Genomic DNA, 144,179 nt, shown 5'->3' on the forward strand with positions numbered 1-144,179 from the left:
TCTGTTACTAAGCACTGCCCTGAGCAGCCTACCTTCTCCACTGAAGGATCTGTCCAGAGGCCCCATTTAACCATTGTTGCTTACAACGTCAATGCTGAGACTATTTCTATATGAGGCACCCTCAAAATGAAAGTTTATTAAAGCCTTGAAGAATAAATTATAATTTCCTCTGAGTGTATCTGCAGTAGGGATTCCTAATTTTAATCAGGCAGTCCCTTCAGCTGTGGACACTGGATAATCTCAAGAGGTGTCTCAAAATTCTCCTTCAAAAACCCAAAGAAGAATTAAAATAAAAAACTGTCATTTGGACCTCCTCTCTCCCCACCTTCTTCTACCAAATAAATTGCAGTTAAACAAGTAATAGCAAATAGAAAAATCTAAAATCAAACTCATCATTCTCTCTCTACAAAGTAGCTCTTCTTCCCCAATTTTTTTGTTTTATTTCCTTTTGTTAATCCTCACCAGAGGATACTCTTTCCGTTGACTTTTAGAGAGAGAGGAAGGAAGGGAGGGAGGAGAGAGAGAGAGAGAGAGAGAGAGAAAGAGAGAGATAGAGAGAGAGAAACATTGATGTGAGAGAGATAATTCAATTGGTTGCTTTCCCCATGTACCCCACTGAAGCTGAGATCAAACCTGTAACTCAGGTATGTGCCCTTGACTGAAAATCCAATCCGAGACCCTTCAGTGCATGGGCCACTGCTCCAACCACTGAGAAACACTGGCTGGGCTCAATTTTTAATTTAGGTTAATTAGACCAGTGTGCCTAACACAAGAAGTACACAGTAAATGCTTCTTTGCTTGGATTGGATAACCTAATATTTGCAACATTATTGTATTTTAAAATTTATTAGTGTTTGCATTTATTATCTAGGCCTCACACATCCCTTTGGAGCTCTGTATGCTGAGAAGAGAGAGATGTTAACATTTAAGGACATAGAGTTGCTTACTGGAAAATCCGAAGTCAGGAATCATTACCTTGAATTCATTTGTTCTCTTTCCAGGATTCCACTAATCCTATATAATAAAGAGCTAATATGCAAATGGCTGTCATGCCCTTGTGCTCTCCTGCCCTAGTGCTGGGCCAGGGGACCTGAGGCTGCGCCCCCGACCCAGCAGGGCTTGACAGGGACCTGAGGCTGCGACCCCCGCCCTGTGGGGCTTGACGGGGGTGGGGCCGTCTGGGTCTGGGTCTCGTGCAATTTCGAGGCACATGTGGGTAGGTGGGGACTTGACTATGGGTACTGTGGCACACCCTAGACTCTGATAGGAGGGAGATTTTCATATACATTTTACTAATTTTCATTCATCTCTGACACTTCTATTATAGAGAAAGGGCAAATAGCAATATTAAAATATTTCCTCTAATTCCCTTTTAATGTGCACAAATTTCATGCACTGGGCCAGTAGTATTTATATGTATATATACCTAAATATTTATATTTATATTGCAACATATTAACTGAAATAAGAAATAAAAACATATTTCTAATTATGTTGATACCATATTTAGTAGTCCTTTGCTGGAACTAAAATCTTATCAGAGCAATATCAAATGTTAGTAGTGTCATAAAAATAATGGAAAAATACATCAACTGACTTTATTTAAAATGTGCTCTATTGATCAAGACAAAATAATATACCTTCTCTAAAATTGATGATATATATCCTTGTGTTTCTCCCTCACCATATTATAAGCTCTATGAAGGCAAAGACCAAAGCAATTGTGTTCATCATTGTACTCCCAGTACCTTGCTATGCCCATTAACTGAATGAGTATGAATACTGACTATTTAATCAACTGCTCAGTAATAGTTATTATTCATTTTTCATTTATAAAGAGGTGGGTTCTTTGCTAGGCCTCTATCAAAACAAGAATGAATAAGACATGGTCCTTCCTCAAGGAGTTCACAGCCCAAAGAGGAAGATCAGCTAATAAATAGATGTTTGTGACACACAGCAGCCCATGATCTTGGAGATGTTTGAGCTGAACACACCTGAGAGAATGTCTGAATCCTCCCTGGGGAATCAGAAGCTTTTCAGGGAACAATTCCTTTTTGCTGGGTCTTGAAGCCCGACAGGCCAGAGAGAGAAACTGTGAAGTATACAAAGACTCCTCAATAAAGAAATCTGAGAAAAGAGTCTTTTCTCTCAGGAACTTTAAATGTCATCATTATCTAAATGGACTCTTTGGGCTTTTGTTTTGTTTTGACATTTAGAATCATACAAATTATTCTCCATTAATCACATTTATTTCCTCCCTGTATTTTTGGCCTCAAATACAAAGCTGCAGACAGATTGTTCCCCTTAGCCACATTCTCACGTGATGATCACTTTTCCCCAAATCTGAAAATTGTGATTTGAAGTGATGGTCCGCATTTGGGTCCCTCTGCTTATTTTGTTTTCACGACGCTATTTTCTATGTTGTGAGATGTAAATATCATTTATCAACCAGTATCATTTATTTATCTTGTCCTAAATAAATAACTGCTCAAATGAAGAAATAAAATCAAGATTCTTTAAAACAAACCATCATTTATCCTAGTCTGAAGGGAGAAAAGAAATGTAAAAATACACTTGGTAGAATCAATTGTAGTAGACCGTGAACATATCGGTCTTATTCATTTATATCTTTATATTCAAGAACTGGAAGTTCCTCTTAGAGATAAACAAAATGTTGCTATGTTGAAAATGTCTTAATGAATAACATAATCCTCTTTGGGGAAAAAGAAGCCACCATGTCTTGTGCTAATAATAGTCCCATTATGTTGCATGAGTATTAACATGTTTACTTAATATTTTGTTCAAAGAGTTAGAGTTAAAAAAAGAAAAGAACTGATTATTATGATTCCATGACTGGATATAATTGTTAAAATTCATAGAATCATACATTTAAAAGGTTGATTTTATTGTATGTAAATTAAAAAAAATAAAATGATATACATTTTTTTTTTTCCCCAAAGAAAAGAGGTAAGAGTGAGGAAAGTGGGGCGGGGGGGGGGGGGGAGGACTTTCAGTTTTATCATTTGGAGAAAATCAACTCGGAGCCCTTCCCCCTGACACTGCCCTGGACTCCTTTCCAGAAGGCAAACACTAGGTACATTTCAAGCAGAAAAATTAAAACCAATTACCCACACAGCCAGGCCAAGAATGAAGAGCAGAAAACCTGGGATTTGACAAGAAGGAAAGAGATCCAAGACAGGAAATTGACTTGGTCAGGCGTGTGGAAAATCAAGGCAACCCAACAAGCCAGTAATGGAGGTCCCCATAGGACAGCCTCTGCCTGCACCCCGCCCTCCCGGCTCTCTCCAGCTGGGAGGATTTACTTCAGAGGAGCTGTGCCAGCGGCTTCCAAGGGAAGCACAGTCGGAGCACGTTTTGCCCAGCGAAGCTGCAGAGGAGGTGCAGGTGGCGCGCTGGAAGCATCATCCCCGGGAAGAGGGAGGGAGGCAGCCACAGCCAGTGGCCCTGTGCTCTATCGAGGGCAACTCCACTCCACGGAACAGATACTGCAGTCCCAACGCTGCACAAGGGGAAACCCAGATAAGATGGCTTCATTCTTTGGAAATAATAGAAGCAGTGTCCTTTCTTGTCTCCTTCTACGGAAACCCATTGAGAGGCAAACTCATCAAGATGCTCATTAGAAATGACCTAAAGATAATGGAACTGAAAAGCGTTAAAAAGGATAGGGAAGTGGATTAACATCGTTGGATAGAAGCCAGAGTTAGATCAACAAACTGCACAAGGATTAGCCCAAGAGGTTAGAGACTAATGCATAACCCCCAGCCAAGCATTTCTGTTAGCCCACCAGTGTGTGCAGGGTTAGAACTGATTCTCAAAGAAAATGCTGTACTTTTACATGAAAAGGATAAATATATGTATAGCCAATCTTCCAAGACAAAAATAAAAAAATTGCTGCATATTTGAATCCTATCTACCACTTACTAATGATGGTGTGTGTGTGTGTGGGTGTGTGTGTATTATATTTTTGTATTTGTGTCGCAGTTTCTCCATCTGCAAAATGAGGGAGAATGTTAGTGCCTATTTCATACAGTTGTTGTATTAAGTGATGATATCTATAAGGCATTTTAAACACTGCCTGGCACATAGTGCCATATAAATGCTAATTAACATAGTTGTCATATAAGAAACACTCCAGATTAGAGTTGGTCTGTCTCAGTAAACCTGACCATGAACTTTGCAGAGGCTTATTTATAAAATTCCTGGAGTTCTCTTGCTGAGCCATTTATTAAGACCTCCATTGATTCTTTTGAGATTTGTAGTCATATCTTTTTTGAACCCAATTCCAGGATTGCTAGTTCCCTAGACCAGCGGTCAGCAAACTGTGGCTCACAAGCCACATGCGGCTCTTTGGCCCCTTGAGTGTGGCTCTTCCACAAAATACCGACTTCTGCGCATGGGCCATGAAGTTTCAATCGAACTGTACGTGCGTGCCCACACGTGGTATTTTGTGGAAGAGCCACACTCAAGGGGCCAAAGAACCACATGTGGCTCATGAGCCACAGCTTGCCAACCACTGCCCTAGACCCTTACCATCAGAATAACAATAAAGTGGAATCAATCCTGGGCTGGCTGCCAGGTCACCTGGCATCCAGTGATTTCTCTGAGTCACCTGTCAGAGTCACTTTTCTTTCCTGAGCATAGGATTGTTCCCATCACAGGAGAGGGACTGGACTAGGTTAACTTCTCTTCTTTCTTTGAGTTATATTTTCTTTTTTGATTGCAACATTTTTGGTGATTTTTTACATTTTTCCTTTGAATATCTTTGTTACTGAGAAGAAGTGCAAGAGGACGTTGCTTGTGATCTGACACTCTTCTCCAATGCCTCCTGGGTGTCTATGCCTGGGCACTCCCTGCAGGCCTCCTCACCTCTACATGAGAAAGCAGATGTTCATCTTTTCTTTCATCCACGCACCTCACCCCCTTTCCCCCTGAGATGCCTGAGAATGACGCCACCCTTCTCCTGGTCCCCAGCGCAAAGCTTCAGATGCCCCTCATCTTCATTGCCTCTCCATATCCCTCTCCCCCATCTCCTCCCTCTCATCCTTGGGCAGCCACCTGTGCTCAGGCTCTTGGAGGTTCTCCTTGGACCACTGCTCCTTACATGTTGATGTGTGCGTGGGTCACCTGGGGATCCTGTTCAACTGTGGACTCTGATGCTGTGGGTCTGCGACAGCCAGAGGTTCCATGTTTCTAACAAGCTCCCAGGCCAGGTGACAAAACTGCAGGTCCCCCACCGCATGCTTGGGAGCAAGGCACGTTGTCAGCCAGGGAGAGCCCCAGATCCAGATGTTTTTTGTTCTAATCCAATTTTCAGGTTAGTGTTGCTAAGCTTTGATCTTGTCCTTCCCTGCTAAAATATTATGGCTTACATAATTCAATAGTAAATAAAATCTCTTCACAACAAAACCTCAACCCGTGTTTCTGCCTCCACTCTGACGACCCCTAGCCTACATTTAATCTAATTTATCTAACCAGCCTGCGTGTAAACTAACTAGTTGTCTGGGGATGCGTTTTCACTTTCTGCCTCCATGCCCCGCTAGGCCTGAGAGGCCATCTTCCTCTTGTTTCTGCTACTCGCAATCGTATAACGCCTTCAAGACCTGAAACAAGCACCACTCCGTCCACACAACGTTTTTGTTCTCCTGAAATGTATCATCTCCTTTAAATGTCCACGGTGCTTTGTTTACTTTCTTCATGATGATTATCATTCTGCTTTGTAATTTTATATATTCGTGCATCTGCCACCTCTCCCCCCAGACACAGGGCCCCTTGAGGGGATGCTTCAGAGCAGGAAAAACCTGATCAGAGCAAATGAACAGACAAATGCCATTGCTCGTTACCCACACTCACACAGGCTGAAAATAAGAAACAAACTCAGAGAAGGTTTAGGTAGCTTCATGCAGCCACTATTGAGGGTGACTAGGATTTAGGGACCATATCTCCCACTTTTCATTCATTTGCCCTATATTTCTGAGTACTGCCCCAATGTAAGACCTATGCTGAGGGCTGTGTCAGGACCCAAAGAGTAAGGCCAGTTTCTTTAAAATATATTTTTATTGATTGCAGAGAGGAAGAGAGAGGGAGAGAGAGAAACATTAATGATGAGAGAGAATCACCGATCAGCTGCCTCCTGTATGCCCCCCACTGGGGATCAAACCCGCAACCTGCGCATGTGCCCTGGCTGGGAATCGAACCCTGACCTCCTGGTTCATAGGTTGATGCCAAACCACTGAGCAACACCGGCCAGGCCAGGCCAATATCTTAAATGTCCTAGCCATCCGGTGGGAGGGACAGTGGGGACTACCGCTGGGGGCTTCCACCATGAGGCACTGGGGCCCCTGCCTGAGGATCCTGGGCAGGAGGAGCAGTGAGTCTGGTCCGTGACATAATTATTATCTTCAGAAAGCCTATGGCTCAGGAGATAGCATATTACCAAGAAAACACCATGAGGATTTGTCTAGAAATATGCTTTCAACATAATTCCGCCTCTGCATTTGATAGCCTCCCTTTTCAGCATTTATGGCCACCACCTGTTCTTTCATCATTCACTCCAGTGTCTCTGTCTGAGGCTGACACACACACTTCGCAGTGACTCAGAGGAAAACTGGGAGTTTCTCTCATGAACCTAATCCCCTTTATTCATCCCTGAGTGATTCTCTTGAGAGTGAAGTCTCCTGGACACAGCAGTTGCCTGTGAGGAGGAAGATTAGTGGTCCTCAAGCTTCTTAATGACGCCAAGGGAAGACTAGTTCGTTCATGACTTCTGCCTCTCCTGAGAACTTACATTGTTAAAAAAGGCCTAAATGCGTGATTCCCAAACATCGCTCCTTACAACCTGACAACTGAGAGAGTTTTAGAGCTTGAAGGTAGCTTAGAGATAGACAAGTTCATTCCCTCGCGTTTTCCTCCGTGAGGGAATTGAGGCCCATGGCCACACATTAACTTAGTGCAGTGATGGCGAACCTTTTGAGCTCGGCGTGTCAGCATTTTGAAAAACCCTAACTTAAGTCTGGTGTCGTGTCACATATAGAAATTTTTTGATATTTGCAACCATAGTAAAACAAAGACTTATATTTTTTATATTTATTTTATATATTTAAATGCCATTTAACAAAGAAAAATCAACCAAAAAAATGAGTTCGCCTGTCACCTCTGACATGCGTGTCATAGGTTCGCCATCACTGGCTTAGTGGCAGAGTGAGGCCTTAAACGTAAGTCTTCTGAGACTAGGGCTGTGTGCCTAAGTAGGAGGAAAAAATGATATGGGTAGATACATAGGTAGATAGATGGTAGAGACAGAGTGGCTAAGTGGGAGGAAGAAAATGATATAACTAGATAAACTTTCTCTACTAAATACCTATCTATCTAATCCATCTCTCTACATGTGTATCTTCTCCCTGTCAGGTGCTGTGTGTTTAGATGCTTTATCACGTTGAGTCTTGATGACATTATCCCAATTCGAAGAGACGGAGACGTCTGAGTGGCAGAGAGGTGAAGTGCACCACATCCCCAAGTGCTTGCTCAAGGGAAGGCTTGACCTGGTGGCCAATAGCAGAGGGCCTTGCCAGCTGGTGTAAGAGAGGAGCAAAAGGAAACAGTCTTTATCCTTCGATGAAAAGGACATCCCTATCCCACCTTCTGGGTGACTGTCTCTCTCTTCTCCCCTCTGAATCTTAGTGCTCAGTCCTTGTGACCTTCACGCCAAGAGGCTTCCCTAGCCTTCCAGCTTCCTGGGTCACTGCCTCTGAGATGTACCCACTTGGGGGCTCCCATTGTCTTCCTGTTTCAAACGCTTGTTATGCTGTATAGTAGGTCCTTGAAAAATGTCAGGTCCTCCAATGCAGTTTCATTATAACACTGATGAGCGCGGTAGGAACTTAACTCTTGTTTACATCAATTAACCTCTGGTAAAATTGGTTTCGTTATATGGCCCTTAAACTTGCAGAACATAGTGAAGACTGTGAGGACTTACTGTTTTCAAGCTGCAACTCGTCTCCCCAGCTATAGTCACTCATTGCCTACTAGCACAAACTGATGTTTAAAATATGGGACTCACTTTTCTCCCACTCCCCTTCCCTGTTAGAATTTCCAATTCTGTATATCTTTCTTCCATATCTTACATTTACCTTCAATATCCTTCCAAAGACAATGTAAACCCTACCTTCCCCCATCTGATTCACTGGTGAAAGAAGCATTTAATGAGCACCTACTATACGACATGCCCAGATAGAGTAGAGAATAAGACAGAGTCTGTGCCCTCATGGGGCTCACACTTAGCGGGGACTATAAGTAACCCAGCTCTTGTAATGACCACTTTGAAAGGAAAGCAAAGGCCAGGGACAATTTAATACACTTTCAACTCTCCCACATTACCTCCCATTAAGAAAGACCTTAGTCACTCTCAGGTTGAATTTTTTTCAAATCTGAGAGGTCTGATGGCAGGCTCTGTTCACATGCATTTGCTTTTGGGCCCTGTATCATTGCCAGTACTCTGGGGTTTGTGGGCTAGGACACCTCTTAGGCAGCTGATCATCAAGTGGTCAGTCCCAGGTGGGAAAAATTCTTGGAGCAGCTCTGCACGGATAGAAGCACAGCTTGGGTCAGGCAGCTGCTTCTTTGGGGGCTGACTGGGTGGTACTGGCAGGAATTGCAATTCTCTGGAGCTTGAATGACATACACATGGCACACTTCAGCGTGCATTCAGCTAAGAACTGGCTGGGGAACAAGTGACAGCCAAATAGCTTGCACGGCCTTAGCTGTGAATCTTCCTTTGAAGATGGCCTTCGTACAGCTCTTCCCTCCAAATCACCATGCTATACACCGAGTGAGGGTGTGCCAGTGGTTTGGGAATATACAACAGAACATTTGAGATCAGCTCTTATTTCTGTTTTTAATGTGAAGGGAATTTTGTTGTCTGGCTAAGCTTCTTATAAAGAGAGAAATGGCTGTACTTAGTGTTCCTGGGATAGTAGCAATAGATGGGAGTCACTCGTGTACTCTCCTGCGTGCTGGACACACAACATCCACCATCCTCACACACACGCCTTTGCACGTCTCCACTCAGGCAGCCCACACACCGCAGGCGCAGGACGCCGAGGCAATGGAGGCCCGTCCAGGCTGCTCCCTGCCTGTGGTTTACTTTCTGCTTTCAAGTCCCGTTAAGTCCCATTTGAGAGTGACTATTTATAATGGCCCGCACTTGGGAAAACCAGTTCCAGAGCAATTAACATGCCCAAAATTAACGTAGGCAAAACAACAAGGACAGTTGTGCAAGGAGCATATAGTAAAAGAATTTTTTTAAGTTCACCTGTAAGGAGCGGGTTAGCTGCCATTTTCAGCTAAGAGAGCCTTTGAGCAATTAAATACCTTCCCCACAGTCACATAGTAACAGGGTGATTTGGAACCGAAGCTTATTGTTCTGGTTCTAAAGCCCACCTCAATAGCAGCTAGTCTTTACTGCTGGGCTCTGTCATTTACCTTTTCTAATTCCCTAGTGTTGCTCAGAACTCATACCTGAAACTGCCACTTGATAGCACAACCCAGGCTGCTAGTTGAAGTCATTTTCATTCTTCCTGTTTCATTACCGTTTCCATTTCCTTCCAAAGACCTTCACAGAGCAGGTGAGATTAATACTGTATATAGAGATCCCTAAAGATTCCACTAAAAAAATACTAGAATTAATACATGAGTTTAGGAAAGTATCAGGATACAAAATAAATATCCAGAAATCAGAACCCTTATGTTCATTGCAGCGCTATTTACAGTAGCCAAGAGTTGGAGGCAGCCCAAGTGCCATTAGTAGATGAGTGTATAAAATGTAGTGGTATGTTTACACAATGGACTACTACTCGGTCGTAAAAAAAAAAAAAAAAAAAGAGAAGGAAATCTTACCCTTTGGGACAGCATGGCTGGACCTGGAGAGTATTATGCTAAGTGAAGAAAAACCAGTACCATATGATTTCACTTATATGTGGAATTTAATGAATAAAATAAACTAACAAACAAAATAAAAACAGACTCATAGATACAGGGAACAGACTGATAGCTGTCAGAGGGGAAGAGGATTGGGGGGCTGGGCGAAAAGGTGAAGGGATTAAACAAAAAATCCCCAAACTCATAGCTATAGACAACAGTATGGTGATTACCAGAGGGGACGGGGGTGGGGTGGGGGGGGAGGGGGGACAGGGGGGTGGGGGGGGAGGGGGGACAGGGGGGGGGATTGGAGGAGGTAGAAGAGTGTAAAGGAGGAATAAATGGTGATGGAAGGGGACTTGCGGTAGTGAACACGCAATACAATGTACAGATGATATATTAGAGCACTGTACACCTGAAATTTATATAATTTTATTAACCAATGTCACCCCAATAAATCCAATAAAAATAAAATAAAAACAAAGATCTTATTAGAGCGTCAGTTTCTTATAGGCAAGGGAAAATGAGATAAAGGAAGAGACTGAATTGGAGTAAAGGAAGTGAGAGAGTCTGAAAGGGAGTCCAATCTGTCTTACAGTTGAGAGGAAAAAGAGAGAAATACACCAGCTCATCATGACAGCAAAGTTTTGGCTTTCATGCAAAAGGAATGAGAAAAAAAGGCAGATGTTTTTAAATTCCTTATTCATAAATCATGTTAGGGCACCATTCTTTTTCGTTTGTTTGGGCTAAATACATCTATGTGATTAATTTATTGTAACATAGTCTGCTTCAATGCTGTTTACCAAAAAAAGGAAAAAATATTTTTGTTTAATTACTGGCTTCTCATCTGCTCTTGAGTTTCTTTTTCTATAGATTTATGAAGTGCTTTCAGAAGGCACCCTAATTTCTGTAATGTTGACCTCTTGGATCCCACTAAAGATTTTAAAAAATATACTCTTAGCTTTTTTTCTGTTCTGTTCTTGGATTCCACTGCTTTCCCAATATTTTACCTTCATTTTCTCCTTTCTGTGTCCTGCAGACACACATGTAGCAACATACATCCATCTGGCTGGAAGAATGTGGAGATTTCAAGGTTAATCTCCCAATGAATCAAGTCCAGACTCACTTTAATTGATATGCAAAGTGGAAACATATTTTTGTTTGATAAGTTTCTCCCACCCTTATTAACACACTGCTTTTTAACAGCAAAAGCCCAGAATATGAAGATGCCCATGTTTTGGGGCCAGCAGTAGAAGGGCAGAAGATAGTTTTTTCCACTTACTTAAGCTATTCTCAATCCTACAGTATATGTATAAAGAACTGGAAAAAAGAGCCAAAGCATTTAAAAAAAAAAAAAAAAAAAAAGCTAGTGACTTCAAATAGTAAACTTGAATTGGTTGCTTTGAAATGTGTCACATTGTCCCCATACTTAGCAGCACAGAAACCATTAGAGAAAATATAGCCAGATTCCATATTGTTTCATTCCAAGCAATTGGAAAGTTGTAAATGGTGAAGAGGGAGGTTCAATATGTCCTGATAAATTTTAAGGTTCATGACTGTGACATTATCCCTATGTCCAAGCCTTGCATAAGGTGGCACTGAGTTCTCATAAATGAACCTGAGGCCCGGTGCACAAATTCATGCACCTATGGGGTCCCTCTGCCTGGCCGATAGGGTGCGTCTCACCCAGTCCTGATCTGGGCCAATGGGGGCAGGCTGGCTGGGGAGGGACTGTGGGAGGTTGGCCTGCAGTCCCTGATTGGGGCCTATCAGGGCTGGCTGGCCAGGGAGGGACCTCAGAGGGGCTCCAGGGCATGTCTGGCCCTCTTGCCCAGTCCCTATCAGCCAGACCCCAGCAGCAAGCTAACCTACTGGTCGGAGCGTCTGTCCCCTGGTGGTGAGTGTGCATCATAGCGACTGGTCGAGCAGTGGACTTAAGGTTGACTGGTCGGATACTTATCATGTTACGCTTTTATCATATAGGGTGGTTTCACATTGTTTTTCATGGGTGTTGGCTTTGTTTTCTGGGTGAGGACCAGAAGGAACTCAGCTAGGTCCTGAGAGAGATCTTCAATACTCACTTAAGCCCCAAGACTAAACACATGGTACATGGAAAGTATCTTTGGAAAAGTAATTTATTCCTGCTATGTTGGTCAGATATTTCTTTTTATTAAATTGAATTCTTATAATCACAGAGCTGTATTTTTTAAAAATTTTGCAAACATCACAGGATAACTTGCAAGAAACTGGAAAAAAATGTCAGGATACCATTCCATATACCATGGTCTGCAATAATGATTTTAGTTCAATTTTGTCCCATATCTTATGCCAGCAAAGACTGATTCATAAAGCATGTTCCCCAGTCCAGAACCAGATAATACTGAAGATAATTACTATGCCTGGTTAGAGTTCAAGAGCAATTTCCTGAGGCACCACTTGTAAAAGTGAAAGAACATACATTGGAATGAGTGCTGGTCAGTTTTGTAGTAAAAGGAAAATAAGGAATTGTTGCGCAGGGCCTGTTTTCCAATATGAGTTTAAACAGATTATGCCTGATGGTCCTACAGAACCTTGCATAGTGTGATTCCACTGTGTGGATTCACAAACTCTTTTTAAGCTTTCTGGGCACACAGAAAAATCAAATCAGAGTCCAATTTCAAGCAATTTATTTACAAGTATAGTCAGTGGCTTTATGATCTAAAACTAAGAGTTATTAAGATCTAAAGCAGAATTTGAATTTCTTCTGGATACCAAACTATTTTTTTATTTTAAGTAGAAAGGAATCATTAGCTATATTAGCTACCATCTTATTAAAGTTAGGACATTAAAAAAGAACACTGGAAATAGCATGAACATTGTTTTATGGTTTTATTTAAAGAAACCTATTACATTTTAAAGAAAAATTACTTTGAAGATTTAATATATAATTCAATTTATATATTAACCTACTGGTCGGAGCGTCTGCCCCCTGGTGGTGAGTGTGCGTCATAGCGACTGGTCGGATACATTTATTAAGGTATATCTGGACCTAAGAAAAATGTTAAGATTAACCAGCGATTGGGACATTTAATCTTACCTTGGAAAACTATCATTAATTAATGTTAACATTTTTTAGGTTGTTGAAATTGACCCCTGTCTTTAAAATTATGAGATTTACTTCTTATGAATATTGGAAAAACCAAATGAGGGCCTGAGTAAACCTGTGGCAAATTAAAACAAAGACCAACTAACTAATTTCGGCCATTGGATTAAAACAATCCATCTCTTATCCATTTAGCTTTTATTTATTTATTTTGTATAAATTATCATTTTTCAGTTATTTGATTTGTCAATCAATGCACAGCTAGAGAAAAATGGAGTTTTTAAAAATAATAAATCTAGATGTTAAAAAAACCCGACATTTCCTTTTCTAGCTTAAAGAAATAAGAAGGCAGCCAGTTTTTTATCTAAATCTTTATTAGAAGAAAAAAAACAAATAGATTTCAAACCATGAGTAACAACAAATTTCATTAAATATTAAATATTTTCCTTATCAAAGGTATTTAGACAACATGGACCTAATATTTCTGCATAGCAGAAACCCATTGATTAAAGAGCTCAGACTGTCACATGCTCATGTGAGTTTGTTTTTGGCATAAAAGATTATCTAAAGTCACATTTAAACACCTGTGATCATAGATAAACTGATAGTAACTTACTGTTGATTCTCAAAACTTTCACAAATTATCATGTGAGACTGACATTGCTTTACAGTGAATGCTTTATGGACTCTCTATAACAAACAGCATTCATTTTGTTTCAAGTTAAGAGTACTAGGAAAGTCATTTAAAATTGAATTAGAAAGTATGCTCCTATTTACATTAGCACAATAAAAATGAATATCTTACAAGTAAACTGATTATTTCATATCAAAAGTTTAAAAATAAAATAACATACATAGAACACTCCTTGACGATAATAAACAATCATTTATAAAGGAACTATTCAATACATGACATCTAGTAGCACCCTTTCTTGGGGTAAAGTTTTCCTTTATAATTTCTCAAAGTTTCCCTTTTTAGTCTGTGTAAAACACTGAGAAATGTATTGTTATACCTATTGTATTTTCAAAGATCTACTATAGAAAAGATCACATTTTAAAACTTCTCACTTTTAGTAAAAAAAGAAACACAACAAGTGTCCTTTCAGATTTCAGATTTTTTTCTTGCGTGTACACATTCATGAATGTCCACTAGGCGCAAAGGGATCTGTTTATGCTGCAATGCACTCTGTAGAGCGAGGATATTAAACACACTGAAATGACAAATGGTTTCCAACCAGTGAGCTAAGAGGAAAACAAATGCAAGAAGACTTGTTTTAATCACTAAACATTGCAGGTGTTTTGTTTTTTTAAAAACAATGTTTGTAAACTTGCCCACAAAAGCTGGGTAATATTAAACAGCCAGTAAGGCACTTTGTCAGAGAGGACGAAGTAGTAAAGGCTGGATGGTTGGCAATTTGTTTAATAGGAAACATTCTACACTTCAAGCAAAATCTGGAGCTGGGCGGTCTTTTACCCATTTACTGCCAAGCAGGAGTGGGGAAAACTTTAAAATTTTCTATTTTGCTTTGTTTACCAATTTTCCCTGCAGAAGTCTTTTAGTTGTGATTTTAAAAATATACATTAGGAGCTCTCAATTTAAACCATGTATCATTTTTCAATCTAATATTTAAAAGAATATTATAACATAGTCACTAGTATTTTCGAAAACATCGAAGCCACTCTATTTAAAAATGAATTACAAAACAAAAGGTCTCAGTATAAAAATGTTCCATGTTATTAACAATTCCCTTGCGACATCTGATGGCTTCACATATTACAGTATAAGCTTTGGTATAAAACATGCATATAAGAGCCAACAAGGTGGTGAGTACAGTGTTCCAAACACAGAGGCTTGTGAATCAGACACAGCAGATGAGGAAAGGGGTACACACCGCTGCAGGTGATCGGTCTGCACCTCTACTGCTTCGTACTTTGTGTACTTTTCACCTTCATAATCTTCATCAGAGAGCGATTCATGTAATAGGGTTTTTCAGTGGAACCATCGTTTCTTTCTAAATCTTCCACTAGGAGGAAGAATGGCACAGAGTAAATATCAAAGCAAAACTGTAAGAGAAGTAACAGCGCCATCTGCTGCATTCTTGCTTAACCACAGTTCAAAAATGTATTTGTGGTGTGTGTGTATTTTAACAGCATAGTTTGGCATCAACATTATTGTAAACATAACTATGAGAAAACAATCAGCCCTTGTTAGTACACCGGTAAGATATTATCTCATTCTGTGTACCAGGTGAGGTTCTGCCAATAGTCGATGCCTCTCAGCTGCATGACTGAGGGAATCAGGTTTACCTTCTTTTGGACAGCAAACTTAAAGACAAAAAACCTAAAAGATTCACCAGGATTACCTAAATTCACCTTCAAATTCCTAAAAAAAAGTACTATGTTCTCAATTTTATTTCTAAATGACCACATTTGTTCAAAATTTATTTTGGCCATAAACAATTCAGATAGTATAGTTTTAAGAAATAAGATTGATAAATTTTAGAATATTTCAAATCCTTAAATTGCAAATTTTGAGAAATATTGCTGTTTTTCAATTAGTTTTTCTTTGTAAAAAAAAAAAAGTGACTTCTAAGTTTTATTCCTCAAAAACAATGCTCATTTTTACCCTAATATGTTTCAATTACACAAAGAAGTTATTAATGGAGAATAATTTTCTAACTAGTAATAAGCCTATAATATAGCTAAAACTTAAGCTTTAAATAAATTATTTAGAAATATTGAATCAAATGGCATTCCCTTTTTTATGATTTTGTGCCAAGTTTACTCTAGACAATTTTATGGCCTAATCAGTAGATATAATGTTAAACATATAATACAGGGGGCCCATATAGCACTGTGAATCTAAACTATAGAAAAATCTAGCATTGTTAGAAGTCTCCAAATTAATCCCCTTTGCCTCTCAATATTCTAACTCTTAGAACAGCCAGGAATATAAGGAGAAAATAGGCAACTAGCTTCTCACACATTGATTTATATTTTATTCAAGTGATTTTAAAACTTTTACGTGCATCAGAATCAACTAGAAAACTTTGTAATAATTCACAAGATGCCCTACACCCAAGCACAATAGATCAGAATCTCTTAGGGTGAGGCACAAGCATCTATATTTATAACAAGTTATCAGTGATTCTGATACATACAACAATTAAAAGTTGTCTTGTTTCATCATTATGAACTTTTTGACTACTCCTGAAGTGGACTTATTCCTTATAATTTTCAACACTTAAGACAGAGGGAACTATATTACTAGATGTTATAACCCCTGTATTGTTGGATAGTAAAATAATAATAATAAGCACAGAGGAAGACAGCTTGTCGCTCTTCTCTGAATTACACTTCAAGGAGAATGAGCGTGAAGAAAGCCCCTTATCGAGCTGAGAAGCCAAGTGACACTTTTGACTACAATAATCTCAAACTAAGCCATTGCAAGGGCCAATATTTTGAATATCTTCCCTATTCATTGGCTTCTTGCTATTACTGCCATGAAGTCAGTCTAAGTGTAGGTTTCCACTTAGACTTTAGGATCATTACATAAATTAGTATTTATAGTAGTCTGTAACATAATGATACTCTCTTGGATATATGGATCATAATCAGATAAAAATGTTAGATCAAAGTGTTCTTTTCCATCAATTATTATCCTTCCGTGCAAGCTTAGTGTACTAGTAAAAGCCAAAAGGATACAATTTGATTCAATGCTCCTTCTGGGGTACATTTTTACACTGTTAGTTGTATCCTATGCACTTGCACACAGGATGGGTAAGCAAAGTGCATGAATGTCTGACTCAAGCTTTGCTCTGCCATGCAAAAGCCTCAGGCATGGCTGCCAAAAAACTGGCCTGTTGCAATGGCCAGCAGGGGTGGAATATGGCAGTAACTTTCCTCCTCAGGACTCAAGGGACAGCTTTTCTAACCCATAGTATGTCCTCTTCCTAAGGTGTCTGATGAGGGCTCTCTGGAGGACTATTAGCATATTTCCTTAGGGGGAAATCCAAAGTGACTTATCTTTTCTCTTTCCTCACTGAAAGTTGGGCTAAAATCAAACCTTTTGTAGAACAAAGCCAATCTCTTCAATCTAGGAAAACAGGTAAACTCACGAAAAGGTATAATCACTCTTCTGAAACAAATCCATACCAATTTTTTATATGGTAGGAATAGGAAAATAGGAATTTGTCTCACTTTAGGTTGAGACGAAAGACAAGTTATGTGGCCATTTCAGTTTTGTTTAGGATACTTTCATGGTGGCCAGAGGTTCATTAAAAATGAACATTCCAGAACTCAGATTCAACTTCACTATAAATGCAATATCACTAAAACGGAGCGGGCTGTGCAGGTTCCACAGTCATTTTTACCTAGTAACGCTCTCTATGGGGCCTGTAGAACATTAACATCCACATGTTTATTATGAACGTGAATCACCCACTGAAATATACTTCCTAGGGAACCATTAATCCAAGTGTAATCACAGTTTAGAGAGCTGTCCACTAGCTTGAACAGTACAAATATGACCATAGCACCATATTTACAAACTCAGTCCCATATGCTGGTTAACTATAAGTCAATCTTTTTATGGCTAATCCATGATACATTTATAGCACTTTCAAGAATTGCCTGAATATCCTTTACAAATATACATGTATCACAAGAAAGGCTATTAAAGTGCTGCCATGAGAAACAGCACGCCGAGTTATAAAAGCTTTAGAACACATTCGGCGATAGACTTCAAAAGAACAAAGTATGCCGTTCACTGCCCTTCAGCAGGGACCACAGTCAGTCCAGAACGTATCCCGGTCCACGGAGGCTACTGTGATGGAAGGCCCGGCACCTCAGGTGGTACCAGGGTCTGGCTTTTTAGAAACCAGCACAGAAATTCTACATGACGCAACAGCATCATTTTCTCATTATAAATGACCGAATTCACAAAACTACTTTAAAAGCCAGCGGCCCTGTTTGGAGCTTTTCTACTCTTTCTGCTTCTGGGGAACGAGGTGCCTCTTGTTCAGAATGCCGTGCAGGGTGGGGGCTATGAAGTAGGGCTTTTCTGTAGATCCGTCATTTCTTTCCAGATCTTCACCTGGATGTGCAGCAGCCAACGCAGGCAAAAGCAGCCAGCAGCGGCGGAACAATTAGACGCATTTTTATAAATTGGAGAGTCGAATAGGGAGAAATCAGAGAAATCAGCGTTAGAAAGTCAAATGCAAGACAAACGAGGGCAGTCCAGTTGCGGTGCTGCACAAAGGAAGAAGCACCAGCCTCTGCCAGGAAGCCTGACACTTCCTAAGTCCCGCCCCCCCCCCCCCAAGGTTATGTTGATGGTTTAAAGGTAAACAAAATCTGTCATGTCCTCTCAAGAGCATCATCTTTAAATTCTGTGGCTGCTCCTTTCAGAAAGCTTAACTGCCACCTCCTCCGAGATAAAGCTGAATCAAAGGTGTATTATTCCTGTGATAAATGATGAACAGTCATTGAATTTCAAAGTTCCAAGCCACTTTTAATGGTAGTCCAGACCCTAATGTTACACATGAAGACACTGAGACCCAGGGATGTAAAATGATCCTCCTAAAGTCGAAAGCTCTCAGGCGCCCAGCACAGTGGCTCAGTGGCTGAGCGTTGTCCTATGAACCAGGAGGTCAGGGTTCCATTCCAGGTCAGGGCACATGCCTGGGTTGCCGGCTTGATCCCCAGTAGGGGGCCTGCAGGAGGCAGCCAATCAATGATTCTTTCTCATTGATGTTTCTATCTCTCTCCCTCTCCCTTCCTCTCTGAAATCAATAAAAATATATTTTAAAAAATAAAAAAGCTCTCGGGCAATCAGGATGAGGTGAGGACCCAACCTTCTGACATTTATTTCTATAAGGCATCCTGTCCAAATCCTTGCAGCCTGTCTCAGATTACATTTAAAAGTAAATACTAGTGTTTTCTAACTTCCGTAATACATGAATTTACCTTGCTGCTTTGCCTAGGCTTATAATAAAGAGATGGGGAGTTCACTGTTGGGTGGTTGGGGGGAAGTACCAGAATGATGCTGAGAATTAAGTTTCATACATACAGTTCACAGCAGATAATATCTATCAATAAATATATAAATGCAATTTGATTCTAGTTTTTGACTAATACATTGTAAAAGATTTGTTATTTATAGCTTTTATTTATTATAACATAAAGGATAAGTAATAATATACAAAACCATATGATCATAGTTTGTGGAATAAATCTAAATTATTTTTCCATCAGAGTCTTTTAGAAATGGTGGATTGCTTGTTTAGATTTCGCATTAAACCTCACAGTGATTTTCCTCACACACAACATGAAAATCTAAGGAGGAACATGAGAGACACCAAACATTTTTGTTCTTCCTCAATCATATTTCTGTACCATATATTGCAAATCATATGCTGCTATCATCACCCTTGAGGTCTTGGTAGGAAGCCTGGCATGGATCATTTTAATAATCATCTACAACTATTCTTTTTTCCCACCCTGGGATCAAAATTCTCAGTGCCCTGTAATGTTAAAAGGATGTCATATTTCTGTAAATGAAGTGTTTGCAAATGGTTCGCATGTTTTATAACACCAGTTTTACTGGTAGTCAAGATATTAGGTATAAAAAGATTTATAAAAAATAAAAGCTACAGCTCTACAGAGTCACAATTTGGCTTAGAGTATCATGTAAGAAGAATGTTTGCCAAGGTAAGATGTTGCCCATGGTAACAGCTGGGAAGGGAAGAGAAATACAATTTGCTTTCGTTGTTCTTTATTATCAAAAGTGAGAGTCCCTGAAAGGAAACAATTCATGTTCAACACACAACATATTGAATAGAGCTAAAAGTATACCTGGTTTTCAAGAAGCTAGCAATTATTAATATAAAAGGGTAGAAAACATTTCTCATTGCTTAGATTTAAAATCCATTGTAAAAATTAAAATGCACAAGATTTGCCAAAGCTTCCAAAGACTGGGAAAGAGTAGTTTCTAGACATTTCCTGAGATATATTTTGAGAAACACTTTTAGTTACAAGAACGGGGACTATCCCAGTGAGAGCCCCCAGAACTGTCCCCATGTTTAGTGTCTGAGATGAAAGAAGAGATCTTGGAACATTTGAGAGTTCTCTACTCTGCCTTAGGCACTACCTTACCCCACGCTTCTCATTCCAGCTCAGGCATGAGATTTGTTCAGGTGGTTTTCCCTCACAAACCACTGGGATACGAGGAAAATGTTAAACATTCCAGTTCCATTTACAGCCAGAACAAGAGCTACTGGTACACAAAGTCCCCCCAACTTCTTCGTTCGGTTACTAAAAATTGATTTTTAAATGTTCAGAAAGAAAAACTAAACAAAAACAATGTCAAGCCATTTTATAGGCAATTTGCCTTGACTATTTCTCCATGAGGTTATTATCTTCTCTCCTGATCCCAGTGTGAAGTTGATACTTATGGATTATATTAAAAACAAATTTACGCCGTGACCGGTTTGGCTCAGTGGATAGAGCGTCGGCCTGCGGACTGAAAGGTCCCGGGTTCGATTCCGGTCAAGGGCATGTACCTTGGTTGCGGGCACATCCCCAGTAGGAGGTGTGCAGGAGGCGGCTGATCGATGTTTCTCTCTCATCGATGTTTCTAACTCTCTATCCCTCTCCCTTCCTCTCTGTAAAAAATCAATAAAATATATATTTTCAAAAAAACAAATTTAGTTTTACACAAGGGGAGTGGATTACTCAGTAATGCCCTGTTATGGAATATTTTCTCTACTTTTCTTAAGAGCAATGTGCCAGAGAAATAATCTCTCAGAGGGTCCAGCTGTAGGGCTAACGAGTTCTGCTCTCACCTGCTGACCCTCCTTGCCCTAGATGGAAGGTGAGAGCCAGATCAAGCTCCTGATGGGCTCTAGGTTCTCCAGGACTTTTAAGATGAAATACTAATGGAAAACATATCCATTTCGTGTGTGCATCTTACACATGTCACACAGGCACAATCAGGAAGTCAGTGAGGAAAGCTCTACAGAAGCACGTATTTTAACTCTAAGCATCAGAATTGATCTAGCCATTTCCTGGACATGCTCCTCTAAGAACCTTCCCCATTTGTCACTGTGTTACCTAATGTGAACTGGTCCCCATGTGTCTTTGAAACCAGTGCCAGCTTGGCTTTATCAGAATCTATAAAGGCTCTCCTCAAAGAGTTTCCAGAGCCCAGTCATGTCTTCAGTTCTGTTAATAAAGCGCCACAGAAGCCAATCATTATTATAAATTTTAAAACATGAGGAAATATGTTAACACCATGCCATGAAGCCTGTGGTTCATTTTAGTAGCTGACTCTTCTGTGCTTTGCAAACTGCATTCTCTCGGCCATTAAGGTTTCAAGAGCATCCACTCAACAATGTCTCTTTCCAAATAAACAGATTGGCGATTACAGCCAGGTCATAGCAAACCTACAAGCCAGCTACGGGCATGGATCTTATCCTCGTCCCTTGGTTATCCACTGAAGGGGGGAAAAACATATTCTGAAAACTTACAGAAGCAGATGAAAATTGTATCAATACACATTGCATAGACGCTGAAGAACCCGTGTGCAACTAGGTAAGATCCAGCAATGATTGTCTGTAAATGAGGAAAGGAGAGAATGACGATGTCATTAACTCGTCTAGCAGAACAATAATGCAGCTTTAATGAAAGTCACCATGAGAGAGCTTGGACGTGCTCTGTGTTGAGGAAAATTTCAATATAGAGACCAAAAAATATTCAATGATAATGTTTCTGAGTGCTATGTACTGGGATTTAAACAAAATGTACTCGATCACCTGCCAATTTTCTTACCGCTATCCTCAGTGCCTACCAAATATATCCCATATTCAGGACTCTGTGCACAGAGGCAGGAAAGCATAGGCGTTAAGAGCACACACTGCTTAGGTCTGATCACAGCTCAGGTGTTTCTTCAACACGTTCCGTAACCTGTCTGTGCCTCCTCTATAGAAGTGTTGGTGGGAGAGGGGAGAATGTGAATAATAATAGTATTTATGACACACGAACTGAGTGAGTTAATATATTGTAATGGATGCCAGAGGACTCCACCCAGGTCCCCTACAGCTGCACATCTGCCCCCCAGTTTGGGGGAATGTAGGCTGCTTCCTTTAGTACAAATTGCCCGCCTTGCAGAGAACTGCCTCATCCAAGGCTACAGCCCCACCCAGGGGCAACATATAGAAGCTCAGTCCCTTTGTCAGAAATTCCCGTAATTATGCCTAAGGCCTCAGCTGTCACTGCAACTTGGGTCAGCTCCTTCCTTTGCCAGGACTGCCCTCCTCACTTCCTTAAAAGTGTATCTCAGGAGAACACTTCCTGATAGACCTTTTGTGTGCAAGCCTCTGTCTCAGAGTTTGTTTCCAAGGAACCCAACCTTTAAAGCAGGCTTGGCACAAAGGAAAACCAATAATGTCAGCTATTATGATCTCTCATATTCCTTTTTGTACTTTTTTTTTTTTTTTTTTTTTGCTATCTCTGATAAACCAGAGTCAATAATACTTAGTTACTATGGAATGCATTGTGTTTCCTCAAAATTCATATGTTGAAACCTAATCCCCAATGTGATGGTATTTGGAGGTGGAGCATTTGAGAGGTAATTAGGTTCTAAGGGTGGAGCCCTCTTGAATAAGATTAGTGCCCTTATAAGAGGAGGCAGGAGAGATACTATCTCTCTCCACCAAGTTAGGATATAGCAAGGAGGTGTCCCTTTGCAAACCAGGAAGAGAGCCACCATCAGGAACCTAACCTGTGGGCGCCTTGACCTTGGACTTCTCTGCCTTCAGTATGTGAGAAATAAATTCCTGTTGTTTACCGGGTCGGTGGTATTTTGTTACAGCACCTGGACTAAGACACCAGCACTTACCAGCAAAGGTACCCAGTAGTAATTTAAAGATGTTGGTCCTTCTATAATTATTGAGATTCTCTGTGTGAAGAGTAAAAATGCCAGGACACCTACAATGAAAAGGCAGAACATATATATTATGCATTTGCAAAAGAATATAGCTTTTATAGTAGTTTCTCTAAGCACCTTGTAAACTTTTTATTATTATTACTTACCTATACACCCAGAAACTAGTATTTTCCCTAGGACGAGTACAAAGTCTGTAACTTTATCCAAAACTGCAACTCTAAGAATCGGAAAAAAAAACAAAGCATAATTTTGTGTTTACATGCGTTACTTGAAATTTTTGAGAATAAATAATTCATTAGTTCATTTTGATGCGTATTTGCTGTAACTTTGGCATTTGTTAAATGCAAGAATTGAAGTTCTGGGATGAATTCCTGACTCGTTTTTAATGAAGTAAACAGAAGATGACATGGTAGGGCTGTTGGGCACTATTGGCAGTGTCAGCCTCCCTATCTAACTCATGGCCTAGACACCCTGAACCCAAAGGATGCTGCTTTGGTTCTCTGATTTTGTTCACTCAGACTATCAATTCTGGGAGAGGGGAATCTGATAATGTCCATGTGAGGGATTTCTTAAAAAGAGGGAATAAAACTAAATAAATACCAGTGAATGTAAAGACATTGGTGAGTGATGGCAGCAACAATTCTTAGATATAAAAATAAATGATTGATGTGACAGAGAAGATTTAAATCTATCAAATTAAAAGACGATATTCATGTTTAAGATGACTGCCAACACTTTAGTAACATGTGAAGTATGTGATGCTCAAGGTTCAGCAAATCGATTGCAATGTTCAACCTGATTACTTACTTTAAAATGTTTCTTATCAGCAGATCGAAAGCATCTTTTGCAGACCTGCAGAAGTTTTTGCCATATATTGCAATCTGAGGAAGACAGTTATTATTCTGGAGTCAGTAATCCTGATAAGACCAAGAGACAATCCAATAACAGGAAAATGAATCAATTCTCTGTCACCCATACAGCCATGTACTCTCATTTCTCTTTCCAACATTTGGGTTTGTGGGAGGCATGGGAACTATGTGTCCTCAACTCTGCACAACTCCAGGTTTGTTGACAATAAGGTCTGTCTGCTTCAGATGCTACATATTCCATTAAACTCTATGGGGATTAGACAGCTTCAAACAGTTTTCTCAAATCTCAGGAAATAGTTTCTGTCTTTGAAGTGTTTGGCTGGGGTTTATCGCTGACTGGGTTAAATGTTGTAGAGATCATATTAAAAATTACTCTCAGAGCCCTCACCAGTTTGGCTCAGTGGATAGAGCATTGGCCCCTGGACTGAAGGGTCCCAGGTTCAATTCCTGTCAAAGGCACATACTTTGGTTGCAGGCTTGATCCTCAGCTCTGGTTGCAGTGTGCAGGAGGCAACCAATCAATGTGTCTCTCACATTGATGTTTCTCTCTCTCTCTCTGTCTCTCCCCCTTCCTTCCACTCTCTCTAAAAATCAATGGAAAAATATCCTTGGGTAAGGATGAACAACAACAAAAATTACTCTCAGAAGCCCAGTGCCTTTCAAATCAATCACACACTTGATTGACTGATGAAAAGCCTCAATACAACATTCTCACTGGAAGTATATTGATGACTACTTGAATCTCCATGACTACTTGAAGCATTGCTGCAGACCCTTTGTCACTGTGAGAATAAGTAAGTGTCATTAGACTGTAGTTGCTAAATTTTAAAATAATTTTATTTTTGGATCCCCTATATTTAAAAATTTCTTTAGAAGCCTCCATATTCCCCCAGGAAATAAACAAATTTAGTTAGGCACTGTCACATATCTCAACATAAGATTCACACAAAAAAGGAACAGACCCTTCCTTTAAAATATAAAAAACGCAAAATTAGAAAGATCTTTTCTTCTCAGAGTGAAACATAGACTAAGCTGTCTTCTCAATAAACTATATCAAAGACACACAAAATCATTTTCAATCTAGCACATTTTAAAATTTCCAAGATAAATATTTTCCCTCTCCAAAGAGATGTTGAAGGTGATAATGAAGTGCAGCTAATTTCTATCTCAACTAGGAAAACATTGCCCTGAATCACATAGGCTCACAAATAAGAATCACATATAAGAATCACAAATTCTTATATCCACATTAGAGGCCTGGTGCATGAATTCGTGCACGGGTGGGGTCCCTCAGCCTGGCTGGTGATCAGGGCCAATGGGGGGGCTGTCTCACCCAGTCGGATTGGGGCTGATAGGGGTCAGCCAGGGGGAGGGACCATGGGAGGCTGGCTGGCAACAGAAGGTTGGCTGTGGGAGTGTACTGACCACCAAGGGGCAGCTCCTGCATTGAGCATCTGCCCCCTGTTGGTTAGTGCACATCTTTCGGTCGCTTAAGCTTTTATATATATAGATGTGATAAATTTAACTGCATGATCTAAAAGTGCTTTAGAGATGGAAATGTAGACATGGGGTTTGGGTTTGCAAAGAAGTTTAGTAAATAAAAAATAATCTACTTACCATAACATAGGCATTTCTGTTCAAAAATTTCACCACTTTTTCCAAGCACCAGAAACAGCATTTCAGGCAGTGTTGTAGAAATTTGGCAATGTTGTTCTGGTTATCTATAAGGACATATTTGCATCTATTAATGATTTGCAAGTAAACTCTCTGAGTCAAAAAATAAATTAAAAAAATTTTCAATGGCTTTACATTTTTTAAGTTGCAATATAATATATACAAAATTTACCATTTTAGCTATTTTTAAATGTACAATCCAATAGCATTAAGTACATTCACAATGTTGTGCAACCATCACTATCCATTTCCTGAACTTGTCATCATATCAAATAGAAACTCTGTATCCACTAAAAATAACTCCTCGCTCTCCCCTTCTCCCAGTCTCTGGTTACCTCTATTGTACTTTGTGTCTGTATGAATTTGCTTCTTCTAAAATGCTTTTTTTTAAAAAAAAAATATTTCTTTATTGATTTCAGAGAGGAAGGGAGAAGGAGAGAGAGGTAGAAACATCAATGATGAGAGAGAATCATTGATTGGCTGCCTCCTGCACACCCCTACTGGGGAACGAGCCTACAACCCAGGCATGTGCCCTCGGCTGGAGTTGAACCTGGGACCCTGCAGTCCGCAGTCTGACGCTCTATCCACTGAGCCAAGCCAGCTAGGGTGAATTTGCTTCTTCTAGATACCTCATATCACTTGACATAAAGTTTCTAAGATTCATCATTTCATTCTTTTTTTTGAGCTGGATAACATTCCATTATATGTGTATATTACATTTTCTTTATCCTTTATCTGTTCATGAAATTGGTTTGTTTCTACTGTTGGCTATTGTGAATAATGCTGCGATGAGTATTGGTGTTCAAATATGTTTGAGCCACTGCTTTCAATTCTTTTGAGTATATATCTCTAGAAGTGCAATTGCTGATCAGCTGGAAATCCTATTTTTAATTTTTGAGAAATTGCCATACTGTTTTCCATGGTGGTTACACCATTTTACATTTCCATCAGCGATCTACACTTCCAATTTATCCTCACCCTACAAACACTTGTTAGATCCCATCTTTTAACAGTAGCCATTCTAATGGCTGTGAAGTGGTACCTCATTGTGGTTTTGACTTGCATTTTCAAAACAATTAATATTGAGTCTCTTTTCATGTGCTTATTAACCACTTATATAACCTTGTTTAGAGCAATGTATGTGCCAATTCTTTGTGTGAGACCAAGATGATGATACAGGAGGCCCCTGAACTTCCCTCCTTCCACAGATGCACTGAATATACAGCTATACATGTAGTCATCTCCTCTGAGAGAAATCCAAAGGTTAGCTCAGTTACTCACACACATCAGACAACCAAGAAAACCCCACACTGAAATGGGTAGGAAAGGCTGAGGCACACCACCCAATACACCCCACTCTCTGCACAATACTATACAACTGGGATGATATATCCAATTCTCAGTTTCTCCTGAGGAGTGAAGGGTTTGGACAGCATGTCTAGGATTCCAGCTTTTAAGGCTCCCACCCAAGGGACAGGACCTCAAAACACTTAGCTCTGAAAGCCAACAGGCTAGTGTGGACAAGTCCCATAGGAACAGAGAGGCAGTTTTTAACAGGCACATGTGCTGATATTCACTGTGGCTATCTGCTCAGGGCATAGCACACAGAGCTCAGGCAAAGACACCTATATTTCTGTCTTTCTGGGGAAGGGGTCTGACTGCATACTCTATAACCTGCGACCCAAGGTTCTGGCTTTCTAATCTGCATGCATCTACGAGCTAACTACGATCCTCCATGGAGCCTGTGGAAGCTGGTAGGCACTTCCACCACCTTCTGTCTCTATCTCACTGCATTTATAACACTCGGTCACCAACATCTCTTTAGAAGTTGCTTGTACACATGCCTGGTGCCACAGCATTTGAGGCTGCTGCCCGAGGGCCGGTTCCCAGTTCTTCTGGCCCTTTTAGCCAACACGTCTTGCATTCATGACTCCTTAGGACTATAGCAAACAAAGAAGCAATTTTTAAATGGTGCAAGAGCACCCTCCCCACACCCACCACCATGGCTATACACCCTGTCTCTGTGCAGAGGGAGCAGGCAAAACACCCGCCTCCCAGTTTCTCCTTGAAAGGTGCTAAACTGCATACTTTCCCAGCTGCTGTCTGAGCACCTGGCTTCTAGTCAGCCTGCACCTAGGTTTTACCTATGATCCTCCACCTTTGAGACACCTACAGGTCTTGGGAGCCACCAAGAATCACTATGGTGGCTAGGACAATTACAGTTTTAAGAGAACCAGAAGCTTGACCAGGGCTAATTGATAGCGTTCATCTCCTATATGAGACAGTCTGACATAAGGGGGGAGGTGGCTTTTTCATCTAATGCACATTAACCAAAACAGTCAAGAAAAAATGAAATAAGGAAATACATTTCAAACAAACAATAACAAGATAAATCTCCAGAAACTGTCTCTCTCTCTCTCTCTCTTTCTCTCTCTCTCTCTCTCTCTCTCTCTCTCTCTCTCTCTCTCTCTCTCATATATATATATATATATATATATATTCTCAGAGAGGAAGGGAGAGAGAGAGAGATAGAAACATCAATAATGAGAGGGAATAATTGATTGGCTGCCTCCTGCACACCCCACACTGGGGATCAAGCCTGCAACCCAGGCAGGTGCCCTGTCCAGGAATCAAACTATGACCTCTTGTTTCATAGGTTGACACTCAACCACTGAGCAATACTGTCTGGGCTCCAGAAACTGATCTTAATGAAGCAGAGATAGTGGTGATAAAAGTGCTCACTGAGGTCAGGGGAGCAATGCATGAGCAAAGTGAGAATTTCAACAAAGAGATAGAAAAATACAAAAAAAAAAAGTGTATCAAACAGAATTCATAGGGCTGAAGAATATAATAATTAAGCTAAAAAATTCAATAGAGGGGTTCAATATCAGACTAGATCAAACAAAAGAAAGGATCAACAAACTCAAAGTTAAGGCAGTGGAATCCATCCAGAGAAGCAAAAAGAGGGAAAAAAAAGAGTGAAAAGAATTAAGTTAGCTTAAAGACTTAATGGGATACCATCAAGTAGACCAATATATATGTACTAGGGATCCCAGAAGGAGGGGAAAATGCATAAAGCTTATTCAAAGAAATAATGGCTGAAAACTTGTCCAAACTAGGGCACAAACAGACATCCATATCCAGAAAGCCCCCCAAAAATACCAGAAAAGATGAATCTAAAGAGACTCACAGAGACACATAAAGTTAAATCTTCAAAAGTTAAAATTTAATGACAAAGAAGAAAAGTAACTCATTACTTATAAGGGAAATCCCATAAGAATATCAGCAGATTATTCAGCAGAAACTTTGCAGGCCAGAATGAAGTAGAATTATATATTTAAAGTACTGAAAGGTAAAAACTGTCAATCAAGATACTACCTGACGGTGTTTGTCCTTCAGAATTGAAAGAGAAATAGAGTATTTCAGACAAACCAAAGCTGAGTTCATCACCTCTAGACCATCCTTACAAGAATTGTTAAAGAGAATTATTTAAGATAAAACAAAAGGGTGCTAAATTAGTAACATAAAAATATGTGAAAGTATAAAACTCACTGTTAAAGGAAAATATATAGTTAAAATCAGAATACTCTAAAATTGTAATGGTGGTGGGAAAGTTACTTACAACTTTAGTATGAAGGTTAAAGGACAAAGTAATAAAAATAAGTAAAACTTATAATAATTTGTTGATACATAATATAAAAATATGTAAATTGTGACATCAAAAATATTGTAGTATATAATGTGGAGGGGGGGTAAAAATGTAGAACTTTTACATGTGTTTGAAGTATTTAAAGTTACCTTGTTATCACCTTAAAATAGATTGTTATAACTATAAGATGTTTTGTGTAAACCTCATGATAACCACAAAGCTAAAAACCTATACTACATACAAAAAGATCAAGAGGAAGGAATCAGAGCATACCACGACAGAAAATCATCTAAGCACAAAGGAAGAGAGGAAGAGAGAACCCTGGCCGGTTTGGCTCACTGGATAGAGCGTCGGCCTAGAGACTGAAGGGTCCCAGGTTCGATTCCGGTCAAGGGCACATCCCCAGTAGGGGGTGTTCGGGAGGCAGCTGATTGATGCTTCTCTCTCATCGATGTTTCTAACTCTCTATCCCTCTCCCTTCCTCTCTGTAAAAAAAGCAATAAAATATATTTTTTTAAAAAAGAGAGGAAGAGAGAAACACAAGTCTATAAAGCAGCAAGAAACAACTAACAAAATGGTAATAGTAAGTTCACAGCTATCAAGAATTACACTTAAATATAAGTGGACTAAATTCTCCAATAAAAAATACAGAGTGGCTGAATGAATTTTACTTCACCTTTAAAGACACATAGACTGAAAGTGAAGGATTCGAGAAAGGCTTTTCATGCAAATGGAAACCAAAATAAAGAAGGTGTATTTATACTTAGACACAATAGACTTTCAGCCAAAACCTGTAACAAGACACAGTGAAAGGGAGTCTATTCATCAAGAAGATATAAAATTGTAAATATTTATATAGCCAACATTGAAGCACCTAAATACATAAACTTATGAAGGGAGAAATAAACAGAAATATAATGATAGTAGGGGATTTCAATACTCCAATTTCAATAATGGTAGAGCAATCCAGACAGAAAATCAAAAATAAAACATTAGACTTAAATTACATGTTACACCAGAAGCATTTAATAGACATTTACATTACATTCAATCTTACCACAGCTGAATATACATTCTCCTCAAGCACACATGAAATATTCTCCAGAACAGATAATGTTAGGCCACAAAACAGGTCTTAATAAATATAAAAATACTAAAATCGTATAAACTATCTTTATTGACCACCGTGGTATAAAACAAGAAAAAAACTGGAATATTCACCAATGTGTGGCGATTACACTACATGCTACTGAACAATCAATAGATAAAACAAAAAATCAAAGAGTATCTTGAGACAAATGAAGATGGAAATACAACACATCAAGTAGATGGAATGCACCAAAGTAGTTTTAGAGGGAAGTTCATAGCGATAAATACCTGTGTTAAGGAAAAGTCTGATCTCAAATAATCTAACTTTACACTTCTAGAAACTAGAAAAAGAAGAACAAATTAAGCACAAAGTTAGTAGAAGAAAGGAAGTAGTAAAGACCAAAGTGTAAATAAATGAAACAGCAAATAAAAAGACAATAGGAAAGATTAGTGAAGGGAACAGCTGGTTTTTTGAAAAAAATAAACAAAATTGACAAACCATTAGCTAGACTAATTAAGAAGAGAGAAGACAAATATAGAAATGAAAGTGGAGACATTACAACTAAAACCACAGAAATATAAAAAATTATGAGACTACTATGAATAATTATACATCAACAAATTAGATAACCTAGAGAACACAACTTTCTAGAAACATGCAACCTACCAAGACTGAATCATAATGAAATAGAAAATTTCATTTGATTCAAAAATCTAAAACCTCCCAACAAATAAAAGAATTAGATGATTTTACTCATGAATCTTACCAAACTTTTAAAGAATTAACAGCAACCCTTCTCAAATTCTTCCAAAAAGTAGAAGTACAGGGAACATTTCCAAACTCGTTTTGTGAGACCAGCATTATACTGATACCAAAGCCAGACAAGTAAACAAGAAAATAAAATTATAGGCCAATATCCCTGACAAATATAAATGCACAATTCCTTGACAAAATATTAACAAACTAACTGGTTATAGTAGGCCTCAACATAATCAAGGCCATATATGACAAGCTCACATCTAACATCACACTCAAAGGTGAAAAGCTGAAAGCTTTTCCTATAAGATCAGGAATAAGACAAAGATACCTACTCCACCCCCCCCCACCCCCCCCCCCCCCCGCTTATATTCAACAGAGTACTGGAAGACCTAGCTAGAACAATTAGGCAAGTTAAATAAACAAACAAACAAACAAACAAACAGCATTGAAATCAGAAAGAAAGAAGTAAACTTGCCTTTATTTGCAGATCACATGACATTTTATATTAAAAAACCCCTACTGTCTCCACCAAAAAGCTATTAGAACATAAACAAATTCAGAAAAGTTTCAGCAAACAAAATCAATATACAAAAGCAGCTACATTTCTATACATTAACAACTACTAGAGAGATTAAAAAAACAATTCTCTTGACAATTTCATCAATATGTAGAAGAAATTTAAACAAGGAGGCAAAAGACCTGTGCATCAAAAAATGGAAATTATTAATGAAAGAAATTGAAGAAGGCACAAATAAATAACAAATATTCCATGTTTGTGAGTTAGAAGAATTAGCATTGTTAAAATGTTTATAGTGCCCAAAGCAATCTACAAGTTCAATGCAATCCCTATCAAAATTCCAATAGTATTTTTCACAGAAATAGAAAAAAAATTCGAAAATTTGTATGAAACTACAGAAGAGTTCGAATAGCCAAAGCAATTAAGAAAGAACAAAGCTGAAGGCATTATACTTATTAATTTCAAATGATAGTAATTAAAACAGTGTAGTAGTGATAGAAAAATTAACCTATAGATGAATGGAACAGAGAGAGCAGAAATAAATTCATGCATATATGGTCAATTTTTGACAAAGGACTGAAGAACATACAATGCAGAAATGATGGCATCTTCAATAAATGGTGTTAGGTAAGTAGATATCCACACACAAAAGAATAAAATTGGACCATTATCTTCATACATAATAATCAACTCAAAATGGATTAAAAACTTGGAAGTAATTCTGAAACCATAAACTCCTAGAAAACATAGGCCTAAGTTCATTGACATTGGTATTGGCAATGATTTTTTGAATGTGACACCAAAAGCAAAGTCAACAAAAGCAAAAATAAACAAATGGGACTACCTCCAATTAAAAAGTTATTCATAGCAAAGAAAACCATCAATAAAATGAAAAGGCAACCTATGGAATGGGGGAAAAATTGGAAACTACATATATGATAAAGGGTTAATGTCCAAAATATATAAAGAACTCAATAGCAAAAATCCCCCAAATAACCCAATTTTTAAAAAAATGGGCAAAAGATCTGAAGAGACATTTTTCCAAAGAAGATATACAGAAGGCCAATAGGTAAATGGAAATGTAGTCAACATTACTCATCATGTGAGAAATGAAAATCAAAACCGCACTGAGATATGCACCACACACCTGTTAGGATGGCTACTGGCAAAAAGACAAAAAAAATAAGTGTTGGTGAGGACTTGGAAGAAAGGGTGCCCTGTACACTGTTGGTGGAATGTAAATTGGTGTATCCACTATGGAAAACAGTATGGAGTTCCTCTAGAAATTAAAAATAGAATGACCACATGACCTAGCAATTCCACTTCTGTGTATATATCTGAAGGAAATGAAGTCACTATCTCAAAGAGGTATCTGCACTCCCATGTTCGCTGTAGCATTATTTACAATATCTTATATATGGAATCCTATCATTTGATGCATCAGTGGATAAAGGAAATATGGTATAGATAGACAGTGGAATACTATTCAGCCTTAAAAAAGAAGGAAATCCCGCTTTTGCAGCAATAGACATGGACGTGGAGGGCATTGTGCTAAGTAAAATAAACCAGATAGAAAAAGACAAATCTGCATGGTATCACTTATATGTGAAATTAAAAAAGAAAGTTGAGCTCATACAAACAGAAAAGAATGGTGCAGGCTGAGTGGTGGAGGAAACAGGGAGAGGGTGGTAAAAGGGTGCAAACTCTCAGTAATAAGATGAATAAAGGTCGTAGGGTCTAATGTATAACATGGCAAACAATTAAAATTTGCTAAGAAAAAAGAACTTAAATGTTTTTACCAAAAAAGAAAAAAGAAGGTAAGTATAGTGAGGTGAGGTGATGGATGTGTTTATTACCTTGAATGAGGGAATCCTTCTACAATGTATGTGTATACCAAATCATCATGTTGTAGACTTTAAACATATTACAATTTTATTGGTCAATTATATCTTAGTAAAGCTCAAAAAGCTTTATATAATTAAAAAATCCTTTGCCCATGTTGAATTGGGTGTATTGTTGAGTTGTAGAAGTTCTTTAGATATTCTAAATATCGGTGGCTTATCTAAGTATATGATTTACAAATATTTTCTCCCATTCTGTGGATCATCCACTCTCTTGAAAGTGTCCTAGATGCTTTCTTTATTATTTTGATGAAGTCTAATTTGTTTTTTCTTTTGTTGTCATATATAAGAAAATCACCAAGTCTAATGTCATGAAGATTTCTTCCTTTGCTCTTTTCGAAGAGTTTTTACTCACTTTTAAATCATTGACTCTATTACAGATGCCCCCTTATACTTTGACTCCACCTTATACTTTTAGTTTTTATGTTTAAGTCTATGATCAATTTTGAAATATATTTTTTAAAATATGTTTTTATTGATTTTAGAAAAAGAGGAAAGGAGAGGGACAGAGATAGGAACATCGACGAGACAGAAACATCAATCAGCCTCCTGCATGCTCCCACTGGGGATTGAGCCCACAACCTGGGCATGTGCCCCAACCAGGGTGACCTCTGGTTCATGCGTTGATGCTCACCCCCTGAGCCATACCGACCTGGATTGAAATATTTTTTATGTGATATAAGGTAAGGTCCAAAATAATTCTTTTGCATATAGATATCCAGTTTTACTAGTAACAGTAGTTGAGAAAAACTGTCCTTTCCCCATTGAATGGGCTTATATGTGAGGATTTATTTTGGGGCTCTCTATTCTAGTCCACATCCATATGTCTGTCCTTATGCCAGTGCCACACTGTTTTGATGACTGTAGCTTTGTATGAAGTTTTAAAATCAGAAAATGTAAATGTTCCAAATTTGTTGTTCTGTTTCAGATTGTTTTGGCATTTAATAATTTTTCAAAGTGCATTCTAAACAGAGTTTACATGTTTATAAGCTATATGTGTCATGTATGAAGATTTATGCCAATGACTCCCATATTTATATTTTAAGTCCAACCTGTCCTGAGCTCTAGACCTGAAACTACCTGACAACTCCAGAATGCTTCTCAATATTAGCATGTCACAAACACAATTTTTAATCTCTTCTTTGAAATTTGCTTTTCCTGGTTTTGACATCTTAGTAAATATCATCACATCCTTCCCATAACCATACCCAACCTTTCAGCAAGTCCTGTTGGCTTTTTCTTCCAAATAGATCCCCAATCTGACCACCTCCATCCTTACTACCCTGGTGACAGTCATCATGTTTCCTGCAACCACCTGCCCAATCTATACTCTTCATAAAAGTCAGAAAGTCTGAGAAAAGGTGAATTCTGGAATCTTACCTTTAATACGTTTGTCCAAGTATTCTAGGGCTATCCTAAACATTTGAATTAATGCAAGAAGTAAGGATCCAAATGCTAGAGATCCTGTGTGATATCTGGGCAAAGATAAAATGAGAGTAAATGTTATGATATCTTTACTATTAACTAAAAGGATGTTAATTAAACAGTTTTTTAGGTAAAAGGGATGTGCAGGGGAACTGATAGGAAAGAGCTTCTTACACCAGTGATGGCGAACCTTTTGAGCTCGGCGTGTCAGCGTTTTGAAAAACCCTAACTTAACTCTGGTGCCATGTCACATATAGAAATTTTTTGATATTTACAACCATAGTAAAACAAAGGTTTATATTTTTGATATTTATTTTATATATTTAAATGCCATTTAACAAAGAAAAATCAACCAAAAAAATGAGTTCGCGTGTCACCTCTGACACATGTGTCAGAGGTTCGCCATCACTGTCTTACATTCTCCTATCCAGGAGATTGGTGAAGCTTTAGAGTTTTAAAACATACATATATATTTTGCCCTTTATCTACAAAAATGATACTAATAGCATGTCAGCAAAATATAAGATGTTTGATGTGAGCAATGGAGAGACAGAGCCAAGTTAATCCTTAATCTTTAATATGGTTTCCCCCCCTACCTCTTCTCTCTTGTAACCTATTATTTTTAGAAAAATAGGAATAGTGGCCTGGGCAGGGAGTATAAAGTTGTGGCTATAAAACCAGACAGTGCCAATGAACATCCATAAATCTTGAATCATACTTTTGAGCTCACTTGTATCTTACCTCTTGAATGATAAGCACAAGATTGAATTATAAGCACATTAAATATAACTTGGAAAATAGACGTGGGGCTCAATGTGGTACTTACCGTATGGCTCGTCCAAACGCAGTAAAAAGTGGATATGGTGGGATGTCATCAGGTTTTCTCAAGGCCCAGTAATAAGAAGCAAAGGCACCAGCAAGGGCACACTGACCCAATGCAATGACAAAGTTTATCAGCCAGAGAAAGATAAATAGATTGAATATCTGGAAGGTAGAGATGTACTGGTAGTACAGGCTGTTTCCACCATAGAAAGCAAAGTTACACTGAGCACCAGGGCAAGCTCTGGACATTTCCGTTGTGTTAAAAATCTGCACTCAGAGAAAAAACAACATAGAATATTAAATACTATTGTAAGATAAAACCTGCCCTGCCTTTTGTTTTGTGTACCCCCACCCCCACCTCCAGTTGCATGTCCTGTTCTTTTTCCATGAGCTTCTGCTGTTGTTCCTATTTTCAATCACATCACTTTATAGAATCCTTTAATGAGCTCTGAAAAGTATCTTTCCTTTTCTATCTTATGTTCATCCCTCTTCACCCCCTTTAGTTTCACATTTATTAGTGAGGTTGTTGACAATACCTGCTTCTTGGGTATATGATAAAACAAATGAGATCAGGAAATAATAGAGCTTTCCTTCTATTCCTCCCCCCCGCCCCCACCTTTTGCAGTGTTCTCCTGCTAACTCCTGACCCACTCTCTCCTTCTCCAGAGTGACCCCTCTCACTATACAGGGTCTCTATTTCAGGATGACTCGTACAACTGCTAGGTGAAATGTAGTAGTGATCTGTATGGAAGTTAAAGAAGAGAGAGTTTCTTTTACTTACATCTGGGTCACAGGTTCTATTTTCATATTTACATTTCCCCTCTGGGGTTATGACTTTGTATATGGGTGTCCCTGATGTAGCCAAGTAACTGAATAAACTCTATTAAGGATAAATTATTTGCTGGTAAATTGAAAATAAATAGACATGAAAAAAAAATGCAAGTAACTTAAATATCTTTTGAAAGATTAACTTCAAATAAGTTCTAACATTTTAATAATTAATCCAATCTTCAGACCTAGAGTAATATAACATGGATCAGCTGCACTGAGAGGCCTCTTAAAAACAGTGAAATATATAGAAGCTTTTTAAGGTTATCACCAATGATATGTGAAGACAAAATAAAACAAAATTGACCATCTGACCTATAAAAGAGGAAATGCAATCGGGACACTGACACCTTTTCAGAGTTTGGCAGAAAAAAATAATCAGTTATTTCTTTAGGATGTTCCTAATCTTCCCAGGATGAAAACCACTAAACTTCTGGTTCCTGAATAGTGGGGTGACCTGAGGTTCAACTTGGTAAACTACCAAAGGATACACTGCTATCACCGCCCAGTAGCAAATACAGATTGAGAGCAAAAAGAAAGTAAAAACTGGATAAATTAATGTAGTAGGGACATATCCAATGGCTCTGAAATAAAACAAATAGTTGAAATTCAAAATGATCCAGTGTTATAATTTCTCTTAATAAATTTTTATTTGTTAGAACTAGAAGTAAGACTTAGACTCGATTAATTCTAAGAACCGTGGTCATAACTAGTAACTCTCATTGGCTGATCATGCTGGTATATTCTTAGTTGGTTTTTAAATTTTATTGATTGATTGTAAGTTAGAGACATTATTTTAATGCTCATATTTGAATCCTGATCAAATTTCCCCAAACTTTCTCTTCTTTGTTTATTTCTCATAAAGATTTGATATATTACAATCATAACATTTCTTCCTTTTGATTAGATTCTTAGATTTTTAAAATTGAAGAGGACTTTGACAATCATCTCATCAAATGTGTGAATCACTCCCTAATTCAGGAATCTTTTTTTTACTCTCTCAAAATATGGTCATAAGCCCCTGGTGACCACACTTTTAGCAAATTACTTGTATATGACACAATTTATTCTACTTCCTACCAACATATTAGAAAATGCTTCCTTATCTGCCTGCCTGTAATTCACATCCACTGCCTTCTGGAGAAGAAATGGCCACCTTTTAACACAGTACTCCTCCCAAGTAACTCATCCTTTTATTCTGCAGGATAATCATTCTTTTGCTATTTCTTCATAAGACATAGTTTCTGAAATGGTCACTAGTTGCCCTGTCCCTAACTACTTTCGAGCGATCTTTGCAGTATATGACATTGGATTAAATCCAACAGTGTTTGCTATAGCCACTGAGAACTCTGGTGGAACTATTTCCACTCCTAATGAATTGAAACATCTTAGATTCTTTTTTAATCTATTACCTTCTCCACATCACTGGTTGAGCTACAGTGTTGTTTCCTTTCTTCGGACACTACGGTTCAGTGAATTATTGAGCATCCCTTTGTTTACTGTATACTCACACACATTTATTCCAACTCTTTTTTCTTTTTTCCCCTTGAACTATCAACCTGTCACAGTGGTATTGGCCCCTTAACACACACACACACACACACACACACACACACACACACACACACACACTCATATACACATTAAGAGGCATAACGGGGGGGGGGGGCAGTAACAGTGAATTGCACAATATCATATTATCTTAAAAATCCAGACAATCAGTAGTTTTCAGTGACTAATGATAGGGCTTCTGTTATTGTGGGAAGGAGAAAAAGTTTAATTTATCAAACTGCAAGTTTGATAATTTGGTCCTGAGTCATTAACAACGTAGTTTCCATCATCTTAAATAGAGAGTATGATCTGTGGGCTTTCTTTGTTTCTTCCATGCATCATTCAAAAGTTTAAAGTACTATTCTCAAGTCACCTTTTGGAATAGTTTGGAAACTGTAGGTGTTATATCCCAGCATGAATTTATGAAAAATTTAGTGTTTATTTTATAGCATTTTAAAAATAAAAATGGCTCTGAGTATAAAGGTTTTCCAAATTAAGAGGTGTTGGTACAAAATATATAGTCTAGTACTTCTAGGATCAATTATTCTTTCTATTGGCAAATTTTGTCATTCATATGGCAATGGTAATAGTATGTAATTGATTTTCTAGAATAATGGTGGTTTAAAGTTCTGCAAATGATCTCAGCCATTAATATTAACATGTGACTCAGTATGGGAATACAACATGCAATATAACTAACTGTTACATAGCACTTTATTGCCTAGTTTCATATATGCTATTCTCCTGCCATATATTTGGTGTTTTAAAAACGTGCTAATATATAGACTAGACAGGTTTTAACCTTACTTTACCCCATGATAATTGAAGTTTTAGGAAATATTAAAGGACATATTAGCATGACCTTTTAATAACTGGCTGTCTGATCTCAAACAAGTCATCTTAAAGAGAAAGCAAATTTCTTTAACAAGTCTTCTTAAAGGGAAATTAGTCTGGGGCAGCTACACAATAGGCAGTGCCTGGCTGGGCTGACAGATACACTCTAGGCGAGTTTTTCCGTCGGGGTCTTACTTGCTCCCTTCCTTCAGGAGGGCGATGGAGATGCGGATCCGGTCTCTCAGGAAGATCAGCAGGAGGATGACAAGCACTTCGAGGATGCTGAGGATTACCACTTTAAACAGAAAAAGAAGTCAGCGTGCAGCACAGATCAATCCCCAAAACACACTTCCTCTACAGAATTTAGGACTGAGCTTCATGGTTATTTCTGCCAGCTCAGACACTTCATTGTTTCCGCCAATCTTAGAAATTCACTTTCAAAACCCAGAAGAAATGCTAAGAAATCTAGATGAAAACCTTTAGCTGAAGTTTGAACAACTCAACCGGACAGACTTTATGTATGGAAACATTTCGTGCCATTTGTAGAAATGGGAAAACAGGCATGGAAGGAAGGAAGGGCTGCCTTAGGCAACTCTTAAATGTTTCACGTTTTTTCCCCCTTTATTGATTAAGATATTACAAATGTGTCCTTATCCCCCCAATGTCCGCTCATCCCCCCAATCCTGCCCTCACCCTCACCCTCATCTTCACCCTCACCCCGTTTTTACTTCACTGCGTAAGAGAAGAAACTTTTTGTCTGCCCTGCTCACAATGCCTCTTTTTCTTGTTGTTGTTGCTAATCCTCACCTGAGGATATTTTTCCCCCATTCAGAGTGGAAGGGAGGGGAGAGACAGTGAGAGGGAAACATCGATGTGAGAGAGACACATAAATTGGTTGCCTCCTGCACGGGCCCCCGCTGGGCCCTGGAGCAAGCCTATAACCGAAGTATGTGCCTTTGCCCAGAATCAAACCTGAGACCTTTCAGTTCTCTGGCCGAGGCTCTATCCACTGAGCCAAACTGGCTGGGGCACAATGCCTCTTAATTAATTGACCTTGCAGATTTATATAGCAGGCTTGTGGCTGCCCACATTTTTATTCTGTGACTCCACATGACCACCGTTGATGGTATCAAGTTTTAAACACAGTCCATCTAATAAAAGTCTCAGAATTAGGACTAAGATATTCTAGGTCAGTTTTGAGTTAGTTTATAAACTTCTTGAACTAAGAGTTATGCAAACTTAATAAACGATGTCAAAACTATCTTCATGTGAGGTAAATAAATCTGCAAAGAAAGAATAAAGTGTATGGTAGAGACAGAGAGAGAGAGGAGGGGGAAAGAAATCTTGGGTTCTTTTTTGGTTTTTGTTTCCTGGATCTAGGTACACTTGAAATCATCTTTCTGTTTTATTTTTTAGTTTGGCAAGATACTTATACATTCTTATAAAAATACCTCTGCCTTGGCCCTAGCTTGCTCCAATTTTATTTTATTTTCAGCTATCTTGAATTACTTTCTTTTTATTTGAAGCCAAATAGTCCTAATTACTATACTTCCTCAATTCTAAAACATACCTTTAATTTAGTAATATCTTTTTAGGAAAAGTAAAGAAATCCATCATTAAACATCTATTCATTAATTATAAGATGCATCCTGACTTCCGAGATGTTAAAATTGAAAAGGTATGATCTTAAAATTAAGAAAATATATCACTGTTAATAGCAATCTGAAATTACAAAAGAAACGTAATGGAAAGTTAATTAAAATTTCCACCTGTGAAAGAATCTATTCCATAACACACTTCCTAGAGAATTATTCTGCTGATGCATGAACACCTCTCCACTGACAGGGCACTCATTATTTTATCCTACTCTTATACCACTAATATTCTGATGTTACATCACATATCATTTAGTATTTCCAAGTAAGTGGGAATATCTCAGTAATGAATCATTTTTAGTTAAACTGTGTATTGATGTTTTCATGCACATTTGATTCTCTTAAAATAGAAAAATGAGCCCAGAATTGTGGAGTATAGCCATAATAAGCTAAAATCATTATATTCTTTGGACAAACTTAAGAATATGAGATCTACCAGAATTGCTTTATAGTCGAAATTGCATTGATAAGAACACTGCATATTAAACTCTACCTTTATGAAATTACATGTTCAAAATGGTTATATTAGAGAAATTTAACTGTCTTTTGGATTTATATAATACATTCCTTCCTTGTGTTTGAATGAGAAAAAACAATATAAACACAATTTTTTGAGACCCTATAGAGAAGCTGGTATAATTATAACTTCACAGAGGAGGACACTAGGATAATTAACAGTAGAAATGAAAATACAACTGTTTCCTAACACAATCTAAGATTCATAAGAATTATATTATTGTTTGTATAACTGTTTCTGTCAATTCATATAATCAAATGTATGCACTTGTCTCTGGCACCTAGAACTTTGTCCAAACACAAGTCATCAATTAATATCTGATCATTGGATTATGAAAGCTGAGGCTCATTTGAGGAAAACTTAGCATTTCTAGACTTGAAAATAAAAGCAAGCTCTGTATTTTCCTCAAAGTCCATCTCCTAATTTTCCAATAGCAGATTCTGATAAAGTCAATGATATTTGTGCTGAGGTCCTTAAGGGACAGCAGTGGGAGGACCACAGAACCTGTAACTTAAGATTCATGTGAGGGTTTCAATACATAATGGATGAGATTTGTCATCTTTAGAAATGATAGCTAACAGTAAGTGGGTTGCTGAGGAGATATATAATCACTTCAAATTCAGGGAAAGTGATTAGATGGGGATGTAAATTCCAAGATGTCTGATTTTTACAGTTAAAAATGACTATAAATGAAACAATTCTTCGGCAAAATAGTTGAAAAAAAATGGGTATGTTATGTGAAGAGAACTAGTGTGATTAGAGCCAGAAATGGGAAGCCAAAGAGCAAGGGTTTGGTGTTCTGATCCAGCACTGACCAAGGAAAAGAGAACAACCCAGCCAGTGTGGCTCAGTGATTGAGCATCGACCTATAAACCAGGAGGTCATGGTTTGATTCCTGGTCAGGGCACATGCCTGGGCACTAGGATGATTAATAGTAAAAATGAAAATACAACTATTTCCTAACACAATCCAAGATTGGCTCAATCCCCAATGTCGGGTGTGCAGGAGGCTGCCAATCAGTGATTCTCTCTCATCATTGATGTTTCTTTTTCTCTCCCTTTCTTTCTGAAATCAATAAAAATAAATAATGAAATAAGACCAAGACCAAGGAAAAGAGAACAATTCCATTGGGTAGACAAAGGAATCTGGTGGGGGCTTCTGTGCAGCAGGGCCAGGTCATCAAGCTTGGCATGGGCCTGAAGGAGACAGCTCTCAAAGCTATCTGAGGCCTTCTGCTAAAAAAGCTCCTCATTAGCAATCTTGGACCCATATGCTTTGACCCCAGGAAAGTAGTGTCCAAGACAGTCAGGGAGAGTGTAAAAAAAATAGTGTAAACCTAAAAGTATAAATAAATAAAATGGCACTCTGGCGACTATGTGAGCCTATACAAAAGCCTAATGGCTTTTAGGTGGCATGGCAAAATCAAATTTATGGGATGGGACCCAGACCTGGAATCAGGATGCCCCACCAAGACACTGACCCCTCTGAGCCCCTGGGCTCCATTACCAAGCTTCCTTGACCATTTCTTACTTGGCTTTCAAACTTCAACAATATAAAGATGAATTTTCTTTTAAAGCAATATGCAATTAGAGAATTTAAAAAATTTTTGATGAAAGCACATGAATCTTGAAGTGCAAAGAATATTATAATAAAACCATTCTAGGAATATAGGTTTAAAGCCATCTCTGAAATCATCTTGTTTTAAAATTTTGTTAATATGACCCTTAATGAATTTGATAATCTGAATAAATAGTTCAAAATACAAATTTATTTACTTATTATTCCAATTCATATAATAAATAGTTTAAAATTCCTGTTATAAAAATTTTATTTTTATCCCCTTTTTCTTTTTTTTAAAACAAGTTTGAAAAATCAAGCATTTGTTTCCTTTTCAAATACCTTTCTTGAATATCAGGTTAATGACTATAAACATCCACATCCAAAGCATTTTAAGTTAAAGGCAAAAACTTGAAATCATTGTCAAATAATGTTTCCTTAAACTATATGATAAATTCCACTCAATGACTTTTCCATTTACTGTAGCTAGTAGAATTATAAACACATTTACTTTAATGATATTAATGATAAGTGCGTTCAACAGGTTACACCAACCCAAGCTTTCCTTTAGACGAAAATATGCTTTCTCATTATTACAATTTTAACAAAACCACTTTTTAAAATCCACTCACTAAATGCGAACCATGTTTGTTTCAGTTGTAAGTACATGCTTATATCAGTCTGAATTCCGAGGTCATATATAGTTAAGTGAGAATTGGGGCGTTCCTGAAGATTCCTGTATTGCTGGTAACAGTGCCATATTCCTTGAAAAAGACGGAAAAAAAGACTAATATAAAATGTTATTTTCTGAAACATAAGTTATACACTTACAACACATCTACATGTATTTGATCAGCATGGTTAGTTCTACAAAGGCAAGATTCATATTTATATAGTAAATATTTTATGTTGGTCTAATAGTCTAAATATGCTACTATATTCAATATCAGAGTTTTCTGTGTTTGTTTGGCTTTAAATGTCCTATTGACTAGAAACAACCTTAATGCCCATCAGTAGGGACTGGTTAAATAAGTTATGGTATACTTGTACAGTGGAAGACCATATTCCCATATAAAGAGGAGAATGTCTAATGATATTAAATAATTTCTGTGATCTTTTGTTAGGTGAAAAGAGCAAGGTACAAAATGACAAAATGTCTGCTATAAGTTGTATAATAAGAACAATTTATATATATTTTTTCTTGTACACACATAAAGTCCCTCTGGAAGGATACACAGAAATATAATATTTTTTGCTTGCAGGAAGAGAAATTTAGTGACCATAGAATAGAATGAGAAGGAAAATTTTCACTGTATAAACTTTATACTTTTTGAACTTTGAAGCATGTGAATATATAATCAACCTAAAAGGCAAATTTAAAAATTCATTCAAATTTAAAAAAAAAAAAAGCCCTTTTCAAATTTTTTTTTTATAGTGAAGTCATGTCTTCATGGAACATCTAAAGCATATTCTTATCAAAGTTTGTGTCTAGGCAAGGCAAACAGGGACTAACCATATTTTCTCCCAAACTCTATATTTTAGACTCTATAATGACTTCTTTTTTTAAAATTTCTTTATTGATTAAGGTATTACATATGTGTCCTCATCCCCCCCATTGCTCCCCTAACCCCCGCACTCATGCCCTCACCTCCCTGGTGTCTGTGGCCGTTGGTTAGGTGTATATGCATGCATACAAGTTCTTTGGTTGATCTCTCCCCCTTACCCCTCCCCTCCCCTACCTTCCCTCTGAGGTTTAAATGGTCTAGATAAAGTGGCAGTAAAAAGAAAATAGAGTTAAGAGGTCCACTAATTTTAATGACCACTGGGTCTGGATTAGGTCCATTGGAAATGTCCCAGAAATAATGGGGGGGGGGGGAAACACAACACCACACACAGCTTTTTGAACCCCTAACTATAAACAAACAGATATTTTTTTTTTTTGTAGATATAAAGTGAAGGGGAGAGAGAGAGAGATAAGACTAGACTAGAAGGTGAACTAAGTAGAACTTTTCAAAATAAAATAATTAATTGTTAGATTAAAATTAAATTGATAAATTAAATAGCAAATTAGAGAATTACTGAACTGAAATTACCCAAAATAGAGCAGAATGTGGCACAGGGACAAAATATGATCATGTGCTAAGAGGGATAGACAATAGCTTGAGTAGGCCCTAATATATATCAGTCATATTTGAAAGTTATTGGGTGAGAATTTTCTAGAACTGATGAAATATATAAATTCATAGATATAAGAAGCTCTAATTATACCAAGGAGAGTAAGGAAAGAGACATCCATATCTAGTCATACATTCTTTTATTATTTTCTAAAATATATTTTTATTTATTTTTAGAGAGAGAGGAAGGGAGATGGATAGAGAGATAGAAGGATTGATGAGAAAGGAACATTGTCGATTGGCTGCCTCCTGCACCCCTCTACTGGGAATCAAGCCCACAAACTGGGCATCTGCCCTGACCAGGAATCGAACCAGTGACCTCTTGGTTCCTGGACTGACACTCAAGCTTTGAACCACACCAACCGGGCTGGGCCATACATTCTTTTATTTGTTCATTCAACAAATGTCAATTGAGCAGCTACAGTGCACTGGCACTATTCTAAGCTTTGGCGATAAACAGACAAAGTAAACAGACAAAGGTTCTTGCTAGCCTGAGGCTTACAGCTTAAGTGATTATCTATTAGAAAGTGATATTTGCTATGAGAAAAGAAAAAGTAAAACAGGTACAGGGGGGATTGAGAGTATCCTGATAGGACAGGAGTACAAATTGGAATATTAGTAAGGTAGACATTTTGAAAAGAGATATGAGAAAACACTTGAAGGAGGCAATGGAATTAGCCATTGGAGATAAGGGACAAGTTCCAAATAGTGAGTATAGCTAGAGCAAAGGCCCAAAGGTAGGAGTGTGTTAAAGAAATGGCTAGAAGGCTGGTGTGGATGGGTGTTCTGAGTAAAAGGGAGAATAGCAGGAGATGAAGTCATAGAATTTTTGGATGGCCAGAGACTTACAGATTTTATTTTCCTTAGGGGATTTCCTTTATTTCCTGTAAGCTCATCAAAACAATACACTATATAAAACAATCTATACTAACTAGAGGCCCAGTGTATGAAATTCAAGCACTCAGGGGGTAAGGGGGTCCCTCAGCCCAGTCTGCACCCTCTCGCAGTTTGGGAGACTCAGGGGATGTCCGACTGCTGGCTTAGGCCCACTCCTGCTAAGCCAGCAGTTGGACATCCTTAGCTGTGCTTGCCAGCTGTGAACCTGGCTTCTGGTGCACTGACCACCAGGGGGCAGCTCCTGCATTGAGCGTTTGCCCTCTGGTGGTCAGTACACATCATAGCGACCAGTTCTTCCACCATTTGGTCGATTTGCATATTAGCCTTTTATTATATAGGACTAGAGGCCCGGTACACAAAAATTTGTGCACTCGGGGGTAGGGGGCCCCTCAGCCCGGCCTGCGCCCATTTGCAGTCCAGGACCCCTTGGGGTTGTCCACCTGTTGACTTAGTCCCACTCCCCGGGGGATCAGGCCTAAGCTTGCAGTCAGACATCCTTCTGGCAGCCAGGGAGCCCTCAGGGGATGTCCCACTAAAGGCTTAGGCCCCCAAGGGATCAGGCCTAAACCATTAGTTGGACATTCTTAGTGCTGCCACGAGGTGGGAGAGGCTCCTGCCACCACCTCTGCACTGGCCAGCCATGAGCCAGCTTCTGGCTGAGTGGCACTCCCCATACGGTAGTGCACTGACCACCAGGGGGCAGCTCCTGCATTGAGCGTCTACCTCCGGTGGCCAGTGCGCATCATAGCAACCGGCCATTCTGCCGTTCAGTCAATTTGCATATTAGCTTTTATTACTATTATATAGGATGTCCCTATTTCCCCCCTTTTGCCACCTCTACCCAGCTCTTGCCCCCCACTTCTCTCTGGCCATCACCATAATGTTGTTTGTGTCCATGGGTTGTGCATATATTTTCTTTGGCTAATCCCTTCTTTAAATTCACTTCTTTAAATTTTTATTTTCAGATAAGTGATTATAACTGCACTATTATATATTTTCTATTATATCATTTAGAATTAAGATATTTTTTAATTGAACCCTTGTAAATTTTAGCACAATTTAATAAATTATGCTAGAAGCAATTAGGAGATTTTTCATGTAATGCAGATACATTTCAATTAATATTTTTTTAATTTTTAATTTTTTAATATTTTAATTTGAAATAATCTCATACATGTAAAAAAACCTATAAAATACTACAGCATATTATATGTACCCTTCACCCAATTTCTTAGGTGTTAATAATTTAAACATAACCATTATACAACTAAGAAACTTTGGAATATATTTTTCTTATAATCTCTTTAATGTTACTTAATCCATTTACTTTGTTTTTGTTAATCTTCATCCAAGGATATTTTTCCATTGAATTTTAGAGAGAGTGAAGGGAAAGGGAGAGACACATTGATTGGTTGCCTCTTACACATGCTCTGATAGGGACTGGGGGTCAAGCCAGCAACTGAGGTACATGCCCTTGACTGGAATCTAACCTGGGACCCTTCAGTCCAAGGGCTAATGCTGTATCCACTGAGAAAAACAGGCTGAAGCTTAATTCATTTACTTTTAATCTATATGTGTCTTTATATTTAAAGTGGGTTTTGTTTTTGATTCACCCTCATAATCTGTCTTTTAATTGGTGCATTTATGCCACTGACTTTCAGAGTGCTTACTGATAGAGTTACTGCCATATCTGGAGGCTTCTGGGGCTTCCAGGGCCTGCCAGCAGCCTGGGACCAGATCAGGTACCGGGCGGCAGGCAGGCGGCTCCTGGGGCTTGCAGGGCGGGCGTGCCTGGGGCTGGGGACGGATCCGGTCCCGGGTGGCAGGCAAGCGGCTTATGGGGTCGCCCACAGGGGCCTGGATGGCGGCTCGGGCTGGAGGCTGGAGCTGTCCCACCCTGCCTACAGTATGCAAATTAGCTGCCATCTTTGTTGGTGGTTAATTTGCATAACTCACTGATTAGCCCATGGGAGGCATAGCGAAGGTATGGTCAATTACCATGTTTGGCTATTATTAGATAGGATAATAGAGGAATATGCAAATTGTCCAGGACACCATCACAGTAACAATAATGACTAAACAGCAGGCTGTGTAGGGCGACAAAGCTGGCATGGGTGTTAGTGAGGGACTACCAAACAACTGAACAGCAGGCTGTGTGGAGTGACCAGGCCGGCAGGGGGGTTAGTGAGGGACGACCAAACAACTGAATAGCAGGCTGCATGGGGCATCCAGGCCAGCGGGGGTGGGGGGAGGAGTTGGGGCGACCAGGGGGGCAGTTGGGGGCAACCAGGCTAGCAGGGGGAGGACAGTTAGGGGTGACCAGGTTGGCAGAAGGGGGCAGTTTGGGGAGACCAGACCAGCAGGGGGGGCAGTAAGGGGTGACCAGGCAGGCGAGAGGGGCAGTTAGGGGCGACCAGGGTGGCAGGGGGGCAGTTGGGGGCAACCAGGCTAGCAGGGGGAGGGCAGTTAGGGGTGACCAGGTTGGCAGAGGGGGGCAGTAAGGAGTGACCAGGCCAGCGAGGGGGGCAGTTAGGGGTGACCAGGCTGGTGAGGGGGGCAGTTGGGGGCAACCAGGCCAGCAGCGGGGGAAGTTACGGGAGATCAGGCCAGCAGGCAGAGGCGGTTAGGGGTGGTCAGGCTGGCGGGGGGGAGGGGGAGGGGGCAGTTAGTGGTGATCTGGCAGGCAGGCAGGTGAGCAGTTAGGAGTCAGCAGTCCTGGATTGTGAGAGGGATGTCTGACTGCCGGTTTAGGCCCTATACCGGGGATCAAGCCTACACCGGCAGTCGGACATCCCCCAAGGGGTCCCAGATTGGAGAGGGTGCAGGCTGGGCTGAGGGTACCCCTCCCCTCATGCACAAATTTTGTGCACTGGGCCTCTAGTATAATATGATTTTTATGCCATTATTTCATAGCAAGAGAGACCTTTAAACTATTTAGTTCCTTCATAATGGTGGATGTGAGTCTCAGCAGTGTTTTCCTATTTCTTTTTCTATAGCTTTATTGCTTTACTGTCTCTCTCTCTCTCTCTCTCTCTCTCTCTCTCTCTCTCTCTCTTTCTATCTCTATCTCTCTATCTCTCTCTCTCAAGGTATGACCCCCTGGGCTTTAATCCTCCTTCCTCAATAATATTCATGCACAGTAACAACAACCAATATTATTTATTGAATAATTGCTATGTGCTAGGCAGTTTTCTAAGTACTTTATGTACACTATTTTATTTAATACAGATTCCTATTATATAGATGCAAAAACTAAAAATTAGAGAGACTACGTACTTGCAGAGTTCACATAGTTAACATGTAATGAATCTGGAATTGTGCCTTTTTCAATCTCCAAATCAGTGCTTATAATAATGTTGTTATATGGCCTCTCCTGTGTAATTCTTAATTTGTTCTGGCCAATGAGAATTGTTCCTCTGCTATTCATAAGCACTTGCCCAGAAATAGCCTGGCTTTTTCTCTGGTCAGTATGACACATCCACATTGTTCTCCATCCCAGCAAAATGGGCTGCTGTCAGTAGGAAATGGTTGGTTTCCCATGATATATTGACAGTTGATTTACCGAGATAGTAACAGATGTCAGTTACATACTGTCTTACTTACACTTCCCAACCTAGTTGGACATTTCTCCACCCAATGAATAGCTTCAAGCTTACTTGCAACACTATTAATTGCCGGGTTAGCACTACCTAGGGAGTCAATAGAGAGCTAAAATTGGTTGTTTTACCTGCACTTTTTATATATTGACCATCTTTCTCCCTTTTGTCATTGCCAAACTTGGACTCTCGCCAATTTCAGATTTTTCTTGCTTGTTAAGACAAGTCAGTGAAATCAATAGCAAACTCTACTGGCCTTCACTTCCTGATGATAATAAAAGGGTGATTGAATCACATGCTCAGACTCTATGTTGGCAAAGAGCAGAGGTTACTTTGAGCTCCAAGCAGAAACACAAAAAAGGGCTTTTAAACAAAAGTCTTTCTGGGGAGTTTCTGATGAAGGGACAGCAGGTCTTTCATCAAACTGACCCACCTGTTCATGGGCATCTGCATGGCAGGAGCAGATAGGGAACACCCAAAGAGACTCAAATGATTAGAACCTCACTGAGGATAAAGAGGAGGATAGTCGCAGTAGAATGCTTACTGTGTTCCAGGCACTGTTCTGAGAGCTTTATACTCATTGTCTCATTTAGTCCTCACAATCTTGTGAAATGGAGATATCATTGCAACGATGGTATGGATAAGGAAACTGGGTCTTGTAATCATTAAGAAACTTTTCCAGAGTTCCCCAGTTATACATATGGATCTGGGATTAGAACTCAGGCTACCTACTGGACCTGGGGATTCTACAGCATTCTTCTTTTTCAATTACAGTTAACATTCAATATTATTTTATACTAGAGGCCCAGTGCACAAAATTCATGCACTCGGGGGGGGGGGGGTGTCCTTCAGCCTCGCCTGTGCCCTCTTGCAGTCCAGGAGCCCAGTGATTGATTGCTTCACAGAGGGAGGCCCCACCCACGGTCGCCAGCAGGGTAGCCTGGGCCTCCCTCTGCAGGGTGATCATGAGGCGATGGTGGGGGCCCCCCAACCAATCACATCGCACCCGCCTTGGCAGCAGCAGTCAGTGCTGGGTCACTGCAGCACCCGCAACCCAGGAGGGACCAAGAGGTCAGCAGTTCAGCCTGCTTGCCAGTCCCCGCCCACCTGAGCCTGCTGCGCATGCAGTCTGGCGTTCAGTTGTCTGTTCGGTCATTTTGAACGTTACAGACCTTGGCTCTTTATATATTAGGATTAGTTTCCAGTCTACAGCATAGTGGTTAAGATATTTATAAAATTTACGAAGTGATCCCCCTAAGTGTAGTACCCACTTGGTACCATACATAGTTATTATAATATTATTTACTACATTCCCTGTGTTGTACTTTATATCCCCATGACTGTTCTGTAACTACCAATTTGTATATCTTAACTCTTCACCTTCTTCACAAAGCTCCCCAACCTCCCACCTCAACCATTGGTTTTCCATAACTATGAGTCTGTTTCTGTTTTGTTTGTTTGCTTATTTTGTTCTTTAGATTCCACATATAAGTGAAATTATATGGCATTTGTCTTTCTCTGTCTGATTTATTTCACCTAGTGTAATACCCTCTATGTCCATCCATGTTGTCACAAATAGTAAAATTTCATTCTTTTTTATGGCCAAGTAATATCCCATTGTATACATGTATCACATCTTATTTATCCAAACATCTATTAATAGCCATTTAGGTTGCTTCCATATCATTGTAAATAATGCTTTAATGAACATAGGGATGCATATATCTTTTCAAATTAGTGTTTTGGATTTCTTCAGATAAATATCCAGAAGTGGAATTGCTGGGTCCTAAGGTTCAACCGCTTTCCTTAAACTGATATGTGTAAAACTCTTCTTCTTTGAGTGACAGAAACAGGAAATTGTTATTTTGGTGTCTGCTACCATAAACTGCTTTTCAGTCCAAATGGTGTTGTAGGGGAAATTTTTCTTTTGAATAGAAACCTCCCAAGCATTCATATATTGGCCCATGCATTTATTAGAGGACTGAAAGGAAGCTGTCATGAGTGTCATACTATTCCTTGGGAGAGACTTTGACACTTATTTTTTAATGTCACATTGTACTCCTTTTGGAGGGATTGAGTCAGTGGTTAGATTTCAACCTTGAAATAAAGTTAACTATCTAATAAGTGTAATTCAGAATACCTGCCTCTAGAGCAGTGGTTCTCAACCTGTGGGTCGCGACCCCTTTGGTGGTCGAATGACCCTTTCACAGGGATCGCCTAAGACCATCCTGCATATCAGATATTTACATTACGATTCATAATAGTAGCAACATTACAGTTATAAATTAGCAACAAAAATAATTTTATGGTTGGGTCACAACATGAGGAACTGCATTTAAAAGGCCAGAGGTTGAGAACCACTGCTCTAGAGAGGGATGCCTCATAATGGTGTGCTGGCCAATTATTAAAATGTGTGACAGTGCCTGGATTAAAGGTACTAAATTGAAAGGGAAAACTAGATCACACTTCTGTAACTATGCAGATGTGGCCTTTGATCAAACAGAAAAATTAAAGGAATAAAATAAGTTGTCTGAAATGTTTTTCATTAACCTAAGAAGGATCTTTTTATTTCCTTTGTAATACCCACAAGACATGACACCAAAGGCTGCTAGTGATAAAGAGTAGAACATGTTAAAAACACTTTTTTTTTTCAAGATAAAGAAGAATGCTGGCGAAGATGTGAAGAAAAGGAATCCTCGTGCACTGCTGGTGGGAATGCAGACTGGTGCAGCCACTATGGAAAACAGTATGGAGTTTCCTCAAAAAATTATAAATGGAACTCCCGTTTGACCCAGTAATCCCACTATATCCCAAGAAATCAGAAAGGACATATGCACCCCTATGTTCATAGCAGCGCAATTCACCATAGCTAAGATTTGGAAACACCCTAAGTGCCCATCAGCAGATGAGTGGATTAGAAAATTGTGGTACATCTACACAATGGGATACTATGCTGTGGTAAAAAAAGAAGGAACTCTTACCATTCACAACAGAATGGATGGGCATGGAAAGCATTTTGCTAAGTGAAATAAGGCAGTTGGAGAAAGAAAATATCACATGATCTCACTCACATTTGTGAAATATAATGAACAACATAAACTGATGAACAAAATAGATCCAGAGATAGAGAAGCATTAAACAGACCGTTAAACTTCAGAGGGAAGGCGGGGGGAAACGTAAAAGAAGATCAACCAAAGGACTTGTATGCAAGCATATAAGCATAACCAATAGACACAGACACTAGGGCGGTGAGGGCATGTGCTGGGGGGTGCGGGTGGCCGAGGAGAGGTCAATGGGGGAAAAAGGAGACATGTGTAACACTATATGTAATACTTTAAACAATAAAGAATTTTAAAAAATAAAGAAGAAAAAAGTTATAGAGAAAATATATGCAAACTTAAGTAATATTTCTCAATTTAACACTTTTGAGGGAAGGAAAGGATAAAAAAATTCACTGCAAGAAAATACTTTTTGGCAATTGATAATGGCAACTGGAAAGAAAAAGGTAATTTTGATATTTGGTGACCTTATGAGGGGTGATACCTACCATAGCCTATAATTCCAAGCACACCCAATACGAAGATCCAGAAGAGGAATCCAGCTATGAACCTCAGGAGTAGTAGAAACAGCCAACTGAGGAGCATGGCGATTGTCAGGCCACTAGCGGAAAAAACACAACACAGTCACAGGGTCAAGTGTGCTAACCATGACATAATGAAAATAGCAAGAAAACACTTTTATTCTATTCAAAATAATTCTCAGATCATTTTATTTTACCTAGCTATAGAAACATTTGTAACATTTAAAAGCATAAACAATGGTTTCTGATAAGACTTTGTATGAAAGAGTGGGACCATCAGGAATTTATACATGACTCATCTTCCTGTGCCTAGGTAAACTCAAGCTTGGTATCAATCATTGTTGATGGAAAAACACAATTCCTCCAACCTACAATTTGGCCTATCTGCCATAGTTGCCATGTTCTCTTTCTTTTTTCTTCACACCTACCCACTGTGCTGTTCTATCTACCTGGATACCTTATGGAAACCTTATGCAATATAACTGTCTAGTAGTCAGGAAAGAGTCTTAGGACAGAAAGACAGTAAAACTAACAGCCCTGCACAGATCCTGAACTCATAATTTTGTAGTCATTTTCACTATGGTCTATTATGTCTAAGAGTATGTAATATCTGACATCACAGACATCTAGTTCAGGTCCCCAGTGATTTGGAGGCCCCTAGTGGGAGCCATCTAAAGGCTTGTAGGTCACCTAGGCCATGTGATGGTATCAAGCAACCAGTGGCATGACTAGTTTCCTTCTGTTTTAATTTCTCCCTGGAGTTTGAGTGAGCTAGTAGAGATACTTCTTGGCCCCCAATATACCCAGGTTAATTTTATAAAAGGTAACTCATTAAGATTAGAAATTTGGCTGATGCTTCTATTAAGAACTGATATTTCTGGTGCTATCAGCAAGTTTCCAAACATAGCAACAGGCAGAGCCTGGTGCACTGATTGACTTTATTACCTACACGTGTTATCTTCACAAACAAAAATCTTAATAATAATTACGTTACTGCACAGACAACAGCATGGTCTCAGAGTAGCTTCCCAGGTCCTAGACTTGCAGAACGTTCCCTATGCTTTTAACTTCAGAAGTCATTTCCTTTTAAAAATTATAGATACTTTAATGCTTCTATTCAATTGAAAAATTATCCTGTGGCATAGTCCAAGAGGAATATTCAAAAAGGCTGGGAGGAGAGGGGAAAGAAACACAGATGTTTATTCTGTGTATTTTAAATTCCTGTATAAAAATCCTAAGTGAATAAATTAAGTCACAGCATATCACTCTTTGGCTTGATAGTCATTAAACAGATGAGAGCAGAAGAGCTGAAACTAAAGGCAGGTGTTTACGCTCTACTGGTATGAGTGGGGCCAGGGTAGTGAAGAGGGTTCCAGTGTGTATGCCGGGAGTGATGTGGGCAAGAGAGTCTATCGGAATGTATACCTACCAGACAAGAGTGAAAAAAGAAACATGGACATCATCTAGTGATATTTGGGCCTGACGACAGGTGAAGCAGTTTAACTACTATCAAGTATAGACTATAATCTCTGCTATGGAGATATATCCTGAAATCATAATACGCTCTGACAATAATTACTGCAAGTGTTTAACACAAAGCACTGAAATGAGTAAAATCTCAGAAAATTAGTTTTACAGATCTAAAATTACTAGTATTTTATACACAATACAATTTGACTTTAGTAAGCACATTATAGTTAAATATATCTATGTTGTTCCCTTAGCATTTTTATAAATGTTGCTTGAACTGACATTTTCAATGCACCTTCTATGTTCCAAGAACCATAATAGGAGTTAGGAAAATAAAGATGAGTTAGACATAATTACCATGGTAAACAGTTCACAGTTTATCAGAGGGAAAGAGCCAAGTAAATAAAACACAAAATGGTAAGTACTATATATAAGATAGGTATACATGTGTATGTGTATTTAGGTATGTAGACATACACACACACACACACACAATGGTTATAAAGAACACAGAAAGTGAAGTAAATATATCTGCAGAAGTCAAGTAAGACTTCCTAAGTGACATAAAAGCTGATTTAAAATAATGAGATAAAGTTGCCTAGGCAGTGGTTGGCAAACTCATTAGTCAACAGAGCCAAATATCAACAGTACTTCTTCAAAACAGACTTGACCAGACCGAAAACCGACTTCTGCGCATGGGCCACAAAGTTTCAATCGCACTGTGCTAGTGCCCGCACGTGGTATTTTGTGGAAGAGCCATACTCAAGAGGCCAAAGAGCCGCATGTGGCTTGCGAGTTGCAGTTTGCCGACCATGGGCTAGGGCATCAAGAAAGATAATGCTAGGAAAGAGAACAGAATGTGCAAAAACATGGGAGTTTGGCAGTCTAGGAATGCTATTTAATGTGTTTAGACTATAGGGTTAATCGAAAAACCTATTTAATGTGTTTAGACCTGTTAAAAACCTATTTAATGTGTTTAGATGAACCTGGGAAATTAAGTTGGACTAGGTTGCAAATGGCCTTGTAAGCATCAAAAGAAGTTTTCACTTTATTCTTTGATCAGTAGGCAACCATAGATGCTTTTAAGACACAAGAAGGTGACAAAACAGCTAGAAGGTGACACAGTGCCCTTAGCTATATCAAACACATGTACCACTCCAATAGTGGGACTGCATTTTCAGGACTGCAAATCTTATGTCTGAAAATTTTGAATTTCTTCATCTCTTCATATTTTTTTCAGCTCCTCATAAGTACAGTGACCTTTGTGGATGATGATAACAAACGTTATGTGGGAGGGATGTGTTAAAAAATAAGAATGATCCCTTGGAAGTCAAGGAAGGACAAGTGACAAAGTAGGCCAGAGAAAGAACACTGCAACCATAACATGTGATGAGAAGCCAATGTATCAGATGCTGCCCCCATGTAACTTAAAGTATATGTATCTTAATGAATATAATTAAACTTTATACCCTTATAATTTCCTCTTAATACCGGGCATATTTCCAAATATCTTTGTCCTAATTTTATTCTATAGGAAAAAACAAAATGGCAGGAACTGAGGTCTGAGTCAACCTTGAATTCACGAATATATTGGGAATTTGAAAAAAAGAGTTTTACCAAGATAAAATCAGAATCGGGCTGGAGAAAAAACATCTATGTTTTTACTTACATGAGAATCCAATACCAACTTGTTGCATAGTCTTCAAACACTTTCACTCCAATTGCCTTTGCATCGAGGACTTTATTGATATTTCTGAATTCAAAGAAGGGAAAAAAATCAATATTCTTATTATGATAAAAGGAATTTTGCAAGCTGCTGTTCAGAGCATATTTTTAGAAACCATTTATCAGTAGTGACTCCTAGACACAACAGTTCATGAGATGTCTCTTTGGTAAACCTACAAAGGCGGCTGTATCTATACACAGAGAGTCATGGCTTTCAAATATGGTGAACAGATCCTTTTAACATATGTGACATGCCTAATATTGCAGAAGCCTCACCATGTGAAATAAATTTAAATGTAAAGATCAGCTTTTAACTTACAAGATCCATAGAGTCAAGAATAACCATCATCTTTAACTCACCTAAAACTCCGAGAGCTCCGTAACAATCGGCACATACAGAAAAGTGCACAAATCATTAGTGTAGAGGGCCCCTGGGAAGGCACATGGGCATTTTCTCTAATAACTGTCAGCTGAATTCAGGGTTACAGGCAGAGCCATGCCCTGGATACACATGTTACCAAAAAGGCAGAAGAGTTCTCAGCTTGACTTTCATCTTTGCCCAGGTGTTGGGGAGTGGGTTTTATTATGTAAATCCAGCCAAGCACCAGGAATGAGTAGGACTCGCCCAGTTGCTTCCTGGTATTGCGGTATAAAATAAACATGCGGTTCTGGTGCTGGGTCCCTGTCCCTGTCTCTGTCTCTCCGTCAGAAGAGGACAGTGGTCCCACCCAGTCCCAGCTGTTTCTTCCATCTTTCTGTCTTGTCTCTTTCTTTCATATTTCTCAAATCCTCAGCCGTCTCTACTCAAATAACCAGACCACTCTCTTTCCGCCCTGGACGCGGAAAAGAGAGACCCCGCCATACATTAGCGTCCAGTTTGATGAATGATCAAAGTGAACACATGTAAGTAACTACAATTATATCATCCCTTTTCCATTGTACCCCAATTACAATACCTTTCCCCTTTCCCTAAAGCAGGGGTGGGGAACGTCGGGCCCACGATCCATGTAAGCCCCGCAAATCATTTGATCTGGCCCTGCCAACGCATTAGGGGCGAGTTAATTAAATGTTTGACCAAATATAGCAGGCTAAGTTTTAAGTTGATAATTTTGTATGGCCCGCGAATGATGTTATAAAAATCCAAATGGCCCTTGGCAGAAAAAGTTTCCCCTCCCTGCCTAAAATAACCACAATCCTGATTTTTGTGATAATAATTTCCTAGTTTCCTTTTTAATTTTACCGCTTATATATGCATCACAGGGTAATTTAATTTACTGGTACTTGTTTTTGAATTTTCTTTTATTAATGGAATTGTATTGTATTATTCCACAAAGCTTTCTATTTGCGAAATTTGTCCATGTTGCTATTATATTCTCAACATGCAGATACTGTACTATTCTATTAGGAATGCTAAATGTCCTTTAAGAAAGAAATTAAATTTTAGCATACCTTTATTTTTCATTCAACAACTGAGCAATGCAATGATACTCAGTGTGTGTACATTTGTGAACACATGTGTGTGTGCACCCTGGGAATTATATTTTCCAATGTGGAGTACTGTGATGTGTGCAGCCAATGGAAACAGTAAATTCAATTCATTGTAGTTAGTATGCAGACATTTAAGACAGTACTGAAACAGCATTGTCAGGCTGTCTCACCTTTCTTAAGGCCCCATCCCTTAAAAACATTTGGTAGCTTTATTATTTCAGTCTTATTTCTTTAAATGATGCTTTTAAAAGCATGGATTTTCTAAAATTATGTTCATTTAAAAAGCAAATTTTATGATGATCTTTTGGTACATTTTCTGATGTCTCCTTTCTATATCTGTTGATAATGAAAGATTTACCCATTTTGAAAATCATGATTGTTCTTTCTAATTCTTCTGGTTTCTCCTTTAGATGCTTTTCTTAATGAACACAGACCAAGCTCTCCAATCCACAGTGACATGTATATTTCATAATACATAATTCTTCCTGTATTAGACTGTTAACCTAACGGAAGCTTTAGTTTTGGGTACAAAAATGGGACACATCAAAAATGAAAATGGGAATAGAAACAAGCATACTTTGCAGCTGCCCTGAGTTCTACAGCATTTCTTATATGCCCTTTCCCATCTTCGAACGTGGTCTTATTTCCTACTGTTAACGTGCCATTTTTAGTAGAGAAGTCAGGGAAACACCTCCGGAGAACTGTAAAAATAAATGAAAATTATGGTAATCACTTTCCTACCTCCTACATGAGGTCCTCCCTTTGTTAAGTTTTCTGTTATTTATAACGAAGTTCTTGCTAGACAATGTATAATCGCTACTGAGCAATTATAATTGCCCATTATTTTATGATCAGAGAATTGCCTGATTTTTATAAGACACATGGAAAGCAAATATGATGACAATCTGAAGCTACATTCTAAACTTGATTATTTTATACATGGTACATTCATCAAGTAAGATACACAGCACAGGTTTTAAAAGAGGAACTCTGATACTGTAGCTCTCATGTAAACAGTTTTTAAAAGGCTACATTTACTTCTATGACTCGATAAGTTTAGTTTTGTTATTTAAAAAAACAAAAATCACCAACTTAGACACTCCTTGAGTGAAACCTTGAAAATTAGAGATTAGTGAATAATTTCTTGGAAAATAAAAACCAGCTCAAACTTTCAGTATTACTAAGACAACTATATTTTAATTTGTAAAGCTTCAATAATTTTCTACCTTTCTCATTTACATGGTTTTTCTTGAGGGGCTGGAAATGGAAACACTGAAGCTAACAAAAATGACTCCCTACAAAAGTGACCTCTGGTTTGACCATTATTAGCACAGTTTCTGAGAAGAGTTATTAACTCATTGTTCAACCTCCTATATGATTATTTTGATTAAATAGAATCCTTGCCCCTTTACAAGTCTTTATTGCTAAAAATATGTTTAAATCCCAATTTTAAATGAAGTGGGAAAAGAAATTTAAAAATGGATACTTTTCATATTTTTTCTTTATAAGAAGCATGTTGGCTCATAAACCTGGCTGGGGGCTTCCCGGGTGTAAATCCAAAAGGAGCCCCCAGATGAGGAGGGCAAGGAGAGAATGAAGAAAGTCAGAAGACTCCAGACTGTATGTGGCAGGTTTAGTTGGCAAGGGGATTCACGAGGCTTGTTTTGGGCAGCTGCAAGGAGAGTAGATTTTTGTACTCACCTGCGAAATATATAAAAAATATAACATACTAGAGGCCCAGTGCATGAAATTGGTGCACAGCGGGAGGGTGGGGGGGGCCTCAGCCTGGCCTTTACCATCTTGAAATCCAGGACCCCTCAGGGGATGTCTGACTATGGTATTGGGCCTAAACCGGCAGTGGGATATCCCACTCGCAATCCGGAACCACTGGCTCCTAACCACTCACCTGCCTGCCTACCTAATTGCCCCTAACCACTCTGCCTAATGGCCTGCTTGCCCCCAACTGCCCTCCCCTGCCAGCCTCATGGCCCCCAACTGCCCTCCCTGCCCAGTCTCCCAGGTCTCCTAGTCTAATTAGCATATTACCCTTTTATTAGTATAGATATAAATATATAAAGATTAATATGCTAATTAGACTGGACGTCTTCTGATGTTCTTCCAGACATCCTTCCAAAAAAAGCTCAGTGGCTGCAAAGGCTGAGGGCCAGCAGCCGCCCGCAGTGGCTGTGAAGGCCGGTCCAGCGCCATGGTCCCTTTTGCAGAGGCCATAGGAGAAGGTGCCGCAGAAGAAGGCAGAAGGGAGAAGGCAGTGCCATGGATAAAGGGAGAAGGGAGAAGACCAGTGCCATGTGAGAAGAGAGAAGGGAGAAGTCCGGAGCCGTGCGAGAAGGCAGATGGGAGAAGGTGGCAGTTAGGCAGTTAGTGGGATCAGGCCAGCAGGGGAGAGCAGTTAGGCAGTTGCGGGGATCAGGCTGGCAGGGGAGAGCAGTTAGGCAGTTAGGGGGATCAGGCCACCAGTGGAGAGCAGTTAGGGGAATCAGGCTGGCAGGGGAGAGCAGTTAGGGGGATCAGGCTGGTAGGAGAGAGCAGTTAGGCAGTTAGGGGGATCAGGCTGGCAGGGGAGAGCAGTTAGGGGGATCAGGCCAGCAGGGGAAAGCAGTTAGGCAGTTAGGGGGATCAGGCCGGCAAGGGAGAGCAGTTAGGCAGTTAAGGGGATCAGGCCGCCAGTGGAGAGCAGTTAGGGGCAATCAGGCCAGCAGGGGAGCAGTTAGGGGCATCAGGCAGGCAGGCAGAGATGGTTAGGAGCCAGTGGTTCTGGATTGCAAGAGGGATCCCTTACTGGAGAGAGTGCAGGCCGAGCTTAGGGGCACCCACCCCCATGCACGAATTTCGTGCACTGGGCCTCTAGTATTTTATATGTTGCATGTCCATACCTGATAATTGGACCCCGGCATATGGCGCCCGAACAGGGAACCCTAGGTAAGCCCCACTCTCAGGATGGATAGGACTCCACCGTAGGAAGAGGGTGGATAGTCTTCGCCGACTCCGTCCACACCTTTGGGAACCCCTGGAACAGGATTCCCCTAGGTAAGCCCCCCCATTGAGAACCCCCACACTCGGGACGGATAGGACTCCACCAGGGTACTGCAGACCCCCCTACAGAGGATAAATAGGGTGAGAAGGTGGATAGTACAGAACTTAGATTGAGAAGATGTGCCATACTGAGTCCAAAGAAAGAAGACTCTGTATTGATCTTTAGATTAAGAAGATGTGCCATACTGAGTCTAAAGAAAAAAGACTCTGTATTGATCTTTTAACACATATGCTTGCTAGCAGAGGAATTAAGGTTACTCCCAGTCAGACAGAACGTTTTATACAAGAAGTATGTCCATGCTTTTCTGAGGAAGGAAAGGTAAATGTAAAGGCATGGGAGGAGGTAGGTCCAAGGAGCCTTATCCTTAATCCCACTGCAGCCTTTCCACCCCGGGAAAGTGCAGGATTGGCAAGCTTTCCCTGGGGTGATAGATCAGGACTCAGGTAATAGCGGAAAGCGCCAATCTTACTCTTAAAATGGATACAAGAGAGCATTTGGGGTTTTTCTTTTTAATGCCTGCTTTTAAAAAATAAAAAAGGGGGAATTTGCCGGGAGCCGGTCCATCCTTGCTGTTTCAAAGGACCTGGCATATATGGCATGCTGTTCTTAATATGTTTGCTCACCTTCTTGGCACTATGTGTTTTAACCAAGGTCTCTGAGAAAGGTTGTTTCCCCAGGTAGGGATTTTCCCCTGAAGTTAGGGAGGGAATAAAACCTCTTAACTAAGTGCCAGGTGGGTAATTAATCACTTTAACTACGAACAATCATGCTTAAGCTACATAATCTTTACTCCCTGGAATGGAGATAAGAAACGCCCTAACCTTTGTAATAGAGATTGATAGGATTGAATCAACTGGTATAAATACAGATGTAACAAGACAGCAAGACACAGAACTTAGAAGACAGAACTTAGAATACGGAACCAAGAGAGACGGAACCTAGGCACAGAACCTACACAGAACGTTCTCTAGAGACAGAAGAACTTCGCTGGAGAGAACATGGCAAAAGATACTGGACAGAAACTGGCCTCAGAACCTAGAGACAGAACCTAGCGAGAGAACATGGCAAAAGATCCTGGACTGAACCTGACTACAGAAATTGGCAAGAGAACCTGACTAGAACCTGGTGACTGAACCTGGCTGGAGAACCTAGCGAGGGAACATGGCTACAGAACCTGGCTGGAGAACCTGGAGAACCTAGCAAGAGAACATGGACACAGAACCTGGCAGGAGATCCTAAGCAGAACTTCGCTGGAGATCCAGACCAGAACTTGGCTGGAGATCCTGGCTAGGCTGCTGATCAACTGAACACTGTCTCCGTGTCCTTCCTTCTTCGCCGACTCCGTCTACACCTTTGGGGACCCCTGGACCTGCTGGGGTTGGACCCCGGCAAGTGATCTGACCCCCAGCCTAGGGGATTTAGTAAATCCATTGTTCAGATCATGATCCTCTTGGATAAAAATAAATAAATAAATAAATAAATAAATAAATAAATAAATAAATAAATAAAATTGTCACTGATTTTGGATATCCTTGTTTTCACCTTGCATGTGCCTATATTGTTGCTGTGGTGTCTGCCTCCAATGCAGCCAGATAGCCACCAAATGAACCACCTCCATGCTAGTGAACCCCCCTGTTGACTCCTCAGGGCACAGGGAGAGACCACGTAACTGTAAGAGCTGGTCATGGTCACGGTCATGAGGGAAGGTCATAAAAAAGATGTGATCTCCAGTTTGACCACTAGCTGGACCTGAGCAACTGGAGGCTTCTACTTCCTCCCCTGTGCTTGGGATGTGCACTCTGTTTACCTTTTCGAAGCTAGAAGCTTCCCAAGGACACACATGTAGCATTTCATCAGAACATCTATAATAATAAAAGGGTAATATGCTAAAAAAAAAAAAAAAAAAGAAAGAAAGAAAAAGAAAAAAAAATAGAATATGGTGATAAGAGTATCTGGATTGGGTATGTGACTGATCCCCCCCTTATGGCCTCTATATAAACTTCTAATATTTGGCAGGTGGGTACAGAAAACTACTCATCTGGAGGTCTCCCAAGACAAGCCTACTAAGTAAGATCCTTTGCATATATATATATATATATATATATATATATATATATATATATATATATATATTATTGTTGATAGTATTACAGATATTTCCCATTTCCCTCACTTTTACCCTCCTCTTCCCAGGCCCTACCCACACACCCCGACCCAGGACTTCACTACCCTATTGCCCGTGCCCATGGGCTATGTATGTAAGTATATAAGTTCTTTGGTTTATCTCTTCTCATCCCTTCATCCCCACAGATCCCTTGCTTATTAAACCTGACTTTTCTTCAGTCTCCCTCTACCATCTGTGCATGGGAGCTGGTTTCAGATTTCACCTGGGAAGCTCCTCAACAAAGCATCACAGATTTGCATGGGTTCATATAGAGTTTAGACTTGAACATATTGAAGTAGTTGATACAGAAAAGGAAGAAATATGTCCTTATAAAGCCTTTCCTGACTTTCCTGGCTGACATAATCTCTTGTCTACTCTCCTCCACCTTCTGGAGCACTTAGAATATTATATGGTTGATTCCTTCAAGTGCCACTGAATTCTCATTAGCCTCCCTGTCTTTCCCCTTCCCACTCTCTGGCATAGCTGACATAGTAGTCTAGCAGTTGCTTCTATTCCCTCTTAACCCAATCACACTTGTGCCCACAACTCCATGGAAATTGTCTTCCCAGTGATCCCAAAGACTTCCTAATTCCCAATACCTCCAAATATTTTTTAGTCTTCATCCTACTTGAACCCATTACCTAGCACAGCGCTTGGTGCATGGTGTAACTCAGTAAATATCTACTGTTGAATGAGTTAGCTTTCCTGAGTCTTTGACATGGTAGGCCACCCCTGCCTTTCCAAAGTCACTTCTTTGCCTTACATGTCCGGATTCTCTCCTGCACTCTTTCCCTTTCCACTCTTTAAATATAGCTGTGTCTACCTACAGAATCCCCCAGGTTTGTTCTAAATATTATTTCTAGGCAACTACTCACTTAATCTGCTAGTTTCAATTCTAAATATGCCCAGTGCATATTTGGAAAATAGAGAAAATATGAAGGAAGATACCAAACTATACATAGTTTATTAATTCACCCACGGTGAATTATATCTTTTGGTAACTTTCCTTTCAGGCTTTCTCCTACAAGACTGTGGGCTTTTTTGTTGTTGTTATAATTATACATTGCGTGTGTTTTTTCTTTTCAGGTTACTCATTTCCTTTTATAAACTCTTTAATGAGTGAATTTTATTAGCTGTATACTATTCTATTAAGTAACTATACTTAATCCCATACTAGGGGGAATACACATTGATTGCAATATTTACCTTAATGTCCCGTTCACTAGACTGGCAGGGACTATGTCTTATTCATTTATGTATCACCGTTGTATTTTATATTGTGAGATTTAACCAAATTGCACCTGTAAGGGCAGGGACTATGTCTTATACTTTTATACCTATTATATCTTCAGTGACTAATGACTCATTTTTACCTTTTTGCATAAAAATTTGTACTATTCTTTGCTACAGACACTTGCTGCCTAAGTAAAATAAAACTGTTTGGGAAAATGTGCACTTGCTTCCTGGTAAAATGCAGCTGCTTGGGAAATTTATATCTTTGCTTGAGTCATTAATGACCAAGCAAAGAGTGAGGGAAGCCTATGAGACATTGTGTTTGGTGGTAGCTACTTCAATTTTTACCTGACTTTCTACTCAACCCTGATGAATTGACTTTCTTTCATGTTAAAAGAAACATATACTCATTGTAAAAAAAAATGGAGAAAAAGAAAACAGAAAATGCCCAGTGTTTTGCCACTCCAAAACAACCACTTAATATATTGGCATATTCCTTTCCAATCTTTTGCTTTGAATAATTTTTTCTTTATTTTAATTTATACATGTTTTTCATTCTAATGCATATAGAATTTTGTATTTCATTTAACATTATAATTTTACATAATACTTATATTTAATAATTCTAAAATATTTCATTTAATAAACATTTCATCAATTATTTGAGCATTCTCTTACTCTTGGGCATTAGAGTATTTCCTTTTTCTTTATTTTTTTTTTGAAGGGGTCCTTTTGGATAACATTGTGATGAACACCTTTATGTAATGATTTTTCTCTATAATTAGAATTATATCGGTAAGAAAGGAAAATGAGTGATTATTTCATCTTCTTCTAAACAGAGTTAAATAAAGTTTATCAATTTTAAAGATATGAAATGTTGATTTAATCAGGAGACATATAAATATTTCAAATTTCAAATTATAAAGAAAAGTATATGTCTGTCCATCACTCCCAAAGCAATTTCTGAACAAACATTTTGACTGAATTCAGGGGTCAGTATGCAGTAAGTGTCTGTTTCTGTATGTGCTTATGTGTGTTGATAGAGTACCAGATAATCAATATGATTGGGCTTTCAAAAATCAATTTTCAATCTTTTTTATATGTGGATGTTTATGCAGCAAAACCCCCAAACTCACACAACTCCAGTGGAAATAGCCCTGGCTAGTGTCAGGAGAATGAGTGTTACCTTTAGCTTCCTTCCTAATTAACTCGGGGGTCTTGAGCCAGTCTTAGTAATATTACTGACCTCATTTTCTCCCATTGTGAAATGAGGGAGTGAATTAAGTAACTTCTTCATAGATTCTGTATTTCTATGGTAAAATAATAACCACTTACAAGGTTTGCTTGGGAAAATCGCTGCTGGACATTCATCATCCATTACTATTTCTGAGAGAGACTAAAATGGAAGGAAGAGTATGTTAACATTTCAAAGGCTATGTGATGACAACTTTTACTCTCAATATAGAACTCTTGTCCATTAAAAGTTCAGTTGCATAATAATCTCATTATTCCAAATTACTCCCCTAATAAAAGTAATAGTGAGATTATCACACTCATATACTTGGTTGAGAAATGCTCTTAAATGCCCTAACTGAAATTCAATTGAATCAACAATAATAAAACCAGACCCTCTGAAAGCAAGGCACAACTTTGAAAGTATGTAACTCTTAAAAAAAAAAAAAAAAATTAAAAAGAGCCCAGCCAGTGTTGCTCAGTGGTTGAGCGTTGACCTATGAACCAGAAAGTCAAGGTTAAATTCCTGGTCAAGGCACATGCCTGGGTTGTGGGCTTGATCCTCAGGAGGGGATGTGCAGGAGGCAGGCCCGCGATCAATGATTCTCTTTCTCATTATTGATGTTTCCATATCTCTCTCCCTCTCCCTTCCTCTCTGAAATCAAAAAAAATATTTTTTTTAAAAAAAAGAAAGTATGTATGAGTCACATACTGAGCCTCTAATCTTTAAATTTTCTTCTGGAAAATCAATATCTTCTCTAATTTGGAAGCCATTAATACTAAATAAGCTTTCAAATTCCCTTATAAATCATAAACCTAGGTAGGGTTGGGGGATTTTAAAAAAATGAATAATTATGAAACTGGAGTTGGAAGTAAAATTCTACATGTTATTAATTAACCATGGGGCTTCATCAACGGATTGATAAAATGTTAACTGCCAATGACATTAACTCTTAGCTCTTGACAGCTAAAACTTCCATCCAAGAGAGAATTTATTGGTGTCAGGGAAAAGTTGAAGCTAACTTTCCAGACTTATATCTTGCATATAAAATATATGCAAGCCTACAAAATATGCTATAAATGATATGTGTGTTTTTCTATGTATACGTGCATGTGTACACATGTTTTAATGGAATGGTACCTTCTTTAGTAATCATTTCCTAGACTTGAGAGCTTGTCTAGTTACAAATGTTCATGCTACACTTGATATTGAAATAAAAGTTAAATTCTTTTCTAAATTTATAAACTTGAACATACATACCTTTGCAGAATGAAAAATAGGGGACTTGCAGAACTGGCTATAATATTCCCAAGAGTGTTTGTCTCTTTTGAATGGAAGTTGTATTTCTAAATAGGTTAAAAATTTTTCTGGGCACTTGGAGACACAGATCTATGAAGAAAAGGAACACAATGGTGGGAACTGAATTAAGCTAAACAAACCAAGGATGTATCTATAAGGTTAGACTTCTAAAGTACCCACCATGATTAAGAGCAAGCACCATTTTCCATATAAGAAACTAAATTAACTTTCTAATCATATTGTAAAAAATGAAATTTCATATACTGATTGTTAATCTCTACTCCTTGCCCACTGATGTTCTGTTAAAACAATAAGATGCTGTCAATGATGGACTTATTTTTAACTTCTGATTTTCAGATAATTGTAGATCTACATGCGGCCCTGAGAAACAACAGAGTCCACATACTTTTCACCCAGTTTTGCCCAATGGTAATAATTTGCATAACTATAGTAGAATATCACCACCAGGAAATTGATTGTAACAACCCATTAAACTTATTAATATTTTGGCAATTTTTCCTGTGTAGTGTATACATTTTCAGGGTTAGAAACTTGCTACCTTTCCTATATTTGAATAAAATGATGATTAAAAATGCTCCAAAAATTGATAACTTATGCTACTAATAACTATCAGTGCCACTGAATTCTCAAAACATAATTGAGGTTTTGTTACTATTAGAAACTAACAAAATGAGGGCTATTCATGGCAATCAATTGTTATTATAGTCTTTTAGCAACACTAGTCACATGTGGGCAGAGAGGTCACCGATGCAATTATTTCATGTTAATCAACTTTGGGGACCTATTAATGCCAAACCAGATCCCTGTGCTAGTCTGCAGAGCTATCATGGAGTGACTGAAATCCAATTAGTAACTCCACAGAGAGAAACTAGAATTACAAAAGATGCACTCTATTGGTTTTGTTTTTCTTTGTAAAAAAAGAACAGAAGGAAGGAAGGAAGGAAGGAAGGAAGGAAGGAAGGAAGGAAGGAAGGAAGGAAGGAAGGAAGGAAGGAAGGAAGGAAGGAAGGAAGGAAGGAAGGAAGGGAAAGAAAGGAAGAAAGAAATCATATTAAGTCATGAGAGTTGAAGTCAATTCTTGCACATTCTCTCCTTCACCTTCGTTCCTCCTTGTGACTTGCTCCATCTCCGGGCTGTACACTTTGCTAACTATTCTTACTGGCAGATGCTAGTTCACCTTCCAATGGCAGTTAGGTAGAAACACTGCTGCTGAGCTCACATCTTCTCAGCTTTGGGCCATGTTTCTGCCGTACACAGGCCATTTGGTGTTGGCCCCAAAGATAAGGTAGTAGGTGGATAACTAAATGAACACCTAAAATCTCATAGTTGATATTGTTTTGTAGTAGCAGCAGTCTAATTCATTCTAGAAGTTTTAACAACCCATCTCCATATTCACATCTCCATATGTATTTTCTCTTTCTCAGTCTCTCATACACACATGTGTACACACACATACAATCACATACACAAACTCATACACCTCTAGAGGGATTATCAGAAGTTTCACAAGTATCTTTACAAAAGTTGAAGAACCATTTAGGGACATTCACAACATCTAATATGCTCACTTTTTTTCTTGGAAGAAGGCAAGGTTTATATTAATGCAAATGTCAAAAGCTCACTCTGATTACAGCTAAACTGAATAAATTATTAACATATTAGGAGCCACCTAACAGAAATTTTTACTTTGATAATTTACTAAATGACTTTGAAAGAATACTAAACTAGTTCCCTAGTGGATATATTTAAATGGATTTATAAAAGTGAATACTGAAAGTACTAATGCTTTCTCAGGCTTTAAATGATGGTAAGAATTACTGAATTGGGACCACGATGATTTGTATATTTATAAACAGATACACATACGATGTATACTTTTACATAGATAAAAGTCCTGTGTATGCAACACATAAAAGAGAGTAATTAAATGGTATAAAAGTGGTTTGTTAAAGAGAAGCACATCAAATTTCATCCCAGACACAAAATGAACTGTTAAAAAACAATATAGCAACTGCTCTTTACTCTCTATTTCTATCAGACCAATTTGTTCACTTTAAAGAGGGTACTGTAGCAATCAACATGTAATTAGCCAAAAATGAAGGTCACATTGAGGCTGAGTATCATAATTGATCACACTCTGTCCTTCAAATGCTTTTGAAACATGTCTGGACCATGCTGACAGTTAACAAACAACAAAATACATAAAAATATGGCTTGGATCAATAGATAAACTACTGCCTGGCAGACTAAAAGTAAGTCTGAATTACTGACAGTTAAATTATATTCTGACTCAGTTCTGATTCTTTGAGTAACCACAAAGGGGCACTATGAATGTAGTAGTTCTTCATCAGTAACTTACTACATCTTCAATTCATTTAGGTTTTAGCATTCTAATACAAATTATAATTTGGTGAGTGAAAGAGAGAGTTACGTTGAAGGTTAAACCACTACATTAGCTATGAAGAAATAATGATCTAGTAAATAATTTACGAAACTATAAACAAGCATAATGTACAAGGATTTATTTTTTGTTTCATCATTGGAATGATAGATTTATATATTATAACAGAAAAATGCCTAGACTGGGAGTAGGAAGATATTAATTCCTTCCTTCCTTCCTTCCTTCCTTCCTTCCTTCCTTCCTTCATTCATTCATTCATTCATTCATTCATTCGATTCAACAAAGATTTACTGATCACCTATTCTGAGCCTGTTCTAGGCACTGGGGATATAATAATGAACAAAGCAGATAAAAATTATTGCCCCCAAGCAGTTTACCTTTTAGTAGGGGGAGACAGATAACAACAAATAAGTAAAATTCTTTGTTAAAAGATAGTAATAAATGCTATGGAAAAAAATAAAACTAGAAAGGAGGCTGGAGGGTGAAAGTTCGCTGGGTGGGATTCCCATTTTAAATAGGTAGTCAAGGAAGACCTCTCTAAAAAGGTAACAATTGAAGAAAGACTTGAAGAACACTAGTAGTCAAGCCGTAGGCACCTGAAGACAGAGCACTGTAGGCAGGGAGAGCAGCAAAATCTAAGGCTCTGAGGCAGGCTTTTTCCTGGATCCTTTGAAGACAACAGATGGCCAGTATGATCCCAGAGCAGGGACCAGAGGGAGAGTACAGCCTGTGCAGTCGGAGAGCCAGGCAGCCAGTAAAGGGTCTTGTAGGCCATTGTTAGAATTTTGGCTTTTAATCTGAGTAACTTGAGAAGCTGTGGGGCTGGGAGTGAACAAAGGAGAGACATGTGATTTATATTTATAACAGGATCACACTGGCTGCTGGGTGGAAAAAATACTGTAAGGGGTTGGGGTTTTGAGGGTAGAGGCAGAGAGACCAGTCAGGAGGTCACTGAGCTTATCTAGAACCATAAAAAAATTATGAAACACTTAAAAAAAAGAAGAGGTGGTGAAAAGTAGTGTGGTCCAGGGTATATTTTCAATGGAGACAGGAGGAATTAGCTGGCAGCTCAAACATGAGGGTGAGAGAAAGTGGAATAAAAAAGTATTCCATTTCACGGTATTCAGAGATGTCCTTACTTGAAATAGGAAAAATTATTGGTGTTGAGAAACAATTGTAGGGATGAAAAAAATTAGGAATTGAGTTTTTGCACATATTAATTTGACCTGCCAACTAAATATCCATGTAGAGACATTGCTTCAGTGGCTGGATATAATGATCTAGAGTTAAGGCAGCAGACTTATTTGGAGATATAAATTAGGGAAGGCAGCATATAGAGGGTGTGAAAACACAAGACTAGATGAGACCATCAGAGAAGTAAATGTAGATTTCACAGAAGAATGAGTTTGGTGGAGGAGGGAACTCCAATGCTTAGAAGATGTTGGAAAGATGAACAGAAACCAGCAAAGGAGACTGATAGGGAGTAACCAGAGAGTTGGGAGGAAATATTAGAAAATGTTGTACACTGGAAGCCAAATGAACTAAGCAAGCATTTTAAGGAAGAGGGATTGATTAAACAATGCTGTTAGATCAAGTAAGTGTGGATTGAGAATTGACCACTGGTTTAATAATATGGAAGTAAATGTTATCAATTGGAGGAGATTGGAGTAGCAGTAAAAGCCTGAATGAGAATGAGAAGGATTTAGGCATATACTTTTGAAGAGTTTTACAAAAAAAAATGGGGGAGGGGCACAAAGATACAGAGAAGTTGCTGGAGAAGGATCAGGATGATTTAGTAGAGAAGGAAATATTAATAAAAAGAAAAAAATAGGAAATTTCTAGAGTGGTGTGTTTGAGTATGTGAGACAAAATTGAAGGCACAAGTGGATGTCAGTGTGGGAGCTTTTAAAAGTTGTCTTCTGGCCCTAACCGGTTTGGCTCAGTGGATACAGCGTCGGCCTGTGGACTCAAGGGTCCCAGGTTCGATTCTGGTCAAGGGCATGTACCTTGGTTGCCGGCACATACCCAGTGGGGAGTGTGCAGGAGGCAGCTGATCAATGTTTCTCTCTCATAGATGTTTCTAACTCTCTATCCCTCTCCCTTCCTCTCTGTAAAAAAAACAGTAAAATATATATTTTTTAAAAAGTTGTCTTCTGAATGTTTATACTTTCTCAGTTAAATAGGAGGCAAAGTCAGAGGCTGCCATGGATATTGGGAAGGAGATCTTGGAGGTGAGAGGAAAAGGTGTGAGAGTGTTTCTACCACAGTAGGCTAGCAAATGGGAAGGGGTCTATAGTGCGGTTGTGGCACAGCAATGAGAGCCCACTTGAGGTTAGTCATCCTGAATTTAAAGGACTTTTGTGTGTGAGCTGCATTTAGCCTGGGATGAAGTTTTGTCAGGGAAGTACAATGAGGTGAGGGGGACATAGAAATTGAGGGTTTCCATAAGGGAGTGATTTTAAAGAGGGACCATGGAATATAAGTCAAGTAAAGAGGGAGATGAAAGCATGAGGGAACTGAAGGACACTTTGGAGGGGTCAGGATCAGTGGTTAGTAGGTCCTGGTGAGGTAGAAGAATCATTAAAATGTTAGAGAGACTGACATGATCAGACTGTGGGATATTTGAAGTAGTTATGACAAAGGGTGGTAATTATCGGTACTGACAAGATCAAGGATTTGACCTTGGTAGTGGGTGGCTCTAATGCAAAACAAGGTCTGTGGCAGAGGTGGTCACAGAACTAAGATGCCAATATACCAAGTTGGTTTCAGTTTCAGCAGGAAATAAGATATCAAAAGTCTTTGACAGAGATGAGGAAGAAAGAAAGAAAGCAAATCAATAAACAGATTCTAGGAAAGATCTCTCTCTGGGTGTGGTTTCCTGGCACATGGAGCCAAAAAGACGGAAATCAGTAGCTACTAAGTTCTTGAGGCAGTTGTACTGCCAATGAATTCACAAGCCAACCTAAAAAGGCCTTTGACTGTTAAAATAATGTTTGAGGTACTAAAACTTGCACAATAGGAAAAGAGCTTTAAAGCTATATGGTCCTCAAGAGAGCATATTTCCAGTGCTGGGCAATAGTGTGGCCTGGAGGCTAATGAACAGGAAACAACCTTCCAGCGAGGGATAATTGGATGCAGTGGATTAGGAAGCTCCTCTCAAAGAACACGTCAAATAAAGGACTCTTCCCTACTGCCATGCACCAGTGTATTTATCATTCCTTCCTTTCTGATGAGAGTTTGTACTCTAATTTTCTTAGTCCCAACCCCATTGTTCATTAAGTGTTGAGACCTGCATCACCCATAGATCCTGGACTTTGGGTTAAAGACAGTGCTATATGGGACTCTTGGAGGACAGAGGGTTTAACTATGAAGACACAACTAACTGCTCATTGAAATGTGTGCCTCTTGTTTCATGGCACAGAGAAGGCTGTTCGGCCCACAACTACCTTGTTTGAATCCTTTCTTCTTGAATCAGATGTGAACATATAAAACTAATGGGTCGATGGCATATGAGTAGAAATGCATTGTGTGACACTTCTGATCCAAGGCATTTAAGAGCAGGGGTGCTTTATTCATCCTCTCTGTTTCCTTCTGGCAGATGGATGCAGATGCTGAGGACTTAGGGAATGGTAGAGCCATCAGATGAAAGAAGCCTAGAGAAGAATCCCCATTGGCCACTAAGTCTTATTCTGTTCCATGGCTAAAAAGAAACTTGATTTCATTAAGTCAATGAAAAACTGAGGTTTGTTACTTACAGTTCCTAGCTTTACTCTTTATAATACTAATCTGGAGAAAAATACCTCCACTTCTCTGGGCTGTAGTTTGTTCATTTGTAAAAATAGGTGGCCTGGCTAATGTAGCTCAGTGGTTGAGCATCAACCTGTGAAACAGGAGGTAATGGTTCAATTCCCAGCCAGGGCACATGCCTGGGTTGCGGGCTCCATCCCCAGTGTTGGGTGTGTAGCAGGCAGCTAATCAATGATTCAATTATTCTTTTTCATCATTTATGTTCCTCTCTCTCTTTTCTCTCTCTCTCTCTCCCTTTACCTTTGAAATCAATAAAAATATATTTTAAAAAAATAGGTGGTTGGACAAAATAATCACCAAGGTTCTTTGGCAATACTAAAGTGATTAATCCTTGCTTCATTTTGATTGCATATGAACAAACATAAGCTCATATTCATGTCTTCCCACTTTCCATACATTCATCATGACATACACAGAAAACTCAAATGAAATTTCTGAATTTTTTCATCCAACAATGGTCAAAATTGCTTACAATACCAACGAGGCTTTTCTTTTCTTTTCTTTTTCCTTACCTGTGTAGTAGGGCACTGTAGGTTTATCATCACGGAGGGACTGGTACAGCTTAACAGGTTAAAATAAAACAAAATGCTCTTGTTCCTGTTAAAAAAACAACATCATCTGTATTACTTTAAACATTAATGATAAATTAAAAAAAGAACAACATAAAATAATTTTTCTAGTGACTATGGAAATGTTCCATATCACTTCAGACTCTGTACACTTTTAATTTAATATGACCTTTAAAATTGACTTCATTTTCTCTAGATAGCTGCAATACAATCTCCAATTTCCTTTTAAACTGCCTAACATTTAAAGCAACATTGGTAATGTAAAATGTTGAAATAATCAAATCACCTATCAATAGGGGATTGGTTAAATAAAAAATTCTACATCCATAAAATGGAAGACTCATTGTCACTATATATAATGTTGAAGAAAATATTCCATGGATGGAGGAATTCCCAATATATTAATTTTAGAAATCATGTTACTAAAGAGTATTAAGATATGACTTTATTTTCATTTTGAAAAAATAGGTATAACATGATATGCAGAAACAAATTATATCTGAATTGTGAAATTATATTTGCTTTGTTAATTTTTATACTTTTATGGATCTCCTAAAATAAACCATGTATTACTTTGGTAATCTGAAAAAAAAGATATATAAATAGAGTAACATTTCCTTTGTGTTAAAAATTATGGTCAGTGGCAGAGTGATAGGACAGGTTGATAGTCATTATCACTAGCACTGAGTGAAGCATTATTCTGCCATTTGGCAAGCCATGGTTCTCTCTCTCTCTCTCTCTCTCTCTCTCTCTCTCTCTCTCTCTCTCTCTCTCGTTTTTTATTTGATTTTAGAGAGAGGGGAAGGGGAAGGAGAGAGAGAAAGAGAAACATCAATTTACTGCCTCCTGCAAGCCCCCTACTGGGGATTGAGCCTGCAACTCAGTATGGGCCCTGACCAGGAATAGAACCAGCGACCCTCTCGGAACATGGGACCATGCTCAACCAACTGATCCACATTGGCCAGGGCATCATGGTTCTCTTTTGAATCTCAATTTCCTCAGCAGTATAGTGGAATAACACCAGCCTTATCTAATTCACAGTGGTGTTGGCAGGACACAAAATAATGTGTAGGGAACTCAGGACAAGAGCTTGTCCAACTTGACTATGCATCAGTAAAACCTGGGGTGGTTGTTGAAAATCATGATTCCTGACTCCTTCTCAAACCTTGAGAGTCCAGATCTCTGGGTATGCATCCCAGGAATTCAGATCTGTTTCCCCAGTAGATTCAGATCAAGGTGGCATATAAACCACACTTTAAGAGAAGCCCTAAACATTTGAGAATGTTCCTAGCACCTTATCAAGTCCCCAGTTAATTAATGTGACTACATACATAACATAAAATATATAACAGGCTGTTGAATAATACTTTTACGACTTACTCAGAATTATCAACTAGGATCCAAATCTCAGGACAAATAAAGCTCTCCACAAAAAAAAAAAAAAAAAAAAAAAAAAATGTGGGCCAGACCCTTGCATTGCTTCTACCCCCTTCCTGCTCCTATCTACATAAGCAAAACATGGGGGAAAGGAGGAGGATTGCAGACAATGGAGTGGAAGGATGCAGTGATCACATTTAAGAGGACTCTCCATCCTCTCCTCATTGATAGGGTGAATGTTTCTTCCTAGTGCCAAATTACAGAGGGCTCGGAGAGACTCTCTCATAGAGACCGAGGTACCTGTAGGGAGGACAGATGTGCATCTCATTTTCCAATTGAACACCACTTATGTTGCAGACTTACAAGTCAGCCCTCTGTGCCCATTTTAGCCGTGAGAAATGAGACCCTAAGAGACCACAGAGAGCTGAAAAAAGTCAGTGGGGCAGGAAGAGGGGAGTGTGAAGTAGTCAGTATGGGAGGATGCCCAGTCAAATATACGGGCTTGCATTATCCTGGTAGAGACTGGAGGTGAATCATGAGCGATAAAATTAAAGGGGTTGGGAGGAGGGCAAGCTAAGCTGATCTCTTAAATCAAAGAACTATTCCGTGAGGACTTCTCCAGAGAATGTCCACTTGGACACCATGAGAGAGTCAGGCATTGGGCGCTTACCTCAAAGAGAATGTGTGATGGCTAGTTAGTTGTATCTTAGTAGCAGTAGCAACACCATATGGGACTAGGACAGTGACCAAAAAAGTGACAGACACTCCTCCTTCCACCCCTCACAACACAAAGAAAGAGCTAGAACCAGAAGAGAGGGAAGAGAAGGGAAATAGTAGACCAGGCCCTCTCTTCCACTTTAAGTTCCCTTGCAGAGTTAAAACCTGAGCTGGAGGAGTGGAAGATCTGAGATTCACATTGTACATGAGACTACATTGAACTTTTTAACAACAGAGTGTCGGGAAAGCACCTGAGATACCAGAGTGAAAAGTGAGATGTGAAAGGACATTGTTAAACGCAATGACGGGGGAAGATAAACACATTTCTTATTCGTAATCCCATGGAGTTCAGATGGCTCAAGACCGGGTTATAAATTCATGCACAACACACACAAGGCTGCTCAGGACTCCACAGAGTCAGCTGGGCTCTTCCACCACCGAGCAGCTATATCATCCACACAGCCTCGTGGTGCATGTGTCTCCAATTTGTACCTCAGCAAATGAGTAAATTAATGCATGTCATGGATCACTGGAGTCTCTCAGGAGTAGTTAAAACTGTGAATGGTAAATCAGTAAGTGTCGAGAGACCCCATAGGTAAAATTGATTTATAACCTGCAAAATGCTACATAAACTCAAGCTATTCACTGGATTGTGCTATCCTCCAGGGAAAGGTTTATACCTTATTCATCTTTATTCTTCTACTTTGCTAACACTTAGCCAGCACTCAGCCCATTCTATGTAATTACCAAATGTAATAGAATGCATGAGACAAATTCCATGATAAGTGTTTTTCAAAATCTTAAAATCCTTGCTTTTTCAGAACAAATTTGTAGTTGTTCTATTGTAGCCTTATTGGTAGCCTTAAATGTCAGTGGATCTCTGATTGCTTAGGTACAAAGTATATGGTGATGGTTGCAGCTGAGCAATTCTGTGGGAGTGACTGAGGAAGCCACTCGGCATTTAACTTGAATTATATTTCCACCAAGAAACAGCAAAAATTATGAACCTGGAGGTCATGGTTCAATTCCCAGTCAGACACATGCCCAGGCTGCGGGCTCTATACCCAGTGTGGGGTGTGTAGGAGGCAACCAATCAATGATTCTCTCTCATCATTGATCTTTCTATCTCTCTCCCTCTCCCTTTCTCTCTGAAATCAATAAAAATATATTTTTAAAAAAGAAGAAACAGCAAAATAGAAGCAACTGCAAACTACTCACTTAAAATGATCCTCCATGCACTTAAGCCCATCTTCCTTCTTTCCCAAGACTCATGAAAATAAAAGGATAAAAGTAAAAACAGGAAAAAAAACCCCTCACCATTCCAGGTAAGGGTACAGAGGATGGGGTCTGTTCACAATTATACAGGAGAGTTCAACAATTTGGGGAAGATGAAAAGCATATGAGAGTGTGTGGAGTGATGGATGCACCAGAGAGGCTACAAAAAGGGTGGGACATTATTTTGCCTGTTAGAAATAATGAGATATGTTGGACTCAGAATTAAGAGAAATATGGCCAAAAACGAGATTAACGGAAAGTTCATATACAGATCTATAGTGCAAATCAGCACCTTTATGCTTCTGAGAATTCCAGCATCCAGACAATAAGTAAGTAAGTAAGTAAGTAAGTAAGTAAGTAAGTAAGTAAATAAATAGGCCAAAATAGAGGCCTCTTTTGTTGAATTAACCTTCTGGGAATAATAAGGGCTTCTGTGGGGTGTGGCACCGCAGCCTACAACCTTTCATATTGTGGCATTTTGAGAGCCAATGTCTGACAGAGAGCAACCCTCTAGTTCCTGAAATCTGGCAGCCAGAACAGCTGTCACCCCCTCCCCCCTCACCCCATAGAACAGAGGCCTCTCTGGAAAACTGACACAGCAGTAGAGCAAATTTACACAAGAGACCTGATCTTCTTTCTTTAGTAAGAGTGGACATGTTGCTTCACTTAGATGCCAAAATGATACAAAACTTATATGGAAGACCTTTGCCCTCTTCATCTTTCCTGTTTCCCTATATGAAGACCGCAGATTGGGTAATTGGACTGCTTCAGAACATGTTCAAAGTTGTTTTAACACAACCTTTTTTTTTTCTTATTATTATTCCAGGGAGGAAGGGAGAAGGAGAGAGAGATAGAAACACCAATCTCTCTCAATGAGAACCATTGATCAACTGCCATCTGCAAGCCCCCTACTGGGGATCGAGCCCACAACCTGGGCATGTGCCCTTGACCAGAATCAAAATCCGGGACCCTTCAGTCTGCAGGCCTAAGCTCTATCCACTGAGGCAAACCAGCAAGGGCTCTTTTTAAGCTGAAGTTTTCGTAGTAGCCAGAAGGTGGCATCAAAATCACTTGAGTTCTCACTTTTTAGTGGAAATTCGAAGAAAAGGACCACCCCCAAGTATCATGAATAACTTCTCTGAAATCTAAAAGGCAGAAAAAGTTACACATCAACAAAGCACTCCATTTTCTCTTGAGGGTTCTCTTTTATCTGTTTTGACATTTTAGAAAACACCCAGTGTTTCTCCTTTTGGTTAGGCATGGATAAATAAAACAAAAAAAAATTGCCAAACCCCACATCCCAAATACTATCACACTATCTCTAAACATGGAATTTAAGCTCAGTGACAAGAAATGTCTTTGAGAGTTGAGAATCAAGGGGCTAAAGTACTTCATGACACTAACAAGTACAAATACTCTAATTGTTACAAGACTAACAAGAATTTTCTGGACTAAATTGTTTGGGGTGCCTAAATTGCTTACACATCCTGATAAATGCATTTCATTTTGAAATGGAATCTCTCTCTCTCTCTCTCTCTCTCTCTCTCTCTCTCTCTCTCTCTCTCTCATTTATTTGTGTGTTTTTTAAATTTAATGACATTTTTTGCCAGTTTATGTTTAAGATCTTTAGGACTAGATTAAACATGTAACATAGAAAACCAAAGTCACTGCAATCTATCAATGTGCAGCCTGAAAAGTACAGGATTTGGGGTTAGAACATGCTATTTTTGCCATTTAGTAGTCAGTTGAACCTGAATAAGTACTTTAACCTTTCTGAATTTCAGTTTCCTAATTTTCTAAATGAGAAAAATAATGATGATGTCCACTTAGCAGTGTTGTTATGTGAATTTGATAAGATTTTTACACGGACCTTGGGAACAAATTACTCTCTTATCTGTACTACCCCTTTATTCTCATTCATTTAACAATGCCAATGTTGCAGAGGCTGAGGATACAAACAGTAAAAAAGACAGAGGAAGTCCCTGACCTAAAAAATGTTGGTTCTAGTAAGGGGAGATAAAGAAGTCAACAAATTTATAATCAGGGTAATTCAGGTAGTGATTAAGTACCCAAGACAATACATCAAGGTCTTGTGCCAGAACCTAACTAGAGAAAAGATAGTGAGGGTGAGTGTAATGGTTCAGGTGGGTTTGCTAGCATTAGACATTATTCTTAAAGTAGCACACTGCCCCAAACATGCTAGATTGAAATCTATGATTTCTTTTTTTTATTGTCTAGTTACTACTTAATTTTTCCAGTTTTATTGAGATGTAATTGATGCATAACATTGTACTAGTTTAAGATGTATAACATAATGATTATATATATATGTACAAATCTATACTAATAAAAGAGTAATATGCTAATTAGACCAGGAGATCTTCCGAAAACCTTCTGGACATTCTTCCAGACAAAGCCTGGGGCTTGGCCGGCCTGCAAACTGCCCCCAAACGGCCCTCAGCCCCTCACCCAGGCTGGAAAGGCACCCCAGCGGGGACCCCCACACTGAAGGGGCTGTGGCCAGCCTGAAAACAGCCCTCAGCCCCTCACCCAGGCTGGCCACACTCCCATGGGGTGAGGGTCCCCACTGGGTGGCTTGACCAGCCTGAAAACAGCCCTCAGCCCCTCACCCAGGCTGGTCAGGCACCCCAGTGGGGACCCCCATCCTGAAGGGGGTGTGGCCAGCCTGAAGACGGCCCTCAGCCCCTCACCAGGCTGGCCAAGCACCCCAGCGGGACCCCTACCCTGATCCAGGACACCCTTCAGGGAAAACCAGCCAGCCCCAACCTGTGCACCAGGCCTCTATCCTATATAATAAAAGGGTAATATGCAAATTGACCCTAACAGCAGAATGACTGGGAATGACTGGTCACTATGACACACACTGACCACCAGGGGGCAGACGCTCAATGCAGGAGCTGCCCCCTGGTGGTCAGTGTGCTCCCACAAGAGGAGCTCTGCTCAGCCACAAGCCACACTGACGGCTGCAAGCACAGCGGTGGTGGCAGGAGTCTCTCCCGCCTCGTCAGCAGTGCTAAGAATGTCCGACTGCAGCTTAGGCCTGCTCCCCGCTGGCAAGTGGACATCCCCCGAGGGCTCCTGGGCTGCCAGAGGGACATCCCCCGAAGGGTCCCAGACTGCAAGAGGGCACAGACCGGGCTGAGGGAGCTCCCCGAATGCACAAATTTTTGTGCACCGGGCATCTAGTCTATACTAATAAAAGAGAAATATGCTAATTAGACTGTGAGACCTTCTGGACAAAGTCATGGGGGCGGGGCCGAGGCAGAGGCAGTTAGGGGCAATCAGGCCAGTGAGGCGGGGGCAGTTGGGGGTGAGCAGGCTGGCGGAGGGGCAGTTAGGAGAAAGCATGCCAGTGAAGAGGGGCAGTTGGGAGCAAGCAGGCCAGCAGGGAGCATTTGGTGGGGAGCAGGCCAGCAGGGGGGACAGTTGGGGGAGAGCAAGCTGGCAGGGGGAGGGGGCAGTTGGAGGCAATCAGGTCAACGGGGTAGAGGGGCAGTTGGGGTTGATCAGTCCGGCAGGGGTGGGCAGTTGGGGTTGATCAATCCAGCAAGCAGAGTGGTAGGGGTGATCAGGCAGGCAGGCAGGTGAGTGGCTAGGAGCCAGCAGTCCTAGAATTGCGAGGGGTCCCAGATTGGAGAGGATGCAGGCCAGGCTGAGGGACACCCTCCCCCTTGCTCGAATTTCATGCACCAGGGACCTAGTAATTTCTAGAAGTTTAGTTAACATTTACCACTTCACATAGTTAGAATTTTTTATTGTGATGAGAATGTTTTTTATATATAGGGTGTCCCAAAAAATGTAGATACATTTGGAATTATAAAGGCAGTGTATATTAAAATACGTTTCATTTTCAAAATTGAGCTTTAGCTGTTAAAGTGTGTATACATTTTTTGAAACACCCTGTATATTTTTTTAATTGTTAACAGTATTACAGATGGCCTCCTTTCCCCCACCCTTACCCTCTCGATCCAGCCCCCACCCCAGGTCTTAACCAATGTCATTTTTTAAAGAAATAGAACACAGAAATCACCAGATTTGTATGCAACCACAAATGACCCTGAATAGCCATAGAAATACTGAAAAAAACTGGAGGTATCACACCACCTGACTTCAAATTATACTATAGAGCTACAATAATCAAAACAGTATAGTACTGGTGGACAAAGAGACACACAGACCAATTGAACAGAATTGAGAGCCCAGAAATAAAATCACATGTATATGGGCAAATAATTTTATCCCTACAGGAGACCTTTAAAAATTGCCTATTTTACAGAACTAGAGACTTAGAGATTTTTATTACTTTTTGGTGCTCTATTTGTCCTTCATAGGGTGAAGTGTCTGTTGTCATTGCCTAGGATGTTTTTAGTTGCTGAGGTTAAAATAAGAATTACCACCCTAGATCAGAGTTCAGTCTAGTTGTCTCTAATAGGCAACGAAGACCTTTTGTTGGAGTCAATTTGTCCACTATAAACTCAACTTGACATGATTGAGGGTCTCCTTCCCACCCAAATTTTAGGTTCTCTTAGTTGTCTATAAAAATTCTACTCTATGAATTTTGTTAACACCTTCCTGAATCTATTTTTAAAATCTGTGTATCTCAAATAATATGCTCCACAGTTGTGGGTGGGAAACTCACCAAAGCGTTCTGAGCCTTATTTGCTGTTGGTGGTGGCAGGAGGACAGGGACTGTTGTTGCTTTGGATTTTATCCATTCAGTACCAGCTTTTATAGAAACTGAATTGGTTATAAAGAACCAGATCTAGTAACAACTCCAATTACTAGTGGGAAAGAAGGCAAAATTTTCTTAAAGTGTGAGATTTATGTTTTTGTTTTGCTTTCTTAAAGTAAAGAAATAAAAGAAAAAACTTTTTCTGTTTCAATTAACACTGGAAAGGAATTTGATGGAACCTTGGTCCTTGCTTGTTTCTGCTACTTAAGGTCATTGCCTTGAAAAGTCTACCACACATAGAGGACTTTCTGGGTTGGCTCCTCACTTGAGAGGGGGAGTGATTTATCAGAGTGATTTAATTACAGCAAACACAAATCTAACAACAGCTTTTTAATCTCTAGCTTTTTAACAGCTACTCAGAACTCAGCCTTCCAAAAGCCATTTCATAAGGCACTTTAAAATATGGCTTCTGATGAAATCACTGGTCCAACTCATCCATTACCATTATATTTTCATTAAGCAACATCTTCATGCAATCTAACAAAATGCTGTATAATAGTGACATCTTGTCTTACGTCATATAGTATGAAACTCTCCAACTGCTTATAAACTGTTTCAGGAAAACGTGGAGGGAAGGCCTTCCTTTTGAATTTCAATCTTGTTAAGAAGTCCAGTAAGATGAATGCAAACGTGGTTTCCAGGTTGTAGCTTAAACAGTAAAATCAGACAAAGCAAAGGTGGCCATACTCACTCATTGGGGGTGCCCTTCTGGCCACAAAAGTGGCCCTTGCTGTCTGTAGGGTAAGCCACTCTTCTGGGGTCGCCATGTACCCAGGCTGCAGGAACGAGAAAGGACAAGCACTCTATCAGCAACAGCTGGCTGAAAGCAGTGTACGTGAGAAATTAGAATGCACCACTGCAACATTCTAACCTCTCCCCTCAGTCAGAGAAGATTATTGATTTCCTTCAAAGAGTAATTTCTTAATGAAAAGTAAAATAAAATATGGATGAACCAGTCAGAAAGCACATTTCTCTTATTCTCTCGGTATGCCTCTGGATTGAAGCCAAAGCATGAGGTAATGCACTTAGAAAATGACATTTATTAAAATGTGAATTAGAGGCACACTACAAAAGCTTGAAGTCATTTTTTTTTGAGAGCTCAAAACTAAATGACTTCATAGCAGAGCTAATAAATTTACAGTAAATAATGTGATGTCATTCTTTTGGGTTATGCATAAGTGAAAACACTTAAAAATTTAAAGGAAGGAAACTATAATGCCCAATTCAAACTGATTAGGTTTTTTTATGATTTCATGTGACATTAAAAAAGGCAAACAGTAGCAACTTCACAGGCAATCTATAATAATAAAAGCATAATATGCTAATTAGACTGGATAGCCAAACAACCTTCTGAATGTCATTCTGAACGTCCTTCCAGACGAAGCTGTGGTGGTGGGGGCTGAGGCAGAGATGGCTAGGGGTGATCAGGCAGGCAGGTGAGTGGTTATGGGTGATCAGGCAAAAAGGTGAGTGGTTAGAGTCAATCAGACAGGCAGGCAGAGGCAGTTAGAGGCATCAGGCAGGCAGACAGAGTGGTTAGGGGTGATCAGGCTGTCAGGCAGAGTGGTTAGGGGTGATTAGGCAGGCAGGCAGAGTGGTTAGGGGTGATCAGGCTGTCAGGCAGAGTGGCTAGGGGTGATCAGGCAGGCAGGCAGAGTGGTTAGGGGCATCAGGCAGGCAGGCGAGCAGTTAGGAGCCAGCGGTCTCGGATTGTTAGAAGGATGTCCAACTGCCAGTTTAGACAGACATCCCCTAAGGAGTCCCGGATTGTGAGAGGGTGCAGGCCAGGCTGAAAGACCCCTCTCCCCTCTCTACCACACTCCTGTGCATGAATTTGTGCACTGGGCCTCTAGTACATAATAAAGATTTACTGTACCCTGTCTGATCATCTCAAGGCTTACTATAAATATCAAGTGTTCTAAAAGTTCATGAAAACTGAAGACTCAGTTCTATTTTCTCTGAAGACCCTGGCTCTATCTCATACAAACTCATCAATCTGATTTTCCAAAAAGTACAAACTTTACTTGACAGCTAGACTACAGAACCACAGAAAATAACATGCATTAACTAAATTGGGTAATATTCCCTAATTCTAACTGATTATTTCTAACTTCTCCAATTTGACTAATATAGATTTTAAAACTCTAGGAAATGCATTGGTCAGCTAATACTTGTCTCTAAATGGACAACATATCTCTTTGTCCTTTGCTTCCCTTAACATTTTCCCAGCTATCTCCTTACCCACATTCACTGGGTTTGACAGTTGATATTATAATTCAATAAGCCTTATATACATGGACAATGTGACTTAGAAAGATTAAAGAAATCAATTCTGAATGAGAATTTTAATATGGTAGAGAAATGTTTCTCAATTTTTCTCATCCATCTAAGCCTTTCCTTTTAGTCTCTAAATACCCAGGAAAGTCCCCTTTGTCTAATTCTTTCTCAAATGTTCTAGAGGTCAAATCAATTTCATCTTCTAATAGCTTCTTATAAAATCTGACTCATTTGGGCATCACTCCACTGCCATATCTTCCCACTTTTATTTCCCAGAATAAAGAAAGTGGACTATAAATAAGGCATTTAAATGACATCTAAGCGTTCAACATCTATGTCTCCAGACATGATTTCATTAAATTTAGTTTTAAATCTTAGTTTGTCACACTTTGGCTAAACTGAGGAATAAGATCTAATTTTTACCTGACTTTATTTTCTATAATATGTTTAACTTTATCCTGAAATGTTTTATTTCTTTTCCATACCATTATTAATTTGGAGATGGGAACCTAAAGAAGCATTTGGATATGCTAATTAATATATTTATGACCCTGAACAAGTCACTTAATTGCTTTGAGTCTTGGTTTTCTAATTTGTAACCATAAAATGGGTATAAGAATACCCAGCTTCATAAGAATGTGGAGAATATGAAAGATGGTGAAAGCAGAATGCCTGACATAGAGTGTGAAGTCGGTCATGTTAGTTCCTGTCTTATCTGGGTTTCACCAAAACCAAACATTGAGACGAGAACTTTGATGCAAATAGTTAATTTGAGAAGTGATTCCAGGAAGCTTAAATGGCTGTGAGGAAAAGTGATCCAGGGAAGGAGGCAAAGCAGTAAAGGGCACGCTAACAAGTGGGATGCTGTTGTGGGCAGCACTGACTCCCGCCTGCTGGGGACCTTCTGAGGAACCAGTGGGCTGCAAGCCAACTCAGAAGGGCCAAGGGGATGAGGAGTGGGGTGTCGGCAGCTTCTACTACATATATACTGTGTGTGTGTGTGCGCGCGCGCACGTGTGTGTGTTCTTTTCGTCCTCAATCAAAGAATTAGACATGACAGGTATGTATCCTGTACTAGAGGTTAATCCCAGCATTGTTTATGTCAGAGTTCTCAAGAAACACATTAAAAGGAAAGAATCAAGTTTGTAGAAGGCTTAGAGAAGAAGTGGAACCTGAGAAATACAGAAAAATTACCAGGATTTAGACAGGTGGCCAGGAGTAGGGAAGAATGTTAGATTGAGGAAATAGTCTAAAAATGCGAGTTTCCGATTAATTAATTGCTCACCATGTGCCAGATACTATGCTAAATGCATTGTACCCATTGTCTCAGTTGAGTCTCACAGTAACTCTATATCAGTCTCACAATAATCCTATGAAGTAGATAACTAACTTTATAGGAAACTGTAGTTCAGAGTTTTATTTACTTCTCAAGATCACACAGCTTTCAAGAGGCATAAACAGGGCTTGAAGTTAGGTGTGTTGCTCTCCCAGGCCCACGATTTAACCACTACTAGACTCTAGTAGCTGTAATGCTGCTGCTAAAGGATAGACTAGCAAAAAGCTTGTTCACAGTGGGACAACAAGGAGAGCAGCTATGTGAGGGTCAGCAGTATGTTGGGCACAGATGTAGGAAAGGAGATGACACAGGTACTTTTGGAGCCTCTGTCATTTGAAAAGAGCTTTGTACTTGGCTGAGGAGGGAGAGTGATTGGGAAGGATATGATGCCTCGGGCAAAGATAGAAGTGTCAGGGGAGGAATGCTCTTTGTTGATTTTGTGGTTTGGAAGTGTGGCAGGTGGCTGTGTGTAATAGCTGCTGCTACACCTCTCTCCATGCAGCCTCTGGCACAGAAGTCGTGCTGCAGATGGTCTGCGTTTGAGCTGCAAGGGCCAGTACAACCAAGTCACCTCAGTCAAGGGTATTTTGTTTCCTTTATCTGCTCTGCCAAGCATATATCTCACCCACCTCTACTGGAAAAATATGACAGAAATAAAAAAGGAAAAAAGAGATGTGCAGCAACAGTTACTGTGTCCATTAATAAACTAAGGGGCTTTTTACATTAAACTAAGAGACCTCTCACATTTTACTCCTTTTCTTGGAATTTCTCTATTCATGGAATTTCTAGAATTGTGCTGTCCATTAAGATAGCTACTAGCCACCTGTGTCTACTGAGCACTGATGTGTGGCTCATCTGAACTGAGATCTGCTATAACTGCAAAGTGCACATCAGATTTTAAAGTGTGTGAACAAAAAATAAATGTAAATATCAATAATTTCCCAAATAAACAAAATCAGAAACGATAGAGGCGAAATAACAACAGACCCCACAGAAATACAAATGATTGTTAAAAAATACTATGGACAGCTCTACTCCAACAAACTAGACAACCTGGAGGAAATGGACAAATTCCTAGAAAAATACAACATTCCAAAACTCAATCAGGAAGAATCTAAAAATCTTAACAGGCCAATAACTATGGAAGAAATTGAAGCAGTCATCAAAAAGCTTCCAGCAAACAAAAGCCCAGGACCAGACGGCTTCACAGGGGAGTTTTACCAAACATTCAAGGAAGAACTAAAACCTATCCTCCTCAGACTACTACAAAAAATTCAAGAGGAAGAAACACTTCCAAGCTCATTCTATGAAGCCAGCATCACCCTAATACCAAAACCAGGTAAAGACAACACAATGAAAGAGAATTACAGGCCAATATCCCTCATGAACATAGATGCCAAAATCCTCAACAAAATCTTAGCAAATCGGATCCAGCAGTACATCAGAAAGATCATACACCATGACCAAGTAGGATTTATCCCAGGGATGCAAGGATGGTACAATATCCGCAAGTCAATAAACGTGATACATCACATAAACAAATTGAAAGAAAAAAACCACATGGTCATATCAATTGATGCAGAAAAAGCATTTGACAAAATTCAACACCCATTTTTGATAAAAGCTCTCAGCAAGGTGGGAGTAGAAGGATCATACCTCAACATAATAAAAGCCATATATGACAGGCCCACAGCCAACATCATACTCAATGGACAAAAACTAACACCATTTCCCCTAAGAACAGGAACAAGACAGGGATGCCCCCTCTCACCACTCCTGTTCAACATAGTACTGGAAGTGTTAGCCATTGCAATTCGGCAAGAAGAAGAAATAAAAGGCATCCAAATTGGAAAAGAGGAAGTAAAACTGTCCTTATTTGCAGAGGACATGATATTATACATACAAAACCCTAGAGACTCCATCAAAAAGCTACTGGACTTAATACATGAATTTGGCAATGTAGCAGGATACAAAATTAACCCCAAGAAATCCGAGGCATTTCTATACACCAATAGTGAACTTTCAGAAAGAGAGATTATAAAAACAATCCTGTTTACCATCGCACCAAAAAAATTAAGCCACCTAGGATTAAACTTAACTAAAGAGGTAAAAGACCTCTACTCAGAAAACTACAGGACGCTGAAAAAAGATATAGAGGAAGACATAAACAGATGGAAGAACATACCGTGTTCATGGATTGGTAGAATCAACATCATTAAAATGTCCATACTACCCAAAGCAATCTATAAATTCAACGCACTTCCCATTAAAATACCAACGGCATACTTCAGAGATCTAGAACGAACTCTCCAAAAATTCATCTGGAATAAAAAAAGACCTCGAATAGCTGCAGCAATCCTGAAAAAGACCAAAGTAGGTGGGATCTCAATACCAGATATCAAGATGTATTACAAAGCCACTGTTCTCAAAACTGCCTGGTACTGGCACAAGAATAGGCATATAGATCAATGGAATAGAATAGAGAGCCCAGAAATCGACCCAAACCAATATGCTCAATTAATATTTGACAAAGGAGGCAAGAACATACAATGGAGCCAAGATAGTCTCTTCAATAAATGGTGCTGGGAAAATTGGACAGATATATGCAAGAAAATGAAACTAGACCACCAACTTACACCATACACAAAAATAAACTCAAAATGGATAAAGGACTTAAATGTACGACAGGAAACCATAAAAATTCTAGAAGAATCCAAAGGCAACAAAATCTCAGACATATGCCGAAGCAATTTCTTCATTGATACAGCTCCTAGGGCACTTGAAACGAAAGAGAAAATGAACAAATGGGACTACATCAAAATAAAAAGCTTCTGCACAGCAAAAGAAACCATCAACAAAACAACGAGAAAACCCACTGTGTGGGAAAACATATTTGCCAATGTCATATCTGATAAGGGCCTAATCTCCAAAATTTATAGGGAACTCATACAACTTAACAAAAGGAAGATAAACAATCCAATCAAAAATGGGCAAAGGACCTAAATAGACACCTTTCAAAAGAGGACATTCAGAAAGCCAAGAGACATATGAAAACATGCTCAAAGTCACTAATCATCCGAGAGATGCAAATCAAAACAACAATGAGGTACCATCTCACACCTGTCAGACTGGCTATCATCAACAAATCAACAAACGACAAGTGCTGGAGAGGATGTGGAGAAAAAGGAACACTTGTGCACTGCTGGTGGGAATGCAGACTGGTGCAGCCACTATGGAAGACAGTATGGAGTTTCCTTAAAAAACTGAAAATGGAACTCCCATTTGACCCTGTGATCCCACTTCTAGGAATGTATCCCAAGAAACCAGAAACACCAATCAGAAAGGATATATGCACCCCTATGTTCATAGCAGCACAATTCACCATAGCTAAGATCTGGAAACAGCCTAAGTGCCCATCAGTAGATGAATGGATTAGAAAACTGTGGTACATCTACACGATGGAATACTATGCTGCTCTAAAAAGGAAGGAACTCTTACCATTTGCAACATCATGGATGGAACTGGAGAGCATTATGCTAAGTGAAATAAGCCAGTCAATGAAGGAAAAATACCACATGATCTCATTCATTCATGGATAATAGAGACCATTATAAACTTTTGAACAATAATAGATACAGAGGCAGAGCTGCCTCAAACAGATTGTCAAACTGCAGCAGGAAGACCGGGGAGGGTTGCGGGGCAGGAGGTAGGGGGGTAAGAGATCAACTAAAGGACTTGTATGCATGCATAGAAGCATAACCAGTGGACATAAGACATTGGGGGATAGGGGAGGCTAGGGGACTGTCTAGGGCGGGGGGATAAAATGGACACATATGTAATACCCTTTGTAATACTTTAAGCAATAAAAAAAAAAAGAGAGAGAGAGAGAGAACGTAATCTCCCTCTGAGTGTGGGCTAGACTAGTGACTCACTTTTAATGGATGAAAATAGTAGACATGATGGTTTGTGACATCTGAGACAAGATCATGGAAGTTCATGAATGGCATCACTGTTTCCTCACTTGCTCTGGGGAAAGCCAATTGCTATGTCATGAAGACACTCAAGGAGTCCTATGGAGAAGTCCACACAGCGAGAAACTGAGGCGTCCTGCCAGCAGTCAGCAAGGAAGTGAGGCTTTCTGCTAACAGTCATGTGAGCGAGACACTGTGGAAGTGGATCACCAGCCCCATCTAAGACTCGTGAGACGGTCAGGCAGAACCACCTACCTACACTCTAAAATCGCTGTCTCACAGCAACTATGAGACAGCACATGTTGGTTTTAGCTATGAAGTGTGGTGCTAACTTGTTACTCAGCAATAGATAACAAGAACTTGCTCTGTGCTGAGTGTGTGGGACTACTAGGCACTGCATAAATTCCTGGTGGGAATATAAATTGGACCGATGCTTTGGAGACATATTAGGCAATGCCTATTACAGTAAAAATGTAATTCCACATGTGGAAATACATCCGAAGATATACTTGCACTGGTGTGAAATATTAAACAATTTTGTTTATTGCAAAAAAAAATCAATAATTTGTACTGATTACATTTAAGATAATAATATTTGTAGTTAATAAAATATATTATTAAAATTAATTTTATATTTAAAACATTTCTTTACATAGAGCTACTAGAAATTCAACTTATACGTGATGCACATTATGTTTCTCATGGACAGATCTGCTCTAGAATATTTCTCCACAAATAAGGTGATTAACAGTATCATAACATTTAAACTACTCCTTAGGGCCCAACCAGTTATACAGTATCTGATATCTATTTACTTTAATTCTGAAAAGAAAGTTAACATGACAGTGTTATCTTAAAGTGCCAGTCTAGAATATGGTCAAGCTCCTCATCACTCATACTGAATTATCATCATCTTCCTATTCATTGAGTCACTCATTTATTAGGCCTTACCTGTGATAGACACACAAAGACTGAGGATATAGAGAAAAACATTCATATTTATTATAATAATTGTTTCATAATTAACACATTCTCCCTAAGGGAACTATTATCACGCTGATTGGTCAGTGCAGAGGGAAGATGGTTTCTGAAGAATGATATCGCATTCTCTTAAAGTCAACCAAGCCATGACCTTAATTTTAGATGCTTTTTAAGTTATAGTCTCTGTACTAAAACAAATAAAAGTAGACTCTGCCACCTTGGATGCAACAGTTTTTCTAACAAAAGCTTTGCCATTCCCGAAAATACCAGGAGCACCTGCTTTCACCTGGCAGGGAGAGTACTGCATCGTCACTATCTGCCCTCAACATTGTATGACTTCCTAGCTCGTTGCCATAATTTAGTCTGTAAAGTTTGATAATATATTTACTCCACAGGATACCAGAGATTCTTCACATTGATGCAGATAAGATCTGGAGAGTATTAAATAGCATGAAATCTTGATACCTTAGGAAACCATGTATGCCATGGATGAAAAATATATCTCATGAAAATACAGTGGTCTTCCAATGAAGACCTGAGGAGCCCAGTCGTGATATCTCCTCCAAAGTAAATGGTAAGCTCTGCACCTTGCATCTGCTGCTATTAAGAGAGAAGAACAACACTTATTGCCTCCCAGATTTGAGTATGACCCAGAGAAATAAAATGCTTTTCAGATAAAACTGTACAAGCAGTTCTGCCACTAGCTCTATATGGCAGAATGGACTCAATGGTGTTTAAAATCTCTATCAGAGAGCAGAATGCTGTATGGGGCCTGTGGTAAATGCCTATTAGGGAATCACAGTTGGAGGTCCCTAGGGTTTTGGAGAAAATTCATGTTCTTTCAGCAAATAAATTATTTTGTGAAGTAGCTCCTGGACCCTGAATGAACACTCAATGACATAAGAAGCCCCGGATGAACCGGATGTTATCTGATCCATCAATCCTAAAGTTGGCCATGCCCAGTGGCACGACAGTATTGGGGAGCTGAAGTGGTATATTCATTCAATGCTTGTGAAGGTCATAAAGGCAGAAGACAATTTCATTCACAGATTGCTCACAATAATAGTGTATTGACTTCTGGGGCACTGCTTCAGCACATACCTATGGTGCATGGAAAGGTCGCTATGAGCAGTTGACTGGGAAGGAATAAAATTAAACCAGATTTATAGGTGTCTAGGGAAGATCTGTTGGCACAGCTCTTGGAACATTTTTCTAGTTACCCACTTTTACTGGGAGAAGAAATGACCTGCCTATGATCTATTCATAGACAGAGGCCAATTGTTTGACTAAAATATCATAGACTGGAAAATAAAAATATTAGACAATGAATGGCAAGGGAGTATGATAAATAACTAGAAGGACCAACCTCAAAATGAATTCAGAATATGAAAATATTCATGTCTACATGGCTGCTTAGTAAAGATCCTTCTATAGAGGTATCCTTTACTAATCAGTTGGAAAAGTACTTGTTCAATGATTTTGTGAAAAAGTAATCATGACAACAGGGTTGAAGGCTATGACTGAGTTTTGTTAGCATGGACATTTATTCACAAAAGCTGACCTGGCCCCTACAATTGCTTATGTGACACACTGTCAGCAGTAGAGGGTCACACTGACTCTGATCACCCCGAAGCAGCTAGCCTATGGAACTGTAGGATTCCATATGAAGATCTGATTAATGCACTCCTTAGGAAGCAATGCCTTTCAAGGTGGGGTTGCTATTTTCCAGAATACAACAGGGTCAGAGCAGGACACACATGTTGTACTCACACAGATTAATTAAAGAGAGTTTCATAAATAAATATTTACAGCAAGATGGGTAGAGTTTTGAGAAACAAAGAAGAGTTGGTACAGAGGCTAGCAACAGTAGGGTGCGGTTTTCAGGCTCAGGGTAGAAGGAGTTATCTGTGTCCAGAGAGAAGCCAAGTAGAAAGAGCTGACTGACTGAGGGGTTGGAGCCTTAGGTAGAAAGACATCCCAGCAAGAGAGCCAGAGGAACAAATTCCACAAACTCATTCTCCTACCCGCCAACCTATTGTCAGCACTTCTCACCAACCAAACCAAACAGAAGCCACAGGACAAGAGGACCTGTTGGTGTAATCCTTATAAAGTCTATGCCAGTTTGTCAAGGGACAGAGCAGGGTAAAGAGTGGGGTAGAGTGAGATGGGGGAAGGTAATGAAAAATACCAGCCTATATTCTGAACAAGTGACCAGCCTCTTCAAGGGTAGCATGTTAGATATATTCAGCAAGACATATAGGACTTTATGAAGAGCACACAAACAAACAAACAAACAAAAAATAACAAGAGATAATAAGGTTTTCAGATTCTCTTTTGTCAGAATTTACTACCAGAGGGGACAGAAAAAAAAAAAAGCAGAAAGATGTGCATTCTAATTTTGGAGTCTGTGAAATAGGAGGGGTCAGAGTAGGAGGCAAAAGATGGGACAAAGCATTTTTTAAACAAATTTTAAAAACCACACATAGAATTTAAAAGGAATGGACAATCAGATAAACCAAGAAACTAAATTAGGCTTTTTATATCTTTGTTCTTTTATTAGCAAGCTGACTCCATGCTGATTACTTTGATATACTTCTTTTTCCAGCTATTCTAATTAGATATTAGTCTATTACTATTAACAACCTGTTCAAGGTTTTTATTCACATTACAAGATAGGGGTTTTTTTTTAGAAGTTAAGACATAATTGGAAATAATAAGGACAGAAATGTATTCATCCTTTTCTTCATTCATTCTACAAATATTGTTTGAGTGTTTACTATATGTCAGGATCTTGCTAGATGCTGGGTATATAAAGGTCTTTGCTCTCCCGGAGCCTACAGCCTTTTAGGGGAAATTAATCTTAATGAATTAATTGCACAAACAAATGTGAAATTACAATTCTGACAAACACTATAAGGAGCAATACATGGTACAAAAATTCTTAGAGGCAAATGACCAAGTGAAGGAGGTCAGGGATGATGTCCCTGAAGAACTAATGCAGAAAAATGAATGGAGGCTCAAAGAAGCTTCCATGAGAAAGACACATGGACAAAGGCTTTGTGAGGGGTGAGGGTGATGGGTGCTGGGGACAGATAGGAAACCAGGATGGTGCATACACAGGCTGGTGCACAGAGAGGCAGTATCTTAGGTTATTTTCTATAATGACCAACAGGAAGATTGTTTTAGCATAATGTTGTTGTCAGTGCCAACCCTGCAATCCACCAAAAAGGTTTTGTTAGGTAGGTCCTTCTCCTATTCAAATTATCCTTGAAAACCTCAAGGTCATCACACACCCAGTGTCACTCATCTCAGTGTTTATTTGCTTAATTGTATGGTAGCTCCAGAAGTGGCAACACCCCCTTGCTTGAAGGAAGAGCTCTCATCATTCCAAAAAAATGGATTTAATTTCTTATATCTGAAAATGTTACACTTAATATTCATTAGTAATATCTACTATAGTAAACATATCTTTTTCAAAAGATCCATGAAATCCTTTGAGACCTTCCTGGCCAGAGGAGATACTATCTGACATAATTTCATTTACTCTATATATAAGCACTAACTGAGAAAAAAACCAAACCTGTATTAGTAGTTGTGGATTATCATAAAGAATGTGTTTCTCTCTTTAGTGGGTACATAATAGAAGCTAATTTTGCAAGCAATCACTGAATGTAAACAATGACACATACAAACTGCAGCTATCAGATTGTGATATTTGCCTGCAAAAGAACACCTGCTTTTGCCCTGGCTGGTGTGGCTCAGTTGGTTGGGCATCCTCCCATGCACCAAAAGGTTGGCGGTTCTATTTCCAGTCAGGTCACATACTGGGGTTACGGGCTCAATCCCAGTAGGGGGCATGCGGAAGGCAGCTGATTCATGTTATGCTCTCCCTTTGATGTTTCTCTCTCCCTTCCTCTTGAAAAACAAAAAAGGAAGAAAGAAAACCTGCTTTTCACTTATTCCACTAGTGCTGTTTTCTGACACTTGCTGTTTTAAGCCATCTCTGTGTAATTGGGGGTGGGGGAGTGGAAGGAGGAAGAAAAAAACATTAGCACATGATATGGTGTGGCTGACCCGAACCCCAGCATATCATGGGGTTCTGGTCAGCCCCTTCCCTCTCAGTGACCTTCATTATTTAAAGAATCCCCACGTATCTTCTTTAGTAAATACAAGGCAGGGTTGCATGGTGGTATGAGCACAGCCTCTAGAATGAAACTTCCTGGTTATTGGTGAGTAAACCAAGTGACAAAGTTACACAGCAGTCAGTACCAATCAGGACTGATCATCTTATCCCCTTAACTTCCTAAGTTTTAAGAATAACTTTAAAAGACCACTTTAAATGAAGAGGATATGGTTGTGTGGGAGAGAGAGAGAGAGAGAGAGAGAGAGAGAGAGAGAGAGAGAGAGAGAGAGAGAGAAGATAAATTATTTGTAAAACACTCCTATTTGGGTAATTCATCACAGATAAGAAAAGATTGGTGAGAGATGGGTAAAAACTTCATTCAGGCAAATTGTCCTTTCACTCATACTAAGGAAATGTATGTTACTCAAGTGCCAGGGGCAAGTATAATTATCTGGAATCATCTTTCATTTTCAAACATTTGCAAAGCATGTTCCTGTTGTGCTCTGAGGTTGAGTCAGAAGTGGCAGCAGTTAAAGAGCCCTCTGTCGAGGAGAAAATGGGAGTAGGCCAACTGCTTGCACTGACACTTAAAAATTAACTGCAAATCTGTTTGGGGCAGCTAAAGCATTCCCAAACCACGTGTTCGTCCGGGAATGTTGGCTTTCAAATCATTATTTTGTATCCCTTAAAGGTACATTTTAACTGTTTTAAAATGTGAGGAACAGGCCCGCCAAATTGTGCTTATGGCTTTTTAACACAAGCAATTTACAAATGCAATGAAGCAGATAATAGGACACATGATACCGAATTTGGAAATCTGTGCTGATGACACTGATGCTGTGGGAGCATTTTTGGAAGCAACCCTGTATCTGGTTGCCTGGAGAAGAAATGTTGTTTATCATTTCACAGGTGGCCTCTTCCACCCAATGGTGAGTTTGGGGTCGTGTCCTTGAGCACAAATCAGTCACTCTCAAGCTAGCAATATTCCACTTGAAATCATCTGGAATTCATGTATTCAGCAAAATACAACAGTAAAAATCTCACTCAACACAAAGAAATATGTTCAAAAAACAGTCAAAACGAAGTGCTTGCTTTTTAAAATGAAGACTTCTAAACCAAAAAGAAGCGTAAATATGTATTTTAATTTGAAAACAATTATATACTTGTAAAGAAAGCAAAAGGACATTAACACTAGTTCTCATTACCTATAAATATAATGATTTTTTTCATGAATTTTTCATGATTTTTCATTATATTTATTGTTCCAATAAAAGTAATTATGCCTGGGAGCTCAGTGGAGCCAGGCTCAAGGTCTGGATCTCATCACCTCACCTAAGTCAGGTCTAGGTGTAGATGAGGCTCCTATGGGTTGGTTCCTCTCCTAAGGATGATTGATCTATTTAGATAGATCACTGAACCCATTGGGCACACTTCCTATTCCCATATTGCCATTGGCAACAGTGTGCCAAATATTTCACCAGTATATAATAAGGTTCCGTTCCCTTCTGTTTCCAGTTGTTTTCCTCACTTTCCTTTAAACTCTCATGACAGTCTCTTCACAATCCATTTGGCTTCTGAACCTGATTTCAAAACCATATCCATGTTTTAGGTCTTATTACGCAGGTGCTAAATGTTGTTCTGCTTATCTATTCTTGCTGCACCCATCACACCCAATCAACAATTTTATTTTGCTCATGATTTGGGGAGTCGTATATTTGGGGAAGCCTCCGCTGGGCCCCTGGGGTCTCTCATGCAGTCAGATGTTGACTGGGGCTTCAATCATCCGAAAGCCGTACGGGGCTGATGGCAGTTATCCCTTGGAGTTCAGTGAGCCTGCTGACCAAGACCCCTACAGGTGGCTTCTCCATGTGACTTGGGCAGCTCTTGGCATGATGACAGAGTTCTAATCTAGTTTGCATTAATTTACTTTTTTTGTTAACTTCCTATTGTCTCAACTAAGAGCAATAATTATTCCTAGGAAAAATTAAAAACAAAACAAACTTTAGACCCTCCAAGTGCTTTCTCATTAAATGCAACAAGGAAATAACTCATTCAATTGGAAATCCATTTGAAAAGAAAAAAAATTATTGACTGTTAAAATTGTGCTATTATTGCATATATAATGTTAGCACAAGGACAGCAAGGAACAATTTGCATAAGAAATATTCCTATTCTTTTTTTCTAGTTAGCAAATAATTGAATAGCAACCATCAGTGAAGTAGGACAAAAGAGGGCTATTATCATAAATGTTAGTTTGATCTTTCAAGGAGATTTGATTACCTTCTACTCACACTCCACTTCCCCACTTGAATAGAGGTTCTGCTTTTCATCAGTCAAATGTCAAGTGCCTTTGTTGCATGCTAGCTGGCCATATTCCACATAAGGGCAAAAATCAGTTTTTCCACAGAATTTGTGAGAAACACAGCTCTCCAATTGCAAAACATGGATGAAAGACAGGCCTAAAAAAGGTCCTGATCCAAAAAATGGCTAAAGATGCCAAACTATATACTATCAGGGACACGGTCTTAGCATCATCTTTCCTCAGGAAAAGGTACATGTTCCTTTATGTGAAAAAATTCTTCATATTCCTGGGAACTCGACCAATTGTTTTCCTTCATTCTTCTTTCAGCCCAATATTAGATATAACCAAAGAGTTAAATTTATCTTAGAAACAAACTAGTAAAGCTATTATAGTTCAGGTAAAGATAGCATATATATATTTAGTAAATTTGGTGAGCCATTCATTTTGATCAGTGGCCTCAGGATTAATTTGGGAGAATCACTAAATTAATCCAGTTTTGCATGAGGAACGTTTATCCTCTAATTTCATGTGGATTAAGGCATTTACAAACTGATAAGGAGTTCTTAAAGAAAAAGGCGAATTTCTTATCACGCTCCAGGGGGAATAATGGTAGCACTCCCAGTGCTTCCCTCTCCTGTCTCCACAGGACAGGGAGCAGCAGTGGCTTTCCCAGCCCCAGGTAAGGAAGAAAGGAATTTCTCTGTGGATGATAACAGAGTGTCTCTGAGACATGGAGGAGAGCCATAAGGCCTCCTAATAAAAAGATTCTGGGCACAGTATAAGATCCTTATGAAGTTCCCGTATGCATTCAAACTATAATAACCAAAATTATGGGTTGCTATATAGAAATAATAGAGTAAATTATATTTTAAGGCAGTTTATTAAAATTCAGAACCACACAGTAGGAAACGAACTACGGTCTAGTACTGTTATGTAGCATTATTGGTGTAGCTGAATATTATTTCATTTAGTTCTCACAATAGCCCTGCAAAGTAGATAGTGTTTCTATATTTTACAGATAAGAAAACTGAGGTTAAGACACTAGCCCAGTTCTACCAAATAAATGGGGGAAACCCTACATCTGCTTGACTTCAAATCTACTCTTATGCAATGAATTTCAATTCTATGACAAAAAGTAAAAACAAAATAAATTACACAAACAAGATGTGTCCCAAAGTTAGAGAAGCTAACATTCCTTTAGTTGTAGAATAAGAAAATTAATTTTGTTGATGGTTTCCTTTGCTGTGCAAAAGCTTTTTATTTTGATGTAGTCCCATTTGTTTATTTTCTCTTTAGTTTCCATTGCCCTAGGAGCATTATCAGAGAAGAAATTTCTTCGGCATATGTTTGCGATTTCGCTGCCTGTGGATTCCTCTAGTATCTTTATGGTTTCCCGTCTTACGTTTAAGTCTTTTATCCATTTTGAGTTTATTTTTGTGTATGGTGTGAGTTGGTGATCTAGTTTCATCCTTTTGCATGTATCTGTCCAATTTTCCCAACACCATTTATTGAAAAGACTGTCTTGACTCCATTGTATGTTCTTGCCTCCTTTGTCGAATATTAATTGGGCATAGTGGTTTGGGTTGATTTCTGGGGTCTCTATTCTATTCCATTGATCTATATGTCTGTTCTTGTGCCAGTACCAAGCTGTTTTAAGAACAGTGGCTTTGTAATACAGTTTGATATCTGGTATTGAGATCCCACCTACTTTGTTCTTTCTGAGGATTATTGCAGCTATTCGGGGTCTTTTTTTATTCCAGATGAATTTTTGGAACGTTCGTTCTAGATCTGTGAAATATGCTGTTGGTAATTTAATGGGGATTGCATTGAATCTATAAATTGCTTTGGGTAGTATGGACATTTTGATGATGTTGATTCTACCAATCCATGAACACGGTATATTCTTCCATCTGTTTATGTCCTCCTCTATCTCTTTTTTCAGTGTCCTGTAGTTTTCAGCATATAAGTCTTTTACCTCCTTAGATAAGTTTATTCCTAGGTATTTTAATTTTTTTGGTGCAATGGTAAATGGGATTGCTTCTGTAGTTTCACTTTCTGCAAGAAGACCCACTACATGGGAGAACATATTTGCCAATGATACCACCGATAAGGGTTTAATTTCCAACATTTACAGGGATCTCATGAAACTTAACAAAAGGAAGATAAACAATCCAATAAAAAAATGGGCAACGGACCTAGATAGACACTTTTCGAAAGAGGACATACAGAAGGCCGAAAGACATATGAAAACCTGCTCAAAGTCACTAATTATACGAGAGATGCAAATCAAAACGACAATGCGTTATCATCTCACACCTGTCAGAATGGCTATCATCAACAAATCAACAAACAACAAGTGTTGGAGAGGATGTGGAGAAAAAGGAACCCTTCTGCACTGCTGGTGGGAATGCAGACTGGTGCAGCCACTATGGAAGACAGTATGGAGTTTCCTTAAAAAACTGAAAATGGAACTCCCATTTGACCCAGTGATCCCACTACTAGGAACATATCCCAAGAAACCAGAAACGCCAATCAGAAAGGATATATGCACCCCTATGTTCATAGCAGCACAATTCACCATAGCTAAGATTTGGAAACAGCCTAAGTGCCCATCAGCAGATGAGTGGATTAGAAAACTGTGGTACATATACACAATGGAATACTATGCTGCGGTAAAAAAAAAGGAACTCTTGCCTTTTGCAACAGCATGGATGGAACTGGAGAGCATTATGCTAAGTGAAATAAGCCAGTCAGAGAAAGATAAATACCACATGATCTCACTCATTTGTGGATTATAGAGAACAACATAGACTGATGAAAAGGGACAGACTCAAAGACTGAGAAACAGCAATCATGCTATCAATCCCCAGAAGGAAAGTAGGGGAGGGCGGGGGTAAGGGGAAGAGATCAACCGAAGGACTTGTATACATGTATATAAGCCATACCAATGGACATGGACAACAGGGGGATGGGAGCATGAGTGTGTGTGGGGGGGAGGTTGGGGGTTAATGGGAGGGATGAGGACACATTTGTAATACCTTAACTAATAAAAAAAAAAAAAAAATTCAACACATATAAAAAAAAAAAAAGAAAGAAAATTAATTTTATTATAACATTAAATTTATGGATGATGTATTGTGCTACAGCTACATTGATGTTTAGACTTTAAAATGGTTAAAGAAATACCAAAGAAATCTTCTAAAGGCTTAGAGTATATTACTTTTGTGATTTATGCTCCTATAGTCTTCTTTTTCTCCTTATATTCCTGCCTTACTTTTGAATTCTCCAAATCTAAGTAGTTTTTGCATGGTATTACTGAGATGATCTTCTGGAAATTACTTTCAATTGCTTTTCTCAAAAATGTCTCTTATTGGAAGATAAAACTGAAAAGCAGGAAAGAGTATTTTCCATTGTTCCCTAGGCAGGCCCAGCCTTCTTTCTGCTAATACATTCCACATTAAGTCCAGGCACTAGTTATTGACACTAGAATATGATTATACTATTATATGTATACTGTTATCTGACTTTTATAGCTCCCATTCTATTAATAATATGTTAAAGTTTTCTAGATCAACATATAAAGGACTTAGAGTCTCTGGGAGAAAATGTGATAAATTCACAGGCAATTGCAAAACCTTTTTACAGAAAATATTCATACCAGTCCCTTTGGTAGTGTTTTAAAAATCCAAATAAAGAAACTCTGTATTTTTCCTCTTTATTTTTACTTTCATAGAAAAATTTTTAACCTAATAAGAAACAACAGGATATCTCTTTCTGGTAGGCAAGAATAATAAGACTTCTTACATGTTATGCATTATCAGATAAAATATTTTTTTTCTTTTTTATTCCTCTACATGGCATTTAGATTTCACCATATCACAAAATAACCCTCTTTGAAAGAAGACTGAAATTACATTAAATATCTTTATCAATTTCTTTTTACATTTCAAACTCCCCTTTTTATTACTATTATCATAATGCACAGTCTTCTCTCCATATCCACAGGGATTGCTTCCTGGACCCCTGTGCTTACCAAAATTCATTGATGCTCAAGTGCCATATATAAAATGGGGTAATATTTGCATATAACCTATGCATATTCTCTTATATTTTGGAAATCCTTAAAAAATGCCCCTTCTTTTTAATTTTCTTATAAAAAAGTTTATATATTACCTAAACTATCTAGGCCCTAGTTCTTCTTAGTAAATAGCAACATGAACATAATAAACTGCTTAATAGAATTTCGAAAGTAAAAATGATTAAAAAGAAACCATAAGCTTTTCCTTCCTTCTTTGTAATTGTACTGGAGGCCCAGTGCACAAAATTTGTGCACTGGTAGGGCCCCTAGCGGCTGCCACCACTGGCTGGAGCCTCCCTCCCTTCCCCCAGCTGGCCCCGCCCCCTGGTCAATCTCCCAGACAATTCCCGGTTGAGGGGACAATTTGCATACTAGGCTTTTATTATATAGGATTTATTTAACTAATTTGAGTTTTCCTTGTAATAAACTACTTTGTGTTTATTTTTCATTACATCTGCTACCCAGTGAGTCCTGGTGAAAAGTCAATAATCAATAATAAGATGCTTCAGGAAGAAATTGATTAATGTTAAAAGTGTGACACTGACTTAGTTATTCCATTAACAAATGTTTAATATCTTTTATACCTGTATTTACTCACCTATAAGTCCTAAAATAATGTAGCCAGTAATGAACAGTATGAAGACCATGCAGCACAGAACATCTGTACAACCCCTAAAGACAAAAAAAAATTAGAATTAAAAGGGATCCAAGATGACTTCTTATTTACTGTACAAAATATAATGATATGCCATTTGATATCCAATAATTCTAAAAGATGGATCACATGTGTTTTCTGCAATTAAAGACTACAGCAGCAAGAAAGTGGTCATAATTCCATGATGAAAGAAACTCCCCCAGAATTTTTAGTATTTATTCTTTCTTGGTTTTTATTTGTAAAATGTTTTTAGGGATGAGAGTACACCAACACTGAGTAATAATGTTTTTATTTGAAATTGTAATTTACACTATTTAATTTTATGATTTTCATCTTCATGCCTCTCCAACACATGGTATATATATATATATATATATATATATATATATATATATATATCTCAACTATTTCCATTCCTCCCTTTATTTTCTTTCTATAGACATATTTTAAAGGTAATATTAATTAAATAAAGGACTAGCTACATAAACTTTCTAAGGGAAGTAGAGTTGTAACTTTCTAATGATCAAAACTATAATTTTCCCAGCTATCCTATAGGCTAGATATCATCAAATTAGGTTTAGAGAAAATGTGGCTCAGAGATGCAGTGATTTGCTAGGGATCACAAGTCAAGCCAACTTCCAGCAGGCATAGTCAAGGTTTTCAACTAAAGTATTTCCTATTCCCAATATTATAGCTTGTTCAGCTTCTGAGTGGTCTGGAAGGTAAAAACTATATCTTGAAAGTGAGAAATAATACAACCATTCTCTATTTGAAACAATGAAAAATCTATTAGCAAAGAAAAAAAAATCAACCCATTTGACAGGATTAAAAGTTGCCCATGAGAATTTTCATGACGAAAACTTAATCTTCAGGGCAAATGGATATGCTGTAATCATTTAGCACAGGCAGGTGGAAGTTACACACTGTTTGTACAGGTGGTAGCAGTAATAATAATGAATAATAATTGTGCAGTAACATATACAGTAATACCTTACATTGATAAAACCCTGTATACATTTACTGCTTTCATCGTAAATTTTCTAAGAATACCATCAGGTTGTTTGTGGTAGTAACGTGAGTTGACTTACCTAAGGTCCAAGAGAGATAGGTAGCTACAGAGGCAGGCAAATACCTGGGTCTCTAATGCCAAAACTTTTTCATTCAGTCTTTATGTTAATATGATTATAGTTTTCTTTAAAGATTCAAATTAGACATATCTAAAACTCCACACACATCACTCCTACCTCGCAATAGAGAAAGTTACCCATGACACAAACTATCATTTGTTTAAATCCAACCCAAGAAGAAAACAGAGTTCTGATTTTCTTTAGTTAACAACTGGTGAACGTAAAAATCTGTTCTTCTCATAAGCCAAGATTTGGAAGCAGCCCAAGTAGAAGAATAAAAACTGTGGAATACTACTACACAATAGAATACACTATTATACAATAGAATACTACTCTGCCATTAAAAAAAGAAATCTTACCCTTTGGTACAGCATGGATGGATCTGGAGAGCATTGGGCGAAGTGGAATAAGCCAATCAGAGAAAGACAAGTACCATATTATTTCACTCATATGTGGAATCTAATGAACAAAATGAACTAACAAGCAAAATAGAGACAGAACCATAGATAGCAGGCTGACAGCTGTTGGGAGGATCTAGAATGAGGGGTTGGTGGAGGGACAAAGGAAAAGAGAAAAAAATCAGGGGCACAGATAACACAGGTATGGTAAGGGGAAGGGAGATGGTGGGAGGTGGAAGAGGATATGGAGGGATAAATGGTGATAGATGGAGACTTGACTTGAGGTGGTGAACACACAATACAGAGTACCAATGATGTGTTGTAGACTTGTGCACCTGAAACTTGTATAATTTTGTTAAGCAGTGTCACCCCAATAAATTCAATAAAAAGGAAAAGGAAGCAAATGTCTGCATGGGGATGAGAAGAGTATCTCTCACTGTTCAAATGTGTTCTGACACATCCTACTCAAGATCAGGTTCTCATTCTGTCAGAGCAGTTGTTAAATAGCACGACACTTAATAAGAAATGCCTGCAGGTGAGGGACTAAAGGAGAGGAAACTGGAACACTTCAGTGCTTTAATTAGAAGTCTTCAAGTTGTCAAAGCCCTTGTGTGTAATCATAGCTACCAGGAAGAGGGAGAAAGGGAGGAGATCAGAAGCACCAGCCAGGATATATAGCTATATGTTGATATCTGTATATTTAAATAATATGTAATATTATCTGTAATGCATACTTATAATGACCTAGAGTTACATAGTAGTATAATGTTATATATGTGTAATGTTATGAATTAAGCACAGGGAGAAATAAACATATATACTAGGGAGGTAAATAAAAGAAACTGCCAACTTCAAAAGATAGAACACAAGGAAAGCAGCAGAGCTCGGAAGGAAATTTTTGAAAAGTAAAACCCATACTCCCCAGCTACTGGCACTGAGGAATGGGCATCAGCTGAAGTAATGGCTCTCTATGCGGTTTTATACTACATTTCTATTTCGTTTTGGTACCAAGGATGCACTACAGCACCAGGGACTGGGTGCCCATACACTCGTTCCTCCCAGCAGTCTCTCACAACGGTGGAACAGCATCTCTCAATAATTCACACCTTGAGGTGTTTGAGATTCTATTCTGGGACCCAGGAGGATAATATATTCAAGTCTGCTTTTCTCTTCTGGTACAACACTTTAGAAAAATAGCAGACCATACCCCAAGGCCAGACTGGTTTATTTTATTTTGTTTTATTTAAGCAAAGAAAAATGTTGAACAGAGTGAAATTATAAATTAAAAAATTCAAGAGTCTCAAAAAGCAGGCAAGTTTTTCTAGATAGATTAATGTATTTTTTTAATTTGTTCTTCTTATGATTTGATTCCCTTTGTTATTTTTAAAATTTCCTTTTAAAAATAGGTGTGTGTTTTCAGATAACGACAATTACCTGCCATTTTCTCTATTAATTCGTCTGTTTCTCCCCCTTTCTACAGACATTCCTTCCAGAAAAAAATACTACTTAGAAAACTGTATTTGAACAAAATATAAAATATAGCTTAGGTGCATTTGTGAGTCAGGAACATAGCAAAAGCTTAATTCAAGTTTTTAGAATTTGTAGCATCTTATCACTGTTCCTTTCTTTTGATTTCAGGGCATCTGTAACAACCCTATATGTTTTGCAAGAACTGAGTTATTTTTAAAAAGCAAGGATTTAATTTGGCTAAATTTTTAAGTCTCTCAAGACAGCTATTGAGGCAATTTGAGTGATACCAGCACCTGGTTGAAATCTTACTGAATCATATTCTGGCTAGAGGCTTGTCATTGCTGTGCCATTTCCTTGGGTAGATTCATTTATACTTTCATAGCAAGCACTAAGAACCATTGTTCCAAACTAAAAATGGGTTGCATACCACTGGGTCCCAGAAAGGATAACTTTGTAGAGAAATATGCCCCTAAGCCTCTTCCCCTCCCTCCCTCCGAATCAAAGTCCAATTTTTTTTAAAGCTATTCACACTCAAATTTATCAGGAAACTATTAAAACTTTATTCAGATTGAGCTACCCTGACATAAAAGTATTTTCAAAGTTAAACTACAGAAGTACCATTACTACCTTATATTTATTTTTCCAAACTACAATAAGAATAGGACCCCAATTATATATGCACTAGAGGCACGGTGCACGAATTCGTGCACTGGTGGGGTCCAGCTGGCCTGCCCCCAATCAGGGTGGGACTGGCCGGGGGGAGTTATTAGCGTCAAAAATCTTTGCAGGGTGTATACACATTTGCTGTTGGCTTTTGGATGAGTTGAAGCTTCAAAGGCGCATTAGAGTCAGGGACACTTACAGCTTCCGTTTCTAAGCCTCTCCCTAGGCAGGTAATGCAGTTTAGCTCCCTGCTGACAAACCCTCTAAGGAGAGGCCGTGGTGTGATGTGGCTGCCCTCTTTGGTAGGAAGCAGTGGAGAGAGAATGCAGGAGATGGTGGTTGTGCTGGGCACCTCTCCTGGACACCTGACTGATGTTCCAGACCATGAGCAGTTTTCCTCCTGATCACTCATCATCCAGGTTCCTGGAATATGAAGGCTGGGGAGCATTTACTTACTTAGAGTCACTGAAGGTCACACTTCAGTGATTGGGGTGGGGGAGAGGGCGGTCAGGAATGGGGATGCCAGGGGGAGGGGCCATGGGCAGTTGACTGGCCAGCCCCGCCCCCAATTGGGCCTGTTGGCTGCCTTAGTGTACATTATAGCCACCAGTCTTTCTGATCGTTCTGGTTGTTCCACTGTTCAGTTGCTTGGCTTTTATATATATAGATTTGTACACCTCCCTTCCCCATTTCACTCTAACCCACAAATATAGAATGCCTATAGTCACCTCAACATAAAATCTTGGGAGCTTCCTTTGACTTTCCCTTTTTATTAGATTCTCTTTCATATTCAATTGACAAGTACTCTTGGCTCCTTCTCTCCGATGTGTCTTCCTTTCTATTCTTACAGCATGGGCTCAGTCCAGATCCTCTTATCTCCTCTTCAAACTACTGCCATGGTCTCTGAATTGGGCTCTAGCATGGAGCCTCTACCTAAAACATAGCATTCTGCACATCACAGATAGCCCTGATTTATGATATCACTTCATTGTTTAAAAACTGCTGTGCCTCTCTACCACCTATTGAAAAATTTCCAAATGTCTTAGCTTTATGTTTAAGAACCTACAAATTCAATCCTATGGCAAGTGCCAGACTATCTTCCTAGCTTCATCTCCCTCTATTCTTCTCAATGTACTTCAACCTACTTGGACTTTTTATTCATTGAGTACACCATGAATTCTCCCTTGACCACACTCAGGGTTCTCTACTCATGGCCCCTTTAGACTCTTCCTCTGGAATAACCATATGTCTCAGTTTCTATGGAACAACCAGGGTTTACAGTTTTTCCTGATGTAACCATTAACAATGAGCCCTTTGACTCTCAAAAGTGCCCCAGTGTGGATCTTCACCCTATCTCAGTGATGGCGAACCTATGACACGCGTGTCAGAGGTGACACGCGAACTCATTTTTTTGGTTGATTTTTCTTAGTTAAATGGCATTTAAATATATAAAATAAATATCAAAAATATAAGTCTTTGTTTTACTATGGTTGCAGATATCAAAAAATTTCTATATGTGACACGGCACCAGAGTTGTTAGGGTTTTTCAAAATGCTGACACGCCGAGCTCAAAAGGTTCGCCATCACTGCACTATCTACTAAAATCCCATTCTCCATATGGTAAGATTCCCTCAATTTTTAGGGCCGATTGATGTTCCATGGTATGTATATGCCACATTTTTTAACACATTCATCAATGGACATTTAGGCTGTTTCCACATTTTGGCTACTACGAATAATGCTTCAAGGAAGGTGGCAGTGCAGACATCTGTTTGAGATCTTGATTTCAATTATTTTGCATGTGACAACAAGGTTAAACCTGGAGGACACTGTGCTAAGGGAAATAAGCCAATCATAGCAGGACAAATACTGCATGATTCTGCTTCAATGAGATTTCTAAAATAGTCAAGCTCATAGAAATAGAAAGTGGAATGGGAGAGGAGCAAATGGGAGCTACTAGTCAATGTGTATAAGTTTCAATTATACAAGCCAGACCAGTAAGTTCTAGATATCTGCAATACAACATTGTGTCTATACTTAACAATACTGTATTGAGTGCTTAAAATTTTGTTAAGAGGGTAGGTCTCATGTTAAGTATTTCTTACCACAATAAAAAAAATACACACAGCATGCAAAATATAATAATCTGTTCAATGTTATATGTCACATGGATTTAAAATTTTGCTATGAACAAGCTTAATGTAGATATCAAATAAGTGAATGTAAATGAAAGACAAATTTTAAAATAAAAAATTTATGATTCCATCCTTCAAACCAATTCAAATGATACCTCCCTCATGAGGTTTCCAACTAAAAGAGATCTCTCTCATCTATTCAGACTTACAGGAATTGTATTTGTACATATTTAAGGCAATTATCTTCAATCTATTATAACCTGGACCAGTGGGTGGCACACTATAGCCCATGGGCCAAATCTGGCCTGCTGCCTGATTTTGAACAGCTTGAGAGCTAAAAATGAATTTTACATTTTAAGAAAACAAAAGAAGAATATTTTTTGAATTATACAAAATTCAAATTTCAGTGTCCATAAATAAGAATTTTTGGAAAATAGCCACACTCATTCATGTATATATTGTGTGTGGCCACTTTTGTGCTACAACAGCTATTTTGAGCAGTTGCAATACAAACCATATGGCCACAAAGCCTAAAATGTTTACTACCTGGGCCTTTATAGAAAAAGTTTGCTGACCTCTAACCTAGACCACATAGTCCTCTATGGCAGCATTCAGCACAGATCCTTAGATGCTGCAGACAAAAGCAATCTATGTCCCATGAATGATTAGGAAGACACATTTCCAACTGATAGGCTAGTGCATCATAAACAGACTCTGCTAAAATTCAGTGCTGTGTTTCAAATTTCAGATTTTGCAGGGAGAGGGGCCCTATATGATGAAATTTTTGTCTAGGAATTCAATTTTTTGGTGGAGCTTAAGCATGCCATCTGGACATTACTGTCTCTAGTGAAATCACAAAAGAGAAAGAGGAAGGAGGAAGGAAGGGAGGGAGGAAGGGCGGGAGGGAGGGAGGAAGGAAGGAAGGAAGGAAGGAAGGAAGGAAGGAAGGAAGGAAGGAAGGAAGGGAAGGTAGGAAGAAAGGGAAGAGAGAAAGAAAGAAAGAAAGAAAGAAAGAAAGAAAGAAAGAAAGAAAGAAAGAAAGAAAGAAAGAAAGAAGAAGAAAGAAAGGAAGGAAGGAAGGAAGGAAGGAAGAATAGGTATGAAGAACATGTTACGTAGGAAGGCAGGCATTAGTCATTACCTTGACGCAGCATTTCCTCATAGCAACAAGAAATCAAGAAAGCCACCGCAAACTACACCAAAGAGAAAACGAACTAAGAAAAAAGCACCACAGACATAAGGTCCGTGAATAATTCCCCCGTTTCCAAATCACACTAAAACACCCCAACAACAGACATCCACTCCAAGCCCGCCCGCACTACCACTCACTCGACGACCCTAAATGCAGTCACTTCCTTCCTGTCACGTGCCTTCCCTGCACTATCCTTACACCGGCCCTCCCTCGCCTCTCCTTCCTCCCTCCATCAGCCCCCACCCCACCTCCCCTCGAAAGTAGGAACGCTTCTTCAGGGCATGGCTGTGCGCCCTCCCTTTCCGCTAGCGAGCCAGAGCCCCTCCCTCCAAGAAAGACCGGAACGCCAAGAAAGAGGCCCCCTGCCGAAGGGGATGGTAGTTTTGTTTGTCTTCTGGGCGTACGTGCAAGGAGGGCATTAGACTCCATTCAGAGATAATGAGAGAGTTTTATTTGTGAAGTGCATGTTTCAGTTCCACATTAGTTCTTATTCTCTAATAACTGTCATTCTGTGTCCTTTTCAGGGACACCTTTTTGCCTTAATTCAGAAACTGATCCCTTTACTACCAGCTTTCTTTCTTTTTGGCAGATGAAATTCCAATGATATCAACCATCCTGAAAGATCATTAATATCGAGCATGAGAGCGAGAATGGAAGTCATTATTCTCTGACAGATCATCCATTCTTGCCTAATAGTCAGATTAGATACTGTCCACTGCTAGTGATTCCAGTCGAATGATGCCCTCTCATTCGAAGGTTCTTGGTGTCACCTGGGTCCATCTGTCCACAATACAGCTGCATGTATAATCCACAGTCTAGAAACTTTTCTCCTTTGTGGTTCTGCTGGCACCTGCATGATTCCATTTAGTCACTATTTACCTCTCAGATTCTTATGGCAAAAGTCTGTTCCAGCACCCAGGCCAGCATGGTTCAGTGGTTGAGCATCGATCTATGAACCAGGAGGTCACAGTTGGATTCCTGGTCAGGGCACATGCCCAGGTTTTGGGCTCAATCCCCAGTGTGGGGCGTGTAGGAGGCAGCCAATCAATGATTCTCTCTCATCATTGATGTGTCTATCCCTCGCTCCCTCTCCCTTCCTCAGGAGGCAGCCAATCAATGATTCTCTCATCATTGATATGTCTATCTCTCTCCCCCTCACTCTTCCTCTCCAAAATCAATTTAAAAATATTTTTAAAAAACTCAGTTCCAGCCAATAGAATGGCCGCTTCACTTCCCAGAGGCTTTGCTAGAGGACAATGCACTATAGGGCCATCTTCCAATCTTCACCAAAACACACTTGGCAAACTACAGAGTGTGCCTTGAGTTGGACAAATCATCTGAGTTGATGCTAATTAGTCAGCAGACTCCAAACATTCTGGGCTATTTGAGGGTAAATTTCTATATAAGTTAAAAATGTAATAGACTATTCTTCCACGCTTCACTGTGAGTGAGAATCTGGCGATCTTGTGAGAGGAGCATTCTCTGAGAGCTTGCATTAGAAGGGTTAACTGTTTGCTGTTGATTCCAGCTTCTCTTCCTCTTCTCAGACTGTCTAAAAGTTCTCTATTGTTATGTTCCCACGGGTTTAGATTATGCCATGTACCACTTTTGTGTCTGTGAGAGCTGAGGTTTTAGAAGTAAGCAAGTTGCACTGGCCATTTCTACAAGTTTAGTAAGAGGCTACAGATTATCTTGAAGAATTTTAGTTACCAGAATCAGAAATTTAATAGGAAAGAGCAAATGAGGGTTTTATTACATGACCTTGTATTTCCCAGTGCTCAATCTTAATGCAAGTTTTTCAAGTCTCTTAAAAAAATTTTAAGGATGACTTCAAGGTTATATCTACCTTAGAAGATAATTCTGGTATCCAATCATTGAGAAAGAAGTTTAGTTCTGTTCAATTATTAATTCTTAGCATATTTTAAACTGTTGCTGAAAAATAAAATATACCAAATAACTCCATACCCTAGAAAATTATGGTATACTGATAATGTTATTCAAATTGATTAGATCATATGCAATGATATTTGAATATTGTATCTGCTTTATTAAGTGTTTCTAAATAATGGGATTTTATAAGCTTCTCTATCCTCTTTGGCTTATCCTTTCTTCTATCCTGTTTCCATTTGGGTTTCCATTGCTGTGAGAAAGTAGTGGTTGTGATTTATATTTTATATTTGTAAAGGGGAAAGAAAGCTTGTTTTTTAGACAGAGACGTTTATGTGATGCCCATATAAATGTCTCTTTTGTTTAAAATGGGAACAGGTCAAACAAAGCTGGTCTTACTATGTTATTCAACATCTTTGCAAAACTTGTATAAAATTCAAGAATCTGTCAGTGGGTGGAAACTACTCTGCATATTGCTAGTGAAGTAAGAGCTGAATCATAGTTATTATCCAAATTACATCTGGCATCATGGACCACAGGAGAGGTGCTAGGACAGCCAGCTTAGAACAGCACTGGGACATCAGTCCAAAGTTATTAACTATATCAACTTAGAATGCTCTATGATCTTCTTGGAATAAATTAGAATTCCTTCTACATAAAAACACAGAGTTGCCCTAGCTAGTTTGGCTCAGTGGATAGAGCGTCGGCCTGTGGACTGAAGGGTCCCAGGTTTGATTCTGGTCAAGGGCATGCACCTTGGTTGCAGGCACGTCCCCAGTGGGGGGTATGCAGGAGGCAGCTGATCGATGTTTCTCTCTCATCGATGTTTCTAACTCTCTCTATCCTTCTCCCTTCTTCTCTATAAAAAATCAATAAAATATATATTTTTTAAAAACCAAAAACACAGAGTAGAGCCCAATGGGTGAGGCTCAGTGGTTGAGCATACCAGGAGGTCATGGTTCCATTCCTGGTCAGGGCACATGCCTGGGTTGTGGGCTCGATACCTGGTGGGGTGTGCTGGAGGCAGCCAATCAATGATTCTCTCTCATCACTGATCTCTCTCTCTCTCTCTCTCTCTCTCTCTCTCTCTCTCTCTCTCTCCCCCCTTCTCCCTTCCTCTCTGAAATCAATAAAAATATATATTTAAAAAAAGAGTAGGCAACAGTGTGGTGATTGTGGTGGGTGGAGAGGGGTGGGTGGAGGTGGAAGAGAATAGAGGGGGATATATGGTGATGGAAAAAATAAAATTGATTCATTCATTAAAAATGAAAAAATATTTGAAGAAATTCTAACAAATGTTATGCCTGGGATAGCTATTAAGATTTAGCTATTAAAAATACTCATGTCTCCTAATAATCATATAATAAAGAGTTAATGTCTTTAGCAATCAAAGGCATGCATAATAAAATGAGAAAATGACAATTTGTCATCCAAAGTTGTAATAATACAAAACATTGCCTGCTTATGATAGGAGACTTAGAAAGCCACATCTCCTGTGATGTAGTAAAATTTTCTAATAATTTATACCATGGAAATATATATAGATGTAGCAAGAATTTAATTGTAAGAATTTAAAACATTGTACTGTTTATAATAACAAGAGTTGTAAACAACTTTTATGATAATTATATAAAAACACCTTCATGATATAGTAAGTAAAAATAGGTTATTGAACATATTGAATATGATCATGTGTTCATATATGTATGTAAATGGTTAACAAGCTAAAAAATATACAAAAAATATTACTGATCATTATTTCTGGGTGGTATGATTTTACATGATTGTTTTCCTTCTTTTGCTTTTTTGGTTTTTTCTAAACTTCCATAATGGTCACAGATTGCATTTATAATAAAAACAAAAATCTAAGAGAGACTGCATTTGACAATTACAAATAGATTGTTGTGTTATCTCATTATAATAATTTTTTTTTCTGATACCCTAAAATTATGTTAAAAAGAATTTATATTCAGAACCAAGATGGCGGCATAGGTTAACGGCAGAGTTTGCTGCCTTGAACAACTACTTCAAAAGTGAAACTAAAAAATGGAACGGACATCACCCAGAACCACAGGAATGCTGGCTGAGTGGAAGTCCTACAACTAGGAGGAAAGAGAAACGCATACGGACACTCAGAGGAGGCGCAGTGCTGAAGTCAAATTCTGAGGTGCGGAGTGCGTGGAGTGGGCTGGCGGCGGAGGGCGCGGTTGTTGTTTTCAATCGGGAGGGAGTCGCAGACTCTGAGCTCCAGATACGGGCGAGTCTTTAGGGACCCAGACTCAAACGGGAGAAGCGGAACTGTCTGGCTTCGGTCAGAGCGAGTGCAGCTTTCTCTTCGAGGTGTGCAGCGGGTGCTGGGACTCAGAGAGGCAGAGCCCCTGGGGACAGGACTGAGAGCCGCCATAACTGCTCTCTCCAGCCCACCCTGTTGATCCTGTGCGACCCGCCCCGCCCAAGCCCTGCACAGAGGCATTTGCCGGATAGCCTCAGGCAAACGCCAGATTAGCACCTCCCTAGAGGACAGAAGTTCTCTCACTGCAGACACAGCTGATTCTCATAGCCACTTGGCCTGGAGGTCAAACCCTCCTTGGTATTAGCTACAACAATCAAGGCTTAACTATAAGACTGCGCACAAAGACCACTAGGGGGTGCACCAAGAAAAGATATAAAAATGCGGAGAAAAAGAAACAGGACAAAATTGTCAATGGAAGATATAGAGTTCAGAACCACACTTTTAAGGTCTCTCAAGAACTGTTTAGAAGCCGCCGATAAACTTAATGAGATCTACAAGAAAAATAATGAGACCCTCGATGTTATATTGGGGAACCAACTAGAAATTAAGCACACATGGACTGAAATAACGAATATTATACAGACTCCTGACAGCAGACCAGAGGAGCGCAAGAATCAAGTAAATGATTTGAAATGCGAGGAAGCAAAAAACACCCAACTGGAAAAGCAAAATGAAAAAAGAATCCAAAAATGCGAGGATAGTGTAAGGAGCCTCTGGGACAGCTTCAAGCATACCAACATCAGAATTATAGGGGTGCCAGAAGATGAGAGAGACCAAGATATTGAAAACCTATTTGAAGAAATAATGACAGAAAACTTCCCCCACCTGGTGAAAGAAATGGACTTACAGGTCCAAGAAGTGCGGAGAACCCCAAACAAAAGGAATCCAAAGAGGACCACACCAAGACACATCATAATTAAAATGCCAAGAGCAAAAGATAAAGAGAGAATCTTAAAAACAGCAAGAGAAAGAAACTCAGTTACCTACAAGGGAATACCCATACGCCTGTCAGCTGATTTCTCAACAGAAACTTTGCAGGCCAGAAGGGAGTGGCAAGAAATAGTCAAAGTGATGAATACCAAGAACCTACAACCAAGATTACTTTATCCAGCAAAGCTATCATTCAGAATTGAAGGTCAGATAAAGAGCTTCACAGATAAGGAAAAGCTAAAGGAGTTCATCACCACCAAACCAGGATTATATGAAATGCTGAAAGGTATCCTTTAAGAAGAGGAAGAGGAAGAAAAAGGTAAAGATACAAATTATGAACAACAAATATGCATCTATCAACAAGTGAATCTAAGAATCAAGTGAATAAATAATCTGATGAACAGAATGAACTGGTGATTATAATAGAATCAGGGACATAGAAAGGGAATGGACTGACTATTCTTCGGGGGGAAAGGGGTGTGGGAGATGCAGGAAGAGACTGGACAAAAATCGTGCACCTATGGATGAGGACAGTGGGTGGGGAGTGAGGGCGGAGGGTGGGGCGGGAACTGGGAGGAGGGGAGTTATGGGGGGGAAAAAAGAGGAACAAATGTAATAATCTGAACAATAAAGATTTAATTAAAAAAATATTAGCATCAAAAAAAAAAAGAATTTATATTCAATAAATACTTACATCAGGCAAGACATACTTTAAAACAAAGTCTATAAATAAGAAACAAAGAAATACCCAACATTCACTTCTGGGTATATATCCTAAGAAACCCAAAACACTAATTTGAAAAAAGACATAAACATCCCTATGTTCATTGTAGCATTATTTACAGCAGCCAAAATACAGAAGCAATGTAAGTGTCCATCATAGATGAATAGATAAAAATGTGACAGATGATATGGATATGGATATGGATATGGATATGGATATGGATATGCATATGGATATGGATATGGATATGGATATGGATGTGGATATGGTAGAGATAGAGATATTATTCACCCATAAAAATAATGAAATCTTGCCATCTGCACCAACATGGATGGACCCTAGAGGGTACTGTACTAAGTGAAATAAGTCAAACAGAGAAAGACAAATACCATATGATTTCACTTATATGTGGAATCTAAAATACAAAATAAATGAACAAACAAAACAGAAACAAATTCATAGATACAGAATACATTTTGGTAGTTGCCAGATGGGAGGTGGCTGAGGGGATTGATGAAAAAGGGAAAAGGGATTAAGATGTGCAAATTAACAGTTATAAAAACAGTCATGGGGGTGTAAAGTACAGCAGAGGGAATACAGTCAATGGTCTATATATATAAAAGGCTAATATGCAAAGTGTCCCCTCAGGAGTTCAACTGGGAGACCGAGAGGTCGATCGCTCGCTATGACATGTGCTGACCACCAGGAGGCGGCGTGGAATGAAGGAAGGCCCCAGCTGGCAGCCAGGGAAGGAAGGCCCCAGCCGGCAGCTGGAAGGCCCCGATTGGCCCTGATCGTCAGCCAGGCCTAGGGACTCTACTCGTGCATGAATTTTGTGCACTGGGCCTCTAGCCCTATATAATAAAAGCCTAATATGCAAATTGTCCCCTAGACCAGGAGTTCGATCCCTCACTATGACATGCGCTGACCATCCGGGGCAGCGCAGAACATGGCGGGCATTGGCAACACACTGTAACCTCTCCCCAGTTACCTGGGGGCGGACGGAGGTGTGGTGAGAATGCAGAGCTCGCTCTCACTCCCCCTGCTACCCTCCCCCAGGACACCAGGGCTTGCACGCTGGGGAAGCCCCCACCACCACCACAGTCAGGTGCTGGGCACCTGCAAGGAGCCTGCCCCACACCTGCACGTTGTCTTCTGGGTGAGCTGGGCCGCAGCCACTGGGATTGCAGGGGCCAGTCGGGCTCCCCATGGGTTTGCACAGGAGCTGGTCTGCGAGGCCAGCCAGGAGAGAACGCATTGCCCACCCAGCTTCCATGAGGCACCACTGGGCAGTCCAGAGGCCCATGCTGCGCCCCAGCCAGTGGCGTCCAGCCAAGCTCACTGCATCTCTGTGTGGGGAATCGGGCGCCGTGACTAAGGCAGAGGGGGGTGTGAGGGGGTCCCGGGGGCCCAGGTGCTGCCCAGGGCCAAGAGGTCAGCTGGGACCTGCCCTTCCACACCAGACACTTGCACTTCGATCACCAGGACCCTGCATAAATTTCATGCACTGAGCCTCTAGTATTATAATAAGTATGTATGGTGTCAGGTGAGTACTAGACTTATCAAGATGATCACTTTGTAACCTATGTAAATGTCTAATCACTATGTTGTACAGCTGAAACCAACATAATGCATTCAACTGTAATTTAAAAAGAAAAAATATTTTAAAAAAGAGTTTATGCTCTGCTTTTTGATTTTTAAAAAATCATTAACTAAAATTAAAAACATATTGTTTGGTAATCTTTAAACAAAAAGTTACTAAAAGCGTGTAAGGGGGCAAGAGATTGTTTTCTGATTAATCTTTCTTACTGCTCAAGGATTCTTTAGTGGAAGTGGGATCAAAAACATGTATTAATAAATGCCATATAAAAACATCTTACAAAGCACATCTTCATCTACCAATAATAAATATTATAATCTCACCAACTTTGTAAGACAAAGATCCTTAGTTCTTGTTTGAGCATTGCATAAAATGAAAACAGATATGGCCTTTAAGCTTTTATTAATCTAGTCTTTATGATTTGATGTTAGGTCTCTCTCTTTTATTTCCTTTGTGTACATTTATCAAATATGAATAGTAAAAACACCTCTGTTATTTTCCTTAGAATAATATTTATTCAGTTTTGATCTTAGAAGTTGGTCTTTGCTTAGAATGTGCATTGTCTCCATACTAATATTTAACAGGATGCCTGATAATCATCCTCGTGCTTTCAGAACATGAGAGAAAAATTTAGTTTTGGAAGTTAGTTTAGCACCCCAATTGTAAAATATGTTTATACTTATAATTATTTAAGTGTCCAATAGATGAAACAGTACATTTAAAATAATTTTGGGTAAGAACTGGGAATAATAGGAACTGGATATAGTAGTTCCCTCAAGAGGGGGAACTGTGTGTCTGGAGAAGAGAAGAGAGAGACCTACTTTTCACTCTATATTTTTTTGTAACTTCTCAATTGTATACCAAACACATGTATTACCTAGAAAACAATAATTAATTTACAGAAAGTCATTTGAGTATTGATTTGACATCTCTTTGAAATAACTTGAGAAATAATGTCAACTATTAACCATGAAAATATATGCAGTAGGGAAAGAAATAAACTTAATTTAATAGAAATTAAACTACAGACTAGGATGGATATAAAGTCATTAAGGATATACCCCAAGCAAAATCCCTTACTGAGATTATATATCAATGTCCTGATTAAAAGATTGAATGTTGTCCATTAATGATTAAAATCACATGTGTAGAAATAAGGTTTTGCCATCAAAAACATTTTTCACTTATTTGTTTCGGCAATTATTTCAGTTTTCAGAGGAAAAATAAATGCAACATGATATATTTGACTTATGCAGTATCAAATCTATTGGTATGCTATTGGTAAATCTATACTATGAAGTGGGAGGTGTTTGTCAACTTTAGAAAGAAAATTAATAAGGATTGCATAGTAAGATGGTGAGTTTTCATGACTTGCCCATAGCAAACATTCAACACATCTATCGGAAGAATGAGTGAAAGTGTTACCTGAACATTAGACAATAATAAATTGTAGACATTTTCAAAAATGTATGAAAATGTTGTCCCGCTATTCTTAAATTGTTCAGTGATATGGGAAATTACAACCATTTGTCTAGAGCCTGATGTATTATATAAAGTGCTCATTATTTTCTCTATTTGCCAATACACTTATTCTACAAGCTCTTTACACTATAAGAAAGCATTACTTGTGAGAAGAGGGTCATTGTTTTAAAAAGGACTTAAGCTTTTTAGGTTTTAGTGTTTTCAATGTTTATTAACTTGAACTTATTAATATGTTTATTGACTTGAACTTGTATAATCCAGTTTAAATTTGAACTTAATTGTATCAGTAAAGAATGTGTTAAGCTGAAAATACCATAAAATTTATACCAGATACAGTGGCTTAAATTTTAAGGGATTTATTTGTTTCATACAACAAGAAGCCTAGCAGTTGGTGGTCCTGAGCTGGTGTGGTGTGTCAGTCAGTGGTGCCTTTACGAATCTGATTCATTTCATCTTTCTGTCCCCCTCTCTCATCCTTAGCTTGTAGATATTCATCTTCATGCTTGTACCTTATATCACCAGTTGACTGCTGTAGTCAAGGCCTAAATCTCTTTAATAAAGCTTTATCTTTTTATTTAGGAAAGTACTAGGTCCTTCCTGTCTCCTGGCCACCCTGCCTGGAGGGGATTAGGAAAATTGAGTGTGTAGCTTTTGAGCTTGTATATTAGAGCTGGCAAGAGAGAAGATGGCTTGCAAGGGATGTTCAGGGAGACAAATTATGGAATACACTGCCACTATTAGTAAGATTCATTTAAACAATCATGAGAAATAATAAGATTTTCCTATTCTAATCATTTCTAGTCAACCCAAATGGATTACGACAAAGAATAAGTGTTTTTTCTACAACTATTATTATTAAATATTAAACATTTTATAAGATTGAACTAGGAAAACAGAATATTGTATCTTCTCAGAGAATTCAAAGCTAACTGAGATTAATTTCCCAGAGAAACATATCCCAGAGCTAATATCAACAACAGTAAAAAAGTAAGTTGTTAAACCTTATATCAGAATAATTTTATATTTCATAGTCAATCAACTAAATAATTCTTGACATTCTTGTTCAGTAAAATGGAGTTTGAAATTTAAATCTAGTCTTTGTAAATATATACAATTGCAGTTGTCCTAAGCTGAATATTGCAATACAAATCTTTCTTAATTTAACATAAATTTTTTAAAAATCATTAGATATAAACAGTATCACAAACTGTGCCAGTAAGTCTCTTTCATTTCAACATAAGATACTCAAAATAGCATCTTAATCGTAAGTCTGGGAGTCATTAGGCAATCTTATACTTAATTTCATCTAGAAATGGCCTCAGTTTTTTATTTTTATAACCAAGCACTACAGTGCAATATACATAATGAGTTTCAGTTCCCACCACTATGCCCTTTGCTGCCATTCTGAGATGTAAGTTCATGAAGAACCCATATTTTCCAAGGCTTATCCAGATATAAGTTTCTCCTCCTAATGATTTCACAAAATCTCTTTAACAATTTCTGTTGGGGGAAGGAGACATAAAGCAGAAAAAGAATGTAATTCTAACCCTCAAATACTCTAATTTTATAATTAAAAAAGAAAAATGCACCTAAAAGTTTAACATTGAAATAACATTTTAAATAACAATTTAAAATGTAGAGGTAAAAATAGGTGTTTAGATAGAGTGGGAAAAGGTCAGTGTGAGTTAGAATAGTGAGACTTTAATTATAAGAGATGGTTAAAGTTTTGAATTATGGGGAAGATTGGCAGAGAAGAGAGTTCCATTCTAAGCAAAAGGAATTAAAAAAGCAAAGGTGAAAAATCAAATATAGTTTATGGGGAAGAGAAGGAGAGAGGTTGGCTAAAATTCTTTACTGGGTAAAAATTATAAAGCAGTCAAATTAGCATTGTGGAACCAAAAAAATCAACTAATTCTTTTTTTAAAAAACAGTGTGGTGATTTCTGGGCATGGGGGGGGCAGACTGGGAGAAGGTAGAGAAGGGTATGGGGGGGATAAATAGTGATAGAAGGAGACTTGACTTGGGGTGGTGAACACACACTACAGTATATAAATGATGTGTTGTAGAATTGTGCACCTGGAACCTATATAATTTTGTTAAGCAGTGTCATCCCAATAAATTCAACAAAAGAGAAAAAAATTCTTTTATTTACATAACTAGAGGCCCAGCACATAAAATTCGTGCATGGGTACAATTCCTAGACCTAGCCTGTGATCAGGGACATCTTCCCCGGCTGCTGGCAGCCAGCCCCGCCCCCTGCCACCACCCACCCCCAGTTCCCTGTTCATCATCAAGGGATCAGAGCCTGCCAGCCAGGGTGAGGGACTGGGAGGTGGTCAGTGCACCTCGTAGTGACTGGTCGAGTGGTCATTCTGGTCATTCCGCCATTCAGTCAATTTGCATACAGTGGAGCCTTGACTTATGAGTGTCCCGACTAATGAGTTTTTTGAGATACCAGCTGTCTCTCGGCCGATTTTTTGCTTTGAGTTGACAGAGTAATTTGAGTTAACGAGCTCCTTAACGAGCTTGGTCTCGGAACGAATTAAACTCGTAAGTCAAGGCCCCACTGTATTACTATATATATAATTCAGCCATCAGAAAGAAGGAAATCCTGCCATTTGCAATAACATGATTAGACCTTGAGGACATTATGCTAAGAGATAGTGAAAGACAAATACTATATGATGTCATTTATATGTGGAATCTAAAAAGTCAAATTTGTGGAAATGGAATAGGAGGATGGTTACCAAGGGCTGGGTGGTGGGGGAAATGGAGAGATATTGGCCAAATAGTACAAATTTTCAGTTAGAAGGTGAATAGATGTTAGAGATCTAATACACAGCATAGTGATTATAGTCAACAATACTGTATTATATACTTCAAAGTTGCTAAGAGACTAGACTAGATCTTAAATGTTCCCACCACCAATAAGAAATGGCAGCTATGTGATTAACTAATCACAGTGTTACTCATTTCACAATATATGTGTATTGAATTAACATGTTCACCTTAAACATTTATAATGTTATATGTCAATTGTGTAGTGACTAGAGGCCTGGTGCACAAAATTCGTGCATGGGAGGGGGTTGTCCCTCAGCCCAGCCTGCACCCTCTCTAATCAGGGACCCCTCAAGGGATGTCCTCCTGTTGGTTTAGGCCTGTTCCCTAAACCGGCAGTCGGACATCCCTCTCACAATCAAGGACCGCTAGCTCCTAACCGCTCGCCTGCCTGCCTGTCTGATTGCCCCTAACTGCTTCTGCCTGCCAGCCTGATCACCCCCAACTGCCCTCCCCTGACAGCCCAATGGCCCCCAACTGCCCTCCCCTGCCACAACCCACCTCCTCTACCGGGACCCACCTCCTGTGCGATAGGTGGCAGAGATGCCAGGATCGGCCTCCTCTGCGCCTTGTGGAGCCGTGGGACCCCTAGCCCTCACCACGCGGAGCAGCCACCAGGCCCCACCTCTGCTGTGTGCGTGGCCATCTTGTGGCGGCCATCTTGTGACAACGTCACGTGTGAGGGCGTGAGGACCACCTAGGCTTTTATTACTATAGATAAAGCAGGAGAAAGAAAAAATAGAGAGGTGGAGAAAGTTCAGTTGCAGGCAAAACAACAACACAAAACCCAACAAATGCAAAGGTTCAGGGGCAGAAAAGACCGGGATTGACCTGGGAACTGACAGATAGTCAGTGTGACCAAAAGATAGAGGTGAAAGGGAGACAGCAGTACAAGTGGAGCTGGTACAATGGAATGACTGAGCAGTCCTCAGTTTGGACTTGCGTAGGAGGGGGATCCACAATTACAGGATTTTATACTTTAAGGGCTGGACAGCTTATGACACACGTTGACATATATTATCATCTTATTTGGATCATTACAACAACTCTGTAAAGTTGATACAAAAGCTATTACACATATCATTTTACAAATTAGGTAACTCCTGACTACAATGTTAGCTCATTTTCTCTGGAAAAGTTCTTGAATAGAGGAGTCATATATCAAAAGCAGCATTTTAGTTAGATTTATTTGGCACAAGGATGGAGAACAAATTGGAATGAAGTGTGTGGTGAGTGCAGAGGGATGAGAATGAGGGAAATGAGGGCTGAACCAGGATGGTGGCAAAACAGAAGAGAATGAAACCAGGGCCAGTTCCGCACCAGCAGCATCACCAGCGCCCCCTGCCCGGCGTTTCCCTGGATGGCCAGGATATTGGGAAGACAAATGCCACAGCATGGAGAATGTACAACCTACTAAGATACCTTGTGGGCTTGAATGGATGTGAATGAATTTCTCTTTAATGGTTTTAGAGAGATAGAAAAGGGGACACTCATATCATCTGAGCACCGAATCTTATATTTCTCTCTCCTAATCTTATATTTCTCTCTCCTATAGTCCTCAAAGCAATCCGTTCCGCTTTCTTTTTATTACATCAACTTGAAAAAAATATATATTTTTTCTGGGAGCTTTTGGAGATCAAAGATCTTATTTTCCAGTTTTCTGTTATGTGTGTGGTTCGCTAACATCTGTCTATTTTGTAATAGACATGAAGGCTTGCTCCACTGTTAGCATTAATCCTCAAGCGGCATATCAAAAGAGAGCTTGCCTTGAATCCTCCTGGAAGCAGACTGTCCATTATTAACAATATGTGTGGCAAGTTATTGAGTTGTGTTGTTTCTAGCTCTTGTCAGCTGCATACAAGTGGGCAAAGACAGGGTAAAGGACACGGAGGGGAAGAGAAAAGTGACAAAGGCAGGCAAGCCAAAACCAAGAGCGAAATAAGCTGAGAAGAGATTTAAAGGAGGAAAACCTGAGAGGGAGAAATAGGGCTCCTGCAGAAGATCGGAAGTATTGTGGTGAGGTTGAGAAGGAAAACGGCCAAAGAGAAGAAATCAGAGAAACAAGATTGAGGAAAATCCAGAGAAAGAAACTATTTATGGTTATAAGGAAAGGAAAATAAATAGAGGCCTTGCATAAGAATGCTTGCTGAAATCAGTTGGGGTTTGAAGAAAATCTAAAAGCAAATATACACATTCAATGATGAAAGTAGTATTTCATAAGTTTGTGAAAGGAGATAATAAGGTGGATAATGGTTATTAAATTAACTTAATTTCTCTACTTCTAGTTTATAGTTTAAGTGATTCTAACAGTCAAATAATACAGGCTGTACACTAGAGCAAAGTCCAAGGACATCTGATCTTTGTCTTTACTGTTTCCTTCCTTAACCATTTAATTTCTTTCTAATACATTCTTTGTCAGCTACCAAAAAGCCACTCAACAGACCCATGTGTCTCTTTCTCTCTCTCTCCCCCATTAATAATACACTTGAAGAATCTACCTAAACTTCACGTCCATTCGTCTGTTGCCAAAGGGTCACAATTAGGACTACCTTCAGTCTTAAGCTAACTAATGCTGGGTAACAGGAAGCATGCCAGTATCATCTTTCATACCCTGATGCAAAAACTGTGAGAGTTCAGAATTAATTTATTACTTAAAAGCTGTAAGGTTTGCATACTTTTACCTTTACTTCATCTTTAATTATTGGGTAAATGTGCCAAAATGTGGGGAGGAGCAGCCTGTCTTTAGACTTATTTGACTCTGGGGTTGCAACAGCAGCAATAACGATAGCTGAGATACTGCCTAAAGACTTAGAAGGGTCAAAGTGAAATATGCTGGCCCCCAAAGGACTTGAGTTTACTTTACTTTAATTTAATTTACTTTAATTTAATTAATGCAAGTATTTGGAAAGGCAACTGGGACTTCTAGGGCTCTCTTCCCAACCTTCAAATAACTAAGAAGCATCCCTGACTCTTGATTATCATTTCTGTTGAGCTCAATGGTAGCTTTTCAGAATTTTGATCCATTAAATTTGATCTTAACTTTAGACAGAAAATTAATATGATTGCTTCATCTCAGTTTGTGTTCACTAAGAGTTTTCCCAGAAGAATCGTTTTAATTTTAAGTCATTAAATTTCAGCTTTTATTCATTCTTCTCTGCCTCATCATGCTGCAAACAGAGCTGAAAATACTCAAAATATAGTCTTTTCTCAATCTGAGATTTCTCCTTGAGATTAAAGATTGCCTTGAGAATCACAGTCTGGGAATTTAGGTTCTACCCACAGTTAATACCTGGTAAGTTTCTTAACACCTCTTCACCTTTAGTTTATAACACAAAGTTATTGTTTCTATCCCAAACTCAGAGTTGAGGGATGCAAGATGAATTAGGCAACATCTGTGAAGCACAGGCAACTCCCTATCGTAAAGGGTGAGTTAGAAGTATGTGTCTCTGAATGTGTGTTTAGAAAAGCACAAGGAGAAGCAGAAAACTGGAGCTTTGGTATAGCCTGAACTATATATTATGACCACTATGAATATATTTCCACATACAAAAGCTCAACTAAGAAAGCATTAGGGCTGGAAAGAGTTTGTAGTTTAAAAACTCATATTTCTAACATCTGAGGTCTGAAACCACACAGTGATATTTAATATCGGCTTTCATTTTACTAGGCAGGACACTCCAAAAAAAATGATATTTTCAATACACCCCCAAACATGAATTTCCCAAGAAACCATACTTATTGACTACTACATCCTTGAAATTTTTATTTAGTCTTCCAGAAAAATCCAGTCATATGCACACTCCTTTCATTTCTTCTGCTCCTTCTCTGTCTTCTTTATGGACTGTTACCTGTCTGCATCTTAATGTTGGCATAATCTCAGGGTTCTCTCCTGACCCACCTTATTTCTAACTCTACCTGCTAATCTAAGGTGATCTTGTCTCTATCATGGTTTTCACAACTGCAGCCATGAACAGCCCTAACATTTCTCCTGAATGACATCCCCTTATTTTTAAATTCAAATGTCCAAAACTGAATTCACTATCTATTGCTACCAGAAATCTAAAAATCTACCCTCTTTTCCTTGTCTATTTATATACACCACCCACTCTCTCACCCAACCTAAAAATGCTGTCATTCCTGACTCCTCACTCATCCTTGTGTCCAGTTGATTGACAGTCTTACTAATTCTTCATCCTACAATATTCTCTTCCTTTCTCACCAACCTCACTGCCATTGACTGGCTTGAAGCCTCATCAATCTCTTATCTGGACTGATACCACAGCCTCCAAGCAGCCTCTTGCTCTCTCTGACACATTGTCCACACTTTATAAAATACATAACTTGACATATAAATCTATTGGTCAAAACTCTTACGATTCTCAATTACTTACAAAATAGAACCCAAACCTCTTAGTCTGGCCCTTACTAAGCTGTTTGAAATTACTTTCTATCTTCTATCCACTCTTACAAATAACCTATGCTCTCTCAAATCTTCATGGCTTTGCATTTGGTTGAACCATAAGAAATTGCTCATATTTAACCTTTTTTGACATTAAAAAAAATGGCAATATCATATGGCTCAACTAATAATGCTTTTCTGTCCACCTTGAATGCCTTTTCACCCTTGCCATCAGTCAAAATATCAATACCCAGCTTAAATGTGGCCTCCGCCATGAGGCAGGCATTGGCCACACAAGACTAAAAAACCCTCCTCTGTACCCCTTACCGCTTTGTCATACCCCTGCCACAGCACTGTGCTTTCATCATTTGTCCTTACTTGTCTCTGCCACAGAATATGAGAAACTTGAGGGAAGGACCTGGGACTTAATTATCTTTAAATCTTTACTTCTATTATAATGTCTACTTAAGAATTAATAAATGTTTGTTGAATGAATGAATGAGAGGACCTCCTTCTGAACTTTAAAAACAAAGGAGCTGGTCTTATTTTTGGTTAAAAATGGGAGGAGAAATATTGTGATTTAATATATTGTAGAATGCCTCTTTCCTCTTTTTATATCAGCTTCATATTTCTGCTTCTTACTGGATAATGTATTTGTTCTTACCAGATAGCTTTAACGTGGCTATGAAAGAAATGATTATACACTACCAGAGTACATCACCACAATGAGCCCTGTTATGTGTATATAACCCTGTTAGGTGTATATAACATCTATCAAAGTAGTTGTATAAGGTTCAACCAGCAAAACTCCAGGAGGCGACAAGCAGACATCGGCAGCAGCCATAAGGTAAATCTTAAGATTGTTTCTGCTAACATTAAAACCAAAATTGTTTTCTACCCACCAATAAAACCCCTCCCTAAAAATGCATGGAGGGCATTCACAGGCATTGCAGAATGTACAAGAGACAATTTATAGCAGACATTTTTGCAGAGCTTACTTCTGTTGAAAGAACTGGCACCTCCAGCAGTTTACAAAGTTGAAGAATTAGTGATTCAGCAAAGAAAACTGCAAGAGCAATAGGAATAGAAGAGATTAAGTCTGGACTTTACATATGTCTAGAGTATTAGATCTTCTCAGAACTTAGAATGTTACATTTCAAAATATAATTTCAGACTGAGAGACTGTGAATGCTCCAATTTTTTCAATTATCTCTGATAAGAAGGAGGCTACTCAGCTTGAACCAATGCCAGGGCAGACAGAATGCACAGGACAAAAGCAGATCCATGGCAGACCCAGGAAAGACCAGGACCACAGCAAGATTTAGGCTTAGAAAGCACTTAATCCAGAAGGAGAACTGAGACCCTTCCCCAGCCAGCTTTCCCACATATTAGTAAAAAACAATTGGGAATTAATACCAGAACTTTAGTGCTCTGGTGCCTACATATAATTGGTTGCTAAAATTGATTAGATTAGAGGAAAATTTGTACATAGCAAATTCCTTAGTTGGGTTTAGTTGCTTATTCCCAATAAATGTTTCTCTGGTTGTCATAAAATCCCTTTCACACACAATTCAAAACAGGTTCCTAAACAAGGGGGATGTACACATCATTGAAAAACACTATTCTGGTGGGTAGAGTGAGCACTCCGGTGTCTTAATCAACTCGGGCTGCTACAACAAAATGCCACAGATGGGGTGGCTGACACAATCAATCTTTATTTCTCAAGGTTCTGGGGGTTGGGAAGTCTGAGATCCTGGTGCCAGCATTGTCTGGTTCCGGGGAAAGCTCTCTTCTGACAAGCAGATAGCTGCCTTCTTGCTGTATCCCAAAGGACAGAGAGAGGAGAGAGCCAGCTCACTGGTCTCTTTTCATAAGGGCACTCATCCCATCATGAGGACCTCGCCCTCATGACCTCCTCAGAACCTAATTGCCTGCAAAGGGCCCACCTCCAAATACCACTGCGGGGGAGGGGAGGGCCTCAACACACTCGTTTTGAGGGACACAAACATTCAGTTCATAACATCAGGTAAATAGCATTTCTCATAATGTGGTATCAGAATAGAGCCCATTCCAGTTTGGGTGTGCTCTCTCTTCTTCATATATTAAAACCTCTTTCTAAAAATACAATTGAAAGAGGCCATTTAGATCTGCCATATAGACTAGAATACATGTTTAAGCATTTAAATTTTGTGAATATACATTTCATGGTAAGCAAGGTAATGTGGCTGATTTTATCTAAAAGCATAAATAAATATGTCATATTAAAATGGAGTTCTATGACATGCATATATGAGTTTTATATAGTGACAGGAGGCTTCATATCCTTGAATATCAGGATTAATGAAATCCTGGAAGAGACAAAACAATGCCAGGTTAACTCACACTGTCCTCTGGCTTTCCCTTGGCTAGGTCTTGAATATTATACTCTACGCTTCATTTTTTGTCCAAAGCCTTTGGACAGCATCAGTTTGTGGCTCCCCTGTTGCATGGTCTCCTTGGTATTCTTGGCAGCTGTCTTATATGGAGAGGCAAGCACTATAATGAAGTGAAGGGCAAAAGCCTGCTTTCTATTCTTCAGCGCCAGTATTCAAACTTAATCTAGCATTCTTCATTCCAAATATCCAGTCCAAATTTCACTCCCGGACTCACATCTCCCCATATCACATTTTTAAGGCCTTTCTGGATATGCAAACCTGCAAATCTTTAGAGAATGTGTGCTTAGTTGACAAAAGCAACACTAAGACTATCGAATAAGAAGGCTGCCACAAAAAATCTAGCCAAATTGACATTTAGGTGTTAGGCTGGTAAACAGTACATTATGTTGATTTGTATTTAGCCACATTATGATTCTGTAGAGACTTCTGTCTGCTTTGGGATACGTTAATATTTGTACAAAAGAGAAATGTAATCTTTCCTTCCCCTTCCTACCCCCAACACTTGGGCAAATAGATGCTCTCTGAATATGAATTACAGACAGGAAATAGCATTTTTCCTATATGATGCCATATCAACTCAGATGATAGAAAAATTTATATACATAATCCCAGACTGATAGATTTCTGGAAACTGCTATGAAGCTTTCTCAGTTTGATCTTATTTGTAGCGTGTGTCTCAATAATACCTCTCAATTGACTCCTTCTCAGAGGTAATACTATAATGTGAAGACAATTCTCAGCTTTATTAAAATATTTTTATTAGAGATGTATTTTAATCATTATCAATTCTTCTAAAACAGTTAAGTAAAGGATCTTGGGTCCAAGACCTAGGGATCTACACTTCCTTCCCTGAATTTTATTCTGTAGATAAACCTGCAAGTGCATTCCCGCCTCCCTTCCCTCCCCCTCCTGGCACGGAGAGACAAAGGAAGGTGTGTGTTTAACTCTAACAATGGGTTCAGTTCAGACTGCCTTGGATTATGCATATCCTAGCCTTCTCACATTAGCATGGATTACAGGGACTAGAAAGTAAAATGATTACATATTATAGAAGGCTTCTAAAATATAACAGGTAAAATAATGTCTCCTAGAAAAAGAAAAAATGACTTTTAAAAAATGAGACATGTGATAAAATTAATTACTTAAATGCAGAAAACACTGTAAAGCTTTCTCTTGTCATCTTCCTAGTAAGTTTGTTAAAGGTGTGGCTTTTGCATCTGAGCTGGAAAACCTATTATCATCTGCTTTCCCAAGCCCCTCTTCTGCACCATTTTTTCTCTGATCCTTTTCAAAGGTTTTAGACTCTTCTACCCTAAAGAAGAGATGTTACTTATAAACAGAAAAAGGAAGTTAATTATTTGTAATTCAAATATGCTGGAAACTAAAAAATGTGTGGCATCTAAGTCTCAAGCAGAATAGAATGTACATAAAAGTTTATACTTACATTCAGTAAAACCTCCCTACTACCAGCAGCAAAGAGAAATAGATCTTTAAAAATATAATAGAGAATGCTACCAAGCTATATGTGACTAGGAAAAAAATTCATAAGGGCAATCAAAGGAATTCATAGAAAGAAAAATAACAATAAAGACAAGGGAATTCTCCATGCAAAACCTAGAAATTATGTTTTTAAAGTATGATTTTGTAATTCATTTGCCCTGTAGCAAATATCAATATTATGTGATAAGTCTTTAGAGACTGAATACAACATAACATTAATTTGTATGGAAAGAAATACCTACATTTTGTTCTCCAGAAGACTAAATGGAAGAAAAAGCCAAATATATATATATATATATATATATATATATATATATATATATCTCCTATCTAATAAAAGAGAAACATGGTAATTAGTGTACGACCGCTACCCTTCCCATTGGCTAATCAGGGCGATATGCAAATTAACTGCCAGCCAAGATGGCGGCCGGCAGCCAGGCAGCTGGAAGCGAACATGAGGCTTGCTTCCTTCTGTGACGGAGGAAACCAATGTTCCCCGCCTGCCTTGCCAGCCTCTGAGCTTGCAGTTTGAAACATTGTAACAAATATAGAAGCTAAACAAAACCCCAGAAACCAGCTTTCAGCCGGCCAGGATCTCAGAGCTGGAGATGATACAGTGTTTCGATTACAGAACCGAAACAAACCAGATACCTGCTTTCAGCAGCAGAGGCCTCAGAGCTGGAGCCAGAGCTAAAGCTGGCCCAGAATTTAAAAAAAAGAAAAAAAGGAGCGGTTGGGAGCTTCAGTCACCCACCAGCCTGAAAACAGCCCTCAGCCCCTCACCCAGGCTGGCCAGGCACCCCAGTGGGGACCCCCAACCTGATCCAGGACACCCTTCAGAGCAAACCAGCTGGCACCCACCCATGCACCAGGCCTCTATCCTATATAGTAAAAGGGTAATATGCCTCCCAGCACTGGGATCAGCGGAGCCGCGAGGCCTCCCGTCACCGAGATCAGCATGACAGGGGGGCAGCATCCAAACCCCCTGATCGCCCTGCGGCTCTGTGTGTGACAGGGGGCTGGGCCACAACCTCCCTATCCGCCCTGCTCTGTTCATGACAGGGGAAGGCGCCCCAACCCCTGATCAGCCCTGCTCTGTGCCTGATAGGGGGGAGCTCTCCAACCCCCTGATCGGCCCTGCTCTGTGTGTGACAGGGTGCGGTGCCCCAACCCCCACCCCACGGGCCCTGCTCTGTGTGTGACAGGGTAGAGCCATAACCTCCCCATCGGCCCTGCCCTGAGTGTGAGAGTGGCGGTGCCCCAACCCCCTGATCGGCCCTGCTCTGTGGGTGATAGAGGGTGGCGCTCCAACCCCCTGATCTGCCCTCCTCTATGTGTGACAGGGGGTGGTGCCCCAACTCCCCTATCGGCCCTACTCTGTGAGTGAAAGGGTGGAGCTCCCCAAGCCCCTGATGGGCCCTGCTCTGTGTGTGACAGGGGGTGGCGCAGCAACCTCCCCATCGACCCTGCCTTGAGTGTGACAGGGGGCAGTGCCCCAACCCCCCAATCAGCCCTACCCTGAGCGTGCCTGAGGGTGGTGTCACAACCTCCCAATCCACCCTGCTCTGTGCATGACAGGGGGCGGCGCCCCAACTCCCCAATCGGCCCTGCTCTGAGCCCAACCAGGAGCTGCACCTAGGGATTGGGCCTGCCCTCTGCCACCCAGGAGCAGGCCTAAGTCAGCAGGTCATTATCTCCCGAGGGGTCCCAGACTGCGAGAGGGCACAGGCCGGGCTGAGGGACCCCCCTCCCCCCCGAGTGCACAAATTTTTGTGCACCGGGCCTCTAATTATATATATATATATATATATATATATATATATATATATATACATACATACACTTTTTTCCCTCTGGTAAATTGAGGGAGGTCAAATCCATTTTATATCCTAAGGATTTAAGTTTACCTTTAAGTTGTAGCCCAAAGGGTTGAATAGTAATAGTTGCCACCATTCCCTAATGGGAGCAGTATTTTGAATGAGGCATTGATATTCATCAAATACTATGGATAATTATTTGTATATCCTCTTAACTGCTTTAATATTAGAGAAGTGTATGACCTAAATAATGGTTTTGTTTAGGTGACCTTGTGCTTAAGGGTCTCTTTCTGTCCAATTAATAGGCAAGCTTTTCAAAGGCACACAAAGATTCAATTCCCAAATCCCTTAAGGGCCTTCTGGTATAAGGTTGGAGCAGCACAAATAAGCTAGTGATGAACGACCTTGTTTTAGAAAATCAGGCTGGGATTCGAAGCAGGTATGCTTATTTATCATTTTTCAATTGCTATAGTAAGGCAACATATATGTATATTTATCATAAACATGTAGTATAAAATGCAAATTAGAATTTAGTATTACATTATAATAATAAGATGCTTATTTTTACCTTTATGACATCAGAGAAGGCATTTATTTCTCAGAACTATATAAAATTACAGGTATTTCAATTTTAATGGGGACAGATCACTTGTTTTTATTTATTGGTATTTTATCTCTACTCAATACATGCTCTATTCTTATCAAGCTTACTTTTTTCATTTCATCATTTTGAGAACTAACAAATCCTATCTTCCTACAAATACTAATTTGATAATCGGATTATCTGAAGTGAAAAAGCTATAAACAATACTCTATACCTAATAGCTCCAAATGTAAAACAATTTTATATCTTCCCAATAAGAAGATAAAAAAGGGAGGTGGGGATCAATCGAAAAATAATAAAGTGGATAAAATAATCAAAGACCCACTTTTACTATCTGACTTACAGGTTTATTAACACATACATTTGTAAAACCATACATTATATACATATAAATGATATATTAACTTGGTCTTAGTGACATTTTTCTTTTAAATGTTACCAAAAAATTTCATCTTTGAACACCCATGTCTTTGTTATCACTGTGTTTCTTAGTTACTTAGTCTGGTTGTCTAGACATCACTTTTACTTCTACGTTGTCCTAGATAGACTTTTTGAGTCCATTGATGATGCTTCCACAGGAAATTTATTCCAGGTTTCCCATTTGTTATCTCCACAGTATACCTACTTGCTGTAATACTTTAAAAAATGAACTTAAAAGTTGTTTATAATAATATCCACTATCTCATACAGCCAAGAATAACAAATCTGTATTACTTGACCCTTCTCTTGTTTGATCACATTTTATCTAGTCTCTAGAACAATCCCAATTAGCACTATGATTGTTACTTGCTGGTGAGTCTTCCCCAAATAGTATTTAATTTTTCTAAGTAAAGTAATTGAGAAATCATTCAGTAACTAGGAGAAATTTGTGGTACTCCAGAAATATTAACGAACATAATATGTTGAGGCCATGAGAGACCCTCTGAAATGAATTGTAGCTGTGGCTAAGGAAAGATTCCCCCAACAGGATAATGTAGAAACTCTGTTAGATTAAGTTTCAGTTTTTTTTCAGTCTCTTGGAAGAACAACAGTATTTTTTACCTCCTAATGAAGTCTTGATCTGCATATCCTGTTTTAATCAGGGCCCTATCTATGAGACTTTGAAGACCAAGGATATTCAGAGGGGCTATAATTTTGAATCAGAGCCCTGCCACCCTTTCACAATACCAGCTTTGCCATTAATGAGTGGTGTGACCTTCGATAGTGACTTTCTGTCACCAAGCCTAAGCTCCGATTCTGTAAATGGTAGTTAGAAATAAACACTTCATAGAGTTGTTCTGAGATTAAACTGTCCTAAGGATCAAGTGTCTGTACATACCCTTTGCAAAGAGGTAGTCACCTTACATTTGAATCCTAACAGATTTCAACAAACTTAATGTGCCAAACAATGTACTTGGCATTAAAGATACAATGGTGAACAAAACGGACCCATGGCTCACTCTGGTAAAGCCCATAGTTTAGAGAGAAGACTTTAGTCAAATAATATTATAAATAAATATGTGTGACAGTCCTTTAAGTGACAGTCAGGGCTCTTGACCCCATCCACCCAGAGATTATCCTAGCATTTTAGTCACATCCATCAAAATGGATCTGAATCAAAAACAGTGTGGGGAGGCAGAGAAGTGGACACATACTATACAAGTTATGCAAGAAACACAAGAAGATTTTCCCCAATGAACATTTTGGTTCTTCTCCAAAAGTTCCTCCACATTGCCAGCCAGCCTCAACTCCTTTTCCTCTTCCTCCATCCATTGTTTAGACATGGCTTTCCTCTCACCCTCAGCTTGCTTCCCCACTCACCAAAAAGAAAAACAACCAAAATGCTGCTATGAAATTAAAAGTGACAGATTTACTGAAAAATGGTTTCAGAGAAATACAGAAGAAAGAACTCTAGACTCATAACTGGAGGCCTGGATTCAAACCCCATCTTTGTCACAAAATCGTCAGGTAATCTTGCTGAAGCCTTTCCACCTCTCCAGGCCTCTGTTTCCTGCCCCCCAAAAAGAATGCTGAACCAAATAAACTCTAATGTTCTTTTCAAAGAAAATGGATAATTATGATGATTCTGTTTCAATAAAAGCTATACATGATACTAGGTATTTTAAATACTATGGTTAAATTCAAGAGATAATTAAATATATTTAGATAATTCTTCCTACTCCTATTCCTGCTCCCTAAGATTTGGCTCATAGTTTGGTTGACTGATTGATTGATTGATTGATTGATTGATTGATTTTGGTTAATCCTCATCTGAGGATACTTTTTCCATTGCTTTTTTAGAGAAGGTGGGAAGGAGGGGGGAGGGAGGAAGGGAGGGAGGGAGGGAGAGAGAGAGAAAGAGAGAGAGAGAGAGAGAGAGAGAGAGAGAAACATCCATATGAGAGAGACACATTGATTGGTTGCCTCCTACATGTACCCTGACTTGAGGCCGGGAATAAACCTGCAACCCATGTATGTGCCCTTGACCGGAAATCAAACCCATGACCCTTCAGTGCACAGGCCTACAGAGCCATGCCAGTCAGAGCTCAGTTGCTTAATATCTTAATATCTATGTTTATATGTAAGGTTTAGTCTTTCTACAAAATATGCTAAGCTTATTTTGGGTTAATAAAAAAGGCTATTGAATTCATTCAGCATGCTAATATTTCAAAAGAAATAACAGCTGAAAACTGCTATTTCCATTGTCTATTTTTCATGTGAAGCTAAGACGAGTGAAATTTACTGTTTTCCTAAGCCAAGCTTTCTTACTGTGCAAAATAAATAGTTAAGTAGAACATTAGCAGAACAGTTTCATTTCTAACTGAAGCAGTAAAGACTTCCCACCACTGTGACACAGAAGGACGCACACTTAAAGACAATACGTTTATTCAGTGGATACGTACATCTTGTGACTGGAAAAAGAAATAACAATCTGCAGTACTTTAAATAGCAAACATCTGTTTTCCCAAACATACTTCAAATACTTTGAATTTCCTGATTAGTTGTTATATGAGAACTGTATTTCTGAAAGACATAATGAGGCAGTTTAAAGATGAGTCTTAAATGATCTTCAAAGCAAAGTGAAGAAAAATGCTCATGCTCTGGGAAAGAATGGTTGAAGCATACATGCAAGCTCCATAATATGAACAAATAAAAATAATTCTTTCAACTATTTGCATTTACACTAAAAGTTCTATTAAATATTGCATGCGAAGGAGGATGATAAAAAGGAGCAGAACACAGATAAATGAAAATATAGCATTGTAGTTTTATAGCATGGCAACAAACTCCAAGATGCTATTAAAGCAGGCTTTGCTTGACTAAGACAAACATGAAGATTTTCTCAGTAATGAGATGAAGAATCTTTGTGAACATTGCACAAATGCACACATACATCATGGAGTAGGTTCGAGAAGTGTACATGCAAACGCATCTTGGGCAATTGTTCCAGGCTTGAGGTACGGATTTATCTCACCATACCAGCCTTTCCTCAGCAATTCATAACAGAATGGAAAGAATCATTTATTTTTATCATAAAAGTTTATAAAAATTGCACTGTATGAATATTTCCAGGTGGCTTGTTTTATCTTTCATCCATAATTATTTTCTTCTTGCATGATTTAAAAAAAAGTTATGACTGGGGAGATTAAGTATTTCAAGTCAAATACCAAAGAATAACAACAACAAGGAAAAATGTGGATTCTATAAACAGTGAAGGTTAAAGAACTCACATTTTTTTTTTAAAGCAGGCAAATGTGTAGTAAGCACCTATTATATACCAAATTCTGTTTTAGGGAATAAGAATCCAGAGAAAGAAAGCTTTAAGGAGCTCACAATCTATACATGGATGAAAAGAAATAAACAAGAAAACATAAAATCCTCAATATGATAAGGATCATAAATGGGATATGTATAAGGTAGAAAATGCAGACGAGAGAGCAATTGATCCTGCCAAAGGGTAGCTAGGGCTAAGAGAAAATGGACATGTGTATTTGACCTTTATAAGTGAGTAGAAGACAGAGAAGGGTCCTGAGGACATTATTTCTCTAAACTGTATAAATAATAATAAAATTCTACAAGTCTAATATAATTTCTTCAAGGCTACTTTTCAAACTCTTATGGTTGCTCTCTATAAAATGATGAATTGATTTCCCAGGTACATTGTTAGATTTTTTTAAAGTGTAGAATACTATGATTGCATGGTTTTACTTATATAAAGAAATGGATATACAGATATCTATCCTATCTAATAAAAGAGTAATATGCAAATTAACCATCACTCCATGAATCTGTCACAAAGATGGCAGTGGCCATGGAGCGAGCAGGAGGCTTGGGTTGCCCCGGCGATGGAGGAAGCCAAGCTTCCCACCTGCCCTGGCCGGCACTGGGCTCCACTCAAGGCTACAAAGTTTCAATTATAGAAGATAAATAAATCCCAGATACCTGCTGGAAAAAAAAAAGAAAAAAATGAGAGGCTGGGAGCTTGGGTCACCGGGTGGCGTGGCCAGCCTGAAAATGGCCATAAGTCCCTCACCCAGGCTGGCCAGGCACCCCAGTAGGGACCCCCACTCTGAAGGGGGTGCAGCCAGCCTGAAAACAACCCTCAGCCTTTCACCCAGGCTGGCCACACCCCCATGGGGTGAGGGTCCCCACTGGGGGGCTTGGCCAGCCTGATAACGGCCCTCAGTCCCTCACCCAGGCTCACCAGGCACCCCAGCAGGACCCCCACCCTGATCTGGGACACGCTTCAGAGCAAACCAGCCGGCCCCCACCCATGTACCAGGCCTCTATCCTATATAATATAAGGGTAATAGGCAAATTGACCCTAACAGCAGAATGACTGGAAATGACTGGTCACTATGACACACACTAAGCAACAGGGGGCAGACGCTCAATGCAGGGGGAGCTCTGATCAGCCACAAGCCAGGCTGACGGCTGCCAGCACAGAGGTGGTGGCGGGAGCTTCTCCCGCCTCCTCAGCAGCGCTAAGGATGCCTGACTGCAGCTTAGGCCTGCTCCCCACTGGCAAGTGGACATCCCCTGAGGGCTCCCAGGCTGCCAGAGGGAGGTCTGACTGCCAGCTTGTGCACCAGACCTCTAGTATATATATAATAGCCCAGCAACCAGAACGGCAGAATGACCAGAACAACCGGAATAATCAGTGGTTATGACACACACTGTGGCAGCCAACTAGTGTACTCTGGGCCCTGATTGGCCCCTCCCCCTGGCCAGCCCCACCCCCAATCAGCCCCCCAACACCCCAATCGGGGGCAGGGCCAGCAGGCCAACCGCCCACAGCCTCTCCCCCCACTGGCCTGGCCTGATGGACCCCCATTGGGGCAGGCCGGCCGGACCCTACCCATGCACAAATTCATGCACTGGGCCTCTAGTATAAATATATGCATATATATTCAGAAGTATATATACTTTTTTAATTACATAGGTCTCAAGTTTAAAATTCCATAATACAAATATATTTTACATGCATATATTTACTTAAAAAGATACATAAGGCATTGATAATATGTGATATCACTGAGGCAGAATTCTGTAGTATTAGGGACTCTGCCTTTTCCATACTGTCTGTACCATTTACCTAATGTATTACTGAATTAAATAAATGAATAGATTCCTTCAAACAAAACCCTTACTATATTGTTCCAACTAGGAAATAACATAATTTTATTTCACTCTGAACATTGCCAGAGGTGCAAAAACCATTCACCATGTGTCATATTGGCTTCTGATTTTCACAAAAATTAAAATTTAAGTCTCACACCATAAGACTGTGGCCAAAGGACTTCTCACAGTTTGACACATTGGGCAACAAAAGTTAATTAGAGATATTGAGGGAAAACACCAGGTTCCTCATTAAGGATGTTGAGACTATTTCTACTCAATAGCAAGGCAGTTATTCAATATGATCAATGGAATGAAAGAACTGGGCGAATTCAAAGGAGGTACAACTCAGTCAAGCAAGTCGTTTCATCAATAATTGGGCCCAGCTCCTAACACAAACTTCTCCTCTCCTCTCCTCTCCTCTCCTCTCCTCTCCTCTCCTCTCCTCTCCTCTCCTCTCCTCTCCTCCCCCCCCCCCCCCCCCCCCCCCCCCCCCCCCCCCCCCCTCCCTCTCTCTCTCTCTCTCTCTCTCTCTCTCTCTCTCTCTCTCTCTCTCTCTCTCTCTCTCTCTCACACACACACATTCAGGAAGCCTACAAGAGATGAAGCCCTGTGCTCAGGACTGTATTCCATGTGCCAAAAGGAGATTCATTGTCTTTATTCATAATGCATTTTAAACTCAGAATACTTGGTCCTTTTCTAACCCCTCTTACTCATCTTACCCATCTTTCAGGCTCAGTTCAAAAGCTGTATCCTATGTTAAATCTGATCTTTAGCACTTAATTCAGCTCCCTCTTCTGTCAATGGAAATCCTATTGCTCTTACAGTCCCCTACATAATTTAGCAGATAAGTTTCTAAAATTGATGTATGTTAGTTTAACTCCCCAATTGAATTGTAAATGATACAGATGGCCTATCTATAAGTTTAGGGAAGTGGACATGGTCTACTAACCCAAAGTAGATCACAGAGTCAAATAAATAGCACACCAACATGATCATAAGCTAGTTTACGGAAATCAAGTACATTGAATAAATTCATAAACCCAACATGAATATTTTGCACAAACACCAAAGCCAGGATTTAGGGAGGAAGGTAATGACAGTGTGATAAGATGGAAGAGATAGAGAGTCATTCCTTCTTTCATTGAACAGGAGAAAGTTAAATTATGGATAATGCATAGTATAGAGAAGATGGATTATGTGGTTGTAATTTTGGTTCCCCAAATCTGAAGAAACATATAATATCAAATGCACAACTGTAAAATAACAGAACTTTCTCCACTTATTGCAGGAGAAAGACTTTCCCTTCTATGCAAGGGAGACCTATGAAATATTAATGTCCATTACAAAGAAGTGTTTTAAAGAAGGAAATATTAAAAAAATAAAGCACATGGAGACTATCAATTTGGGTGCGAAATTTTTTTTTACTTTAAATTTTGAGCAAATATTACTTAATTTCTTTTAATGTTCAGTAAGGATTTTTTTTTTTAAATATATTTTATTGATTTTTTACAGAGAGGAAGGGAGAGAGATAGAGAGTTAGAAACATCAATGAGAGAGAAACATCGATCAGCTGCCTCCTGCACATCTCCCACTGGGGATATGCCCGCAACCCAGGTACATGCCCTTGACCGGAATCGAACCTGGGACCTTTCAGTCCGCAGGCCGACGCTCTATCCACTGAGCCAAACCAGTTTCGGCTCAGTAAGGATTTTAAGCTTTATCTTTTTTGACTATGACAGAAAGTATCCTGTGAAGAGTAAACAACAAATTACCAAAACATAAGGCAAGTAATAATTCACAGGGCCACAACTTTGCCAGCATGAAGGAACTGTTCTTAGAGGCTTTCACCAAATAAATACAAGACTTCCGGTCTGAAATAACTTCATAATAATCTGAATTCACAATTTCAGAGCATGCAAAGTAATGTCTATGCTTATAAATCATGAAATCCAATGGCCTCTCAGATAAATTTTCAACAAGTAACTGAAATCAAAATGACAATATAAGTGTTGGAAAGCTTATATTTTAAGTCTAATTTTATCATGTCCAGACTTTTAAAAGTACAGCTGTAAAGTCTGCTGTCACTTTATCCATTTGGGTTCCTTTTCTCGGAGACACTATAAATGGAATTTGGGCAAGCTCATACCCAGTAAGGGGGCCTGAGTGACAGCTTCCCGTCAGAATAGCAAGGCACCTCAAGTCATGCTTAAGTAACTGTCACACACACTATTTACATAATAATCCCTTATTGAACTAACCAAGCACTTAAAAAAACAATACACAATGTGGAAAAGATTTAAATTAAGTACCAATACTCAGAAAAAAAAATATATTTCAGCAATTAAAGTGGCAGGCTAGCGAGTGAAGCCAACCGTTCCAGGCCTTGCCCTCTGCTTCCTGTCATACCCTCTGTACTCTCAAGTCCTCTGCGGTTCTTGCTAGACTTGGTAACCTGGCTCCGCAATGCTGGTTTGCGAATGACTTGGAAATCCAAGAACGAGCTGCTGCTGCTAGCATGGCTCACAGAGTCCTCGTCTCACATTCTACAGCCCAGTCACAACCTGAGCACCGCACCTCAGGGTCCAGCAGCTCCCACTCCTGCTGGCCACCCAGCTGTGCCCGCTCACTGGTCTTCTATTCCATCTGGACACAAACTACTTCTGGGGGAATGTCTCTCTTCCCATTCCCCCACCAAAAAAATTTACATTTAAACTATATATAAGTATTGACTGAGAGCTATTGAAAACCAAATCCTTTAAGTAGCAAAACTGCCAGAGCACAACAGTATGAAGAACATATGGCAATATGTATATTCTTCTGACACAGTTGTCTTTCTGATACAGGCATATGGTAATGACGATAAGGATTAGCTTCTCCAAAAAGAGAAGATATGGGTCCCTTAGAAACATTGTAGTTGGAATCACAGTAAAGGTGAAGGGTCAGATGTCTATGCTGAATGAACCATCAAGGACACCTTTAGCCAAGAATAAGAGATCCAAACAAAACTGGACATGATGTAATGTATAGTCCAGTTTCTCACCTCCCCACACCCCACCATTATGCCACTAGTGCTGCCAAGAGGCTCTGTGCCCCAGGTTAACCGCCTGGAGTTCTCTCCTGAAGGCAGAGCAGCAGATGATCATTAGCCTCACTTAATTCCCTTGACAAATCACCACAGGGGAAAAGGAAGTTCCACATGCTTATCATGCCTGTCAAACCGGAATTTCAAATGATCTGTTCAGCTTCACTCCCAAAGGTCTCTGCTCCAGCCTTCCGAGGCATGAGAGCACGCCATGCACTCACATGCTGTGATTCACACAGAGATGCACAATCAGGTTCCCCTCTGAGGAAGGACTCCTGCCCACTGTGGAGTGTGGTCACAGACAGCCTCCAGCCATATGCATCTTCAGGACCCACCGCAGGCTCTTCACCCCAGGTCATGCCCTCTAGGACCGAAGGCAGACCAGGGACTGAGCCGGGGCTCCTAAAGGTGAGGCCACTGCAGTTACTCCAGACCCCTGGGTGGGGCAGTACGCACCCCAGGGCTCCCTGAGCATGGGCTGAGGCTTTGTGTGGTCTGGTGGCAGACTGACATCGCCCTCTGTAGAATCCCACTTCCTTGCCCTTCTTCTCACAGATGTTAATCTCTCACAAAGAGCTTGCACCCCAAACTCCATCTCAGCCTCTGGAGCATCTGATCTGGAACACATGCCTCAGAGAGTGTGATTCCCTTCCTCATTCTCTGCCAAAATCACTCTTCTCCTCCAAGGTCCAGCTCAAATAACACCTTCAAGAAGTATTTCTTGATCCTTCCAATGAGGAATAACAATTCATTTTACTGTCCTGAATTATGGTTGCAGCTCTACTTAGAAAGTCATTCATTTTTTTAGTCAAGTCAGTGGTTTAAATTTTAAATTTATTGAGGGCACAGTCGGTGTCTTACTCATTTCTGTATGTCCATGTCCCTAACAGATAAGAGTTATGAATGAATAAACTAATGCATGATATGGAATCTGCCTACTCCTCTACTTTTTTCCTTCTCTATTATAACTGAAACGAAATCCTGCCAATATCTCATCTCCAATATTTCATACACATGCCCAGACCCCTCTACTTTCAGATAGATGTTTTATCTAACTTCTGCTTTCAAATCTAGCTAAGCAAATTTGCTTTGCTTGGTATACGCTTGTCCTATCTTTAAACCATCAAATAAAAGATGCAACCTTTGACAACATGATCCTACTTCTAAAAATTGTTCAAGACCCTCCTATTATGTGAAATACCCAGGGTATTGCCACCCAACTCCAGCTACCTCAAAATACTCTGGTTCCATTAGTTTAGGTATCTAACATGTGTCTAAAAATCATGCTCCATCAGAACAATGGTCAATTTTTAGGTTCCCTTAAGTCTCTCTCCAGGACTAGAATAATGTTGTCTATGGGAAATGCAAAATGTATATATTCTGCATTAATAGTACATGTATGTTCACAGAGTGATAGAAATTCAAGATGGAAAAGGACTCAGGGGTCATTTAGTCCAACTCCTCTGTAGGAATGCATCTCCTCTACAACATCCCTAATAAATGCCTCTTCACTCTCTCCTTGAACCTCTTCATGGTAGTGAACTTACCACCTCCCCGCAAAGCTCCAGGTAAAAATGAATGCATCTTATTACATTTTAGACAGATTTCCCACCTTATATAATAATAGATATTTTCAGCTTTATGAAACCTACCAATTTGATTAGTACGATCATATGACCTCAATCTATGTTGTGTATAAGGAAACGGGGGAAAGGCAATTATGGAACATGAAAGGCTTTCAGTTCTATTTACCTGTCTACCTACATGCTGCCTCTTTCCAGGGAGGATCTTAAATGAAATGACTTGAAACACCTGGATACAATAGAGTTATTAAAAAAAGAAATAGAAATCTAAAGTCCTGAAAAGAAATTCTTGACTCAAAGTCGAATGCAGTTGCTGGCATTGAAATTAAATGTATCCATTTGTGTTCTACAAGCCTATATAAATGCAGAAATAAAGTGGATTATACCGTTCTTCTTATCTGACAGAAGGGATACTAATTCTCCATTAAATGGAATTTTTCTGAGTTTCAAGTAACAACAGGAACTTCTCATGTAGCATCTTATAAAAGAGATTTACTTCTTAGTTTCCAGGTGCATTCAATTTGCCCTCTAATGTACTGCCAGGAATAGTGCTGCTGAATACTCCCTTAGACAATCACAAATCTCACTACCTCAATCCAACATCAATCAACCTATTGAGAACAGGAGACAAAGCATGGGCCCTGGATAACGGCTTTCCAAAATGGGCAGGGAAGACACCGAACTATCAAAATCACTTTTTTGGGTCAATGTTATGGGGCAATAGCTTCCATATTCCCAATTTTTAGTCTATGAGGAAAAATGAGAAACTGAATTCATCTCTCTGGTGGCACAACCATCATTCCTTCACCTCTTTGGAAACAACTGCAGATGGGTGATCACAATGCACAGAACAATGTCCTTGTGAACTGAGAGAAGCATACAGAACATGGTGGATGGCAGGCAGGGAGCGCTGTCAGGGTCTGCCAGAATATCTGATAACACTTCAGCTCTCTTAGAAGGAAAGTGACATTATGGAAGCAGAAGGTGTTATTAAAGCTGGCCTTGCTGCTAGAGCTAATATGAAGAAACTGGAGTTTCTCGCATGCTTCTTAAACACCCTAATTATTTTCCCAGAAAGGGCACTATAGAACCCTGCAGCCTCAAAGGTCACTGTGACTTCCTGTAGTTAAGCAATACTTTCCTGTTCTTGGATTGAAGAGTAGGGGAGGTATAGCCACATACTGACCATTTCACCTAGCAGCACTAAAAGCCGTAGGTAAAAATAAATTATTTTCCTCACCGTGATTATCACAGTGGTTTTGACTTTGCCTGGATTACCTGGTTCCCTCATTAAATTCTAAACAACGAAATACAGAGAGCTCTCATCTCCTTGCCCACACATGAAGCCAGTCAGGCCTAGCTCTGCCTCCTTCTCTACAGCTCGAAAAGGCATCTGTAATCTGTATGCCATCTGCCCAAATGTGGCAGCTCATTTCTTCTTTCTCCTCATCCTCCTATTATTATTGTTGTTGTCATTATTACTGTTGAAGAATCTGGATTATCCCTGAAAGCCCCTTGAGACCAATACACTAGATACAATTCTCACAAATTAGTTATTGTAAAATGAATGCAAATACACTAAGAGTAGCTTCCTTATTGAATGAGACTATTTGTACACCAGACAACAAAATGTACTCATGGTGTTACCATGAAGAGAATGTGAGAGGCAATGTGAACATACTTATTCTAAAAAAGGCAGAGGAGCACCTTTAAATGAATGACCCAAAACAAATGAGCTGGGTTTTTAGAGCATTAGAATACACTGAGTAACCATTTGTTTAAAGCTAGGATAGTACAGTGACATAACAGTAAATGCTAATGTACTAGTACATGGTGATGGTTGGCAAGCACAAATAAGCAGCTGATCATTATTCCTCATCACGGTTTATTATGGCATACAACTGCCAGAAATCAATGTCAAAGCCAAGCACAAACCAGCTACCAACAGCATAATTTTCTCTTCATTTTTAGCTATTCTACCCTGCAAATCCCCTATTTGATTAGCAAGAAGCCTGGGAATAGAGGATAGATAACAAATAAAAATAAAAGGCCTATGAGTTATTAGATAATTTTTAAATGCCACACAACTTTGGGGGAGAATCACCAGTTGAGACAAGTATATATTTCCCCAGAGGATTTTAAAATATTGTAAAGCATGCATGCTGCATTGGTGAATGGTTGTCTCTAAGAAAGCTCTCTGCTTTTGGAAACTGAGAAGCACACATACCTGGCGTGCAAGAAGTCGGCATAGCAACTCTGCACTGCAGTTGTGAATCACAGAGTAAACAGGTACATAAAACAACAACCCGAGTGTGTTTTCTTCTGCACAAAGTGGTTAAATCTTGTAAAGCATTTTTTTACTTCTCTTTTTGAGAATTACAAACTCTTCACTCTAATAACTTAAAGCAGCTCATCTGCCAAACAGGAGAGGATATTCATGGCTCATGGAAAGATTTATCCTGGTTAAATAAGATGACCTGTAGCCTAAAAATTTCCCCTTACAGTAGACATAATTCTCCACTGACTGAAAAATAGCACTAAAAAACAAGCTTTTCTGTATTTGTTAAAAAAAAAAATGTACTTCTAGGAAAAGAATTGCTTACCTCTTGGCAATAGGTCCCTTGAAATCTGGATCAAATGCTCTCGAATCACCTGCATTTAAAACAAATACCTTTTTAAGCATATAAGCCAATGAAGTGGAAAATAAATACACATAAAATATGAATTTAAAAATCTATATCTTGGCTAGTCTACTGCTCAGTGCAGTATTGAATTCATTCTTCTGTCCAGTGAGACTTCAGTTATGCCTTGGTTACAACTGTCAATCTTTTTGCCTCTTTCCAGCTAGAAGCAAGACTAAAAAAGAGTTGCTAAGGACTATATTCTATACACGCTGTACACACACCCTCTCACTTTTCTGAGTTGCAACATTATAGAGTGCATTCCGAGTAGTTCTGAAGCCCTTCCAGCCTGCAGAACTGTCTTACCACCTGCCATGGCCAAGTATTGCTGAGTATTTGTGAGGTGCACAGTAAAATAGACATGTCTGCCTATCCCGGTCCTTTCAGTAGATTAGGCTTTGCTTCAAGAAACTGGAATATTTGCCCTAACTGGTTTGGCTCAGTGGATAGAGCATCGGCCTAGGGACTGAAGGGTCCCGGGTTCGATTCCGGTCAAGGTCATGTACCTTGGTTGCAGGCACATCCCCAGTAGGGGGTGTACAGAAGGCAGCTGATCGATGTTTCTAGCTCT

General features: G+C 39.2%; 1 protein-coding gene across 1 annotated transcript; it reads right to left on the minus strand.

The window, feature by feature from the left end:
* Positions 1 to 13,431: 13,431 nt before the first annotated feature.
* Positions 13,432 to 104,176, minus strand: SLC44A5 (solute carrier family 44 member 5). Its single transcript, XM_036348455.1, has 21 exons — positions 104,127 to 104,176; positions 101,111 to 101,184; positions 82,136 to 82,220; positions 73,266 to 73,350; positions 66,486 to 66,614; positions 65,327 to 65,387; positions 58,117 to 58,240; positions 55,996 to 56,079; positions 52,824 to 52,936; positions 43,242 to 43,373; positions 39,076 to 39,175; positions 36,987 to 37,079; positions 36,449 to 36,536; positions 35,672 to 35,934; positions 34,801 to 34,895; positions 25,448 to 25,551; positions 23,769 to 23,842; positions 23,108 to 23,178; positions 22,914 to 23,002; positions 21,544 to 21,628; positions 13,432 to 15,039 (listed from the first exon to the last, which is right to left on the minus strand). Exons 1-21 carry the CDS (start codon positions 104,174 to 104,176, stop codon positions 14,933 to 14,935), a joined length of 2,106 nt encoding a protein of 701 aa, XP_036204348.1. The 3' UTR covers positions 13,432 to 14,932.
* Positions 104,177 to 144,179: the final 40,003 nt, after the last annotated feature.

This window comes from Myotis myotis, unplaced genomic scaffold (assembly GCF_014108235.1).
Source record: "Myotis myotis isolate mMyoMyo1 unplaced genomic scaffold, mMyoMyo1.p scaffold_m19_p_2, whole genome shotgun sequence".
Classification (NCBI taxonomy): Eukaryota; Metazoa; Chordata; class Mammalia; order Chiroptera; family Vespertilionidae; genus Myotis; species Myotis myotis.

Bases quoted from the DNA above. Each gene is read 5' to 3' on its own strand.
- SLC44A5 (XM_036348455.1), bottom strand. From the start codon at position 104,176: ATGTCTGTAGAAAGGGGGAGAAACAGACGAATTAATAGAGAAAATGGC. The intron at 101,185-104,126 runs GTAATTGTCGTT...TTTTGTCTTTAG, and splicing joins ATTAATAGAGAAAATGGCAG to GGGTTGTACAGATGTTCTGT. The intron at 21,629-22,913 runs GTAAGTGCTGGT...CCTCATTTACAG, and splicing joins ACTACTGGGTACCTTTGCTG to ACAATCATTGCTGGATCTTA.